Source organism: Quercus lobata, chromosome 3, assembly GCF_001633185.2.
Source record: "Quercus lobata isolate SW786 chromosome 3, ValleyOak3.0 Primary Assembly, whole genome shotgun sequence".
In the NCBI taxonomy this organism is placed as follows: domain Eukaryota; kingdom Viridiplantae; phylum Streptophyta; class Magnoliopsida; order Fagales; family Fagaceae; genus Quercus; species Quercus lobata.
The window spans coordinates 43362382-43506560 of NC_044906.1; the positions used below are offsets into that span (position 1 = coordinate 43362382).

General features: G+C 37.2%; 4 protein-coding genes across 7 annotated transcripts in view; 2 read left to right on the top strand and 2 right to left on the bottom strand.

The window, feature by feature from the left end:
- Nucleotides 1–3816, top strand: part of LOC115982247 (GDSL esterase/lipase At2g04570-like) — a 4454-nt gene extending 638 nt beyond the window's left edge. The window contains exons 2-4 of the mRNA XM_031104789.1: nt 730–1123; nt 1812–2301; nt 3579–3816. Coding sequence (XP_030960649.1) covers nt 752–1123; nt 1812–2301; nt 3579–3772 — 1056 coding nt within the window. The 5' untranslated portion in view covers nt 730–751 and the 3' untranslated portion in view covers nt 3773–3816. The remainder of the gene's footprint in view (nt 1–729; nt 1124–1811; nt 2302–3578) is intronic.
- A 65995-nt stretch (nt 3817–69811) lies between these two features.
- Nucleotides 69812–77333, top strand: LOC115981852 (AP-5 complex subunit beta-1). 2 transcript variants are annotated; one of them, XM_031104254.1, is made up of 3 exons: nt 69812–71268; nt 74940–75379; nt 75600–77333. In XM_031104254.1, exons 1-3 carry the CDS (start codon nt 69850–69852, stop codon nt 77095–77097), a joined length of 3357 nt encoding a protein of 1118 aa, XP_030960114.1. In that variant the 5' UTR covers nt 69812–69849; the 3' UTR covers nt 77098–77333. The 2 variants fall into 2 exon arrangements, with proteins under 2 accessions (XP_030960114.1, XP_030960115.1); XM_031104255.1 differs by having other exon boundaries at nt 75615–77333.
- A 5622-nt stretch (nt 77334–82955) lies between these two features.
- Nucleotides 82956–112154, bottom strand: LOC115981853 (pre-mRNA-processing protein 40C). Of its 2 annotated transcripts, none has more exons than XM_031104257.1 (16): nt 111988–112154; nt 111008–111300; nt 110777–110923; nt 109545–110178; nt 109252–109415; nt 107738–107775; nt 104808–104886; nt 103386–103856; nt 101689–101772; nt 100804–100944; nt 100551–100657; nt 98284–98407; nt 89504–89647; nt 88466–88612; nt 86545–86667; nt 82956–83451 (listed from the first exon to the last, which is right to left on the bottom strand). In XM_031104257.1, exons 2-16 carry the CDS (start codon nt 111290–111292, stop codon nt 83137–83139), a joined length of 3003 nt encoding a protein of 1000 aa, XP_030960117.1. In that variant the 5' UTR covers nt 111293–111300; nt 111988–112154; the 3' UTR covers nt 82956–83136. The 2 variants fall into 2 exon arrangements, with proteins under 2 accessions (XP_030960117.1, XP_030960116.1); XM_031104256.1 differs by having other exon boundaries at nt 109539–110178; nt 111988–112153.
- Nucleotides 112155–137068: 24914 nt separating this feature from the next.
- The window catches only part of LOC115981854 (small nuclear ribonucleoprotein-associated protein B'-like), a 9997-nt gene continuing 2886 nt past the window's right edge, over nt 137069–144179 (bottom strand). The window contains exon 2 of one of the 2 annotated variants that reach the window (XM_031104259.1): nt 137069–137462. The gene's annotated coding sequence lies outside the window, so the exon portion shown is untranslated. Of the gene's footprint in view, nt 137466–144179 lie in introns of both variants that reach the window. The other variant, XM_031104258.1, reaches the window with a different exon arrangement.

Genomic DNA, 144179 nt, shown 5'->3' on the forward strand with positions numbered 1-144179 from the left:
TATTAAATTGTATTATACATTACTATTCTAGATTTTATACACACACAAAAAATTAGTTGTCTAGTTTTATGTATGACCCCCACAAAGATAAATTCCTAGTTCCACCACTGGATTACTTTATAAAGGAAAAGATTAAAATGAGTATGTGACAAGGTGTAGGTGATAAAAAAAAATAAAGTAAAACACTTAGTGTTTACATTTTATGCTTTATCAAGTATTGTATGTCATGCATTTATCCTTTTTTTAAAAAAAGTAAAATAAGGGGTAACACATTTTGAGTGACAAAACATAAAGTAAAATAACAAAGTTTGGCTTTAAATAGGTTTGAAATTATCTTTCCAACTATTATATGGTTATATAACTATTATCTATACATGTGTATTATTTAAACAAGTCACATGACTCATTACAAAGGTTATGTGACTAAAACTACATATATGTATGGTCTTCAATTGTCACATAGTGAGTTAAAAGAAGATAGCTATAAATTGGTATGAAGCAATTTTTTTTTTTAAAATAAAGTATTTAGAGTGGGACTGATGATTCTCGTATAACAATCTATCATGATGTTTATGACGAGAGTTCTCACTTTTGTTTCTTTTTTCCATTTTACTCTGCTGTAATTATTGCCACTTCTACATTAATTATCCCTTTGTTTAAAACTCTAAACATTTACTGCCTGAAATTGTTGGGAAGATTGATTAATTTTTAATATTAAATCATTTGCAGGCTACCAAGACACAAAGCAATTATGGCATACACATACACTACTCCATGGCTCTTGGTAGTGACTGAGCTTCTAATACTAGTCTCTATAACCGAAAGCAAAGTTCCAGCCATCATAGTTTTTGGGGACTCAACCGTGGATGCAGGAAACAACAACGTGGTTCCAACCCTTCTCAAGAGCAATTTCAGGCCTTACGGACGTGATTTTGCTGGTGGTCGCCCCACAGGACGGTTCTCTAATGGTCGCATTCCTCCAGACTTCATTTCTGAGGCTTTTGGGCTCAAACCAACAGTACCCGCTTACTTAGATCCTGCGTATAATATATCAGATTTTGCCACTGGAGTTTGCTTTGCTTCTGCTGGGACAGGCTATGACAATGCAACTTCTGATGTATTAGTAAGTATCAAACCAAACCATATCTATCAACCTATGCATAAAATAAATAAAAAACTATGCAAAGAGCTTTTTAGCTCAACTGGCAACTCTTATAGTCTGTTTGGATTGAGAAGAAGTGAGGGGGAGTAGAGTAAAGTAGAGTCGAATTAGCTCAAAATTAGCCTATTTTCAGCTACTTCTACTCTATTCCTCTCCCTCCCCATCCAAACGGACCCTTAGAGTTTCTAAAGGAATCCCCTCTCCATTGTAACTATCAAGTCATCCACTTTGTGACATTATTTGTTGGTCCCTCCTCTATTTTTAATTAATACTATTTTTTTTTTTAATTCTACAAATTTAGGTTCTAACTGGTTGAGGATTATCTTCTCCAATTCATTAGGTTGCAATTTATATGACAAACCATGTGTATTATTTAAATGAGTCACATAATTCATTTAAAATTTTTGCGACAAAAACTACATATTAATGGTTTCTTCAATCGTTATATAATGTGTTGAAAGAAAATAGCTCAAACTAATTTGGAGCTAAACTTTTTCCTTTAGTTTTTGTTTTTTTACCTTATAAAAGATTAATTGATTCATACTTTTCTTATGAGTAATTAATACATACATTTTGTTATTCTAATTTGTCAATGCGTGTGCATGAGAAAGTTATACCAATTTTTAACTTGTGCTTCCTTAATTTGCAGAAAGTGATACCAATGTGGAAGGAATTGGAGTACTACAAGGAGTACAAAAACAAGTTGAGAGCCTATGTTGGTAAAAACAAGGCAAATGAGATTTTGAGTGAGGCCTTATATTTGATGAGCCTAGGAACAAACGACTTCCTAGAGAACTATTACTTATCCCCTAAACGGCAATCTCAATTCATAGTCCAACAGTATGAAGATTTGCTCATTGGACTTGCTGGAAATTTCATCAGAGAATTGTATAGTCTTGGAGTTCGGAAAATATCACTCACTGGACTTCCTCCAATGGGGTGTTTGCCACTGGAGAGAACCATAAATATTTTGGGTCAAAATGAATGCGTGGAGAAATTTAACAATGTGGCGCTGGAATTTAATGGGAAGTTAGATGGTTTGGTGAAAAGGCTGAATAAGGAGCTTCCAGGGCTCAGATTACTATCTATAGATGTATACAAGATTCTCGATCAAATCATCAAGAAACCTTCTTTATATGGTAAGTTCATACTCCTTGTACTTAATGTAATTTGGTTTTATTTTTATTTTTTTAGCTGAATTAATTTGGTATTACCTATTTATGATTGTGATTAACAATGATATTCCTCCCTTTTTTTTAATAAGTAGGTAATAATTTTCCTTTTAAGTATATTAAATTAAATGACTTTGGATTCTCAAAAAAAATAAATACTTATATTTTTCTCTAAATATAAAATGTAATATTTTTTTAATTAGTTATTTGACTTGTTTAAATAATTCACATAAACAATCTTATAAATAAACACGTATGTAATAAGTTGAAAAAAATATTCTTCTTTAAACCAGTTAGGACTTAAAAGAGACCAAGGAAAACTCATATCCTAGCTCATGACTTACATCATGTTTTGATATATATATATATATATATATATAAAAATTGGAATGAGATTGGTAGATTATATGGACTGGAATACAATTAAATGAAATATGATATTTTTTCTTTAAAAAATTAAAAAAAGTATGATATATATATATATATATTAAGAATTGAAAGAAAATAAATATGTAGGTTAGGGAAATATAAATATATCCATCCAATGAACTCTTCTCCCTCTCACATGAAAGAGGAGCAATAGTTGAGGACTCTATACAGACCTGGTTTGTGTGAAAGTAGAGACTCACCACATGGCGAGTTATGTCACAAAATTATACCAAATCATGTATCTCTAGCATTACTCTCATGAATAATGCAGAATGGATTCGTGGGAGAGTAGAGCGGAGTCCATAACTTCTTTGTATTGACCATTGAGAGAGATTTACAACTTGACACTATAGGGGAGAATGGACCTTTACCATAGGTGATGGACATAAGTCCACATCTCTACCATCATTGTTACTCTTTTCCTCCCCTGAATTAGTTAGTCACTTATTACTAGTCATAAATAAAACCATATGCAACTAGACATAAAAGAAGTTGTTTATTCTTTCTTTATGTATTTCGATGATGAAGGAAGAGCATGAATATTGACTATTGTTTGTAAAGAAAAAAAATAATTAAAAAAATAAAGAATATTTGATATTTTAATGAAATATAGTATAAAATAGATAATTTGATGTGTAATATTTTGCACGAACTAATGCGAATGTTTTGTGCCCCAAAATTAGAGTCGGCTCTACTTACTATACTAATCCAATTTGAAACAAACAATACATGTCAGGTTTTGTTTTTATTTTATTTTTCCTCTACTCGTAAGTTCTTCAGTTATAACAAATATGAAATTCTTTGTGGATTGGCAGGATTTGACGTTGTAGGAAAGGGATGCTGTGCTACAGGCAAATTCGAATTGAGTTACCTTTGCAATAAGCTCAGTCCGTTTACTTGTGCGGATGCGAATAAGTATGTCTTTTGGGATGCCTTCCACCCTACAGAGAAAACAAATCACATAATTGTTAATAGTTTTCTTGATAACCTTCTAGCATATTTTCGTTGATTACTTTCATCCAAAAATAACAATAAATAAATAGAAAATCTCTTATTTTTGTTGTGGTTGATTACCATAATATCTCAATTAAAATATTTATTTATTTACTTATAATGATGGATTTCTTTATCTATTTGTTTGGTTTTAGATTTTGTCCTTATTCTGTAATATAACAACAATGGCTCTATTATAATTCAACGATTGAGGTCCAAATCCAATGGCAATTGGAATCTCGACGTGATTTTATTTATTTATTTATTGATCTAGCTTACCTGAATTTGTTTTTTTTTTTTTTTGTATTTATCCACTAAAATGTTTGAGCCTAAATTAATGAGGAAAGATTGGATTTGATGTCTAATTGCATTAGACTCGTTACAATGGTAACACGGGTGCATTTTTTGTCACATCTCATTATTTTACTGGATTCAATGCATTGGACCTAAGCTAAGTCCATTAGTGAGAGTGAGAGTACATATTAGAGTGGGAAAAAAATCTACAGTTCTAATTCAAACCAAGCTATCAAGAAAAAAAAATGGTTATTAAGCAAAAAGTTGAAGCCAAGGGATTCTGTATTAAAAAAAAAAAAAAAAAAAAAGTTCAAGCCAAGGAGGAAATATTTTTCTGGCAAGAGTGGAATAATATAATTATTTACATATTTTCTCAAAGTTTGTTTTAAATTACACATGTAATTTAAGCAATATATCACTAATCAATTTTACATTTTCTTTATCAAAAAAAAAAAAAAATTACATTTTCTTCTTACAACCTCTACTCAATATTTTTCAAGTGCAAATTATACTTTTCTACCCTAAACTATCACCCTAATTATACTTACCTTTTAAATTATCAAAATGCGCATGATTGAGCCCCCAAAGTTATAATTTTATTTCAATACCCTTCCTACTGTTTGTTTTATATGAATGATAAAGGAATTTATATGAGTGATAAATTAAATGTACATCAAAGGCATCATTCGCCACGTTAGCACTTCCTCAATAATAAAGTGGATTAGTCTATTTATTAGACAAAAAAAAAAAAAGAATATAGTGTAGATACCTGATTTACATCCAACTCAATGCCATGATTTTTTTTTTCTTTTTTTGTGCGTGCGCTCCCCTAATCTAAGTTGAGCAATAAATTTGCAAACCATAGATATTGGCTCGGGGATTCTTTTATGCTTAAGGAAGGTATTAGCAAGCACATATATAATACATAAAAATTTTCAAGTATGATGGGAAGAACTGGCTAGCTGGGTAGCGTCATTCTCTTATCATGTTGTGTGTTGTGGACTTTTGTGGGGATTGGCTCCATGTAAGTCTACCTATATATGTGTGATGCTTTCGCTTGAAAAATAAAGCTTAAGAGCTATACTTGATGTGAATGGTCTATTTTAGAGCTTGCTCTAATTTCTTGAAGAGGGGTAGTTCCTTCCATTCCTAGTTCTCTACCTTTTGGACTACTTTGGGCAGCTTCCTTCTAGGCTAGTCTAGTCCTAGCTAATAGAGCTAGTTTCTCTGAAGCTTACCTAGAACTTCTTACTGTAGAAGACTTTCTGTCTCTCTCTCCTCTATACTTCATCTCTTTCTATGAATTCCTTTAATTTTTTGAGGATTGTCAATGTCCTTAATGAGGTTCAAACTGGCCATTTATATATAGTGAAAATCGTTGTTTCATTCCTCTTAATTAAAATGTTACTCAATTCTCTACAAATTTATGTTTGGTCATTTTTCCGTGTTTGCGATGAATTGTATGTGCAGTGAGATGTGAGAACACTCTGCCCGACAATGTATTAAATTTTGGTGGCTACTAGCTAGAAGGTTAGTGATTCTGCTCCTCGGCCGCGCATATAGTGCATGTGCGGAAGCTATGTTGTTTGGCTTTCATGCCTCTATCAGGAAACTAAACTTCAAATACACACAAAATTAGTATTGAACTTGAAAAACATACAAAACTTATCACGCATGATAATGTATGTGTGTGATTGGGTTTACACCTTTTTAGATTCAAGTTATATATCTTGAATCAATTTTCACGTTTTGTTGGATATAATTCTTTTCTCCACTATAATTTTCAAGAATGGTCTAGTAATTTTTTGATGATGCAAGTGATACCACAATGAGAAAGCTCCATAGGTTTCTATAGAAACTGTATGGAACATGGCATCAAAATTTGTTTAGATATAATTATAATAAGTTCGGTTAATGGGTGCTCTTAAGTCATTTGTTAATTGATAATTTTAAGAAAGTTTTGATACCATATTTATGAGAAATATTAAAAAAAAAATTGTAAAAAGTTATTAACTTTTTTCTTTTTCCATAAAAAATTTCTAAAAATATATAATAAACCAATGTGCTTAAGCATCCATCAACCTTTTCCAATTATATTTGGCAATGGATCATTTCAATATTAGAACACGTGATTACTAAAATGTATGAGTTATAAGATAATTTTTGACAAATTAATTCAAAATGTGTACTACAAATTGCATAGGACATTGACAAGTATCAAGAAAAGCATAGAGAACTATAATGAATTTATTGCAAACCAATGAATTATTATTATTTTAAAACTCTTGTTAACAAGGCCCATATATTATACTATATAATAAATTTGTGTCTTGGAAGCCATAATTTTGTTTTTCCTTACAATTGGTTGTTTTCTCTTTGCTGCACTCTACTTGCAGCAAGTGGTTATAAAATAGATTGGGGTGATTTGAGAGTAGGATGAATTTTTATGTGTGTCTAGTGTCTTTGTAGACCCTTTGTGGCTCTCCTTTAATTTCATGTTTGTAAAAACTCTATCTGTTTGTTTTAGTAATGAATCTCCTTTTATGCCCAAAACAAAATAAAAACAAAAAACTAGGAATTTTATTATTAATATTACGCGAATCAATACTAGATAGTGGATAACTAAAACCACCACACATCTGATGAGCTCAATGCAATGTTGCAAAATTTTGGTGGGGACAAGTTGGGAATGATATGAAGATTCATTGGAAAAGCTGGGTAAATTATCTCAGCCTAAGAAAGAGGGCGGGATGGGTTTTCGGGATTTGAGATATTTCAACATAGCTATGTTAGCAAAGCAAGGTTGGAGAATGTTGCATGACTAGGATTCACTTATTTTCCAGTGTTTCAAAGCTATATATTTTCCACAGTGCCACTTTCTTGATCCTATTGAGTCACCCAATAACTCTTATGTATGAAAAAGTATTATGGCAGCAATGCCTATCTTGAAGAGTGGATGTTGTTGGAGAGTAGGAAATGGGTTATCCATTAGAGTACATGCAGATAAATGGATTCCAAATCACCTAACAAATAAAGTTCTCTATCTGATGCATGAGGAGTGGCGGGTTTTTGACCTCATAGATCCAGATTTAAATTGGTGGTGGCATGATCTCATCATGGCAACCTTTCATAGGAAAGATGCCGAGGCCATTTGTAGAATATATACCACTAAGTCATAGGTTTGTGTTTGACTCAGTTGTATAGCTTAATAATAAGAATGGTATGTATTCTATTCAATCCAGGTACCATGTGGCAAGGAAGGTGCTGAGAGAAGAGAATCGGGTCGAAAGCTCTAAGGATCCAATTGGCCAACAAGTATGGAGAAATCTTTGGAAACTTTGGGTTCCTTATAAAATCAAGGTTTTTGGATGGAGAGCATACCAAGAAATACTATAAAAAGAGCACATCTATTGTTAATTCTTTATCCGCAGATGACATAGAAGGTAGTTTCCAATAGTAGTCTCCTTGTACCCTTTTTATTCAGCTGAAAGAAATTGTGATTTAGTCATTGATTATTTGTTTGTGGTGTAATGGGGATTGAAATTATGTTTTTATGTGTTCAATTTTGGTTAGCAAGGTGTGGAATTTGTTTATGATTAGGGTCATTGTCAATGCCTCCTAGGTGTAACGGATACAACCATAAGACAAACATGTTACAAATGCCTATGTATGTGGATAGCGGAGAGAAACATACACACAATGAATGATATTCTATTGAAAATATGTCCCATCTTAACTCCAAAAATATATTTGATGGAATAGCAACATTACATACATATATAAAAAAATTTCACAACAGTTGAGTTAGGAAAATTTTACTAGTTCTTATCTGATCCAACTATTGACATTTGACACCACTTTTTTTAGCTATTAATAACAATCTACTATATTAGCTATTGTGAAAATTTCTGTCAATTTTTTTTTTCTTTTTGTGTTTACAGACTTTCTCTTTGATGGAAGTGACCAATTAAGCAATTTTGCATAAAGCTAATGATTGCAATTGAATAATTTAGTCCAATAATCCCCCTTTATGCCTCTTTACGTAATTAAACTATTTCTCCTTCTCTATTGCAGTCACCTTTACCTTCTTCTTTTTTTCCTCAAAAAAAAAACCATCACCTTCTTTTTTTCGCTACCTATGAATGCCCAATTCGTTGGGTTGGTGTCTTGGTGGATTGATTTCTTTTTGTGAAAAACGGTGATTCATCATTCATTCCACTAGTTCAACTAACACTTCGAGCTGCAAGTTGGACATAAAATTATCATGTAGGCATCAAGTGTGAGACCTTTTCTAAAACCATACCATATATTAGTCCAGACTTGTAAATCCAAGTTCGGCCTTATTATCATAAACATCAGGCTATAATTTGAGGTTGAAAGTTCAAATAGTGTATAAAACACCCTTGAATGTTTAGACCCCCAATAACAAAAATACCAATTCAAGCTTTATGACAAACAATAAGTGTGCGGAAAATGAACACAAGCTATAAACAAAATTGGTAAACAATGTAACCCAATTAAAATCACATCCATAGCAAAAAATAAAAGGCAAAGATTGAGGGAAGAGAGATGCAAACACAAGGACAACACAACGATGTGTTATCGAAGAGGAAACCGAAGCCCTCGGCGTAAAACCTCTCCGCCGCCCTCCAAGCGGTAAGTAATCCACTAGAAAATGTAGTTGGGATACATGAACAGCAATAGACCCTCCAAGCCTAATCTACCCAGTGTACCTAAACCCTCCAAGCTTCTTGCTCCAACAAGGTTGCGCCGAACCTATTTCTTTTCTAGCTTCCCGAATTCCGCTACTTGACCACAACATCAACCAATGTGATATTGGTTCCTTCCTAACTACTTCCCAGAACACCAAACAGCCCTCTCACAAAAATGGATATGGTAAGAAAAGGTTTTGGTAAAAGACCTCTCAAGGATTTAACAATGGAGAGGAAGAGAGTAGAGGAATTTGAAGAGTCTCTTTTATGAAGATTGTGGATGAATCAATCTTGTTTTACTCTGGGGTTTCTCTCTCAAAATTCTCTCTGGAAGCTCTCTTACTTTCGTGGGTATGAGGGGTATTTATACTTGGGTGAAAATGGAATGTGAAGAGTCAAGTTTTTCAAAATAGGGCTGGCTCACGGCTTGTCCTTGCGGCTTGACTAAGTCGCGAGATCCAGCCGCGAGATAACTGAATGGCCAGTTGTCCTATTTTGTCCTGTAGTGCTCCAGCTAGCATGACGCTTCAACTTCTAGCATGCCTGGCACGTGTGCAGCTTTTGACGGCTTACAGCAGCGAGTCACCCGCGAGATCCAGTCGCGAGTCTCTATTTTTCTTGCACACTCTTGAGCATTTCTTCACACTATCTCACTAACTACCCTTACAAAAATCCCACCTAAATACAGGGTTACTAATTGCTAAAATACAAGCAAATTTGGCACAGAATAAAGCCAACAAGATGGTTGATTAAATTCAACCTTACAGAGGTATTGGGGTTGAAGTTAGCTTTTTCTTCATTCTAGCCCAAACTATCGGGGCCTGAAATTTGAGCCCAACTAAGCCTTAACTGGATGTTGAAAACTATGTCCAACATGAATGGCCTTTTGACAGATTTTAGGTAAAAAGAATATAAATTTATCTTACTTCTTACCAGATTGAGGGTCAAATTAAGTATTATGATAGATAACCAAGAGCATTATAACTCAACTAAAATCTCTTGGTATTTTTAGTTGAGAGATCTAGGGCTTAAATTCTCTCTCCCCAAATATAACAATTGAATTATAAAATTTAGAAAGTTAAGGTTTTTTGTTCTTTGGTCTATCATAACTTATAATGGCTTAGGAAGTAAAGTAAGGCTTTAATATTAGCTCTTTATTGTTTTGAGTGTTTCACATATTAGATTGAATAGTGTTTTAAAATTCTAGATTTATAAAGTATGCATAGAAAATTGTAATTTTTTTCTCCTAAAAACTCGATATTTTAAAATTATTTTTAATTTTAATAACCCTTTAAAACTTCTCTACTCCTTTAGCTAAAAGTGCACAAATATTTGTCAGATTGTGGTGTGAATGGAACAGGTTCCTCCTTTTAACCAAAACCAAACTCACCTTGATGTATGTAGTGAATCTGTGTAATTAAATTATCTAAATTGCTTAATCAAATATTTAATAAAAAAAATAAAAAATAAAAAATAAAACTCCTTTTCTCCCTTACTAGTCATATAAGGCCAAATACTGAGGCATGTGCTAAGGCAGCTGGTGCATTAGGGTGTTCTGTGTAATGCACAACTGTACGCATTGGGGTGTGTACTGGGGTGCGTGGAATGCTGCTGTGTTGTGCGTGGGCTGTTGTTGTGAGGTGTGTGGGCTGCTGATGTGATGGCTTCAGGGGTAGTTAGTCAGTTAGGCAGTTAGAGCAGGGGGTTATGGGTAGTTAATTAGTTGCCTACTTATTGTTAATGCATTGATTAGTGAGATGTAATCCTTGATTAAGGAATTAGTTAGTCACCCTGGATTCTGTTACATAAATAGGTTGGATTGTACTAATTGGATCATAAGAAATAACACATTGATTCATTGCTTCCTTTACTGCTCTATTCTCTCTCTTTCTCACTTTTTCTCTACATTCCTTCATTCTTGGAGCCTGGTTGTCCTTGAATTCTGCTAATCCTTGTTAGATTCTTCAGGATCTTATCAATTGGTATCAGAGCAGGCTTGTCCTATGATTACAAGTTCCACCATGACTAAAACCTGCTCGACCACAATTCTCAATGAAACCATAGCTTCCCTAAAATCCACCACAGATCACCACAACAAAGACATCCAAGAAATTCACAAAATTACCAACATCCATACCCGTACCTTGAATGAAATGAGTCAACAATTGACTACCATTTTACAGAAATTAAGTGCAGTGGATAATGCTGAGCACAGCCCTAAGAATTCACATATTTCAAAAGGCTATACCTGTCACAATCTTGTTTCAAGTTTGTCGAGACCAGTGAAATTGGATTTTCCCAAATTCTGTGGAGAGGAGCCAACTTCTTTGATCTACAAAGCTAATCAGTATTTCAAGTATTACAGAATTCCAGAATCTGAGAAGTTGATGATGGCATCTTTCCATATGGAGGGAGAAGCCTTGGTCTGGTTTCAAGAAGGAGAAGATGCTGGAGTTTTTGGTAATTGGGAGGCCTTGGTTCAACTAATGCTAATTCAGTTTGGGTCTACAGCTTATGATGATCCAATGGAGGCCTTGACTAGGTTGAGGCAGACTTCATCTATGGCTCTATATAATGGTGAATTTGAAGCTTTGGCTAATAGGATTAAGGGCTTGTCTCCATAGCACAAACTGAGCTGTTTCTTAGGGCTTGTTCCCACCCCATCTCCGCTCTACCCCGCATTGATAAGGGTTAAATTGTAAATTTTTTATACCTTAAAACCCTACTATTTAAACAAACATATCATTAGCTTATTTTATTCTACCCAACGTGGCTCTCTGCCTCTTTTTTTCTCTCTACCAAGGTTGAAAATAAGGTAGAAATTTTAACGTTTTCTATTGTCTTTATGAAAAAAAAATTTATAAACTATTGTATCTTTAATTTTGTATTATGTGACTTTTTTGTTGTTGTGATATTGTCTTGTTAAACACTTGTATAATATTATTCAGTTTTTGCTAAAAATTAGTTTTATTTGATGTAAAAATTTTATTTATAATTTCAAGTATATTTTTATTAATGAAAAAGGTTCTGCTAAAAAAATTGTAACAATTATGGGCAAATTAATAAGAAGTAGAGTTTTACGGGGTGGGCGGGGCTTCGTATGCACTAAGGGGCGGGGATGGGCAATTAAATTTTTTCGTAATGCAAGGCAGGGCGAGGATAAGGCAAGACAAAATCATGCGGGGCAGGGGCAAAGACCCCATTCTTCAGCCCCACCCCGCCCCATTGCCATCCCTACCCCACTCATTGTGTTCCAAATTCTTATCCCATAAAAAGGTCCACTAACATGTTATTATAGACTCACACACACCCTAACATGTATCTAGCATTCAATGTGGCATATCATCCCATTGCAACACATGATATAAGGTCCTACCATTCATCTAATCAGTCCATGCATTATATCCTAGGGGAGTAAGCATCTCATAAGGAAGTAGCATCAACAAGGCACTAACATCAATCGAATTCCTAACATGCAAGCATAGAGCATCATGGCATCAACCAAACATACTTATCATCCAAAACAAATGCATGTTCATGTGATTATGCATGACTTACCTCACTTCATCACAGCACCTATTATGGGCACAAGCACTTGCGATGAGTGGCTTCCTCGTGGGAAGTACGCCTTGGCCTAGGGTGGACCAAGCGAAGGGTGAAATTGGAGTTTAGGCATTGGGATGGGAAGATGTTAGGCACTCAACCCCACCCAACTCGTAAGTCGGCATCCACTCATTATGTTCCAAATCCTTGTCCTATCAAAGAGTTTTCTAATAGGCTATCTAAACTCACACACACAGTCACACTAACATGCATCTAAACACACAACATACCATATCATCCCCAAACCCTAGCATTCGTCTATTATGGCATTCAATCGTGTTATCCAAAGGCAGCAAGTATATCAAGGTAGGAACATCCTCACATAACATCAAATGATTTAAAGCATGGCATCATAGCACTAAACAAGCATGTTCATCATATTCATCAATTAACTCATTTCAGACGACCAGATCAAATGCATATATATGTGAATATGCATGACTTACCTCACTTACCTTATTGCATCACAGCAGCTATGCAATCAATGCATGTTCATGTTTATGTGCACCTTCATATTATTCATCAAGCATAAAACCCTAACCATATAATCTAAGCAAAAGATATTAAAACATGTTATATTATTGACCTTAACCTAAACATGTGAAAAATAAACTAAACAGAAGCTAAAACAAGCATTTAAACACACACAAAAAGAACGAACAATTCTAGGTTTCTGGGCTGAGCCTACGTACGCAGGGACATGGAGTTGCGTACGAATGCATGAGCTTGCATATGCAAACCTGCCCATAAATGCAACAAAGGCACACCAATCAAAACCTAATCTAAACAACCTAGCATGCTTTATGAACAAATCAACCAACAAACCTAAACTACAAGGGAAGATTTTAAAGCAACAAAACAGAAATAAATAAAATGAATAAATAAATAAAAATGGATAAAAGCAAGAACAAGTACCTTACACAAGCAGGTTTTTAAAGCTTGATTTTGATCATTCCCCTCAATCAATCTACAAAACAAAATACCCAGAGGGTTAGTAAGTTTAACTAGAAAGCTTTGGACTAAAATAAGTCCTAGCCTAGAAACTTTAGTTTAGGATGCTTTTCAAAGTAAAAAGCTTCTCTAGAATCACTTTTTTGGAGTAACTTCTGTGCGTTTTTGGGAAAATGGCTATAGGGCCTTTTTATAGTGTCCAAAGAGAAGAGGCGGAGGCAATTCTGAGTGATGTGGGATTGCCACTACAAAGATGTTCATAAAACTTTCCTTATAGAGGTTTTTTGAACCCTAGCTGCGTACGCAGGCTCGTGGCTACATATACAAGGGTTATGGCTGCGTACATTGGCTTAAGGCCGTGTACACACCCTTAGGGTTTCTGTAAGGATTTTCTTTCTCCCAAAAGCATCTTTCAACTAAAGTGTTTCCATAGTCAAGCCCTAGATCAACCCTAGACCTCCTAGTATTATCATCATTGGGGAACGGGAGCTCGAGTCATAAGGGATACAAAATGAGGTGTCTACAGTTGTCCCTCTTTTGATTCGTGAGCTTCATTAAGGGAATCAAAATAAAAAGAGACAAAACATTTTGTTTCAACATATGGCTTGGGCCCAACCCACGCACACAGCAAACAACATACATACATGGGGCAGGGTGCAACTCCGAAGAGTTGCGTGGGATTCATATGTTCAAAGTCCCATGGGTGTTACTCAAAAAACAAGCAACGACAGGTCCATTATCCAAGAACCTAGTTTGCCAATTGTCAAGCAAAAGGTGAGTGACTCACTATCCTAAAGTCACTAAAAAGAAAACAAACATGGCCAACAACCTCAACCGTCAACCAAACAAACAAGGTACTCTTACAAGCTTAAAAGGATACATATCTGTGGTGTCCATCAGTGGCTTTTGACTTGAACTTCTTTGGGTGGCTTTTGCCTCTTATAGCGCTTGCCTTTGTCTCAATCTCTTATATTCTTGGTGGCAAATGTTTCTATCTCAGTCTTTTTTGCATTATGGGTGTCCAGGTGTACATGTTCAATTCTAAGGATATGTGCTTGAAATCTAGTGTTTTCTGCTCTGGTATCCAAAGTTCCTGAGGACTTGTGCTTGAATGTTCAATTCTCGAAGGATATGAGCACAAAGTTTGATGTCTTCTCATGGTGATGGTAGTCTTCTGTAACTTTGGTGGAAGAACTCACCCTAGGGGTTCTCTAAGTGTTCTCTAACTCATTAGGGGATTTCCTTTCCAAATCCTCATGGGGGATTAATCTTTGTCATTCCTGAAGTTTTGGGGAATCTTTGTGTGCTTCCAACTTCCTCAACTTATTAGGGAGATTCTCGGAAGTTTATCTACTAACAAGGGGTAATCTTGGTACTTTCAAACTCTCTGATCCCCTTTGTATGGTTTTCAATTTCTCTTGACCCACTGAGGGGTATTTTTGTAATTTCTGATGCTTGAAGGAGCAATTCTAGAATTATGATCCTTTTGGAGCCACTGGGGAGGATTTGGAGTTTTCTTTGATCCTTATTATTTTCTAAAAGTTGATGGGGATTCTTTTTTTTTTTTCTTTTTTTTTTTCTGGTGACTAAAACTACACGTAGTTTAACAATATGGGCTAAACTACCTGTACTTTCGCCGTCGGGTGTCTTTCCCCGCATTTTCACTTCCCAACAGTTACTAACTATTTCTTTTCTATCTTTTACTATTCATCTTCTTCTTCCTTTCATTTCTCTCTTCTTCTTTTTTCTTCTTTTTTTTGGTTTATTTGCGGAAACATCTCCTTTGTACCAGGTCCTGTGGATGCCTTGGAAGGATAGCGATCCCATGATCTTTAATAAGGAGGAGAGAGCCAGTTGGACCTTTACATCCTCGTCTCAGATCTTGGGAAGGGCTAGACTAAGGTCAATGTACCTTGCAGAGCAAGTGGCTCTTCAGCTCAAGCCTATGGATGAGCCTTGAGTTTCGGTGAGTCCTCCTCTCTTTATGTTGGCCTCGAAAAGCATGAAGAGTGGGGATCTTGACTTCAAGGTGGACGAGATCGAATTCTCTGAGTGATTACTAGGTGAGGAGGTGGCTACAACCTCTTCAGTGAAAGCCAGCTTATGCCTCCCTTCAGGGCAATCCCGGTGGAATGCTTCTTAATCTTTTCTTTTTCTCCTTATTTACATGCATTCTCTATTACCACTTGTTTCTCAAATTCTCATCTCTTAGCTTAAGAAGAGTCTGCTATCCTTCTTGTTGATGCTGCACCTATAGGTGGGGGCCTTGTGAGTCCTATATTCCTTTCATACTCGGTTTATACTTATGGTCCAGATGCGGTTGCCAAGGAGCACGCCTTCGCACATAACCCTAATGTGATAAGCTATCCTATTGCCCAGGGAGTTCAAGATGTAAGTGCTTCGACCCTTTCTTTTTTCTGTTCATGCTTTCCCCATTCTCTTATTGTTCTTGGCAGGCTTTCTCTTTTTCAAACACAAATCCTGTCTTGGAATTGCAGCCTACCCGTGTATAATGCGAGGAGCTAATCCTGTTGGCTGGGAATCCTAAGCTAGAAGTGGCCAACTACTCATAGAGGATTTATGGCACAGACGGCTACTTCTGGAGGGCCAGTGGTAGCTGAACAGGCGGAGGCTATGATGATGATGATGCGGGTGAGAGCTCTGAGGCCACACATTTTAAGAGAGACTAAGTACCTACATAACAACAAAAACCTTTTTTCCTGTATTTATTTCATTTTATTTCTCTTCTATGCACATTTCTTTTATTTGAGACATTAGGTTGTACTTAAGACCATCTTCATAGTTCAGCTTTTTTTCAAAATATGTCCATATTTACAACAATAAAACAAGATTTCTATATGGTATTTGCGCTTGTATGTATGCTTGAACATGCCCCGGTCTTCATTTTATCTTTCTTTCGCACTTGTATCTTGAATGAATGCTCTATCATGAGGATTTAAATCCATAACCATCTTAGAAACTAGGGGGAAGCTGCTCGTTTGAGTAGAATTCAAGAAAGGAGTGAAATTTCAACAAAATTCCTAAATCTCGTTAGGGCTGCGTACGCAAGCTCTAAGCTGCGTGTGTGTCATTAATGCATACATACGCAAGCACGAGGCTATGTACGCAAGTTAGGTGGCAGAAACTACAATCGACTCCATCACTTATATATAGAAAAACGTCTTTAGGGTTCCCAATGACAAAATTCTCTCCAATGGAAGTCTCTTTGTGGGTTAGCAAGCTCAATCCCAACTTCTCACATTCTTCAAACCAGAATTGATGAGCTTGCAGATGTTGAGTTCTAGATTCCTTCTCACCATGTTTTTCAATTTAATGGAGTAGAGTTCAGTCCTACCATAGAGGAATTTAGCGCAATCATGGGAGAATGCGACTTGGGTTCCATTACCCTTCATACTCTCGAGAAGGATCTTTCTAAGCTTGCACACCAAGTCTTAGGAGTCCATGGATCTTTCTAAGCTTGCTCACCAAGTCTTAGGAGTCCATCTTTCCATGGCCAAGAGGTGGTGTAAGTTTAGGAAATTGAACATCTCGATGGTCTTCAAATACTTTACCAAAAAGGATGTACCCTTAACTAGAGCGGACACTTCCATCATCTCAATGCTTTTTGTCTTTGCATCCTTGCGAGCTTTTTCTTGGTGCATGAAACTCTTCAGGTGGATCTTGGAATTCATCACATGGTCAAGAATTTGGGGAGTGGAAGCCAAACGCCAATTATCTTAGCTTTGACCCTCAATGGTTTGGATGCGGTCCATAGGAAAGAAGTAACTTTCTTTGCGATGCGAGGAGACCCCTTCTTCTTCAAGTATGATCCCTAATTTTTGCCCAGGTTACCTTAATCTAGCAAGATTCCACTAATTTTTCCATGGTTTTTCTTTCAGTTTTCTACCCATCGAGGCTCCTTATATCATCTTTAAATATCAATATTTTCCCTTTTTATCTCTCATTTTTTCCAATCAACATTCATGCTCTCTTTTTCTCTCCTTCAGGTATGGTTGTATGAGAAACTCAAGTTGATTCATCCTCCTCTCATTCCATTCAATTGGTATCAGCAGAAGCACTATCAAGACCACAAGCTCAAAGAGAAAGAGATGGATGCACTCACTGAACTCTTGAAGCACCTTACTCCTATCGACATCCAATGGGTGGTTGAAAGATGGCACATCAAGGCCATGACTAGCTATGGTTTCAAGGAAAACTGTGTCATCCTAGCTGGGCTTTGCCGTTTCCCTTATTATCCCACATGTCGTATTGCATGGCAACTTGGTGATCGTCAAGGTGTGCCTTGTGACAATGGCTCTTACCATCCACTCGCTGAAGGTTCTTGAGTAAGCTTACCGAAACTTGGCCTCGAAGAGCAAAGGACATTCCTTTCCTCATTTTCTCAGTCCTACCTTGGGATACAAGAATTGGTTATCTAAGAGCAGTCAAAAGGGAAGAAAATGATCACAAGAAATCCAACAAGAGGAAGAGGACCAAATGACTACCTTGATATGCCCCATATTTTACTTTTCTCCACTTTAGGACTCCATGTCTTTTTATTTGAGTTAATAAAGGATTGGCATGTTCCAAATCCCCTATGAAAACAATTTATCATCTTTTAATTTGAGCAATGAGAGACTTAGTCATTTATTATCTTTGCTTATTGTCTTTATTTTCTTTTCTTTTTCTGTGCCATGTAATTTTTGCCAATTGTGGGAATTTTTTCCATACCCATGGTCTTTTCCCCTAATTTTTGGCTAGATTTCCCTTTTAGGTTTTCAATCTAACAAGGTTTTATTGCCTTAACTTTTCCCTAGGCCGCCTTTTCAAGTTTTCAACCTAGCAAGATTTTTTCTTTTCTTTTCAAGGGTTATATTTCGAGCGTCTATCCATGTTGATTGGATGGAACATTTCATCTCCATCCAAATCAATAATCTTTACAGCGCCTCCTAACATGATCTTCTTGATGACAAAGGGTCCAAACCATCTTAGCTTCATCTTTCCCCTAGGATCAGAAATTTCTCCCCTAAGCTTCTTCAGAACTAGGTCTCCTATTTTCAGATTTCTTGACTTGACTTTCTAATTGAATGCCCTTGCAATCATTTTCTGATAACCTTGTACGTGATAAAGGGCTCGCGTCCCCTTTTCATCTATCAAGGATAATTGCTCATATCTTTCTCTCATCCTATCTCCTTCTAAGGATTTGGTCTCAATCAAAACTCACAAAGATTGTATCTCCATCTTAAATAGGAAGCACTACCTGTGGACACCTCATTTTGTACCCCTTACAACTCAAGCCCCTGCTCCCCAATAACAAAAACACTAGGAGGTCTAGGGCTAATCGAGGGCCTAGCTATAGAAATGTTTACTTGAAAGATGCTTTTTTGAAAGAAGAAAAATCCATACAAAACCCTAAGGGTGCATATGCGACCTTGAGCTTGCATAATCATCCTTAACTCTTGTGTACTCAGCCACGAGCCTACGTACGCAGCTAGGGTTTCTAGATTCTATGTAAGGCAAGTATTTTCACAAAATCTTGGTGGAGGCAATCTCACATCATTTGGAATAGCTTCCACCCCTTCTCTTTGGACACTATAAGAGGTCCCCCATAATTCTTTTCCTAGTAGATAGAGAATCCACACCCAAAAAGTGATTCAAAGATAAGCTTTTTACTTAGAAAAGCATCCTAAACTAAAGTTTTTTGGCTAGGACTTACTTTAGTCCAAATCCTTCTAGTTAAACTTACAAACCCTCTAGTTATTTTGTTTTGTAGATTGACTGAGAAGAACGGTCAAAATCAAGCTCTACAAAGCTTCTAGTGTGAGGTACTTGGTCTTGCTTTTATCTATTTTTTATTGGATTTCTTCTTTGTGTTTATTGCTTTATTTTCTCTCTACGTAGCTTAGGTTTGTTGTTTATTCATTTAGAAAGCATGTTAGATTGTTTAAACTAGGTTTTTTTTTTTATGTTTACTTGCTGAGTTTCTGGGCAGGGTTGCGTACGCAAGCTCATGCTAGCATATGCGACCTTGGGTTCTTGCGTAGCAGGTTAGAGCCCAGGATCCCAGATTTGTTTTATTCTTTTTTTTTTTTCTTAAATACATGCTTTTAGGTTCTGTTTAGTTCTTCTTCACATGTTTTAGGTCTAAGGTTTGTAGTATAACATGTTTTAAATTCTTTTTGTTTAGAACATATGATTCGGGTTCTATTGATGAACACCATGAACATGCACTTGAACTTGAACATGCATTGATGTATAGGTGCAGTGAGGTAAGCCATGCATACAATATGGACATGCATTTCAGTTGATTAACATGTTTTGCTTGATGAACATGCTTGGTTGATACTTTGATGCCATGCTTAAGCGTTTGGGTTTTGACTAATGTTTATGCCTTGTTGATGCTGCTGCTTTGTGATGTACTTTTTTCCCCTTGGATATATGTGAATGAATGCCATGATAGATGAATTCTAGAGTTTTGAGATGATATGCCATGTTATATGTTAGATGTATGTTAATGTATGTGTGTGTGTGTGTGCGCGCGCGTGTGCGTGTGTGTGTGTGAGTCTAAGATAGCCTACTAAAAGACACTTTGATGGGACTAGGATTTGGACCATAATGAGTGGAGGCCGACTTACGGATCGAGTGGGGTTGGGTGCCTAACACCTTTCTATCCCCATACCTAAACTCCAGACATATGCTCTGGTAAAGATTAGTTCTTCCGCAAAGGCACTACATATATGGTTCCTAGACCTAATCTAGGTGGCAACTCCATTTACACTCTCTGCCTAATCCACCCTAGGCCAAGGTGTACTTCCCACGGATTTAGGGAAACCCAAAAAGCCCGTCGCGCATGCTTGCGCCCATACTGCCTCACTCCCATATACCAAAGAATAGGGGGTTTCCCCAGTTGATGCTCGGATAGAGGTCCTGAAGCCCCAAAGGGCAAATGGAAGCTTTTCATCCCAATCCTTGTATGTTACAACCATCTTGGCTAGGAAAATCTTGACATTCTTATTGGCTGCTTCTACGACTCCATTGGTTTTAGGTCTATAGGGTGAAGACTTGTGATGCTCAATCTTGTACAGCTCTATGATCTTTCAGGCTTCCCTTTCAAAATGAAAACCATTGTCGGAGATGATCTCTTGTGGTACTCCAAATCAACAAATGTATTATTCTCTATGAATCGAGCCACATGTTTGGCCTTCAAAATAGAATAAGAAGTAACTTCTACAAATTTAGTGAAGTATTCAATTGCAACCAAAATGTACTCATGTCCATTCGAGGCCTTGGGAGCTATCTTTCTAATCACGTCTATGCCCCATATAGAGAAAGGCCATGGAGAGTTTATACTGTATAGCTCACTGGGTGGCACTTGGTTTAGATTGGTATGCATTTGGCAATCATAGTAACATTTCACAAAATCTATGCAATCGGTCTCCATCATAATCCAATAATATCTCATCCTTAAGATCTTCTTTACTAGCATCTTCCCATTCATATGGGGACCATAAATTCCTGGGTGGAATTCTTCCATTATTCTCTTAGCTTTATCATTCTTCAAATAGCGATGGTGTACCCCATCATAGGATCTCTTATAGAGCTAACCTCCACACAAGATATATTACATCACCATCATTCTCACCGAATGATGTTCTTTCTTATTAGCCTTCTCGAGATAAATTCCTAGCTCTAGGAACATCAAGACATCGTAATACCAAGGAATCTCTTCTTCCTCTATAGCCAAGATGACTAGGTCTTCTTCTCCTTATGCACCACATGATACTTTTGTTCAATCTCCAAAGGACGTGTCCATACTCTCCCAAGTATCTCAACCATAGAGGCCAAAGTATCCAAGGTATCTGCAAATTGGTTTTGAGCTCTAGGAATGATGGTGTACTCAATCTTATCAAAGGTTCCTATCAATTCCTCCAAGTACTATTGGTATGGCTTTAGATGTTCCTCTTTCACTTCCCACAGTTTTTGGGCTTAGGCTATGACTAGTGTTGAATCTCCATAAACCTCAACTTCCTTTGCCCTTAGTTCTCGTTGGGCTTCCATTTTGGCGATACAAGCCTTATATTTTTCCATATTATTGGTTGCCACAAAGTTCAACTTAATAGCCATAGGCATGTGTGATCTATCGGGGGTAATCAACAATGCTCCTATCCCATTTCCGTGTTGGTTCACCACTCCATCAAAGTACATCTTCCAAGCTCCAAGCAACAAGCTCTATGTTCAATATGTTTTTATCGGGAAAGCCTTCCCTACTACCCTCACCCACTATGGGGTTCTCGGCTCAAACGTTTGATATGGCACTGATGGTTTTCCAAGCCATATACTTTAGATCAAACTCGACCAAAAGGATTAACCATTTAGACAACCTTCCACTCAACGCGGGTCTCTCAAATAGGTACTTCAGGGGGTCCATTCTTACAACTATCCACACTTGGAATGGTAGGATGACATGTCTTAGTTTCTGTACAGCCCACACAAGTGCAAAAGAAGATTTCTCTTTGGCTGTGTATCTAGTCTCATAGTCATGCAGCCTCTTGCTCAGGTAGTACACCGCACTCTCATTCTTATCATTGTCTTCTTGGGCCAACGTGTTCCTCACGACATCCTTTATGATTGAAAGGTAGAGGAGCAAAGGTTGGTTCTGGAGGTACTAGGACATGTGGGTAAAGAAGGTATTCCTTGATGGTCTCAAAGGCTTTCTAACATTCCTCATTCCATGTATGAGGCTCACCTTTTCTCAAGAGCTTGAAAATTGATTCACATGTGGAAGTGAGTTTAGCAATAAACCGGTTAATGTACTACAGTCAGCCTAGGAATCCTCTTATCTCTTTCTCACTCTTGGTGGAGGCATGTCCAAGATGGCTTTGATATTTGATCAGTCGACCTCTATCCCTCTATCACTTATTAGGAAGCCTAGCAACTTTCCAACGATTACTCCAAAGTTGCACTTTCGTGGATTCAACCTGAGCTTGTATTCTTTGATCCTTTCGATGAACTTCCTAAAGTTGGCTACGTGGGCCTGTCTATTTCTAGATTTCACTATCATGTCATCAACATATACCTCTACCTCGTTGTGCATCATATCATGTAACAAGGTTGTGGCCATCCTTTAATAAGTTGCTCTCGCATTCTTTAATCCAAACGGCATCACTGTATAACAAAAGATTCCCTATTTTGTGGTGAAGGTGGTTTTGGTCATATCCTTAGAAGCCATTTTTATTTGATTATATAAGAAAGAAACCATCCATAAAAGACATTAAAGCACTACCGGCCGTGTTATCCACTAAGGCATCTATGTGGGGTAAAAGAAGATCATCTTTAAGACAAGCCTTGTTTAGGTTTCTAAAGACCACACACATTCTAACCTTCTCATCTTTCTTGGGTATGGGCACGACATTGGCTATCCACCTAGCTTGGTGCACGAGTTTGATGAACCCTACCTTCAATTGCTGTTAACCTCTTCTTTGATCTTAAGGGGCCATTTGGTTCTCATGCACCTCAACTTTTGCTTGACGAGCACTATGTGGGAGTGAGTTTCAATGCGATGCTGTGCTATCTCAGGGTCAATGCCTAACATATCCTCATAGGACCATGCAAATACTTCTTGGAATTCAATGAGGAGTTCTTTGAGATCTTTCTTCTCTTGTACAATTTTAATTATGCGTGGAATCTCATCACTGCCCAACTTAAGAGTTTCAAGCATTAGTTCCATAGGTTCAATTTTCTTTTCCAATTGTTAATTAATTTCATTTTAAAATTCATTGAAATCATTTAAGTACAAAATTTCAATATTATGGGATACATTAAAATAAGCCAAATCAGAATTCATTGTATTAAAAATGTTGAAAAGTACATTAGGACTTATGTTACAGGACATTTTTCCTATGACTTTAGAAAAACTGACCCAAGTCCAAATGCTAAAGTGCCCATCAGAAGGCATGATGAAGATAGACGGATCACTTGGCTTTTCACAAGTGATGGCACGCACGTCCCCCTCAACCTTCAACATTGCTTCCATTGCTTCAGCATCCATGTAGTCCATCTAGTTGACTTCTTCTTGAAACTCTTCAATCACAACCATAGGCTTCTCCTTGAAAGTGAACTTCTCCTCAAAGAAGATCTCCCAACCAGGATACATCTTTCCATCTTTACCCATCCAAGGCTCAGGAAAACCATAGAAAAGGATGTCTCCTCCTTCCCTCACAAAGTTTCCATTGAGAGTACCAAGGTTTTTCTTGATTCCATTGTAGCCTTTAAGGAATCCCAAAGCTTCCCTAGTCAGTTGAGTCTTGAAATCGAGGAATTCAACTATTCCCTTTCCTTCTTTTCCAAGACCCATACCGGTCATATACCTCATTTTCTTCATCATTTCGATTACTTCATGCCTGCAATATGAAAGCAAATCTGTAGCATACTTCTTATCCTTCAATCCATAATCAACCATGTTCATAAACTCAAAGCCACTCATTTGAAGCTCATTGTTCTCACTTTCAATTTCACAAATGGGAGCTAAAATCTCCCCATCCCCATGTATCACAAAAACTCCCCCTTTCATGGGATCTTCATCTTTTGGTGCAAGGTGGAGGAGATAGCTCCAATAGGATGAAGCCATGCCCTTCCTAAGAAAAGGTTGTAACCTAGGGTGATGTCCATCACATGGAACTCCACAATCGAATCCAAGAGGCCAATCTTGCAAGCGGCCTTAAAATTTCCCATCACCTTCCTAGAAGTATTGTCTTAGGCATTAACAGTTAAAGGAGATGGAATGATAGTCTCCGTATCTAAACCAACCTTAAGAGCAGTCCTAAATGAGCATACATACAAAGCAAACCCATTATCAATAAGCACCATTGGAACCTTAGCACCTATGCATTCAATAGTGATTTGTAGGAACCTAGTGTGAGTAGCCACTTCAGAAGGGATTTTTTCATCAGAAAAGATGAGAGAAGGGTAAGACACGACTTCTACTCCCATGATGGATAGAACCTAGGTGTAGTCTCCAAGGAAACCTCTTTCCCAGTTAAGGACTCTAAGACCGCATTTCGGTGTTTATGAGAAGCTATTAGCAAACCCCAAATTGATACATCCAGTTGAGTCCTTTTCATTTGGGCTAAGACCCTATCCTCTTCTTACTCATCATTCCCATTGAGTCCAACGAGTTTCTGTCCTTCTCCCAAGTTCCTAACATGATGATCTTTTTCTAAGAAGGATGGCTTGTAATGTTTCCCACTTCTAGTGACAAGACATGCTTACCAATGGTACAAGACATGCTTACCAATGGTTTGATGGATTTGAAGTTTTGGACGTGCTTCCCAGAGGTCCATGGATTTGAAATTTGGACGTGCTTCCTAAAGGTCTAATGGATTTGAAATTTGGACGTGCTTCCCAGAGGTCCGACAGAATTGGATTTTGGATGTGCTTCCTAGAGTTCCGATGGTTTGATTTTGGACGTGCTTCCCAAAGGTCCGATGAAATTGGATGCTTCCCAAAGGTCCATGGAATTGGATTTTGGACGTGCTTCCTAGAGGTCCAATGGATTTGAAATTTGGACATGCTTCCCAGAGGTCTGACAGAATTGGATTTTGGATGTGCTTCCTAGAGTTCCGATGGTTTGATTTTGGACGTGCTTCCCAAAGGTCCTATGGAATTGGATTTTAGACGTGTTTCCCAAAGGTCCATGGATTTGGATTTTGGACGTGCTTCCCAAAGGTCCATGGAATTGGATTTTGGACATGCTTCCTAGAGGTCCGATGGATTTGAATTTTGGACGTGCTTCCCAGAGGTCTGATGGAATTGAAGTTGGACGTGCTTCCCAAAGGTCCGATGGTTTGATTTTGGACGTGTTTCCCAGAGGTACAATGGATTTTATTTTGGACGTGCTTCCCAGAGGTCCATTGAAATTTGAACGTGCTTCCCAGAGGTCCGATGGATTTGTAGAAGGTGATATTTATGCCAATGTGTATGGGTCCTTTACCCTAGTTCCTGCAAAATAAATATTTTCAATTAGTAACAGAGTTATTCATTGAAGGAATTTGACATACCTTGCCAATGTCCCTAGTTTGGGGCATGTTGCAATGCTTGATGAGTTTCGAGATGAATAATTTAATGTTAGGCTTGCTTTTTTCGGGAGAACTAAGGTCAATCCCTTGGAGGTAGGAGAGCTACTGTCAATCCCACAGTTTATAGGTGAGCTAAGGTTAATCCTATGGGTTTCAAGAGAACTAAGGTTGATCCCTTGGATGTAGGAGAGCTACTGTCGATCCTACAATGTATAAGAGAGCTAAGGTCGAGCCTATGGATTTCGGGAGAACTAAGGTCGATCCCTTGGAGGTAGGAGAGCTACTGTCGATCCTACAGTGTATAGGAGAACTAAGGTCGATCTTATGGGTTTCGGGAGAACTAAGGTCGATACTTTGAAGGTAGGAGAATTACTATTAATCCTACAGTGTATAGGAGAACTAAACTCGATCCTATGAGTTTTGGGAGAACTAAGGTCGATCTTTTGGAGGTAGGAGAGCTACTGTCAATCTTACCGGGTATAGGAGAGCTAAGGTCGATAGTATGGGTTTCGGGAGAACTAAGGTTGATCCCTTCAAGGCAGGAGAACTACTGTCAACCCTATAGAGTATAGGAGAGCTAAGGTCGATCCTATAGGTTTTGAGAGAACTAAGGTTGATCCCTTCAAGGCAGGAGAACTACTGTCAACCCTATAGAGTATAGGAGAGCTAAGGTCGATCCTATAGGTTTCGGGAGAACTAAAGTCGATCCCTTAAAGGTGGGAGAAGTACTGTGGATCCTACAGGGTATAGGAGAGCTAAGATCGATCCTATAAGTTTCGGGAGAACTAAGGTCGATCCCTTGAAGGTAGGAGAACTACGGTCGATCCTACAGGGTATAGGAGAGCTAAGGTCGATCCTATGGGTTTCGGGAGAACTAAGGTCAATCCCTTGAAGGTAGGAGAACTATTGTCGATCCCACAGGGTATAAGAGAGCTAAAGTCGATCCTATGGGTTTCAGGAGAACTAAGGTCGATCCTTGAAGGTAGGAGAACTACTATCGATCCTACAATGTATAGGAGAGCTAAGGTAGATCCTATGGGTTTCGAGAGAACTAAGGTCGATTCCTTGAAGGTAGGAGAACTACTGTCGATCCTACAGTATATAGGAGAGCTAAAGTTGATCCTATGGATTTCGAGAGAACTAAGGTCGATCCCTTGAAGGTAGGAGAAATACTATCGATCCTACAATGTATAGGAGAACTAAAGTCGATCCTATAAGTTTTGGGAGAACTAAGGTCGATCCCTTGAAGGTAGGAGAACTACTGTCAATCCTACAGTGCATAGGAGAGCTAAGGTCAATCCTATGGGTTTCGGGAGAACTAAGGTTGATCCCTTGAAGGTAGGAGAGCTACTATCGATCCTACATGGTATAGGTCATGCTATTATCTGGCTATATGAGGGTGCATATCTGAGATAACTTGTGTTGAATGAGATAAAGGATCCTTCACTTTGATTCTTGCAAAAAAGCAAGTTTCAATTAGCAATGGAGTCATTCATTACACGAAATTGGCAGCACTTAGCCAATGCCCCTAGTTTGGGGCATATTCCATGCTTGGATGGAAGCTTAGTTAATTTGATATTGCTACCTACGTACCTCTCTCGTAGAGGATCAGGTCAAGACATAGTTCAAGAAAACTGGATTTTGGAAAAGAGTGATTTTTTTTTTTTTGAAATGAGATTTCTTTTTCTTTTTTTCTTCTTCTTCTTTTTTTTTTATTTTTTTATTTTTTTTAATTACGAACAAGAGGTGATCCTTTGAACAACCATTTTAGCAAATCAAAGTGTTTACGAGTTAAACAAATCTCTTTGATTAGGAAGGATCAAGATCATTTAACTCATGTAATCAAATTTGCTTCTTCCTTTTGAAAATCGTCAGATTAAGTCTCCAAAGGCAATCAAGAAATGAAATGTGATAATATTTATGAATCACATTGTTGGGTGCAAACAAGGAGAGTGCTCCAAGTTTGGAAGTTCTTTTGAGTCATTTTGAGGATTTGAGAATTTGAAAAAAAATTTCTCGGACATCTGATGGGGCCTGTAGGGTTCCCTGAAGGTTAAACTCAATTGCACCTTTGCATGGACCCAACAAAGTCACTAAACCTAGTTTATATACCCCTGCTGAAATCACAACTTTACTTCCTGCTACTGCGCACGCAGCTTTCCAAGCTTTTGTCAAAGCCTACACACATTGTAAAAAAAAAAAAATCAAGATCAGTAAATAATAATCATTTTGCATTTTAATGTTTTATCATTTGGTCATGACATCGATCCGTTTCTGGTGTAAACGAAGTTCGAACCTACGTTCTCTTGTTAAAGTTAAAAGGCTTTACTAGTGATGTTAACTGGAACACACTCTTCTTGTCAATTACTTATTTATACCTGGGTTATATCAGCATTAGGTTGTGCTCCATATGATTTAACGTCAAAGACCTGCTGGGCTTTGGTGGATGCCAACACCAATAGTAAGGAAATTGTTGCAATGCTTAAATTCTTTCCCATCTTATTGTTCTTTATTTTCTTTCTATTGCCAGTTTGTTGTACAATATTATGGTAACCTCAATTGGTTTGAATCTCTTTATACTTCAGTACCTGAGTTCCACACCATTGAAACTACTCAACTAATATTAACTAATTTAGTGCAAGGTTGCTAAGAACCCTCCTGTATATACTTCAACTTCTATACTATTATTAGTTTTTGTGCTTTCTCCTCCACTAATTAATTATCGTTTGTTATTGTATAAGATAAGATTATTTTACATTTTATATCATCTTAACTTCTTTGCTTTAATTGGCAGCAACCTGAAATATGTTCATTTTATCATGTAAGCAAAGTGAATACTTCCATTAGTAAGGGGGAAAAGTCTAGTAAAATCTACCAAAATTTTCCAAAATTAGCATAGGCAGCATGCTTGTCTACGCTTTACAATAGCAAATAATGAAACCCACCAATATTTTACTCATTTTTTAGTTTTTGATGTATTTTGGTAAATTTGTTATGTTTTTTTTTTGGGGGGGGGGGGGGGGGGGGGGGGGAGGTATTTCTATCATTTTTTTAGGTTTTGAGATGTATTTATGTCATTTTTTTGGTTTAGGGGGATGTTTTGTTCAATTTTTAGGTTTTAGGGTTATTTCAGTCATTTTTTAAGTTTTGAGGGTATTTTGGTAATTTTAAGTGGTGTTTTTTAGCGTATTTGGTCTTTCTTTAGGTTTGGAGGGTATTTTGGAAATTTTAAAGGATTTTAGGAGTACTTTAGTCATTTTCGAGTTTAATGGGCGTTTTGGTAATTATGATTATTAGATAATTGGGTGGGTTGGAGTTTAACCATAATAATTGGGTTAGGTTGGGATTGGGTTAGAAGTTATTAGTTATATGGGTACTAAATGAGTAAATGTGTTTTAACCAAACCAACAGCCCTCCCTAAACCCACCCATTTGATACCCCTAGTATTGGGGATGAACCACCGCTTAACTTGATTTGATCGGGCGAATGGGTTAGGGATCTGTTGCTAATTAAACGGTCAGTCGAATCCAGGTCTCTTACATTGTTGGTTAGGTGGGGTAGAATGTCAGATGACAGGGTTTGGGCTATAATTGATATATGTCTTCCTTTTTAATTTATCTCTTAATGGTTTTGGTATTAGTACATGGGCTTTGCATCCCCAAACTCTTAAGTTTGATAAATCTGGTTTGTGACCAGTCCAATATTCATAAGATGTAAGATCTTTGGATTTTGTATTAACTTTGTTTAATAAATAATTGGCAGTTGTCAAATCTTCCCCCCAAAAAATCTGCGAGAGTTGTGAATGTGCCATCATTGATCTTGACATTTCCATTAGAGTTCTATTGCGTCTTTCAGCAATACCATTTTGTTGAGGTTTATAAGGCATAGTATAAATATGCCTAATTCCTTCCCCTTTGCAGAACTTATCAAAGACTTCATATTCACCACCTCTATCATTATTTATACTTTTAATTGGTCGTCCTAATTGTTTTTCTACTTCAGTTTTATAATTTTTAAATTTTTCGAGTGCTTCAGATTTGTGTTTGAGTAGATATACATATCCATATCGAGAATAATCATCAATAAAGGTGATGAAGTATTCCATTCCTTTGTGTGTTTTGGTTCTCAAAGGTCCACAAATATCTGAGTGGATTAGTTCTAATAACTTTGAAGATTGTCAATGTTTAGTGAAAGGTTTTGCTATCATCTTTCCTTTGATACATGATTCACATACATCAAAATTTTCAATGTTTAAATTAGGTAATATACCAATTTTACTCATTCTTTCTATTTCATTTTTACTTATATGTCCTAATCGAAGATGCCATAAATAAGAAGAATATGGCACAATAGAATAAAGCAAACTGAATCTTTATTAAAAATATTATTGTCAAGTGCGTACATATTATCAATTCTCACTCCTTTGAGTTTTATATTACCTTTACAAATAGTCACACGACCAGACTTCAACCTAATTTCATAACCTTTTTTTATCTAGTATAGAAACAGAAATGAGATTCCTACGAACATTTGGTACATATAATACATTACTTAAAATTACAATAATACTATTAATAGATAATCTACAATTTCCTTCACCTAATACATCACTATAAGTATTATTTCCCATATAGACTTTTTGTTCTCCTAACTTCTTTTCCTTCAGATCAACAAACAATTCTTTACTTCTTGTTATATGTCAAGTTGCGGCTGTGTCGATCCACCAATTGTCTGATAATGGCTTAATTATCATTGCTTCAGAAATGGTCATTATTATTTGCTTTGTTCCATTGTTTTTGTTATTATTATTATTATAATTAGGACAATTTTTCCTAATATGACCAAATCTTTCACAATGATAACAAGCATTTTTTGGTCTTCCTTTGTTTCTTTGCTTATTTGGCCATCGTTTTTGGTATTTTCTTTTCTTATATGGAAATGATGTATTTTTCCATTGTCGCTTAGGGGGTTTAGATTTAGGAATTGTTTGAGTCATCAACAAATTATGATTTTATTTTCAGACTTTCTTCTTTTCATTCTTTCTTCTTCAAGTACTAACAAAATAGGTAATGATATCATAGTGACTTCTTTACCACTATGTGTGAGTGTAGTAACTATATGATCCCAAGATGGTGGAACGCTATTTAAAATGGTTGTTACTAGCATTTTGTCCAACACAAGATTATCTGCATCGGCCAATTCTTTGGCTAAAAGTTCCATGGTATTAATATGATCACCTATATAATCACCTTCATTCATTCGTGTACTATTAAATTTATCCAACAATAATTGTACATGTGTGTCAGATCTTGGTCCATATTTAGCTTCTAATGCTTCCAACAATTCCTTTGCAGTTTCTTTATCTTCAAATGAAGGTATTATATTGTCTTTCATATGGTGTAGCATAGAAGCTTTAGCAAGTGAGTCATCCACTTCCCAATTATCCTTGACTTTAATTTCCTCATTGTAATTTTTATCTATTGGTATGGATTTTGTTGTTGACAATGTATATAAAGTCCTCTCATGCGTCAATAAATATTTTATATGATGTTTCCATGATTGGAAATTAATGCCATTGAGAATTTCAATACGATTAGAATCAAATGAGGTTTACCACCGTGCACCCTTGGTGCGGTGATCGCTCTACAAGTATAAGTGCTTGTAGGATGTGGGGGGCAAGGGCCGGGGTTCAAGTCTCCAAGAGGGAATTTCACACACATATACACTTAGATTATGTTAGAGTAGAATTTTTATCTTGTATCAACAAAAAAAAAAAAAAAGAATCAAATGAGGTTTTTATTGTCATTGTAAAGTAAATATACCACCCAAGAAATATATTGAAAATGTGTTTAACGTAATAACAAAATAAAACTAATAAACACACCAAACTCTTTATTATATAAGCAAATTAAGTACAATAAATATACTTATATTGTCTTTGTTAAATACAAACACACCAAACTGGAAAATAAAACTAAAAGTAAAATAAAACACACTAACATATAAGCACATTATTTAAAAGGAAATAATGAAACTATTACATATAACGACGCTTATGGTCATTCATGTGTCTTTCCCAATATGCTCTTCTTGGGTTTTGCCACGGATATCCTCTAAATGATTCTACGTGCCTTTTCTTGTATTGTGAGGATCTCAAATTGCGTCTTTGTCTTGTAGACCTAGATGACTCTACTCTTTCAAATTTGCTAAATTTTCTTTTCCTTTTGTAATGAGGATTGGGAATGCCTTTGACTTGTTTACCCTTTGAATTTTTGTCAATTTGTTCTTAAAAATGTGAATGAACTTCTTTGTAATAATTATTGTTGCTGTAACTATTTTCAAAGTCAAGAGAATCCAATTTTTTATTCAAGTTTAGAGACTCAGGATAACCACGACTTGGACTCCGAGTGGGCCTTGATTGTGGGCTTGATTCAAGACTTGAATAACTCCAAGTCTTGATAGCTTTGCGAAGTGGGCTTGGTAGAGGAGTTGGAGGCCTTATAGTCTTCTTGGCTATTGCTCTAATACGTGGACATGTTTTGGGTTGAATAAAGGGTTCAATGGGATTAGGATTGAATTGCTTTATCTCTTGAAGTTTGGGATAATCTTGATAGATATTTGAAGAGTCTTGTTTTACTAGCAAGCTTGACAGATATTTGGAGAATCTTTATTGTCGGCAAAGGGACTCTGAGATGTGGATTGAATGAAGACAAAATCCTCTGAAGATTCGTTGAAATCTGAAGCACGATAATATAAAACAGTGTCTCCTTAGGTAGTTACTTTTTGAACCGGTGCTTGCTGAGTTTGATCTTCTTCACTTCTCTGGTCCCCTAACACAGATTCTTTAGCATCAACTTCTCCAAATATTTCAGTTTTCTCAACCAAATTTGAAATTTTAGATGGATCACTTTCAAATGGGGTTACTACAATATTGAAATAAAGTCGATTTGGATTCTCCGGATCAATCCAAAAGTGGGTGTTATCTTCTTTTTCAATTTCCAAATCGTTGATCTCAGTTTCCAGTTGATTCAATGTTTCTTCTTGTATCCTTTCTTGTTCAGTATAAGAATCCCAATATTTTTCTTGAAGAACAAAATCTTAATGTACTTGATAAACCGGTGAACGGTAAACCACCAATTCTCACCCAAAACGGTGGTTCATCAGGATGGGCAATATTTTGATGATAATTATACAAAGACACTGATGTTACTAAGCGTAATACCTATCTATGAATTGTTTGAAAAATTAATTTCAACAATTCAATAGAGTAAATATAGGTTGTGGGTGAGGGTGGTGGTGGTGGTGGAGGAGTGTTTTTTCCCTCTGGACCATTGGCTGTAATACCACTATTAGGTCCTTATTATGTATGGTATTGTTGTTAGACTAAGAATCACCAACACAAACAGAGAGAATAAAATTACGTAACGTAACAATGAATGAGGAATCTCAGTATTTGTAGACTTCTCATGTCTCTTGGGAATAAATATGTCTATTTACAAAGATATGCATTTTATCTAAAAGACATACCACTCCTATAAATAACTTACTCTGAATGCTTAATTAATTATCTATTGTTGGTTGGTGAAGCAACACCATTCACCAAGTAGGTGTTATTATATAGGTGAGGGTGCACTATATTATAGTGTGATCACCTATCATTATTATTTGCTAACAAAATTGGGTTCCGTTTGCTTTGTTTTTTTTTTTTTGAATTTTGGTATGGGTATGTGATGATGATGGTTGTGGTTATGGTGGTGATGATAGATTCTTGGTGGGTGTGGTGACTACTATTTTTTTTTTTTTTTTTTTTTTTTGGCTATAGGGTTTGATATGTGGGTGAAGAGAGAGACATTGCTATGAAGTGAGAGTGATGATAAGAAAGAGAGTGAAATGAATAAAAAATGAATAGTGTTTAGTGTGATGTGAAAAATAATAAATAGGATGTTGGATAAATTGTAAAATAGTGTTTTAAAGTAAATAAAGTAACTTTTTGGTATTAAAATAGGCGTTTTTTTTTTTCATTTTTTCTTCATTGCAAATCTAGCTTTTAGTGCTCTAAGACAAAAGGTGAAAAGCTAAAAACTAAGAGTCTGTTTGGTTTGTCTTAGGTTTGTATTCATTTTCTATTTTCATTTTTTGTACTCATTTCTGCACTCAAATCTTGTACTCATTTTTTTTTTCCCAACTTATATTTTTTTTGGCATTAATTTTCTACTATTGTTTTCCCTATTTTTTTTTTTCTAACAACCCCCAACAAATACAAACACAGAGGAAGCCTTTGGCAGTTATAATACTCGCTAGAAACCATTTACCTCTTACAAACTAGTAATAATCAGAGCAGATATGCCTGAAAATATACAACACACAACCATGGATCTACCATTAGATTTCAGCAAACTCACCCCTTAAACACCTTAGATTCACCATCAGATATGCCTAAAACAAATAACCACCATATCCATTTCAACAAACCAATCCACCAAAAAACCACCGCACCCAAAAGGAGTCCACTACTAGTGAGCATTGCCATGGATCACTCTCATCGATTGACCACCACCACCATTGAGAGAGAGAGAGAGAGAGAGAGAGAGAGAGATTTTGATAGGACAGCTTACTGTTAGTGGGACCCATGAAATTGGTTTTTTTACGAAAATGACACGATATTCACTTTCAAGAAAATGAAAACGTCCAAAACTTGTACGCTGTTTTTTGAATATTGAAAATGAAAACTAAGTTAAAAATAAAAATAAAAAAAAAATAAATAAATAAATAAAAAAAACCCAACTAGTGTTTTTTTTGTGGTGGGTCCCACAAAAAGCTGAAAATAAATATTGAAAACACCACATTTTTTTCTCAAACTAAGCACCCTCTAATATTTTTACCAAATAGACTCTAAATCTTGTGTTTGACTTTTTCAACTTTTAATTTTGGTTACTTTAGTGGCAAAGCCACATTGAGATTGAAGGGGGCCTTGGCCATCTAAAATTTTCGGAAAAAAAAAAAAAAAAAAAAAAAAAAAAAAAAAAAAAAAAAGGAAATATATATATTTTTGGAGAGAGAGAGAGAGAGGGCTTTTGATAGGACAACTCACTGTTAGTGGGATCCACAGAATTGATTTTTTTACGAAAATACCATGATATTCATTTTCAAGAAAATGAAAACGCCTAAAAATTGTATGCAGTTTTTTTAATACTGAAAATGAAAACTAGGTACAAAAAACACAACCAAACCAGTGTTTTTTATGGTTGGTCCCACAAAAATTGAAAATAAATACTGAAAACTCCACTTTTTTTTCTCAAACCAAACACCCTCTAATATTTTTACCAAATAGACTCTAAATCTTGTGTCTGACTTTTTCAACTTTTAATTTTGGTTACTTTAGTGGTGAAGCCACATTTAGACTGAATTTTTGGAAAAAGAAAAAAGGAAATATATATATTTTTGGAATTATCCTAATTAATTTGAAACTTTTTAAAGAACCCTTATTATTTTGGTTACCCATACTCAATAATATGCTTATATAGATTTAAGAAAGTCTAAAAATAAATATAACTTTCATTTAAATAGAATATGATCCAATTAGTGATAAATATATATGTCAAAAAATTGCAATAATTAGACATTTAGCATCTATAAAATGAACATAGAAGTATTTTAACAATTACCTCAACAAATAAAAGGGATTTTTTTTTTTTTTTTGCAAACATAGATTTAAGAAAGTCTAAAAATAAATATAACATTTATTTAAATAGAATATGTGGGGCCCAAATGATTTATGGGCCAAGCCCATCTACCCGGGGAGAATCCGAAGGCCCAAGCCGAGGAGGGCTACGGCCCAAGCTCGACAAAATAGCCTATGGATACCGCCGAGGACAGCTCAGTCCTCGGCAGACCCAAAGTCCTCCCCCTGAAAGAAGGGTAAAAACGGTATAGGACTGAAACTAGGAAGAAAGATCTAAAATATCCAGGGAAAGCTGCCCTTACTGCCATTCAATGCTCTGAACCTGACAGAGCCGCATTCTTTGGCTTTTACAACCACCCCCAACGACTTTGAATATGGGCTGATGGGACAAGTATCAATCCTGGAAAGGTTGACCCTATACGTGGACGAAGGACAATGAACGCAGGCAAATATAAAAGGAAAAATAAGTAACCTAAAAAGGGGGTTGGGAAAAATGGCCAAAAACCAGAGCCTCCCAGCCCACCTCCAGGAGAAAGACTCCAGGGGTGAAGGAAAACTTAAACTTGTACGAACACCGCGAAAAACCCACCGCCTGTCAACCAGGCCTAGCCTTTCAAACCCACGCTCTACAAATGATATTGTTAGGGGCCTTTTTACGTGCGAACCCGACACTGTTACGGTCCGCCACGAATCGCGTCCTTACAATTGGCGCCGTCTGTGGGAAGGCTTGTGTGTTGGTATAGGATGTGGGTCGATAGAGTTTCTTCGTTATTTCTAACCGTTGGTTATAGAGTTCTAGTATAAAGTTCTGCTAGGGGCTACGTTTCTTGACTAGGGGCTTGGCTGAGGAGCTAACTCCCTTAAAGCCAAGGTCTCCCGTAAAGAGCAAACTAGGCACTTGATAGCGTTAATCGTATGGATAAACTCTAGGGGCTTGGTTGAGGAGCTAACTCCCCTAAAGCCAAGATCCCACACGAAGAGAAAACTAGGTTTTGGACAGAACCAGGGCATTGTATGGTCCACGGACTCAAGCCTATGGGGAAACCAACTACCTGGATGAGGAAAACTAGGTTTTGGACAGAACCAGGGCATTGTATGGTCCACGGACTCAAGCCTACGGGGAAACCAACTACCTGGATGAGGAAAACTAGGTTTTGGACAGAACCAGGGCATTGTATGGTCCACGAACTCAAGCCTACGGGGAAACCAACTACCTGGATGAGGAAAACTAGGTTTTGGACAGAACCAGGGCATTGTATGGTCCACGGACTCAAGCCTATGGGGAAACCAACTACCTGGATGATGGAAAACTAGGTTTTGGACAGAACCAGGCATTGTATGGTCCACGGACTCAAGCCTATGGGGAAACCAACTACCTGGATGAGGAAAACTAGGTTTTGGACAGAACCAGGGCATTGCAAAGTCCTCGGACTCAATCCTGTGGGGAAACCAACTACCTGGATGATGGAAAACTAGGTTTTGGACAGAACCAGGGCATTGCAAAGTCCTCGGACTCAAGCCTGTGGGGAAACCAACTACCTGGATGAGAGAAAACTAGGTTTTGGACAGAACCAGGGCATTGTATGGTCCACGGACTCAAGCCTATGGGGAAACCAACTACCTGGATGAGGAAAACTAGGTTTTGGACAGAACCAAGGCATTGTATGGTCCACGGACTCAAGCCTATGGGGAAACCAACTACCTGGATGAGGAAAACTAGGTTTTGGACAGAACCAGGGCATTGTAAAGTCCTCGGACTCAAGCCTATGGGGAAACCAACTACCTGATGAGGAAAACTAGGTTTTGGACAGAACCAGGGCATTGTAAAGTCCTCGGACTCAAGCCTATGGGGAAACCAACTACCTGGATGATGGAAAACTAGGTTTTGGACAGAACCAGGGCATTGCAAAGTCCTCGGACTCAAGCCTGTGGGGAAACCAACTACCTGGATGAGAGAAAACTAGGTTTTGGACAGAACCAGGGCATTGTATGGTCCACGGACTCAAGCCTATGGGGAAACCAACTACCTGGATGAGGAAAACTAGGTTTTGGACAGAACCAAGGCATTGTATGGTCCACGGACTCAAGCCTATGGGGAAACCAACTACCTGGATGAGGAAAACTAGGTTTTGGACAGAACCAAGGCATTGTATGGTCCTCGGACTCAAGCCTATGGGGAAACCAACTACCTGGATGAGGAACCAACTATAAAAAAAAAATGGCACATAAACCTCAAAATCCATCCAAAAAGAACTCCGCGTTGACGGATGGGTTAATACCTTGATTGCGCGGATTCCTCGGTCTACCCTCTGATCCCCAGTATCAAAGGGGTTGATGCGATACGGCGCAACGTATTACCCAAAAGCACAACCAAAGTCCCTCGCTACTCGACTACCCTCTCGGACGAATTACTTAGAGTTTATCACTCTCGGACATCGCTCTAGCATGCATCGCGCAGCGCTCAGCGGTTATCCCGGTTAGTTCCAAGAGTTTGATTTATTGATGATTAACCTTGTTATACTTGATAATACTTGTGAGTTTAAACCAATAGGAATCTGTGTTAAAGCATTTTTCTGCCCGGAGTATCATTAAGGGCAAGCTTATATTTAATATTCATGCATAAAGTAGTTGTTACGGAGAAGAAAGATATGTATAGAGAAATAGACACATATTTTATTAAGACAAAGGAACAGTACAGTGTACAATGAAAAGCTGAAACAAAGCCTACATTGAAGCTAACTACGTATGTAACGAAAAATACAAGAGAGTGAAGATAAAGCCGAGGAGGTAGCACAGAGGAGAAGTTGGCTACTGCCTCGAGACCTTATTCCTCCTCAATGCCTTTGCACGCCCATAACTCAGGCAGCAAAAGAACCCAACTCGGGGACTGCACTGGTGGAGAAAAGGTGCAGGGAACCTGACCTCAGGCTAACACCATCTACAGAAAGGGTGCAGGGAGCCGGAAGTTGGGGAGCCCCCGCAAAAATTTGCCTGCCACAGGGCAGACGGCGCTGATCGCGGAAATTCCTTTTTCTGACCTACCAAAAATCTGGCATGACCAGAACCTGCTTCGGATTTTGACTAAAAGAAAGAGGAATACCATCTTCCTCCTGTCAAGACAAAGGACTGGCTTGAATCTGTGCCATCCTTGTCCGTACCATATTACCTTGAGGATTCGGTGCCTTTAGAGCGTGCGGAGACCTTTCATCCCCATCCGCGCCTCAAACATCTTGCTTTGAGGCAGTGGCACTAGAAAGAGAGATCGCGGATATGGAAGAAATATGGTTCTGAAGGGAACAGGAGAGGTCATGTGCAAGTGAAGTGATCCTCTATCCCATTTATACCCAGAAGTAAACCGGTGGCATTTAATTCACGCAGCGTCCCAGGGAACGCTACAGACAAAACGTCTCTGACTCGATTTCCCACGTCGTCTGCAACCCTGAGGCTAGAGGAGTCTCGAGAAGGCGCACCTCGAACACTGGGACGCCAAAAAGTACCGCGTGATCAAAGACTACGGAAATACCTCTTAATTTGTGGGCCCAGTAAATTCGCGGCCCAAGCCCGTTCAGCATATGGGCCCAGGGACAGAACCAAGGCCTTGCATGGTCCTCGGACTAAAGCCTATGGGGAAACCAAGTACAAAAAAGAAAAAAATCACAAGTTTTGGACAGAACCAAGGCCTTGCATGGTCCTCGGACTCAAGCCTATGGGGAAACCAAGTAAAAAAAAAAAATCACAAGTTTTGGACAGAACCAAGGCCTTGTATGGTCCTCGGACCCAAGCCAATGGGGAAACCAAATACTTTGATAAGAAAATGTTTGAATTTCGTAAGAGGGATTACTTGATAAAAATGTCAGGTCACTTCATCCACGGCTTAAACACCAAAAAAGGTCAGGACCAATAAAGTTGTGAGGAAGGTGGTGAAACGCCCCAGCATTTAGTCGTATCAAAAGGCTGTTCATTTGGTGGGTGATATATCTTCAAATGGTTATTCCTCACACGGCATCAAACCTTCGTTTTACTCCTCGGCTAGCATGGGGTAAGTACTACTTTTCACTGGTCGGCCTTATTGTGCCAAGCATTTCTATTAAAGTTATGGCGACATCTTTTTATTATCAAGTATTTTGGTCTTAGTCGTCATTGATTTAGATGCTATATTATTGTGCCGAGCAGCATTTGTAAATTTAAAAAAAAAAGAGAAAAGGCATAGAGACAAAACATGCGAAATAAAATAACAACGATTTTTATTAATAAGAAAAATTATTACAACGTACAAAGAGGGGCTCAAACGAGCCTATACAAAATGTGAACTGCCTAAGCAACAATTACATCCGTAGTACAGATAAGTAAACTGTCAGGCGTCTTTTAAACTCGTCTTCAAAGTCTCTTCAATCTCTGCCTCAATACTGCTCATATTACGATAAGAACCTTCTTTGGGAAAAAATGACGGAGAAGGAAATAGTAAGGAAGAAATCAATGAAGAAGATGGAGGAGATGAATGAAGAAGATGGAGGACATGAGTAAAGAAGGAGGAGAAGAAGAGAGAAGAGATGAAAAGAAAGAAAAAGGAGCAAAAGAGGGAGAAGTGAAAGCACCAGGATGGATCTGGTGCTGGGAAGACTAAGAAAGGGAGACGGAGGATAGCACCAGTGAAGGAAGAGAGGAAGAAGTAGAGACACTTAGTCCCTGCCTCGATCCTGACTCCCAACACACTGGAGCCATACTAGGTATGCTCATAGGAGAGCGGTTGGTACTGATGATGGGTGTTCTCGACTCAGTCACGCCGAAAGTTTGACGTGACAAGTCCCTGCTTCGAATTTTGACTGAAAGAAGGGTGAGGTTGATTTTGAGTCTTCGCCACCCCTGTCCCGATCGAGCCATAATGAGCTTTATTGGAACATGGCGTTTATGGGAGGGGTCTGGCTCCTACATCACTCGTTGTTAAGGTAAAGTGTATCACGATTTAGTTTGTGAACCAGTGGGAAAAATGAACCCTAGGGGAGGCCAAGTATTTCAAATCTCAGAAGGATGAAAAGGAATTCTTTACAAAAAACAATAATCTCCTCCTTTCCTTCTTATACAGAGGGTGGAGCGGGAGACATTTAATAGGTTCAGATCTCCAAAGGAATCTGCCAACACCAACATGCCGGTTCCGTTTCTCCACCCCATCAAAACAAACCGCCGAATTAAAGTAGTCTCGTAAATAGTGGTCATTAAAAGCGCGTCTTGGATACCCAAACGACAAGAACGCGTCAAGCGCGAAATCAAAAAACTGTCTCATAGACCGGTGCATTTCTTGGACAGATGAAGAGCCGCCAGCATTATTAAAAGGCCAAATTGATTGGGCCATAGGAAGAGGTTCGGCATCACCAAAACCCCCCTTTCCAACCAAGAGGTTGGACAGCTGGGTTTTGAGGGGCTATTGTGGGGCCCAAATGATTTATGGGCCAGGCCCATCTACCCGGGAAGAATCCGAAGGCCCAAGCCGAGGAGGGCTACGGCCCAAGCTCGACAAAATAACCTATGGATACCGCCGAGGACAACTCAGTCCTCGGCAGACCCAAAGTCCCCCCCTGAAAGAAGGGTAAAAACGGTATAGGACTGAAACTAGGAAGAAAGATCTAAAATATCCAGGGAAAGCTGCCCTTACTGCCATTCAATGCTCTGAACCTGACAGAGCCGCATTCTTTGGCTTTTACAACCACCCCCAACGACTTTGAATATGGGCTGATGGGACAAGTATCAATCCTGGAAAGGTTGACCCTATACGTGGACGAAGGACAATGAACGCAGGCAAATATAAAAGGAAAAATAAGTAACCTAAAGAGGGGGTTGGGAAAAATGGCCAAAAACTAGAGCCTCCCAGCCCACCTCCAGGAGAAAGACTCCAGGGGTGAAGGAAAACTTAAACTTGTACGAACACCGCGAAAAACCCACCGCCTGTCAACCAGGGCCTAGCCTTTCAAACCCACGCTCTACAAATGATATTGTTAGGGGTCTTTTTACGTGCGAACCCGACACTGTTACGGTCCGCCACGAATCGCGTCCTTACAGAATACAATCCAATTAATGATAAATATATGTGTCAAAAAATTGGAATAATTAAACATTTAGCATCTATAAAATGAAGGTCAAAGGCTTTGTTGATCTGCTGCACCACAAGTCCACCACACAATTGCAAAACATTTTGATTAGTGCTCACACAGGTGACTCTCTCTCTCTTTGTCTCCATTTGCCTTTCTTCTTCTTTTTTCTCTCCAATTCTTCTCTCCTTTAGGCTACATTGCTGTAGTTCCGTGATTTACAATGTAAAAACTAACAAAGCTTCCATGTGAATGTGTAAATAATAATGACAAACTAGACTAGACAAGACAAACAAAGTTCCCCAAGCTTCCGGGTAGGCCCCTATGTAGTTGTGCCCCTAACCCCCTTTGTTACCCCACTTTCCTAATTACCAAATAATGCACTTTTCTTTTCATTTGTTTTCTTTTAATTTTCCTTATAATATATTATTTGTTATTACAGTTTTATATATATATATATATATATATATATCATATGGCATTATAATTGTACTTGATTAAAATATACTACTATATAACATTTAATTTATTGATGAAATAATATAACATGTATTTAGTTGTTTTTTATTAGAATTTTTTATGGGTCAAAATTTGAATGATTGTTTGTCTTTTATTGTTTGTCTTTCATTAGTAAGTTTAGGACTATTGACACATTCTTGAAATGTATATTGATTATTAAATTGTATTATACATTACTATTCTAGATTTCATACACACACAAAAAATTAGTTGTCTAGTTTTATGTATGACCCCCCCAAAGATAAATTCCTAGTTCCACCACTGGGTTACTTTATAAAGGAAAAGATTAAAATGGATATGTGACAAGGTGTAGGTGATAATAAAAATAAAGTAAAACACTTAGTGTTTCCATTTTATGCTTTATCAAGTATTGTATGTCATGCATTTATCCTTTTTTTTTTAAAAAGTAAAATAAGGGGTAACACATTTTGAGTGACAAAACATAAAGTAAAATAACAAAGTTTGGCTAGGTTTGAAATTATCTTTCCAACTATTATGTGGTTATATGACTATTATCTATACATGTGTATTATTTAAACAAGTCACATGACTCATTACAAAGGTTATGTGACTAAAACTACATATATGTATGGTCTTCAATTGTCACATAGTGAGTTAAAAGAAGATAGCTATAAATTGGTATGAAGCAATTTTTTTTTTTTAAATAAAGTATTTAGAGTGGGACTGGTGATTCTCGTATAACAATCTATCATGATGTTTATGACGAGAGTTCTCACTTTTGTTTCTTTTTTCCATTTTACTCTGCTGTAATTATTGCCACTTCTACATTAATTATCCCTTTGTTTAAAACTCTAAACATTTACTGCCTGAAATTGTTGGGAAGATTGATTAATTTTTAATATTAAATCATTTGCAGGCTACCAAGACACAAAGCAATTATGGCATACACATACACTAGTCCATGGCTCTTGGTAGTGGCTGAGCTTCTAATACTAGTCTCTATAACCGAAAGCAAAGTTCCAACATCATAGTTTTTGGGGACTCAACCGTAGATGCAGGAAACAACAACGTGGTTCCAACCCTTCTCAAGAGCAATTTCAGGCCTTATGGACGTGATTTTGCTGGTGGTCGCCCCACAAGACGGTTCTCTAATGGTCGCATTCCTCCAGACTTCATTTCTGAGGCTTTTGGGCTCAAACCAACAGTACCCGCTTACCTAGATCCTTCGTATAATATATCAGATTTTGCCACTGGAGTTTGCTTTGCTTCTGCTGGGACAGGCTATGACAATGCAACTTCTGATGTATTAGTAAGTATCAAACCAAACCATATCTATCAACCTATGCATAAAATAAATAAATAACTATGCAAAGAGCTTTTTAGCTCAACTGGCAACTCTTATAGTCTGTTTGGATTGAGAAGAAGTAAGGGGAAGTAGAGTAAAGTAGAGTTGAATTAGCCCAAAATTAGCCTATTTTCAGCTACTTCTACTCTATTCCTCTCCCTCCCCATCCAAACGGACCCTTAGAGTTTCTAAAGGAATCCCCTCTCCATTGTAACTATCCAGTTATCCACTTTGTGACATTATTTGTTGGTCCCTCCTCTATTTTTAATTAATACTATTTTTTTTTTTAATTCTACAAATTTAGGTTCTAACCAAGAGCATTATAACTCAACTAAAATCTCTTGATATTTTTAGTTGAGACATCTAGGGCTTAAATTCTCTCTCCCCAAATATAACAATTGAATTATAAAATTTAGAAAGTTAAGGTTTTTTGTTTTTTGGTCTATCATAACTTTTAATGGCTTAGGAAGTAAAGTAAGGCTTTAATATTAGCTCTTTATTGTTTTGAGTGTTTCACATATTAGATTGAATAGTGTTTTAAAATTCTGGATTTATAAAGTATGAATAGAAAATTGTAATTATTTTCTCCTAAAAACTCAATATTTTAAAATTATTTTTAATTTTAATAACCCTTTAAAACTTCTCTACTCCTTTAGCTAAAAGTGCACAAATATTTGTCAGAGAGTGGTGTGAATGGAACAGGTTCCTCCTTTTAACCAAAACCAAACTCACCTTGATGTATGTAGTGAATCTGTGTAATTAAATTATCTAAATTGCTTAATAAAATATTTAATAATAATAAAAAAACTCCTTTTCTCCCTTCTATGTTACTAGTCATATAAGGCCAAATACTGAGGCATGTGCTAAGGCAACTGGTGCATTAGGGTGTTCTGTGTAATGCACAACTGTACGCATTGGGGTGTGTACTGGGGTGCGTGGATTGCTGCTGTGTTGTGCATGGGCTATTGTTGTGAGGTGTGTGGACTGCTGATGTGGTGGCTTCAGGGGTAGTTAGTTAGTTAGGCAGTTAGAGCAGGGGGTTATGGGTAGTTAATTAGTTGCCTACTTATTGTTAATGCATTGATTAGTGAGATGTAATCCTTGATTAAGGAATTAGTTAGTTACCATGGATTCTGTTACATAAATAGGTTGGATTGTACTAACTGGATCATAAGAAATAACACGTTGATTCATTGCTTCTTTACTGCTCTGTTCTCTCTCTTTCTCACTTTTTCTCTACATTCCTTCATTCTTAGAGACTGGTTGTCCTTGAATTCAGCTAATCCTTGTTAGATTCTTTAGGATCTTATCAATTGGTATCAGAGCAGGCTTGTCCTGTGATTACAAGTTCCACCATGACTAAAACCCGCTCGACCACAATTCTCAATGAAACCATAGCTTCCCTAAAATCCACCACAGATCACCACAACAAAGACATCCAAGAAATTCACAAAATTACCAACATCCATACCCGTACCTTGAATGAAATGAGTCAACAATTGACTACCATTTTACAGAAATTAAGTGCAGTGAATAATGCTGAGCACAGCCCTAAAAATTCACATATTTCAAAAGGCCGTACCTGTAACAATCTTGTTTCAAGTTTGTCGAGACCAGTGAAATTGGATTTTCCCAGATTCTGTGGAGAGGAGCCAACTTCTTTGATCTACAAAGCTAATCAGTATTTCAAGTATTACAGAATTCCAGAATCTGAGAAGTTGATGATGGCATCTTTCCATATGGAGGGAGAAGCCTTGGTCTGGTTTCAAGAAGGAGAAGATGCTGGAGTTTTTGGTAATTGGGAGGCCTTGGTTCAACTAATGCTAATTCAGTTTGGGTCTACAGCTTATGATGATCCAATGGAGGCCTTGACTAGGTTGAGGCAAACTTCATCTATGGCTCTATATAAAGGTGAATTTGAAGCTTTGGCTAATAGGATTAAGGGCTTGTCTCCATAGCACAAATTGAGCTGTTTCTTAGGGCTTGTCTTCCACCCCATCTCCGCTCTGCCCCTCATTGATAAGGGTTAAATTGTAAATTTTTTATACCTTATAACCCTACTATTTAAACAAACATATCATTAGCTTATTTTATTATACCCAACATGGCTCTCTACCTCTTTTTTTCTCTCTACCAAGGTTAAAAATAAGGTAGAAATGTAACGTTTTCTTTTGTCTTTATTAAAAACAAATTTATATACTATTGTATCTTTAATTTTGTATTATGTGATTTTTTGTTGTTGTTGTATTGTCTCGTTAAACACTTGTATAATATTATTCAATTTTTGCTAAATATTAGTTTGATTTGATGTAAAAATTTTATTTATAATTTCAAGTATAAATTTTATTTATGAAAAAGGTTTTGCTAAAAAAATTGTAACAATTATGGGCAGATTAATAAGAAGTAGAGTTTTACGGGGTGGGGCGGGGCTTCGCAGGGCCCCAAGGGGCGGGGATGGGCAATTAAATTTTTTCGTAATGCAAGGCAGGGGGGTGGGGGGGATAAGGCAAGACAAAATCATGCGGAGTAAGGGCAAAGACCCCATTCTTCAGCCCCACCCCGCCCCATTGCCATCCATAAAAAGGTCCACTAACATGTTATTATAGACTCACACACACCCTAACATGAATCTAGCATTCAATGTGGCATATCATCCCATTGCAACACATGATATAAGGTCCTACCATTCATCTAATCAGTCCATGCATTATATCCAAAGGGAGTAAGCATCTCATAAGGAAGTAGCATCAACAAGGCACAAACATCAATCGAATTCCTAACATGCAAGCATAGAGCATCATGGCATCAACCAAACATACTTATCGTCCAAAACAAACGCATGTTCATGTGATTATGCATGACTTACCTCACTTCATCACAACACCTATTATGGGCATAAGCACTTGCGATGAGTGGCTTCCTCGTAGGAAGTACGCCTCGGCCTAGGGTGGACCAAGCGGAGGGTGAAATTGGAATCACCACCTAGATTAGGTCTAGGAAACATATATATATATATATATAGCGCCCTTTTGTGAAGCACTACTCTTTACTAGAGCACATGTCCGGAATTTAGGTATGGGGATGGGAAGATGTTAGGCACTCAACCCCACCCAACTTGTAAGTCAGCATCCACTCATTATGTTCCAAATCCTTGTCCTATCAAAGAGTTTTCTAATAGGCTATCTAAACTCACACACACACACACAAAAACACACACTAAAACACACACACACACACACACACACACACAATAACATGCATCTAAACACACAACATACCATATCATCCCCAAACCCTAGCATTCGTCTATTATAGCATTCAATCGTGTTATCCAAGGGCAGCAAGTATATCAAGGTAGGAACATCCTCACATAACATCAAATGATTTAAAGCATGGCATCATAGCACTAAACAAGCATGTTCATCATATTCATCAATTAACTCATTTTAGACAACCAGATCAAATGCATATATATGTGAATACGCATGACTTACCTCACTTACCTTATTGCATCACAGCACCTATGCAATCAATGCATGTTCATGTTTATGTGCACCTTCATATTATTCATCAAGCATAAAACCCTAATCATATAATCTAAGCAAAAGATATTAAAACATGTTATATTATTGACCTTAACCTAAACATGTGAAAAATAAACTAAACAGAAGCTAAAACAAGCATTTAAACACACACACACACAAAAAGAACGAACAATTCTAGGTTTCTGGGCTGAGCCTGCGTACGCAGGGACATGGAGTTGTGTACGAATGCACGAGCTTGCATATGCAAACCTGCCCATAAATGCAACAAAGACACACCAATCAAAACCTAATCTAAACAACCTAGCATGCTTTATGAACAAATCAACCAACAAACCTAAACTACAAGGGAAGATTTTAAAGCAACAAAACATAGAAATAAAAAAATAAATAAATAAAAAAGGATAAAAGCAAGAACAACTACCTTACACAAGCAGGTTTTTAAAGCTTGATTTTGATCGTTCCCCTCAGTCAATCTACAAAACAAAATACCCAGAGGGTTAGTAAGTTTAACTAGAAAGCTTTGGACTAAAATAAGTCCTAGCCAAGAAACTTTAGTTTAGGATGCTTTTCAAAGTAAAAAGCTTCTCTTGAATCACTTTTTTGGAGTAACTTCTGTGCGTTTTTGGGAAAATGGCTATAGGGCCTTTTTATAGTGTCCAAAGAGAAGAGGCGGAGGCAATTCTGAGTGATGTGGGATTGCCTCTACCAAGATTTTCATAAAACTTGCCTTATAGAGGTTTTTTGAACCCTAGCTGCGTACGCAGGCTCGTGGCTACATATACAAGGGTTATGGCTGCGTACATTGGCTTAAGGCCGTGTACACACCCTTAGGGTTTCTGTAAGGATTTTCTTTCTCCCAAAAGCATCTTTCAACTAAAGTGTTTCCATAGTCAGGCCCTAGATCAACCCTAGACCTCCTAGTATTATCATCATTGGGGAACGGGAGCTCGAGTCATAAGGGATACAAAATGAGGTGTCTACAGTTGTCCCTCTTTTGATTCGTGAGCTTCGCTAAGGGAATCAAAATAAAAAGAGACAAAACATTTTGTTTCAACATATGGCTTGGGCCCAACCCACGCACACAGCAAACAACATACATACATGGGGCAGGGTGCAACTCCGAAGAGTTGCGTGGGATTCATATGTTCAAAGTCCCACGGGTGTTACTCGAAAAACAAGCAACGACAGGTCCATTATCCAAGAACCTAGTTTGCCAATTGTCAAGCAAAAGGTGAGTGACTCACTATCCTAGAGTCACTAAAAAGAAAACAAACATGGCCAACAACCTCAATCGTCAACCAAACAAACAAGGTACTCTTACAAGCTTAAAAGGATACATATCTGTGGTGTCCATCAGTGGCTTTTGCCTTGAACTTCTTTGGGTGGCTTTTGCCTCTTATAGCGCTTGCCTCTGTCTCAATCTCTTATATTTATTTGGTGGCAAATGTTTCTATCTCAGTCTTTTTTGCATTATGGGTATCCAGGTGTACATGTTCAATTCTAAGGATATGTACTTGAATTCTTGGTGTTTTCTGCTCTGGTATCCAAAGTTCCTGAGGACTTGTGCTTGAATGTTCAATTCTCGAAGGATATGAGCACAAAGTTTGATGTCTTCTCATGGTGATGGTAGTCTTCTGTAACTTTGGTGGAAGAACTCACCCTAGGGGTTCTCTAAGTGTTCTCTAACTCATTAGGGGATTTCCTTTCCAAATCCTCATGGGGGATTAATCTTTGTCATTCCTGAAGTTTTGGGGAATCTTTGTGTGCTTCCAACTTCCTCAACTTATTAGGGAGATTCTCGGAAGTTTATCTACTTACAAGGGGTAATCTTGGTACTTTCAAACTCTCTGATCCCCTTTGTATGGTTTTCAATTTCTCTTGACCCACTGAGGGGTATTTCTGTAATTTCTGATGCTTGAAGGAGCAATTCTAGAATTCTGATCCTTTTGGAGCCACTGGGGAGGATTTGGAGTTTTCTTTGATCCTTATTATTTTCTAAAAGTCGATGGGGATTCTTTTTTTTTTTTTTTGGTGACTAAAACTACACGTAGTTTAACAATATGGGCTAAACTACATGTACTTTAGCCATCGGGTGTCTTTCCCCGCCTTTTCACTTCCCAAAAGTTACCAACTGTTTCTTTTCTTTCTTTTACTATTCATCTTCTTCTTCCTTTCATTTCTCTCTTCTTCTTCTTTTTTGGTTTATTTACTGAAACATCTCCTTTGTACTAGGTCCTGTGGATGCCTTGGAAGGATAGCGATCCCAAGATCTTTAATAAGGAGGAGAGAGCCAGTTGGGCCTTTACATCCTCATCTCAGATCTTGGGAAGGGCTAGACTAAGGTCATTGTACCATGCAGAGCGAGTGGCTCTTCAACTCAAGCCTATGGATGAGCCTTGAGTTCCGGTGAGTCCTCCTCTCTTTATGTTGGCCTCAGAGAGCAAGACGACTGGGGATCTTGACTTCTAGAAGGATGAGATCAAATTCTCAGAGTGATTACTAGATGAGGAGGTGGACTACGACCTCTTCAGTGAAAGCCAGCTTATGCCTCCCTTCAGGGCAGTCCCGGTGGAATGCTTCTTAAGCTTTTATTTTTCTCCTTATTTACATGCATTCTCTGTTACCACTTGTTTCTCAAATTCTCATCTCTTATCTTAGGAAGAGCCTGCTATCCTTCTTGTTGATGCTTCACCTATAGGTGGGGGCCTTGTGAGTCCTATATTCCTTTCATACTCGGTTTATACTTATGGTCCAGATACGATTGCCAGGGAGCACGCCTTTGCACATAACCCTAATCTGATAAGCTATCCTATTGCCCAGGGAGTTCAAGATGTAAGTGCTTCGACCCTTTCTTTTTTCTGTTCATGCTTTCCCCATTCCCTTATTGTTCTTGGCAGGCTTTCTCTTTTTCAAACACAAATCTTGTCTTGGAATTGCAGCCTACCTGTGTAGAATGCGAGGAGCTCATCCTGTTGGCTGGGAATCTTAAGCTAGAAGTGGCCAACTACTCATAGAGGATTTATGGCACAGACGGCTACTTCTGGAGGGCCAGTGGTAGCTGAACAGGCGGAGGCTATGATGATGATGATGGGGGTGAGAGCTCTGAGGCCACACATTTTAAGAGAGACTAAGTACCTACATAACAACAAAAACCTTTTTTCTTGTATTTTCTTCCTTTTATTTATTTCATTTTATTTCTCTTCTATGCACATTTCTTTTATTTGAGACATTAGGTTGTACTTAAGACCATCTTCATAGTTTAGCTTTTTTTCAAAATATGTCCGTATTTACAACAATGAAACAAGATTTCTATATGGTATGTGCGCTTGTATGTATGCTTGAACATGCCCCGGTCTTCATTTTATCTTTCTTTCGCACTTGTATCTTGAATGAATGCTCTATCATGAGGATTTAAATCCATAACCATCTTAGAAACTAGGGGGAAGCTGTTCGTTTGAGTAGAATTCAAGAGAGGAGTGAAATTTCAACAAAATCCCCAAATCTGGTTAGGGCTACGTACGCAAGCTCTAAGCTGCATGTGCGTCATTGATGCATACATACGCAAGGACAAGGCTATGTATGCAAGCTAGGTGGCAGAAACTACAATTGACTCCTTCACTTATATATAGAAAAACGTCTTTATGGTTCCCAATGACAAAATTCTCTCCAATGGAAGTCTCTTTGTGGGTTAGCAAGCTCAATCCCAACTTCTCACATTCTTCAAACCAGAATTGATGAGCTTGCAGATGTTGAGTTCTAGATTCCTTCTCGCCATGTTTTTCAATTTAATGGAGTAGAGTTCAGTCCTACCATAGAGGAATTTAGCACAATCATGGGGGAATACGACTTGGGTTCCATTATCATTTGTACTCTAGAGAAGGATCTTTCTAAGCTTGCTCACCAAGTCTTAGGAGTCCATGGATCATTCTAAGCTTGCTCACCAAGTCTTAGGAGTCCATCTTTCCATGGCCAAGAGGTGGTGTAAGTTTAGGAAATTGAACATCTCCATGGTCTTCAAATACTTTACCAAAAAGGATTTACCCTTAACTAGAGCGGACGCTTCCATCATCTCAATGCTTTTTGTCTTTGCATCCTTGCAAGCTTTTTCTTGGTGCATGAAACTATTCGGGTGGATCCTGGAATTCTTCACATGGTCAAGAATTTGGGGAGTGGAAGCCAAACGCCTATTATCTTAGCCTTGACTCTCAATGGTTTGGATGCGGTCCATAGGAAAGAAGCAACTTTCTTTGCGATGCGAGGAGACCCCTTCTTCTTCAAGTATGATCCCTAATTTTTGCCCAGGTTACCTTAATCTAGCAAGATTCCACTAATTTTTGCATGGTTTTCCTTTCAGTTTTCTACCCATTGAGGCTCCTTATATCATCTTTAAATATCACTATTTTCCCTTTTTATCTCTCATTTTTTCCAATCAACATTCATGATCTCTTTTTCTCTCCTTCAGGTATGGTTGTATGAGGAACTCAAGTTGATTCATCCTCCTCTCATTCCATTCAATTGGTATCAACAGAAGCACTATCAAGACCACAAGCTCAAAGAGAAAGAGATGGATGCACTCACTGAACTTTTGAAGCACCTTACTCCTATCGACATCCAATGGGTGGTTGAACGATGGCACATCAAGGCCATGACTAGCTATGGTTTCAAGGAAAACTGTGTCATCCTAGCTGGGCTTTGCGGTTGCCCTTATTATCCCACATGTCTTATTGCATGGCAACTTGGTTATCGTCAAGGTGTGCCTTGTGACAATGGCTCTTACCATGCACTCGCTGGAAGGTTCTTGAGTAAGCTTACAGAAACATGGCCTCGAAGAGCAATGAAGGACATTCGCTTTCCTCATTTTCTCAGTCCTACCTTGGGATACAAGAATTGGTTATCTAAGAGCAGTCAAAAGGGAAGAAAATGATCACAAGAAATCCAACAAGAGGAAGAGGACCAAATGACTACCTTGATATGCCCCATATTTTACTTTTCTGCACTTTAAAACTCCATGTCTTTTTATTTGAGTTAATAAAGGATTGGAATGTTCCAAATCCCCTATGAAAACAATTTATCATCTTTTAATTTGAGCAATGAGAGAACTAGTCATTTATTATCTTTGCTTATTGTCTTTATTTTCTTTTCTTTTTCTGTGCCATGTAATTTTTGCCAATTGTGGGAATTTTTTCCATACCCATGGTCTTTTCCCCTAATTTTTGCCTAGATTGACCTTTTAGGTTTTCAATCTAACAAGGTTTTATTGCCTTAACTTTTGCCTAGGCCTCCTTTTCAAGTTTTCAACCTAGCAAGATTTTTTCTTTTCTTTTCAAGGGTTATATTTCGAGAGTCTATCCATTTTGATTGGATGGAACATTTCATCTCCATCCAAATCAATAATCTTTACAGTGCCTCCTAACATGATCTTCTTGATGACAAAGGGTCCAAACCATCTTAGCTTCATCTTACCCCTTGGGTCAGAAATTTCTCCCCCAAGCTTCTTAAGAATTTGGTCTCCTATTTTCAGATTTCTTGACTTGACTTTCTTATTGAATGCCCTTGCAATCCTTTTCTGATAACCTTGTACGTGATAAAGGGCTCGCATCCTCTTTTCATCTATCAAGGATAATTGCTCATATCTCTCTCTCATCCAATCTCCTTCTTAGGATTTGGTCCCAATCAACACTCACAAAGATTGTATCTCCATCTTAAATAGGAAGCACTACTTGTAGACACCTCATTTTGTACCCCTTACAACTCAAGCCCCTGCTCCCCAATAACAAAAACACTAGGAGATCTAGGGCTAATCGAGGGCCTAGCTATAGAAATGTTTACTTGAAAGATGCTTTTTTGAAAGAAGAAAAATCCATACAAAACCCTAAGGGTGCATATGCAACCTTGAGCTTGCATACTCATCCTTAACTCTTGTGTACTCAGCCACGAGCCTACATACGCAGCTAGAGTTTCTAGATTCTATGTAAGGCAAGTATTTTCACAAAATCTTGGTGAAGGCAATCTCACACCACTTGGAATCGCTTCCACCCCTTCTCTTTGGACACTATAAGAGGTCCCCATAACTCTTTTCCCAATAGATAGAGAATCCACACCCAAAAAGTGATTCAAAGATAAGCTTTTTACTTAGAAAAGCATCCTAAACTAAAGTTTTTTGGCTAGGACATTCTTTAGTCCAAATCCTTCTAGTTAAACTTACTAACCCTCTAGTTATTTTGTTTTGTAGATTGACCGAGAAGAACGGTCAAAATCAAGCTCTACAAAGCTTCTAGTGTGAGGTACTTGGTCTTACTTTTATCTATTTTTTTATTGGATTTCTTCTTTGTGTTTATTGCTTTATTGTCTCTCTACGTAGCTTAGGTTTGTTGTTTATTCATTTAGAAAGCATGTTAGATTTTTTAAACTAGGTTTGTTTTTATGTTTACTTGTTGAGTTTCTGGGCAGGGTTGTGTACGCAAGCTCATGCCAGCATATGCGACCTTGGGTTCTTGCGTAGCAAGTTAAAGCCCAGGATCCCAGATTTGTTTTATTCTTTTTTTTTTCTTAAATACATGCTTTTAGGTTCTGTTTAGTTCTTCTTCACATGTTTTAGGTCTAAGGTTTGTAGTATAACATGTTTTAAATGCTTTTTGTTTAGAACATACGATTAGGGTTTTATTGATGAACACCATGAACATGCACCTGAACTTGAACATGCATTGATGTATAGGTGCAGTGAGGTAAGTCATGCATACAATATGGACATGCATTTCAGTTGATTAACATGTTTTACTTGATGAACATGCTTGGTTGATACTTTGATGCCATGCTTAAGCGTTTGGGTTTTGACTAATGTTTATGCCTTGTTGATGCTGCTGCTTTGTGATGTACTTTTTTCCCCTTGGATATATGTGAATGAATGCCATGATAGTTGAATTCTAGAGTTTTGAGATGATATGCCATGTTCTATGTTAGATGTATGTTAATGTCTGTGTGTGTGTGTGTGTGTGTGAGTCTAAGATAGCCTACTAAAAGACACTTTGATGGGACTAGGATTTGGACCATAATGAGTGGAGGCCGACCTACGGATCGAGTGGGGTTGGGTGCCTAACACCTTTCTATCCCCATACCTAAACTCCAAACATATGCTCTGGTAAAGATTAGTTCTTCCACAAGGGCACTACATATATGGTTCCTAGACCTAATCTAGGTGGCAACTCCATTTACACTCTCCGCCTAATCCACCATAGGCCAAGGTGTACTTCCCACGAATTTAGGGAAACCCAAAAAGCCCGTCGCGCATGCTTGCGCCCATACCTCCTCACTCCCATATACCAAAGAATAGGGGGTTTCCCTAGTTGATGCTCGGATAGAGGTCCTGAAGCCCCAAAGGGCGAATGGAAGCTTTTCATCCCAATCCTTGTATGTTACAACCATCTTGGCTAGGATAATCTTGACATTCTTATTGGCTGCTTCTACAATTTGAGGTCTATAGGGTGAAGACTTGTGACGCTAAATCTACTACAGCTCTATGATCTTTCAGGCTTCCCCTTCAAAATGAAAACCATTGTCGAAGATGATCTCTTGTGGTACTCCAAATCAACAAATGTATTATTCTCTATGAATCGAGCCACATGTTTGGCCTTCAAAATAGAATAAGAAGTAACTTCTACACATTTAGTGAAGTAGTCAATTGCAACCAAAATGTACTCATGTCCATTCGAGGCCTTGGGAGCTATCTTTCTAATCACATCTATGCCCCATACAGAGCCATGGAGAGGTTATACTGTATAGCTCACTAGGTGGCACTTGGTTTAGATTGGTATGCGTTTGGCAATCATAGTAACATTTCACAAAATCTATGCAACCGGTCTCCATCATAATCCAATAGTATCTCATCCTTAAGATCTTCTTTACTAGCATCTTCCCATTCATATGGGGACCATAAATTCCTTGGTGGAATTCTTCCATTATTCTCTTAGCTTTATCTTTCTTCAAACAGCGATGGTGTACCCCATCATAGGATCTCTTATAGAGCTAACCTCCACACAAGATATATTGCATCACCATCATTCTCCCCGAATGATGTTCTTTCTTATTAGCCTTCTCGGTATAAATTCCTAGCTCTAGGAACATCAAGACATCGTAATACCAAGGAATCTCTTCTTCCTCTATAGACAAGATGACTAGGTCTTCTTTCTCCTTATGCACCACTTGATACTTTTGTTCAATCTCCAAAGGACGTGTCCATACTCTCTCAAGTATCTCAATCATAGAGGCCAAAGTATCCAAGGTATCTGCAAATTGGTTTTGAGCTCTAGGAATGATGGTGTACTCAATCTTATCAAAGTTTCCTATCAATTCCTCCAAGTACTATTGGTATGGCTTTAGATGTTCCTCTTTCACTTTCCACAGTTTTGGGGCTTAGGCTATGACTAGTGTTGAATCTCCATAAACCTCAACTTCCTTTGCCCTTAGTTCTCGTAGGGCTTCCATTTTGGTGATACAAGCCTTATATTTTGCCATATTATTGGTTGCCTCAAAGTTCAACTTAATAGCCATAGGCAGGTGTGATCTATCGAGGGTAATCAACAATGCTCCTATCCCATTTCCGTGTTGGTTCACCACTCCATCAAAGTACATCTTCCAAGCTCCAAGCAACAAGATCTATGTTCAATATGATTTCACCAAGAAAGCCTTCCCTACTACCCTTACCCTCTATGGGGTTCTCGGCTCAAAAGTTTGATATGGCACTCCCTTTGATGGTTTTCCTAGCCATATACTTCAGATCAAACTCGACCAAAAGGATTAAACATTTAGACAGCGTTCCACTCAACGCGGGTTTCCCAAATAGGTACTTCAGGGGGTCCATTCTTGCAACTATCCACACTTGGAATGGTAAGATGACATGTCTTAGTTTATGTACAGCCCACACAAGTGCAAAAGAAGATTTCTCTTTGGGCGTGTATCTAGTCTCATAGTCATGCAGCCTCTTGCTCAGGTAGTACACGGCACTCTCATTCTTATCATTGTCTTCTTGGGCCAACGTGTTCCTCACGACATCCTTTATGATTGAAAGGTAGAGGAGCAAAGGTTGGTTCTGGAGGTACTAGGACATGTGGGTAAAGAAGGTATTCCTTGATGGTCTCAAAGGCTTTCTAACATTCTTCATTCCATGTATGAGGCTCACTTTTTCTCAAGTGCTTGAAAATTGATTCACATGTGGAAGTGAGTTTAGCAATAAACCGGCTAATGTACTGCAGTCAACCTAGGAATCCTCTTATCTCTTTCTCACTCTTGGGTGGAGGCATGTCCAAGATGGCTTTGATATTTGATTAGTCGACCTCTATCCCTCTATCACTTATTGGGAAGCCAGCAACTTTCCAACGATTACTCCAAAGATGCACTTTTGTGGATTCAACCTAAGCTTGTATTCTTTGATCCTTTCGAAGAACTTCCTAAAGTTGGTTATGTGGCCCTCTCTGTTTCTAGATTTCACTATCATGTCATCAACATATACCTCTACCTCGTTGTGCATCATATCATGTAACAAGGCTGTGGCAATCCTTTAATAAGTTGCTCTCGCATTCTTTAATCCAAACGGCATCACTGCATAACAAAAGATTCCCTATTTTATGGTGAGGTGGTTTTGGTCATATCCTTAGAAGCCATTTTATTTGATTATATCAAAAAGAAACCATCCATGAAAGACATTAAAACACTACCGGCCGTGTTATCCACTAAGACATCTATGTGGGGTAAAAGAAGATCATCTTTAAGACAAGCCTTATTTAGGTTTCTAAAGACCACACGCATTCTAACCTTCTCATCTTTCTTGGGTATGGGCACGACATTGGCTATCCACCTAGCTTGGTGCACGAGTTTGATGAACCCTACCTTCAATTGTTGTTAACCTCTTCTTTGATCATAAGGGGCCATTTGGTTCTCATGCGCCTCAATTTTTGCTTGACAAGCACTATATGGGAGTGAATGTCAATTTGATGCTATGCTATCTCAGGGTCAATGCCTAACATATCTTCATTGGACCATGCAAATACTTCTTGGAATTCAATGAGGAGTTCTTTGAGATCTTTCTTCTCTTGTACAATTTTAATTATGCGTGGAATCTCAACACTGCCCAAATTAAGAGTTTCAAGCATTAGTTCCATAGGTTCAATTTTCTTTTCCAATTGTTAATTAATTTCATTTTCAAATTCATTGAAATCATTTAAGTGCAAAATTTCAATATTATGGGACACATCAAAATAAGCCAAATCAGAATTAATTGTATTAAAAATGTTGAAAAGTACATCAGGACTTGTGTTACAGGACATTTTTCCTATGACTTTAGAAAAACTGACCCAAGTCCAATTGCTAAAGTGCCAATCAGAAGGCATGATGAATATAGACGGATCACTTGGCTTTTCACAAGTGATGGCAAGCACGTCCCCCTCAACCTTCAACATTGCTTCCATTGCTTCAGCATCCATGTAGTCCATCTAGTCGACTTCTTCTTGAAACTCTTCAATCACAACCATAAGTTTCTCCTTGAAAGTGAACCTCTCCTCAAAGAAGATCTCCCAACCTGGATACATCTTTCCATCTTTACCCATCCAAGCTCGGGAAAACCATAGAAAGGGATGTCTCCTCTTTCCCTCACAAAGTTTCCATTGAGAGTACCAAGGTTTTTCTTGATTCCATCGCAGCCTTCAAGGAATCCCAAAGCTTCCCTAGTCAGTTGAGTCTTGAAATCGAGGAATTCAACTATTCCCTTTCCTTCTTTTCCAAGACCCATACCAGCCATATACCCCATTTTCTTCATCATTTCGATTACTTCATGCCTGCAATATGAAAGCAAATCTGTAGCATACTTCTTATCCTTCAATCCATAATCAGCCATCTTCATAAACTCAAAGCCACTCATTTGAAGCTTATTGTTCTCACTTTCAATTTCACAAATGGGAGCCAAAATCTCCCCATCCCCATGTATCACAAAAACTCCCCCTTTCATGGGATCTTCATCTTTTGGTGCAAGGTGGAGGGGATAGCTCCAATAGGATGAAGCCATGCCCTTCCTAAGAAAAGGTTGTAGCCTGGGGTGATGTCCATCACATGGAACTTCACAATCGAATCCAAGAGGCCAATCTTGCAAGCGGCCTTAAAATTTCCCATCACCTTCCTAGAAGTATTGTCTTAGGCATTAACAGTTAAAGGAGAAGGAATGATAGCCTCCATATCTAAACCAACCTTAAGAGCGGTCCTAAATGAGCATACATACAAAGCAGACCCATTATCAATAAGCACCATTAGAACCTTAGCACCTATGTATTCAATAGTGATTTGTAGGAACCTAGTGTGAGTAGCCACTCCAGGAGGGATTTTTTCATCAGAAAAGGTGAGAGAAGGGTAAGACACGGCTTCCACTCCCATGATGGATAGAACCTAGGTGTAGTCTCCAAGGAAACCTCTTTCCTAGTTAAGGACTCTAAGACCGCATTTCTGTGTTTATGAGAAGCTATTAGCAAACCCCAAATAGATACATGCACTTGAGTCCTTTTCATTTGGGCCAAGACCCTATCCTCTTCTTACTCTTCAATCCCATTGAGTCCAACGAGTTTCTGTCCTTCTCCCAAGTTCCTACCATGATGATCTTTTTCTAAGAAGGATGGCTTGTAATGTTTCCCACTTCTAGTGACATTGGCTATGTCATCCATTTAGATCATTATCTTAAATTCAAACATTCCTTTAGGGGCAATCCCCCACATGGCTATGGCACTCTTCAACCTTTCTTCCTCTTCATCCCAAATTCCTTGCACTTCAACCATGTTAAATTCCACAACTTCTATTAACTTAGAACAATTCCAATCAATCCCTTCAACCTTAACACAATTCTAATATGATGGAGGAGCTCGATGGTAATCGGGTAAAGGGTTCTTCCTAATGTTAGGCTTGGTGATGATGTTTGGACTTGGAAGGGCTTCATTGTCTATAATGTCTTGTATTTCATGCTTAAGGCAGAAGCAATTGTCAGTCTTATGACCATATTTCTGATGGAAGTGACAATATTCATTGTCAGCCTCCACTCATTGTGTTCCAAATCTTAGTCCTATCAAAGGGTTTTCTAATAGGCTATCTAAACTCACTCACACACACACACACACACACACACACACACATCTAAACACACAACATGGCATGTCATCCCCAAACCCTAGCATTCGTCTATCATGTCATTCAATCATGTTATCCAAAGGCAACAAGTATATCTAGGCAAGAACATCCTTGTAGACACTCAATTTTGCACCCATAATTTAACCTTGGAAGATGTCCAAAATAATCATTTTAAGTACCCAAAAATCATAATTGTATTTCATGCATTAAATCATTCATCACATAACATAAAAATGATCTTGAGGTTCTAACAATCGCGACGATATGCCCGATTCCCAAATCGGACCGTCAAATTGAAAGATATCCCAAGATCAAGTTTTCACAATTTGCATGTATTCATTTGGGTGGAACTGATCACATGTGATTAATTGAAATTAATTTTGATTGGTTAATAATTAAAATTAATTAAATGAATTTTTGTGATTGGTTAAGTATTTTTCTTAAAGTGGAATTTGTTGCATTGGATTAAAACAATTAAGCTAATAATATTTAAAAACTATAGATAATTAGGCTTTTTGGATAATTATATTCAAAATAATTATTTTAAAAATCCTAATTATCACTTTGGGATGAATTTTATCATGAAAATAACTCTAAAATTCGTCCAAATACAATTTTAAACTTGGAAAACACTTCAAAAACGTGCTAATCAAGTAGCAGATTTTAGATTCACGTTTCAAGGCACTTTTGGCATAGTAAAACTCGAAATTCAGACTAGGCTATATCTAGCAAAGTTGTAGAGAATTGAATTTCCCTTCAACTGTCAAAATTTTAGCATGAGGTCTATTTGGAATTCGCTTATTTTGTTAAAACTAAAAACTTTTTGCAGAAAGTACTGTAGATAAAGGTAAAAGTTAGCTGAATTAGTACAATGGGACCTATGAATAATACCAAAAAGTGCAGTGGGGCCCATGATCAAAATACTGAAATGTGTTCTGATCTAAGAAATGAGCTTACTCTTATCCAAATCTCTTGTTTTTAGGATTTTCCCCATACGTTTTTTTGCTTATTTTTTAAGCTGATTGGACTTAATTTTTAAGCAAACCTAGCTTATTTTCTAAGACTAACACCTTTATAAATAGAGGAGGCCTCCCAACATTCAGCACACCTAATCTCTGACCTCTAACCTCTCTCTCTTCAAGAAATTCTGGAAGCTCTGTTTTAGGAATTTCTTTTCTATTAAGTTATATTACTTTAGATCTCAGAGAGATTCACTCTCTCTGATCTCTAAAGTAATCCCTTCTCAAGTAAATTCATGCAATCCCTTCTCATAAAGTAAACTCATGCAAGTAAATTCACGGTCTGTAAGCCCTTTTCTTTCTATGTTTTCATAATTCACGTGTTTTTTTGGCATATATGTCCATGTCTTTCTTTCATGTTTAATATATTCATATGTTCACATGATTCATGCATAGTAGATCTAAGATGGTTTCTGAAGTTCTTCTTATGAATCTATTACTCTTTTCATCAAATCTATTTCACAACAACAAAAAAACAAATTTGAACTTTCTTCTTAAATCCTCACATGTTTTCTTAATAAATAAAGATAGATTTGAATTTTTCATCAAATCTCACATGTTTTCTCAATAAATAAAAAAACAGATCTGGATTTTTCTATCAATTCTCATGTTTTCTACAACAATAAAACCAGATCTGAATTCTCTTTCTATCAAACTTTATGTTTTTCTTAACAATAAAAAACAGATCTAATATTTTCTATTAAATCACATGTTTTCTCAATAAATAAAAAACAGATCTAGATTTTTCTATCAAATTTCATGTTTTCCACAATAATAAAAAACAGATTTGATATTTTCTATTAAATTACATGTTTTTTTAACAATAAAAAATAAATCTGGATTTTTCTATCAAATCTCATCATTTCTTTCAAAATAAAAACAAATCTGGAATTTTTCTATTAAATCACATGCTTTTCTTTCATAATAAAAACTTATCTGGATTTTACTTTCAAATCTCATGTTTTTCTTTCATAATAAAAATTAATCTGAAAATTTCTATTAAATCTTATGTTTTTCTTTCACCATAAAAAAGATTTGGAATTTTCTCTACAAGTTTCTATGTTCTGATAAAAAAACATATCTAGAATACTTCTTCTAAAAAGTTTCCTCTTGTTCTAAAGAGAATAGATTCATAAAGCTCACTTCATGACTTAATTTTAAATCTATCATTCAAACACATGTTGCATCTCATCATTGTATGATAATGGGTACTTAAATGATCATTAGTGTCTAGAATACCAGATTTTGTCGAAGCAAGATGGGTGCCTAACACCTTCCCATCCTGTAACCTAGCCCCCGAACCATAGATCTTAGGTTCGTAGAGTAGTCTTTAATGTTGGTAGATTGTAACTAGAAAACAAGGCCATGTAATTCTTTTACTTGATTGTAACTAGGAAACAAAGCCATGTATAGTTTCTTTCTATCAATTATAATTTTTTAAATAAATAAGAACTTGATGTTATTCATGTATTTTGTATTTTTTGTATTTGTTTTCTTACTTTTATGTAATATAAAAAAATAAATAAATAAGTGGTGACTCCACATAATCCCGAAAAAGAGAGGTGTCGATGCCTATCTCATTTTTGAGAGCCAATTTGGTCTCTCACAATCCTCACATAGCATTAAATGATTTACAGCATGGCATCATAGCACTAAACAAGCATGTTCATAATATTCATCGATTAACTCATTTTAGACAACCAGATCAAATGCATATACATGTGATCATGCATGACTTACCTCACTTATCTTACTACGTCACAACACATATGCATCAATGCATGTTCATGTTTATGTGCATGTTCATATTATTCATCAAGCACAAAACCCTAATCATATAATCTAAGCAAAAGATATTAAAACATGTTATACTATTGACCTAAACCTAAACATGTGAAAAATAAACTAAATAGAAGCTAAAACATGCATTTAAACAAAATAAAAAACAAGAACAAACAATTCTGGGTTTCTGGGCTGAGCCTACACACGAATGTAGAAACCTGCATACACAGGAACATGAAGCTGCGTACGCATGCACAAGCCTGCGTACGCAACCCTGCCCAGAAATGCAGCAAACACACACCAATCAAAATCTAATCTAAGCAACCTAGCATGCTTTCTAAACAATCAAACAACAAGCCTAAACTACATAGGAAGATTTTAAAGCAACAAAACAAAGATAAAAACAAATTTAAAGAAAAATAAAAATAAAAGATAAAAGCATGAACAAGTACCTCACACAAGAAGCTTTTTAGAGCTTGATTTTGACCGTTCCCCTCGGTCAATCTACAAAACAAAATACCCAAAGGGTTAGTAAGTTTAACTAGAAGGCTTTGGACTAAAATAAGTCCTAGCCAAAAAACTTTAGTTTAGGATGCTTTTCAAAGTAAAAAGCTTCTCTTGAATCACTTTTTTAGAGTAGATTCTGTGTGTTTTTGAGAAAAGGGCCGTGGGGCCTTTTTACAGTGTTCAAAGAGAAGGGGCAGAGGTAAAATGAGGTGTCTATAACCACGTGTGTCCATCATCCAAAGTGCATGACTATATTTTTAACAACATACATAAATATAGCATGCACAATGCAAACACACAAAGTAGAAAGGAAAAGCAAACATATCCATACCTAAAGGGTGTGACCAACGCAAGGTACAAGGAAAGGAAGTCCTAGTCTAAGAAAGTTGCTAGACATGGTTCTAAATGGAAAGGCTAGGTAAGAAAGGACCTCTCGAAGGGGCTAAATCCCCTAATCTACTAATCTTTGCCCTTTTGCATGCATTTAGAAGTTGCACCCATGCTTCGTTCATACATGCAAAAAACAAACAAAATACGAGGCCAACAAACAAGCATAGGAGCAAAAAACAAAGAAAGAAAGCATAAACAAGCACACAAAGCAAACAAGCAAAAGAAAGGAGCATGCAAGTAGGCAAACACACAAAGGGAACAAACAAACATGCTAGCAAACAAAGAGAACATGTGAACAAGCACAAAGAAAAAAAAAAGCATGTTATCAAACAAACAAGCACAAAGAAAAGGTGTCCTTAGGGGATTAATGTGGGTTTGGATTTGGTGTCCTTAGATCTATTAGACTGGAGTACGGACGACACATGTGCCATCAAGAAAAGCTCCTAAAAGGGACTTGGGATTTTGTGTATAAAGACGGGTGTGAACCCGTACAAAATCAAAGGTAGGAATGATGATTGATGACATGGACAAACAAGCAAAGACATATGCATGAACATGTTGACAAAAATGCAAAGATGCAACTAAAGCAAAGAGGTCACACAAGATGGCATAAAGCAAGCATGGAAAAAAGGCATAAAAGGTAAGGTGAAGCATGCTATCACATATACGAGGATAAAGCTAATCAAGTTATAAGGCACATACAAGGCTAACAAGATAAGCTTTAACATGCAAAGCCAAGCAAGAGAGAGAAAGGCAAGCAACAAACATGCCAACATCATCAAAATGTGATCTCACTCACATGGTTGTGCCCAAACAAACCACAAAAGGGAGAGGATGCAACCAAACAAGACAAGAAATGCACAAAAAGGCATACAAACACATGCTAGAAAAGGAGAAAAAGGCATGTGAAGCAAAGCAAGGATGCAAAAACCTAGATCTAAGCATACAAGCATGGATCAAAAGATGGAAGCATGTATCTAAGCAAAAAGCTAGATCTAAACAAAGATCCAAAGGAAAATTTTAGATCTAAGCATGGAACATCCAAACATAGCGTCTCAAGGATAGATCTAAGAAAAGGAACACACCAAAGCATGTAAAAAGGCCAAAAAAGCATAAACATGCAAAAAGGAAACTTATCCAAACCATTTATTGAACTTGGGTGTTTGAATGTAGGCCTAGACCAATAGATCTAGATCTACACCCTACCCAAAAGCAAGACACAAGAAAAAGGCATGAACAAAACATTTAACGTTATAAAGTACTCAAGCATAGCATCCAAACAAGGCATTTAAGCACATAAATATGGAAAAAAGCACAAACAAGAAATTTAGACATATCCTAGCTCAAGAAACAACATCAAAGTAATAAAACATGCTAGGAAAGCAATAAAACATGTTAGGAAAGCAGGAGAAAATGGGCTTTTGCCCATAATTTTTAAACTATGCAGCAATTTATCCCTTTTTGAAACTATATAGCAATGTGTCCCTCTTTTGGAAATCGATTTTTAGAAAATTGAGTTCCCCTTATAATTCGGCTTTACTATTTCCAAGTTATCTTCTACACCTATCTGGTGTTTTGGTTATAATTTTTCTCATAATTCCAATTGATTTAGGATTAGTGTCTTTTGAAAGGAAATTTAATTCTCTACAACTTTTCCAGAAATAGAGAAAACCAAATTTCAATGTTTGCAAGGCCAAAAATGTGATTCAAGTCGTTGTGAAAAATCGTAATGGTTTTTAAGCATTGTCTGAAGGGAAATCGTATTAATACCGATTGGTATTATTTAGGTTTGGTATTAATAAGATTTCAATTAGTACCGATTGGTACTAATAATTTCCAAATTAATACCAATCGGCACTAATAAGAAAACTCAAAATATCGATCGGCAAAAATTGGATCGATAATAAGAAAACATGAGTTATAAGGGGAACTCGATTTTAGAAAATCAAGTTCCAAAACAGGGACATACACCTAAATAGTTTGAAAACAATGATAAATTGCTGCATAGTTTAAAAATTAAGGGCAAAATCCAATTTTCCCCTAAGAAAGCAATAAAACATGCTAGGAATTTAAAAGAGAGCAATAAAGAGGAAAAACGAAAATGGCTATAGATTGTAGCAAAAAAGCTACATCTACACTCTCAAAACCAAGGTAGATGGACCAAGGAGGAGGAGATGGTAGCAAGAATACTACCCCAAGATTTTTGAAGATATAAGAATCAAGGATTTATTTGTGTGTGTTTGGGAGAGGATTTAGGAGAAAAGAGAGAGAAGAAAGCTCTAGAAAATACTTTAAGTTGCCCAAAAATTGTTTTTCCTTTTCAAATCTAGGAGTTGGGGGGGGGGGAGGGGGGAGGGGGGAGGGGAGGGATTTAAATATTTTTTATCTGACTCTTGGGCTACTAGTGTGCACTTAGTGCACGACAATTACTTTTGCTAACGTCGGCACTTTTGTCTTTTCCTCTAGCTTTTCTAGTTTGACTTTGATTGATCATTTGAAGGCCTTTCCCCGTTCTGATTGGTACTACTGGAAAGGTATGGAAGTCTAGTTTCCAAATCACTTGCAATTTTGAAAATCAGACAGTCAGATCAAAAGTTATGGCATCAAGAAGCAAGATGATGCACCCAGCACGGTTTTCAAGATATCTCAACCGTTTTAACTCCAATTTTGACCCATGAGTAGTCATTGGAAAAGGAATTCAATATTGTTTGTAATGGAGTTGGTTTCAATCCATCCTAACGATCGAATCAAAATTAGGTTTACGGTCACTTTCGTGAGTCAACTTTGGGTAAAACTTTGTCAAAGTTGTTAAAAAGCTCCCATAAGCTTGGATTTGATGCAAAATCATGAAAAATGTTGTTTTCTGTGGTTTTGACCAATTTTGACATTCAGTCAACCCTAGGTTGACTAGGGGCATTTTGGTCATTTTAACCTGAAAAGTCACTTAAAGTGCTCTTATGCCTAAACAGGTTGAAGCATGATAATCTAGATATTCCCATGGTCCCCCAATAAAAAAATGATACTTTTGGTATTTTTGAGGCCTAGCTCGCAATTGAGGGCGAACAAAATACAATATCCACATCATGTACTTTAGAAAATAATTTCGAAGAATAAGTTTTCAAGCAATTTTGGAAAAAGAATTTCATGGGATTTTTTGTAGGATAAATCTTTAATGGTGAAAACTCTCATGATTTTCCTAGAAAATTTTAAGGACTTCAAAGTTTTAAAGTTCTTCAAAAATATCCTTGGAAAGCTATTTAAGAAAGTACATGGATTTGAAAATATTTTTGAAATCAATTTCATGGACTTATTTTAGAAAACAACTTGGAGATTCTCTTTGGAAAAACATTTATACTTTTTTTTTTTTTTTTTTGCTAAACATTTAGGGACTTGTTTATACAACAATTTTGAAAAAATACTTTTGGAAAAAAAATAGAAAATCATTTTGAAAATCAACTTTGGTTTAGAGAGTATCAAGCCATATTGTAATCTTTAGTGAAGGGTATTTTAGAGTGTAAATATCTTTACCCACAAGAAAAATATCACAATACAAATCAACCCAAATATGTGTTTTCACTTCTCATACCCATAAATTTCCTAACATTTATTTGTATATATCTAGGCATATTCAATGAGATTTCACATACATAATTTATGAATAGAGAAATTAATCATGTGCTTAGATTAGGGATGGAACCAAGATCACACTCACCCTCAACCCAAAAAAGGGAAGAAAAAAACACCACAATTATAGATTCACATACATTAGAAATGTATAGAGTGGTGAGAGGAAAAAATCATATCAATGTTAGGTTTTGAAGTTGAGGGAGAGAAAAAAAAATACTTAAAAATTGAATTAGGCAGATCGAAATTCATTATGGAAGTTGGAGGTTGTAAAGGCCAGCAACAAGTGGAGGCGTGCATGATTGAGTGGTGCGTGGGTCAGTGAGACTGGGCTGATCAACCAATTCTCATGTGGAGTGGGTCAGTGGCATCGAGGTGAGTCTCACATGGATGATGGGTCAGTGACTCTGGTGAACTGGCTGTGGTAGCGATGGGCTGGACGGCATGGATGAGTGAGTCACTGAGTTTTAGGGGCTGTTTGGATTTTGGTGTTTCCATCACCCATCACTCTGTTTTCATCACTCATCACTCAAAAATGGTGGGACCCACGCAAAGAAAGGCTATTTGGATTTGTTTTCAAGTTTTGTTTCCCTCACTCAATTTTCTGATTTTTGAGTAATGAGTTAGCAAAACGGAAAACAAGTTTTGGATGTTTTTGAGTTATGGAAACTAAGTTATGATGGCATTTTTGTAAATACACACACATTGAAGGATCCACAATCAGAGCACTTCTCAGGTCCAGCCGCAACTTTTGACAAACCAAACTGGTTTTTTTATGTTTTGGGATGGGTCTAGCCACAACTTTTGACGTTTAAGTTTTTTAAGTTTTAAAAATAGGTCCCACATTTTTAAGTTTTTAAATTTGAAAAACATATCTGAGTTAGGTGGCAAACCCGGTTTTGGAGATATTTGGGGATTATTGAGTGATAGGAAATGAGTTATAGAGTGATGAGTGATGATATTTGAGTGATGAGTGACCATTTTTTTCACCCAAACAGCCCCTTACTCTCTCTCTCTCTCTCTTTGAATTTGGTTTGTTAACTCTAGGTCAAAGCTAATAGGTTTTTAATTTTTTAAAGTTTTGTTTCTGTTAATTTTTTGGGTTGGGCAATTAGACTAGGCTAGTGGGCTGATAATCTTAGAGAGGAAAGGGCTAAGGTTTTGGAAGAGAAAGGTCTAGCTATAAAAAAAAAATTAAATAAAAATTATACTTGGAGGTAGAGCTGTAATGAGCTAAGTTTTGCCGAGCAGTGTATGTTCAAGCTTGGCTCGTTGGTAAAATTAAAAAGCTCAAGCTTGGCTTGAACTTGAGACAAGCCTAAAATATTGTTTGAGCTTGAGCTTGTGGGAAAGCCAAAAAGCTTAAGCTTGGCTTGGATTGACTTGATTCATTAGTCAAGCCAAGCTCGAGCTTAATATCAAGCTCAAACTTGAGCTCAAATCAAGCTTTTAAGCTTGAGATCCAACAAAATTATCTTATCAAATGCTTAAATCTCCCAAGATCAAGTAAACAAAAATAAGAAAATAGCATACTCATTTTATCATGCTTCTAGTCGGACCTATGATTAGCCATTGTTCATATTGCAACTTTACAAAATTAAATTCATCCATTCATTTTTTATTGTCTATAGCTTCATCAATTGTTTAAAATATAATTTTTACATCCACATTAGATGATAAAGAACTAGAAAAAGACTTGTTAGTAACTATTGTAAATGAGAAAGAATTAACATGTTTTATAACTTTACATTAGATAATGGATAAGGAAGGATCATATGTGGCCCACTTATAAATTTTTTTAAAAAGGTAACTAAAGTCTAAAGTGGTGCTTCACAGTTTAGAGGAAAGTGAAAAATTAAGGTAAAGGGTAGTTGTCCATTATGAGACATTTTATTATTAAGAAATGTGTAATGAGTTTATTTAGAAAGCACATATCAAGCCTATAAATGAGTCTATACTTGACTTGTTTTTGTATCAAGCCTTATAGCTCACAAGCTTGTTCATGAACAAATAGTTTTGCTTGGGCTTAGCTTGTTTACTAAACAAGCCTAAAACTAAGGCTCAAGCTTGGCTTATTTATAAACAAACAAACATGAACAAGCTTTTTATCGAGCCGAGCTTGAGTTATTTATGAACAACTTGGTTTATTTACAGCCCTACTCGGAGGGGAGAGGGCCTAAGTTTTTCATTAATATCATTCAGGTCATAAACTCGACAATGGATGATTGTTCTGCAATCGATAACCTGATACATGAAGCACGGTCAAACCTTTTTTTAAAAGGTAAACTCAAATCAATGTATTAACTATACCCCAAAGGGGAAAAACAATACATAAAAAAACTACTTAAGAGACACGTAACTCAATAGGGTCAGTTTCCTTGTTAAAAAGAAAATCAGCTAAACACATGGGAATAATTTTTTCCAATGTTGAAACTACTGCTTTGCATTTCTAATATTTGTTGTTGGTTAAGTTTTTGCTTGAGAGCATATGCCCATCTAATGTTGAAATTTGAAATTGATCATTTTGAACATTTTTTATTTATTTAATCTTACTAACTTGGGATCATTGATCATTTGTTCAATTGTAATGTGCTCAGTTTATCTTTCAATGTAATTTTTGGGTGGATTCATTACAAAATGTTTTTTCATTTCCATTTTAGAACATGCACATTGCATTTGACAAAATATCTCACTCACTCTTGCATTTGTTAAATTAAGTTAAAGAGTTGTGCCTCTTCGTTTTAGTTGCCCTTGATCATCACTTTTTTTCTCATGTGCATTTAAGCATACTAAGCCATCAACATCTTTGGCAACGTAGCACATTAGAACTTTGCACAATACCTTTCCCAAAACAAAATAAATAAGTAAGTTGCAACAATTTAGTAGTCTTCCTAAATAAAAATGTGTTATAATTATGTTTTATGTATTAATATATGTACATAACTAATTAGTTGCTTTTAACCACACCCAAAAAAAAAATTAATTAATTAAAAATAAACTAATTAGTTTGCAAGTTTAAAATTGCATATCATTGAGATATTCAGTTTTGTATAAGCATATTTTATAACTTTTTGTGGTAAAGTATGCCACTTTATATTTTTATTTGATTTTTTTTTTTTAATTTGTTTATCACAAGAGAAGAAACAATTATGTTAAGCCAATTTTGAAGACTTGACATAGTAAGATATTTATAATTAGGTTATTACAACAAATTACATTCTTTAACATGACATAGTCCATTAAGGCCTTTCATTAGCTATAGTTAGATAATTGTCTTCTTCTTCTTCTTTTTTGCTTTTACATAATGTATTCTCAAAACTTTCAACCAGAGTCTAATCACTATTTGCGATGGGTGGGCCTATAGTAAGGTAAATCGTTGGCCTAGGGAATTTTTTTCAAAGTGTAGGTAGTCGAACTCAATGTAAGGAGCACACCCCATCGAACTCAGTACAAGCACCTTGAGACCGAGTGCCCAACCAACTCGGCCAACCGCCTAGGTTATAGTTAGATAATTGTCATGTCACCATTTTAAAACCTTACTCACTTCTTCTTCTTCTTCAAAGTATAAGTACAATTTAAATCATTTTCAAAAACAAACAAAAACAATAAGCAACAAACAAAATACGTTTATGCCCAAAGGAATTAGTGACCCATTTTTTAATTTATTTTTCCTCAGTTCAAATCAGATCAAATTTTTCCTTAGTTCTTTTGACCTAAAAAGTATGAAAAATTAATAAAAAAATATTTTTCCAAAAAAAAAGTGATCATTTAGGTGTTAGTATGACGTTACATGTTTAGTAGATTGAAGAAGATTGATCCCATTTTGAAAACCCAACACTAGACGCCATGTCCCAGAAGCCTCTCTACCCACAGGACTGGGAGTCCCTCATCGAAGATTTCCAACACGGCGGTTCACGCCGCCGCAAATGGAGCTCGACCCCCTCACTCCTCGACCTCGCTCTCTACTCAATCCTCAAAAGGGATTTCCCTCTCAAAATCCAACTCATTATCTTCCTCGAAGAATTCTCAGACAATTTCCCAGATTTCGATCAACACTTCTTAGAACGACTCATCGACACCCTCAAAATCATAGTCCAATCCCCAACTGATAATCTTCACATTACTCTGTCTCTCAAAGACCAAATGTTAGTTTCCACCACTTCCATTTTCATCTCCACCATCCACCAATTTAACATCGTCATCATCGAGAGCTTGGTCGAGTTCCTGTTGATTCTCATCAACCGTCCCAACCATGGACCCGACCGCCAGACACGTGGCGTGGCTTGTGAGTGCTTGAGAGAACTCGAGCGATCTCACCCTTGTTTACTCTCCGAAATCGCTGGTCATCTCTGGAGTTTGTGTCAAAACGAGCGAACCCATGTAACTCAAAGCTACATGCTTTTGTTCACTTGGGTCATTCATAATATTGTTGTTCACAATGTGAATGTTTCCATTCTTAACACCTCTGTTCCTTTGGTTCCTTTCAATGTTCCGCAATCGTTGTTGTTGTCATCCGATGGTTGTTCTTCGAATTCGAATTCGAATGGGACTAGTAACTATAATTACAAGGAGCTGAGGCGGGCCATGGCGTTCTTGCTTGAATCGCCGCAGGTTTTGACGGCTTGCGGAATGGTGGAGTTCATGGCTATGATAATTCCCATTGCGGTCGCGTTAGAGTTACAGGCGTCGATGCTGAAGGTACAGTTCTTTGGGATGGTTTATTCCTATGATCCAATGTTGTGTCATGTTGTTTTGAAGTTGTATTTGAGTTTCTTTGATGCGTTTGATGGGCAAGAAGGCGAGATTGCTCGTCGTCTTATGTTGATATCTAAAGAAGCACAGAGTTTTTTGGTGTTTCGGTTGCTTGCTCTTCATTGGTTTTTGGGTCTTAACCAATTGGTTTTGAGTAGCAAAGGTGATAAGAAAAAGAAGCCAATAATGGCTTTTGATTTGATGGGTTTGAGCTTTTATCCCAATGTGTTTGATCCGCTTGCTCTCAAGGCCTTGAAGCTTGACCTGCTCGCGCTATGTATGGAGAGCTTGAAATCCAAGAGTGATTCAGAGATGGGCGACTCTGTGGAGAAGATTTTTGCAGATGGTATTGTGTCTGTATCGGCTTACAAGTGGTTACCTCCACGGAGCACTGAAACCAAAGTGGCCTTCCGTGCCTTCCATAAGTTCTTGATAGGTGGTTCGTCTCATTTTGACACTGATCCTTCTACCACTACAGCTATCATGGAGTCCACCATCTTCCATTCTTTACAGGTATTTTTGTGGATTTCCTTTCTCTTTCTTTATTCTCCTCTTGTTCACATGCTTGAAATAAACTTACTCTGTTTGTTTCAAGGCAAATTGACGAAATATTTACTTGTAGAGCTTATTACTAAAGATAGAGCTAACAAAGACTTTCCACCAAAGTAAATAGATATATATGGTATTTACATTTCCAGATATATCATATATGTACTAAAAAAAAATACCCAATTTGATTGTTTTCCCCCCTTATCATGTTTCAATGAGGGGGATGTTGTGCTAACTCTGTCAAGGTAGAGTGGCAATAACTGGAGCAGTGCAATGTTATTTGCAGTGTCATAGAGTGCTCCATTTATACGAAGTTTGAACTTATAAGCACTGCTACCATCAAACGAAGTAGGATGTTACTATAATTATTTTTGCTGCGCTTCATGAAATTAATTCCATCATAACTTGTCAAAGACAGAAAATGTAGTCTGACAAGAAGGGTTGATGGAACAAATAGATCTGCTTAATGATAAAGCCAGAACTTCTTATTTAAATTTTTACACAACCTTTCTCTTGCTTCAGTTTTTCATCAAAACATTTACTAATTTGCACTCTTTGGTCTTAAAGATATGTGGCTCTTTTCAAACCAATACTTGCTGCATTTTGATGTACATTCCAAAACCCTTCAAGTATCATGATGTGATCGATACCTTGTTAATAAACAATCAAGAAATCATTGTGAAGGATGTTGCAAACCAAATTTATTTGAACTTGTTGGAGATTTTTGACATTTTGTACAATCTTTTTCTCCTCCTTTTGAAGAGTGTTGTAAGCAATACTTATTTGAGCTCATTTGAAGATTTTTGACATTCTATAAAATATTTTTTCCCTTCTTGTATGTAAGTAGCTTTAGTGTCTTAGGGTGAATTGGGATGTTATGTTTGATACGAAAATAATAAGATCAACCTTGAATGGTAGGGTTGGGAATGAACAAGTGGTGTATATGTTGTAGTTTGTGGGTTTTCAGAAAAGTGGAGAAAATGGATCATGTGTTGTACTTCTACTGTTACATTTTCCATTTTGATTAATGGGAATCCTTCAGATTTCTTTGGAAGCTCTAGGGGGATTAGGCAAGAGGATCCTTATCTCTGTTGCTTCTAGATGTTGTTATGGAGGCTTTGAGCCATATGTTGGATGTGGCTGCAGCTGCTGGACAGTTCGGGCTTCTCTGTGGGTTCTACAACTAGTACTTCGATGATGGTGTCTCATCTTTTATTTGCAGATGATACCCTTATTTTTTGTGATGCTGACCCTAATCAGTTGGTTACTTTAAGGGAGATTCTAACTAGATTTGAGGAGGTTTCAAGGTTAAGAATTAATTTGGGGAAATCAGAGTTGGTACTAGTTTGTGAGGTACATAATTTGGATGTGTTGGTGGGGCTGTTGGGTTGTAGGCATTCCTTCCTTCCTTTGAAATACTTGGGACTTCCTTTGGGGGCTAAATTCAAGGAGTTGTCAATCTAGAATCCTATATTAGAGAAGATGGAACAAAAACTGACAGGGTGGAAGAGGCTTTATTTATCTAAGGGGGGTAAGGTAACTCTTCTTAAAAATATACTTTCCTCCTTACCTACTTATTTTCTTTCCATTCTTCCTATACTTGGGAAGATTGCTAATCGCATGGAGAAATTACAAAGAGATTTTCTTTGGAGTAGTATGAGTGGTGATTCTAAGTTACACCTGGTGAATTGGGCTAAGATTTGTAATCCAATGTAGGTTTAGACGATCAAGATGCTTTAACTCTACTTTGTTGGGCAAGTGGCTGTGTAGGTATGGTTTAGAGTCAAATACACTATGGAGGATGGTTATAGAGGCAAAATATGGGAATGCTTAGGGGAGTTGGTGCACATAAAAGGTGATAAGTGGATATGGTGTTAGCCTTTGGAGGTTTATTAGAAGTGGTTGGCTGAACTTCTCTAAACTCCTACGGTATGATGTAGGTGATGGTACTAAAGTGAAATTTGGGAGCATGTGTGGTGTGGGGATTGTACCCTCAAAGAGGCTTTTTTAGATCTTTATTGCCTTAGTAGGGCTAGTGACTCTTAAATAGCGGAGGTTATCTGTTGGTCTAATGGGAGGATTCATTGGAATTTTCATTTTCATCGTTCACCGTAGGATTGGGAGGAAGATTCTTTTGATTGGTTTATGGACATTGTTTACTCTTCGAAAGTGCGGGGTGTTGGCCTTGATAAGGTTTGTTCGAAGCTAGCAAGGCGTGGAGGTTTTGAGGTTAGAAGTTTCTATCTTTCTTTCTACCCTCCTACTCTTTCTTTCCCCTGGAGGTTGGTGTGGCAATCGAAGGTCCCTCCAAGGGTGGCTTTCTTTTCATGGATAGCTTCGTTAGGTAAGATTCTTACAACTGATATCCTTCGCAAAAGGCGCATTATTGTTCTTGATTAATGCTACATGTGTAGGAGGTGTGGAAGTCGGTGGATCATCTTCTGTTTCATTGCCCATAGCTTTTGAGCTGTGGTCTTTGGTGTTTTGTTTGTTTGGTCTTCATTGGGTTATGCCACATAAGGTATTTGAGTTGTTTGAGTCTTGGCAAGGTAAATTCAGCCGACATCGGAATATAGATTTTTGGAGACTTGTGCTGCATTGCTTGATGTGGTGTATTTGGAGTGAAAGAAATGCTAGATGCTTTGAGGGATGGGAGCGGTCCTTGCTAGAGAAGTCTTTTTTCCTACATACTCTCTTTGCTTGGAGTGTGGCTCTGTCGCATTTTTCTTGTTTTTCCATCCCTGTTTTACTTGATTATTGTAATTTTGGTTCTTGATTTTTTTTCCCCCACAATACATCCCCAATGTACTCAGGTTGGCTATTTTTTTCTTAATAAAATTTTCTCGTTACCTATCAAAAAAAGTGGTGGCATGGATTAGGAACAACCAACATATATAAATCCAACAATATGTATGCAAAAATATAGGATTCCTGTTTTTTTTCCCATAGTAAAACTTTGTAAAACTCCATAAATTACACGATATTGAAGGACCAGATTCCTAAGTAGGATTCATATTATCAACTCCCAAAATTTGAGGTTAGATTATGTTGATTGAACTGCACAAGTGATTTTTCTTGCCACTTAATTTCTCGTTATCATTATTACTGTCATTAGTATTTTATTGGTGTAGTTACAATGATGTATCTATGATCGGATATTTCAACTATCTTTCTTGTAGGACAAATCAGTTTTCAATTGGATAGCTGCATTTTGTAAACCTTGATGTAACAGTGTCATTTTGTTTGCTTTGAATACTACCAGAATCAGATTATCAAAAAAATAATAATACTACTACCAGAATCCAGTAGTTTGTATTATTTTAATTGGTGGCATCATTTATGAACAACATTACCACACATGATTCAGTTTTGTCTGCTTTATAGCTTTCAGTATGGAATTTTATTTTGGTTTTTCTGTTTCTCTTTGTTTATGTTTCAGTTGAATTGTAAAATATAAGATATTAGAAAAGGAGACAAGAAGAATGGAGAGAGAGGTAGTGAGATTTGAGAAAAGGTGTAAGGCTACATTACTGAGTCCCTCACTTTAGGGTTTATTGCATGATTACAAGAATAACCTTATGCTAATATAAAATAACAAAAAGTAACCATTACTGTTTCCAACTTCTAATTTTCAGGGGATGCTATTGGACATGATGTTAGAGTGTCAAAAGTTGGTTCCGGTGATTGTTGCTTTTGTTGACCGCTTGTTGGGCTGTCGAAAGCACTGTTGGTTGGGAGAGCGCCTGCTTCAGACATTTGATGAGAATTTGCTTCCAAAAGTTGTAATGGATTATAAATTGGCATCTTTCTTTCCTTTATTTGATAGAATCGCTGAAAATGATACAATACCTCCAAGCAGATTGTTAGAGCTGCTGATCAAATTCATGGTTTTCCTTGTTGAGAAACATGGCCCAGATACAGGACTAAAATCATGGTCTAAGGGAAGTAAGGTTCTTGGTGTCTGTCGAACCATGCTGATGCACCACCATAGCTCTAGATTGTTCCTTAGACTATCTCGCCTCCTCGCATTTACTTGCCTTTATTTTCCTGATTTGGAGGTACGTGACAATGCAAGGTATGATTACTAAAATCTCTCTCCTCCCCGAAAACCAGTGGGGGAAAATATGATGTCATTTACTCTTATACAGTTTATTAAGCTTTTTTTCTAAATAAAGTAAAGATCAATAATGAAAGCATAAGGGATCTCGGCTCTTAAATGACATGTTAGCTGTTGCTGATTACTTCTTATATTCTCATTTCTTATCAAAAAAAAAACTTCTTATATTCTCATCAAGCATGAGATTTTGCAGGATCTATCTGCGGATGCTGATCTGTGTACCAGGAAAGAAGCTTAGAGACATGCTAAACCTTGGGGATCAGCTCCTTGGCATTTCACCATCTCCACTTTCCAACTCAATTTTTAACATCCAGTCTCCTCGAACCTCTCACAATATCAAGAAATCTAGGAACATCTCATCCTATGTTCACCTTGATCGAGTGGTACCCTTGCTTGTCAAACAATCTTGGTCATTGTCTTTATCAACTTTGGGTGTTGACAGTAACAAACCTGGTTACCTAGAGGGCATCAGAGACAGTGAATCCCCAGTTGAGGAAAGAGAGATTGATGGAAGTGCTGAAATCCACATCCCAGAGACTGAAAGAATTAATAAGCCACAGGAGCCATTGCGAGTGATGGATTCGAAGATTTCAGAGATCTTAGGAACATTAAGAAGGTATTTCTCAAGCATACCTGATTATAGACATATGCCAGGGATTAAGGTTAGAATATCCTGTACTTTGAGATTCGAATCTGAGCCTTTTAATCGTGAATGGGGAGTAGACTCCCCTGCTAGTGGATTGGATAGAGTAGATGCCCTTCCTGCTATATATGCAACTGTGCTTAATTTTTCATCCTCTGCACCATATGGATCTCTTCCATCATATCACATACCTTTTCTCCTTGGTGAACCTCCCAGAAATGACTATGATTCTCATCAACAAGTGCCTTTAGATATTGTTTTAGTAGAAAATGGTAATGGTGAAGAGGAAAGTTTTAGAGCTCCTGTAATGATTGAATTAGAACCACGGGAACCAACACCCGGTCTGATTGATGTTTCTATTGTAACAAATGCGGAAAATGGTCACATTATTCGTGCTCGGCTTCATAGTATTCCAATAGGCATAGAAGACATGTTTCTCATGGCTACTGTCCCATCTGACATCCCGAAAGAGGTTATACCTGGTTATTACTCAGACTTGTTCAGTACTCTTTGGGAGGCATGTGGTAGTTCATCCAACACTGGGCGGGAGACCTTTCCACTGAAAGGAGGCAAAGGAGTTGCAGCTATTAGTGGGACCCAATCAGTCAAGCTACTTGAAGTCCCTGCAACCTCTTTGATTCGGGCTACAGAGCGCTACTTGGCTCCCTTTGTTGTAAGCGTGATTGGTGAACCACTTGTCAACCTTGTGAAGGATGGGGGAATCATTAGAGATATCATCTGGAAGGATGTGGCTTCAGATTCTTCCCTTGTTGATACCACCTCAGTAGCTAGTTTTGATAGAGGCCCACTTCATCTTACATACTTTGATGATGAAGATGAGAGGGACAGTGTTGTCAGTACCAGCAAAAGAAAGATGGGTTGCTTTCTTATTTTGATATTTCTTCCACCAAGGTTCCATCTTCTTTTCCAAATGGAAGTATGTGATGTTTCAACTTTAGTTCGAATTCGAACTGATCATTGGCCCTGCTTAGCTTATATTGATGATTATTTGGAAGCTTTATTTTTGGCGTAGGGGCAACTTTTTTCCATAATGAATTGAGTACTGCTTCAGTCATCTGTTCATGTCTATGATGCTGTAAGATCATCAGCGATTTGTTCTAAATTATATTTGTTTCATTCATAGGAGGGGTTTGTTTTTGGCACCCAGGTAACTTATGTAAATACCCATATAAGCTAGTTCCTTCGTATTGAATTCTTTATCTTCTTTATAAAGTAAAATAAAATAAAATCAGAAAATCTAATTATGCATTCTTTTTGCCAATTTCCCCCTTTTTCTTCAACCCTCCCCTCCCAAAATGAGGTAGATGATCCATATTTTGCTGTCTTTATATATCTGTAAATTGCTTTAGACAGAATTTGTTAGATGCATCGACTCAATTCTTTGAGATCATCTGGTGTAATAAACTACAGAGAATTCTTAAGATCTTCAAGAGTTGCTGGAGATTGTTGATTTATTTTCCCCTAAAAAAGAAGCATTTGCGCAAGTCATTTTCCCCCAAAAGCTGGATTGCTTCTTTTCTTATGTTATTGCACGATTCCGATGTGGAACCATCAAGGAAAAGAATTAGGATTTGAATTGGGGGATAAATAAATGAGTAAATTTACACCGATCTTTCTTGAAGTTTTATAATAAAAAATAAAAAAAATTGTTTCCTTAACATTACCTTAAAAAATAAAAATAAAAATAGTTATCATCCCATAATTTTTGGGGCCTTAGGTCTAAGCCTAAAGCCTGCCCTAGTGTGAGTTGTCTTTACTGGCAAATTACATTGAAGTCCTTGAGGACAACCAAAGTCCTAATTTTTTTGGCCTCTACTAGACAACGATGAAAAATGTCCCAACATTATCAACCAGGTGGATGGATCAAATAAGCATTCAAAAAATTTGATGAACCTTTACAAAAAGCTAAGTGTTAACAAAGTCACTTTCTGAGCTACTTTGTAAGAGTTAGATTGCTATAAAAAAGATGGCCAACCAGTAACTACTTTTTGGTTTTCTACTTTGTCCAATTTCTACTCTTTCAATATGTGTATGTGTGGATGACCACTAGGAGGAAAAGATCAGATAAACCCCATTCTCATATTTCTCTGTCTTGCCCTACTATTTTCTTTATTTCACAAGTAACCCTTTGATAGACAACAACGAATTCGATATAGTTTCTTTTTCTTTATAATAAAGTGTCTCTTTCTTTATGTAACTGGTAACAAAGTAATCTCATTAACCTAAAGAACAAATAGATCCAATAAAAATCCCTGTAATGGAATGATTAACTATGAGAGTGAGATACATGATTCCACAATTAAGCATTAATTCTATTTCATTGACGATCACTTAAAATTACTAGTGCAGTAGAGTTTCCTATAAGATTTTATTTATTTATTTATTATAATTTGATAGTTGGGAGAGGGATGATTTGAACATTAAAATTACTAGTGCAGTAGAGTTTCCTATAAGATTTTATTTATTTATTTATTATAATTTGATAGTTGGGAGAGGGATGATTTAAACATTAGACGTCTTAGTTGAAAATACCATGAAGTGCTAGTTGAGATATAAAGCTCTTGGAAATTGTTGTCACCTAATTTGTTACACAAGTTCAGGCCCATGAGTGAAACCCGAAGCCCAAAGAATTTGGACCTCAAAAGAACAAAATACCAAGAATAGTATATGGTCTGAGGCCTGGCCAAAACCATTTTAGAATAGAAGATCGAATGAGTATAGATGGTTGGGATGGCAACCTTTTGCATAGCATCTCTTCATTAAATGACAAGAGGGCCCGAAGTCGGCCCAACCCTCCTTGAAAAAGGAATAAGAGAAGGCCAAGAATGGTCCTAGCTTGGAATAGCCTTTAAATAAGGTAAGAAAAGGCCCAAACAAGACCCAAATCTTTTTTTTCTTTTTTAGGAAATGATAGAAATGTTGAGAATAGCCTATTGCAAGATGGCCTGCAAATAGGCCTAAAATGGCCGAGAGCCTTTGCATGAGAAAAGAACTCAGTAGTATTTAAAACTATTATGTCTTTTTCTCTATCTATCTCTAAAGGTGTATTTAAAATTTTCATTTTTTTAGTTAATTCTGTCAAGCTATCCATTTGTATTATATCTCTTTCAATTGATTTTAGCCTTTCATCAATTTTTTCCTTTAAACTATTACACTTCTTGTCTTCTTTATTGACTACTTCCACTTTTTCCACTTTTACTTTTACTACACTACACTATCACTATTTGCTTTTTCTTTTAAATTATCATTATTATTGTTTTTCCTACCTTTGTTGACTTTTCCTATCTCATCCTTTGTTTCAAGTTTCCTACATAGAGATTCTTTAAGACTACTATTTGCTTTTGGTTTTTCCATGTCTTTTATAACTTTTCCTACTACATCTTTTGTATCTAACTGTCTACATAATTTTTCACTATTCTGCCTTTCAATCTTTTCTTTTACTTTGTCTTGTACTATTGTACTAGTCTTTTCTTGTTCTATTTTATCTTTTAACTTCCTACGTGGAGATTCTTCAAGAATACTATTTTCTTTCTTACTTGTCTCTATTAGGCTCTTTTGTCTTTCAAATTTTTCTAGTGTATCTTTTACTATACCTAATGGTGCCTCACAAGAATGGAACCAATGTGTTGAACAATAAAAGGGTAGAAAAATATTTATAAAACATAAGTCTAGAACTGTTTCTCACATACAACAAGAAGAGTAGTTTAAAAGAGGTGGTGAGGGAAAGAGAGAAGACTCCTTGTTATTATTTTCACCCTAAGACCTCAAAATAGTAATGCTAGCTCGTTACTAAATAGACTTTTGTTCTTAAGTTAGGGTTAAAGGGGAGAAAATTAGTTGTGTTGATCTTATTGAGAGTTTTTAAACCAAGATTGGAACATCCTTAAGGGCTAATATATGTATAATAAGTGAAGCTATTGACCCTATGTTATTGAACAAGAAGGAAGTTTCAGAATGCCTTTGTTTAGGTAAAGGAATAGGTTGTTTTTTGTCATAATTAAGGAAACGCTTGACCAAACGTGATTGGCTGCATATTCATAAATGATTCAACTCGCAAGAGAGCTGCTGTCTATGGCATAACACATCAAAAGTTGGCCACGGAGTCAGCTTATTCCAGGGGCCTAAAAATGGTTTATTTGAAACTTTAACCACACACAGCAGGACCTATAGGTCTCCATTTGGGTGAATTTCGAGTATCTACCCACTTTTCATGAGCATTAGGTGCTACAAATGTCCCCAGCCTATCCATAACACACATGACTTGGGCTCATAAAAGTAGTCTAAAAGAGTTTACCCATGCTCTTCAAACCACACTCACTCAAATTTGTGTAATGGCGCTTGAACTTAGATCATGCTTAAAAAAATAAAATTCATACATGATTTGGGCCCGAGGAGGTTTGGCTCGATTGGAATTAGGATTTTTAAAAATAAGACATGAAAACAACCATCAACTAATATATACATATAGATATATGAAATCCCTTAGGAAATTTTAAAGTATACAGATTAATCGTATATTAACCTAACTCCTACAAAGCTGTATACCTCTACTTTTTCTCTTTGAGGCTTTTAATTAATTGTGGGTAAAATACTATTTTGGTTCCTAAATTTTGCCAAAAGTTTGTTTTTCATCCCTAAACTTTAAGAAATTCATTTTTTCATCCATAAACTATTGAAAAGTTCATATTTCGTCTCTAAACAATTCAAAATGTTTTATTTATGTTCTTAAACTTTACTAAAAGTTTGTTTTTCATCCTTAAACTATTGAAAAAGTTTTTTTTTCATTCTTATTTTTGTCTCTATACTATTCAAAAAACTCTTTACAAAGTTTAGGGATAAAAAAAATAACTTTTTAAAATTTAGGGACGAAAAACAAACTTTTAGTTAAGTTTAGGGACCAAAATGGTATTTTACCCATTAATTGTTAATGTGAAAATCCGGTTTGCGTGGGAGAAATGGCTCCTCTCACAGAATCAGACCTATTTTGCAAAAAGGATCAGGCCAACTAATCTGAAACTCTTAGCCTTAAGCCTAGACCAAGTGAAGCATCGGGTAGCAACCAAACACGTGTCAAAGGATAAAAATATAAATAAAGGCCCCTTCAAAGATCCAACAAGTTTTTGAAAACACTAAATAGTGTAAAATTGATAAGGGTCAAAATCTAGAGGAATAGGGTCCAAGACTCGCACAATCATAGCAGTTTCAATCGTGATTTTGGAAAACAAAGCTTGATTTTGGAAAACAAAGCTTCAAATAGGCATTGCACGATCAACATAATGATGCACCTAAATCTAATGTTGAGGAGGTTGCTTCCACACTGATATTGTTTGATATATACAGTTTAATAAATTGCTTATAGAAGAGAAAATTTTCATTTTTGATAATTTAATAGTTACAATTATAAAAGGTTTTTCAAATAAATTATAGTATGCTATGCCATTGCAATAAATTATACTCACAAAGCTCTTAACAAAAGAGAAAATTTTTGGCTTAAGAGACTTTCTTGTCAATTTCTATTGCAATATTTTCCCTACAAGCCATATTCTTATGACATATTAGATTTTTTTTTTTTTCTCCTAGATATTGAAATTATAACTAAAACAAGAAAATGAGCTTTGGATTACAGTGGCAACCTACGAGGTATAGGACTGTAAATGAACTAAGCTGTTTATAAATAGCTCAAGTTCAACTCAATAAATTGGTTGTACATGTTCGTTTATTTAGCAAACAAGTCAAGCCCAAGCACAAGTTTAGAATCGACTATTAAACAAGCCGAATTTGAAAATAATAATGTGCTCGTAAGCAAGCTTATGAACATGCAGGGTGGATATAACTATATGTAGTATTATATTTTTATATGTATATTTGTTCAAAAATATATTTATATAGACTTGAAAATAAATTGTATAAATTTGTGACTAAGTTCATATAATATCAAATTCATATTTGTAGTTTATTTTAATAATATAAATAGTTCATTTGTAGTAAAATTCATAGGTTTGTGAAGGAGTAAGAATTTTATTCAATTTAACTATATATTGGGAGGAAAAAAAGTTAAGTTAATCAATTAGCACATAAACAAGCTCAAAACTTTTTTTTTACTAAAAAATGAACCATGCTTGAACATGTATGTAAACTTGTTTGATAATAAACTCGAGCTCGGCTCGTTTGAAATAAAATTAAATTAACAAATTTGAAATTTTAATACTTGGCTCGATTTGACTCTTTACAACCCCTAAGTCAAGGCAGCAAATTCAATCTTTCAATGTGATCTTTTCAAGCAATTCATCTCCAACACAAACAAAAATGCTAAGAAAGGATATGCACAAGCTTTTGCCATGAATTGCTTTGGTAGATGACACTAGATGAAAATTGAAAAAAAGCACATAATAGTCTTTTTTTTTTTTTTTTTTTGGTTAAAACATAATAGTCATTTAACAGGGCTTCTTAACCATTAATCATACTTTAATAACTCAGTCAAAAGAAAAATTACTTTTAATGATATTGCACTTTAGGAACCATTCACATGAATAATGTAGATAAAATAAGTGGAACTGAATCCTACTACAGTATATAAATTGATTAGGATGCATCTCAGCCCATATGGAAACTTAGGGGAATAAAAATCATAGTTTTTGGTACAAAATGTGCATTCGAGAAGTTTAGAGTGCAAAATGTAATTAGGGATATAGTTTAGGATGATAAAGTATAACTTCCCCAAAATTTGACTGCAATCTACAAAGAAAAGAAATAAAACCCAATTTGTGTCCGAAAGAAAACTTAGATAGATTCAAATATGATGAACCGAGATTATTTGCCACCCTGACAAAAATGAAAAATGTATATGCCTGGGGCATTTAAACATGGAAATAAAAAATTAAAAATATGCTAACTCAATTAAGAAATATGGATTAAAAATCAGTTTGTTTTAGTTCATATAATACAGCTTTCACAAAGTATATTAGACTGACCTCCTCAGAAAGAACAAAAATATGAAACTAAGAGGAGTTGTGGGGGAAAAAAATCAAAACCTACTTTCTAACCCAAACGACTATCTTCGCTCATAGGTTCTTGATCCAGACAGAAACCTCCCAGAATCAACAGAGCTCCTACTTTTTAACTCTACATGCTTCTCTTCCTTCTGATCAAGTGCCAATTTTTGCTTCCGCAGCATCTCATCAGCATACCGCCGCCACAAGACTTCCTTCTCTTTCCTTGGAATCTTGTTGTATCGAGGATCAGGCTTTAGAAGGCGTTTAGCTGTTGACCATGAATTGAGGACTGTTTTCCCATTTTCTGTATCTTGGGCAGATGCTTCAGCAGTCAAGACTTCAGCTAACAAAGATCTGAACTCTTGTGCACATCGCTAAAAAGACAACCAGTGAGATCAGTCTCTTGAAGGTCGATTTATATATCCACTGTCACAGTATGTGAGCTACAACAACTGTGTGAATTGCTTAAAGAACAAATTAATCAAATGCGTTTAAGTGGGTCACACTGGCCACATAGCCAAATTGCCAAAGTACATTTCAAGCTTTGCCTTCAGCATTGCAAAATGCAATACTTCACTCACCATATGATCAATTGCACAAATAAGGTAAGAGAATGTCATTGACATAACACACACACCCCCCCCCCCCTCCTTATCTTTAGTTTTTGCTTTTTATCTTTCTTTTTTTTTCAAAACTGCTTCCTTCATAGTAAGCAATAAGAAATATCTTATAATTTATGGCCATATGGAACATATGTATTCAATGCATTGCAACCAGATTACAACCAAATCTATTCAAATAATTTATGCCAAAGTATTAAGAAAAATAATGCATTCAGCTTCCCATCTCTGAACCTACCAAAACTTAGTAAAGTTGATCTTCTGGAACCAGTGCCTCAAAATAATTATTTCTCATATAACGTAAATTTATTTAAATCAAAACAACATATGCTCTTGTTCAATTGGAGCCAAGAGCAAATACATCAATCAAAATGCAGATCTATTTATAGTTATGGAAGAATGAGCAATCTCAGGATGATACAGGTTCCAGGTCGGATTTGCAAAATAGATATTGAAATGGAAATATGACTATGATCATGTTATCTGGAAAACTTTCACTTTTTTTTTTAGGGAGAATGGGGTTTGGGCCAAGATGGAGGGATTGAATTCACTCGTACATTACGATAGCCTGCTTCACAGTATTCATTAATGGCTCACCAATGGGTTTTCTTCAATAGCTTGAGGGGCCTAAGACAAGGCAACCCTCTTTCGCCTCTACTCTCTCTTAATGATGGAGGTTTAGAAGGCAGATGTTGCATAGGACAGGGGTATAGGTCATATATCTGGCTTCAATGTTGGGGTGGGAATCAATAGAGGACTCCAGACATCACATTTGTTGTTTGCTGATGACACAATATTGTTCTATGATACAAAAAGGGAGCAACTCCTCTATGTTTGAATGGAATTGACTTGTTTTGAGGCTGTCACATGGTTGAAAGTCAATTTGAACAAGAGTGAAGTAGTCACAGTAGGAGATTTGGGGGCTTGGAGGAGTTGGCTGATACTCTTTACTGCAAAATCAAGAGTTTGTCAACGAATTACCCGGGCATGCCTTTGGGCGCGTCCTTTAAGGCTTCGACAGTGCAGAATCCCATTATAGAGGAAATGGAGAGATGGTTAGCGAGGTGGAAAAGAGTGTCAAAAGGGGGCAGGCTAACCTTACAAAAGAGTACACTTTGCAGTCTCCCCAACTACCTACCTCTCATTATTTACTATCCCAACTTGTGTCAGACCATTCAAAGAGATTGCAAAGAATTTTATATGGAGATGATTGGGGGAGGAGTTTAAATTTCACCTGGTGGATTGGGATAGTGTGCTCCCCAATTGTTTATGGTGGTTTGCGGGTGCACAAATTGGGTACATTTAATCAAGCCCTCCTAGGGAAGTGACTATGGCATTTTGCAGCCAGTGAATAGAACTCACCAGTATAATTTATCGAAAAGTATAGAGCTGATGGGGATATATTTGCTCTCCGTATGTATTTTGAAGTGGGAGATGGGGTACGGATGAGGTGTTGACGTGATAGGTGGTGTGAGGACCAACCTTTGAAGGAGTTCTACCCAAACCTGAATTCACCTCCAATTGACTCTGATGAATCTGTATCTTCCTGTTTGACAAGTGAGAGTCACTGGGACGACTATTTAATTCAACAGTTTAATGATTGGGAATTGGACTCTGTTGCTTCCGTGCTTAGCTTATTGTACTATAGTATGCCACATAGGCATATAAATTGCAATGGTGTTTGAGAGGTAATGGGCTGTTTTGAATGTCAAAGCATCGAAGATGCAGCTGAAGACTTCTTTCTTAGATTACTTTGTGATGGTCCACAGTCATGGGTCTTAATGATAGTGATATCCTAACAGAATTACCAATTCATTTTTTTTTTTAGTAATTTTTTTATAGCAATTCATTATGCTACCTTGCGCAACATATCTTTCTTGAGGTGGCTTTTACTTACCAAAAAAAAAAAGTTTATGTTAGCTCTATATGCTCTAATTGGCAACCAGATAGAGAATGGCTAATCAAGTTTTTTTTTATAAAAAAAAAAATATATATATATATATATATTAGGATAAAAATATAGATAAAGTCAAAATTTAAAGGCTGCCTTTTTTGTTATATTATCCGTTATATGTATAATGTATCTGTAATTCTGTATCACAAAATCCACCAACCCTCTATTTTTTTAATCACAAAATCCAACTACCATCTGCTTGTTTTTAACCCTCTACTTATTACTGCATTTCTATTTTACAAAAATAATTCATCAGAACCTAAATCACTGACAATTCCAGCTGCACAAATTCTGAATTCTACAAGTCAAAAACTGCATACAAATTTTAAACATACCAACAGCATCGTCTGACACAAAATGTGTGGAGTACTAGTCAGTTAAAATTAATTTAATGTAAAGTTTTTTTTTTTATATATGTTAATTTAATATAAAGTATTTAGATTGAGAGATATCAGGTCATTGAACAAATACCTGGGACTGGACACGAAAGGAGTTGGCGTATGATCCAAGTTGGGTGAACACTTCAGATCTCAAGCCAAATGTCACCCAGACAAAACATTTTGTAGTCCAACTGGTTGGCACCTCTTGGTGTTTCCAACGGATGTTAGAAACATCCAAAGTTTGAATCCCCCCCTCCCCCAACTATCGATTTATATATATACACTAAAAAATTTATTCTCTTTAATTGTTAGGATTTCAACCTCAAAACTACCCTGTTCCCATCCATTTACTAAAGAAACCAAGATTTTAGGGTATAGTTTAATATAGTTAGAAGTGCACAGTAATGCTTCATTATAATCAACAATTCTAGGAGATCTGGCTGCAAGAAGCCAATTGCAAATATATTATAATTAATCAGCCCAACAAAAAACATGGCAGAGTCAAAGAATTACCTCATTCAGCATCTTTATGTGTTCCCGGAAGAGCTTTTCTGTGTCAGATACATCCAAGTCAGGGTTGGTTGCACGTGCTTGTGGATCCTTCTCCAATTTGGGCTTAGATTCTGTCCAAGATGCCTGATCACAAGTAGAAGAAAAAGGTGAACACATTAATTAGTGTGGGTAAGACCAAACCCAATCAACTGTAAAACTATAGTTAGCAAGAACCAAGTGACCAATTGGACCTGAATGCTTAGACCTAGAGCATATAATGTGTTTGTAGGTGTACGCCTCTGTGTTTAGAGAGAGAGAGAGAGTGCAGATTTTTTAGGAGTTACTTCCCTAAACAGTACAATGGGCATGATGGGAAATCTCAGCAATAACAACAATAATGCATAAGAATTCTACAAGGCGATGAAGCCAAAACTAATTTTTCCTTAAATATTTGATTGATAGATGCAGTAACAGGATTATGTGACCAGGGGTTGATGGTAACGTAAATTTTTATAACAGATTTTTTTTTCTTCCTTTTGCTAATGGGGAGTAGGGCAGCAGGAGGATTTCACTTCTACCAGGTAGATATAATGAAATTTAAGGAACTATACTAAGTGACAGACTTCTCCTTTTACTGTCTTTTATTTTCTTTGATCCTTTTTTATAAGAAAAATGAAAGATAGCAAAGGTTCCACCAGGAATTGAACCTCTATCATTTTCTTTACTTTTTTTTTTTTCTCAAATAAATTAAAATTTAACATTATAACTTTCAAGGCAGGAATGCAAGATCCAGAACAAAATAATAATAAATAAATAAAAAGACAAACGAGAAAATGATAATGGCAGCATTTATAGCTAGGCACCATTTTGAAAGCTCTTCACCTGCTGTAACTTCTTTCCCCCACCCCCCAACACCCTTTCAATGAAAAACATAAAGGATGCAACAAGTAGTACAGGAGAGTGTACCAAAGGAATGGCAAACAGAAAAACAAAACCAAGATCAAAGACTAAAATTAATATATACTTCAACTTAATCATAAAAAGCTAAGGGTTTGGACGTCATCAGATTAGTGTTATTCGAAGGCTGTTCCAAATTGCTGTTGTGGTGTCTTTGGAGGGAGAGAAAAAACCAGTTCTTTGAGCATTCTGAGCTGTCTTTGCTGGATCTAAAATTATTTTTCTTTCATATTGGATGTCAATTGTGGGTAATTTTTCTCTATGCTCGGTTAGTGATTTGATAGATCATTGCAATTGCATGCTTGATTGTACTGTCCCCAGTTGTATACATCCTGTATTCTTGGGTGACTTGTATTTTATTCTGGTCTTAATAAATCTCAATACTTATTAAATAAAAAAGAAAAAAATCATCCAACAAAAACCCCATTAATCCTATAAAACTCAGTACCTCAAAGGCCCAGCATGTCTTTCTTACTAAATGTAACACAAAAGGGAAAAGTGCTCCATATCTCTACTCTAATATCTACCAAAATGCCCTTTCCAATGAACCAACAGTTCCAGAACCTTTTGAGGCTAACCCACCAAATATCAAATGGAAGGAATGCACGTGATGCAATTTTCCAAGCATCCGAGTTGCTGCAATTTGTAGAGTAAATTTACAAAATGAACATGACATCTTTTATAACATACTCAGTCCCTTTATTTTAAACAAATTCACTCAAATTCCTGCACATATGCAAAAATATCCCAAGTCATTCATGAAAATCAGTAATCACACTTGTATAGCCATACGGTCAATGGCCCTAGCAAAATCTTAATATTGCAACAGATCTTAAAAACACAAAGTACTACAGATGGCCTTTTTTCTTTTTTCTTTTTCTTTTTGTTATGGAGTACTAAGGATGGCTTAACATGCAACATAACCACTACCATTCCTAGTCCAGCACCACCAAGAATGGAATCATTAGTGATAAAAATATGTTACCAGTGGATCTTTAATTGTCTCTACAAGTAAAGCCTGGAAGGATGAAACTGCCTCCTTCCTACGAACTTTCAGCCGCACCCTCTCCATTTCCTGTTCTTCTCTTTCCTTTCTTTTCCGAAATTCTCGCTCCCTTTCCTTCAATTTTTCCTGAAATCAGTATAAGGAGGTCAAAATTTTAAAACATTTTCCATAAAAATTAAAATTCAATATATAAAGGTCATATAGTTCCATTTTTAACCATTTAAAGTGCTACAAACATCTCCAAAATGGGAGAATTGATTTTAATATATATATATATATATAAACAATCCAAACCATTATGCTCCCTTGAAGTAATAATCAATCAGAGATACATATATTTGTGCAGAAGTATACAAGTGCATAAGTAATAAACAAATTTGAGGGACTTCCCTCATCAATAGGTCCTTTCTTTTCTTTTTTACCTCCCAATTTTCCCCTTTTTTACACTTGACACGTCACACATTATGTTTTTATAACTAATCAATTCAGATCTCACAAGTTCTTATTCTAACTTATACACACATGAGAACAAAGGCACACTCCATTTTTTACCTATTATTGTTCTCAACCTGTAAAATTAACAGTGCAAGTTGCAGACCCACTCTTTTAATTTTAATTCTCACATGTCCATATAAATCAGCAATGTAACATCTATATAATGTGATATCTGTTAATTTGGTATAACCATAACATGGCAAATTGAGCACCATACAAGAAGATTAAATGAAAAACATTAACAAAATAAATCAATATTTAACCTGAAAGAAATAATCAAGGGCTATTAAAAATTCAAATATAAACTCAACTATGCTTTCCCACAGAATATTTTTAGCAAAGGCATCTAGATTGGTTAAATATTCAAAAATAACCAAAACGAAAATTGCAGATGGGTAAACTTTCATTTTTGTTCCAGCATCTACGTTCAAGCATAAAGCACACTGAGAGAGAGAGAGAGAGAGAGAGAGAGAGAAAGAGAGAGAGGAGTTTCTAACAGAAAAGTAAGGAAAAATTCCAGACCTGCTCCTCCCTTTTGGATTTTGCTTCTCGTTCTGATTCCTCTTCTGCAGCCCTTAGTTCAGATATATACTCATTAAATAAAAACTCCCTATCCTCATGCTTAACAGATTTGTATCTTGGGTCATTCCTTAGACTATCTTTCACCTACAGCAACCAAAATACACAATTGATCCTCCAATGAAAAACTAATACATTTTTTCATACATATTTTAAAATTAATAAATAAATAAATAATATCTAATAGACCAATTATCTCATGCTTGTTATTTGCAAGTGCACAGCCAGTTTCAAAAAGTTCTTTATCTGTTATTTGAACTATTACCCTTATCCTGCATTTAGATTGAAAAATATGTCACCCCTTGTAATCACTTCCAAATGTTCTGCAGGTCATTCTAAGATCTTCAAGATATAAAACAGCAAGTAATTCTAAGATCTTCAAATTGGCATGCTGAATGTCCACTGGTGTGGAGTTCCTTAGCACACAATTTGCATACATGCCCATCAACCAAAACTATCATATTGAGGAAAGATGAACTAACATTATATAGTAAACATCCATACGTAAATAAAGCCTTTGACAAAATACAGCAAATTAGGGAGGTGTCTCTTCTTCCCCACTTCTAAAGGCCTTCAATACCCTTGAGCTTATTATTTGTGTTAATAACTCTAAGAGGGTTTTTTTTCAATACACATCTAAAGCACTTTTTATTAGTTGGCACACATGCCTTGGTGAGTCCTAAACCCACAACCTCATCCTTCACCTTGCTCTACAAGGGGAGGAGGTGCCATTTGTCAATGAGCTATAACTCAATGGCACCTCCTTCCTTTGTAAGATTAGGGTGGAGGTTGACATTGTGTTCAAAACATGTATAACTTACCTATCAAATGGGAGGTGTATTTGAGCTAGAGTTCGCTGGTGATTACACATCCCAATCATTCCCTCCCCATATGCAACCATGGAAGACTAATTTGTTGCAACTTAGTAATTTCATCAATTCAAGCTCTGTAATCAAGGGCAGATTTGTAATTTCAACAACTCCTACAAATTGAGGGTAGTTTGGTGATTGAGTTCGGTCTAGAATTTTCCAATTCTAACAGCATCAGGTTACTTTACTCCTTTAAGTCTAAGTCACTCTTTATTACCTTATTGGTTTTCAACTTACTAGTCAAATTCAAAGTCCTAATTGAGTGGTTGAGTATTTAAGCACATATTAATTGCAATTGCAGTTTTGTAAAATATAAATCTTAAATAGACTTTGGCTAGGAAAACAGAAGCTAAGGAAAAATAAAGAAACTCGGAATTTTCAATAATGGTGGGATAAAATGGTGGTAAGTGGTGTTTCTGTCCATTGAAATGGAACGGACACAATACTGATGCAAGATGAAACCAAAACAATGCAACAAGAAAATTACAGAACAGAAAAATAAAGGATAGGTAACCTAGGAGTGAGCACCAAGCAAGAGAGAACCTCTACAAGTCAGCACCTTGGGTTGGTTAGAGTTAGCACCAGGCCATCGGTAGAGTTCCAGAAGAAATTTTATTTATAAAAAATTTTGTGCTTTAAAGACATACTAGGACTAAACCCTAATTCTAACTAACTAGGAAATCCTTATTGAATTCCAAAAATACCCTTAACTTTAAGAAATTAAAAAAAAATACTAATAAACCCAATTAACTGCTAATACCTAAAATTCTTACTTATAAAAAAAAAAAAAAAACTGCTAATACCTAAAATAAAATTCTAATTGCCCAATATAGATTAAATTGACTTCCAAATTTAAATAAAACTAAATTACAATAAGTACTTCTTTGCGCTTCCCACATCAGATATGGTTGCCACCATTGTTTGTGTCCATTGATATAAAAAGAAGGCAGTTATTCCGGAGAGTATATGATAGCAATGGCTGAGGTGCAGAGTCCCACTTTTGGTGGTTGTGGCACTTTTGAAGTAGTAGACTGTCAATAAGATAACTGATTCTGAAGTTGGTGACGGTTGTTCAAGGGCTAGTTCACACGATTTTTCTTTGTCAGGTCAAATTTTGGTATCATTAATAAAAGTAAACTCCCAAATACTAAACCAAAATTTAAAATTATTTATAAAAATAAAAAGAATAAATTCCATCTGGAGTGGGATTGAGGAACATTAACAAAAAGCTACAGCAAGATTTTTTATGGAGTGGGATTGGTGAGGAACATAAATTACATCTGGTTAAATGGGCACAGATTTGTGAACCGCTTTGTAATGGAGGATTAGGTATAAAGAACCTCAGAAGATTTAATCAAGCTTCGTTTGGAAAGAGGTTGTGGAGATACAGGAAAGAGAGGGAGTTTCATCTTTGAAGAGGGGGGGTGGGGGAGATGGATCACTAACAGTGTGTTGGGTGGGTTCCTATAGTGAGTCTATGGAAATCTATAAGATGGGAATTGTCTACTTTTTCCCAATTTCTTCAATTTGATGTGGGTGATGGTACTATAGTGAAATTTTGGGAGGATGTATGGAATAGTGATTGCCCACTCAAGGAGGCTTTCCCGGATTGTTAAAGACTCATCAATAGCTGAGTTCTTTCATCTCTCTAATGGGGTGCCCCATTTGGAATGTTCAATTCTCTAGACCGGTTCAAGAATGGGAGTTGGAGCCACTAGTTTCATTAATGGATCTTATATATTCCAAGGCCATTAGGGGTGAAGGGAAGACTTTGCTGGAAACCTGCCAAGAGTCGGGGGACTTTGAGGTGTGTGGGTATTATCATTCCCTATCCCAAAGCCTGATGGCATGTCATATCCTTTGAAGTCGGTGTGGCATTAGAAGGTTCCCTCTAGGGTTGCCTTCTGTTCTTGGACTGCTGCTCTAGGGAAGATCTTATCTACTGAAAATCTCCAGAAGAGACATGTTGTTAGGGATTGGTGTTGCATGTGCAAAAAATGTGGGGAGTCTGTGGATCATCTTCTTCTTCATTGCCCTATAGCTTTTGAGCTGTGGAAAATGACATTTTGTTTATTTGGTCTCCAATGGGTTATGCCAAAAAGAGCTATTGAGATATCCGCAGCCTGGAAGGACTCTTTCAGCAAGCATAGAAACATAGCTTTCTAGAAGGCTGTGCCACATTGCATTATGAGGTGTCTTTGGCAAGAAGAGAATTCTAGAAGTTTCGAGGGATGTAAACAGAATATCCTTGATCTAAAAGCCTTTTTTCCTTCGTACTTTGTTCGATCGAGCGTTAGCTTTTTTTTCTCCTCCTTGTTTTACCCTTCTAGATTTGTTTGAGCATTGTAATTTGAATTGATTGTACTTCTCTCTAAGTACACTCCCGGTGTACTTGGTTTGTTTTCTTGTTAATAAATTTTTGATTAATTATGAAAAATTAAATTTAAAAAATAATAATAATAATAACTCAAATTACAAAACAAACTCCATATCGTCTTCTTGATCTAATTTAATGTGAAGTATGTTATCAATACTATATATGTAATTGAAAAAATAAGAAAAACAAAATGTATGCTCATGCATTCTCTGTATTATGGACTATTCATGCACCAACTCACAATTGTATGCCATATGCTAAGCAACCATTTCTACTAACTTTAGCATTGTCAAAAAATGGGTCCTCTTGCCAATACAAATCTTCTTCCAAGGATAAAAAGAATTAAAAGACCACTAATTTATTAAAGGATACCTTCACCCAAAACAATCCCTCCAAAAAGCATGTCAAATTGTGGGGAAAAGAATGCTCCAGCCATTAAAAAGTCTAATTTCTTAGTAAATTGCCACTTGTCCCCAAACCTTAAGCTAAAAGAAAATGAGCTAATAGAAAATGATAAATTTAACTAATTTCCTTACACTATTTTCATTCCATCCTCTTCTTCTTCACTGACCACCCCACCTTCCTCTGTCCTGCTGCTACAACCACCTTTTTTGCCTCGACCAACCACTACCATTTTACCTTCTCCTCTTCCCAACATTGTGCCTCTTCCTAACTATGCTTCCAAACCTTCTCTTCCGGTCAGAGGGGGTAGTAAAGGTTCTTTCCGCATAGATTCCAAAACCTTTTCTTTTTCTTTTGACGGCAGGTGGGTTGATTCTTATGCCATTCTCAAAAGTCATCGGAATTTTAATAGTTCCGTTTGGTTGAGTCGTAAGGGAATGTTATGGATTCTCTCATGTTTTGCCGATATTCATGATTGGGTACCAGGAAAGGAGTTGTTGTACAAAAGATATAGAGAAAACAATAAGTTTTACGAATTTCGGGGAAGGTCGAATAAGGCTGGTATTTTTGCGGATATAGCTGTGTTTTTTGGTGGAGCTCGACGTGGTTGTGTTATGGTACCTGCGAGTTCAAACCGGGCTGGGTGGTGCTTGTTCTCTAAAGAATTAGATAGTGTCCTATCTGGTTCTAACAGTGTTGGGGGGGAAGGGAGGACATCCAGTGGAGTTGCTGGTGGTGGTCAGATGGATGGCAGTGGACATGATGGGAAGAATTTTTTCAAAAATGGCAACCAGCGGAAGTTTAGGAAATTTGAAAATTCTAGAGCTATTTTGGGACATAACGTGTTCGTGGGAGAATCTGCTGTTGTTACAGTTTCTAAAAAAAATGGCAGACCCATGCGTGATTTCATTTTTAAGATGACTCCTGACACCTTGGCGCTGAGGGTGTCTTTTTCTGAAGGGGGTAAAAGGATGGTTTTGTGGATGAATCCACTGGATTCTCACAAGTCCAGCAAAAGTGGGAAACCAGATGGAGGCAAACGAGTTGTCTCTTGGGCGGACCATGTGAAGGCTCTAAGGCCTGTTAAAGATGGGCCTGTGGTTTCTCAGACCCAAGCCCGAGACCCCTTAGCTTTCCCGTTAAAAAATATAACCCATTCAGTGGCTGTACCTACCTTCGATCCCATTGGGGTGAACGAGTTCATGGTCTGCGTTCAAGGCACGAATGGGTCAGGCGAGTCCTCGACGGAGCCCGGGGCAGCGGCAGCGATGATGGGTTTTGAGGCTCCGATGAGGGTGTTACTCCCTTCTAGCCTAGTTCTGGAGGTTCGTACTCCTTTCTCGACGACTTCCCAGTCAGATCGGGAGCAAGGGGTAGCGGCGGAGGCGCCGACGGTGGGTTCTGAAGCTCCGATGGGGGTGAAACTCCGTTCTAGCCCAGTTCCGGTGGTTCGCACTCCTACCTCGGTGGCTACCCAGTCAGATCGGGAGGTTGAGAGGCAGATTGGGGCTGATCCGACGAACACGGTGGTCTTTTATAGTCTTGGGCAGCTTGACGGAATGGAGAAAGATTCACACCCGGCGGTGCCGTCGCCGGTCAATGCATCGGTGTGTGGTAGTCCTCTCCATAGTCATCAGTGGCAAGTGTCAAATCAGTTTTCTCCTTTGAACAATGTGGGTAGGGAGGCAGATCCTTGGTCTGAGGAGGTGGAGGACGTTTTTCCGGAGTTATTAAGCATAAGTGACAATGAGGGGTGTGACGCCCATACCGGTAGGACTGCTGTGTATGCTGATGGTATTGGGGAGAACAACTGTAGTCCACTAGAGTGTGTTCCGTTGTCTTGTTGGGTCCCTTGGGTAGCTGAAGATTTGGTGTTAAGTATGGTGGCTGAGGAAGGCAAGGTTGATGCATCAAAGGTGGAACATTCGAAATGGGTGTCTACAATGATGAAGAGCTTCTGCAAGATGGTGGGCTTTCCTATTGTTAAACATGAAGCTCAGTGTGTGGCTTTATTTCGTTTATTAGAACAGGAGTGTATGGAGGTAATCAATGATGGGTGTATTCAGCCACCTGTTAAAGCTGGTCAGAAAGGTCTAAGAGAATTGCGGGGTCTGTTTTCTTCAGTTAATTATGATGGGACTCTCTCGGAACAGAGGTTCGTCGTCTGGTCTTGGGGCTATTGGTAGTAATTAATATCTTTAAGACTTCTTTCTTGGAATGTTAGGGGGTTAAATAACCCTCAAAAGATGGAGGTTTGTAAGAATCTGTTGAAGGAATGGAGATGTGATGTTGTATGTTTGCAGGAAACTAAACTTGCTTCTATAAATTCTACTCTTGTGCGGAGCTTATGGGGTAGTCCCTTCGTTAATTGGGCTGTACTGGATGCGGTTCAAACATCTAGGGGGGTTTTGCTGATTTGGGATAAACGGGTGGTCGAGAAAATTGATGTATCTGTTGGTCGGTTCTCTGTTAGTGTTCTTCTTAAGGGAGTTTTGGACGGTTTTGAATGGGTCTGCACTGGTCTTTACGGCCCCAATGTTGATCATCATAGGGCTGCTTTGTGGGAGGAGCTGTCTAGGGTGCGTGTCAGGTGGAACACAGCATGGTTTTTATTTGGTGATTTTAATATTATTAGATTCCCTTGTGAGAGGCTTGGTTGTGAATCCTTTAGCCCAGCCATGTTTGCCTTCTCCGACTTTATTGAGAATAATTATCTAGTGGATTTACCATTGGAAGGGGCTGCTTTCACCTGGTTTAGGGATGCTGAGCCGCAAGCTATGTCCCATATAGACAGGACCCTAGTCTCTATGGATTGGGTGGATCATTTCGGGATTATGTCTCAAAGGGTGCTCCCTCGAGTTATTTCTGATCATTGTCCGCTCTTGGTCGAAGTTGGAGGAGTGGATAGGGGTCGCTGTGCTTTTAAGCTTGAGAATATGTGGCTCGGAGTTGAGGGTTTTGTCGAGAGAGTTAAACAATGGTGGGAGGGGTATAGCTTTTTGGGCTCCCCAAGTTTCGTTCTAGCTCAAAAATTAAAGGCTCTGAACGAAGATCTTAAGAAGTGGAATAAGGAGGAATTTGTAGATTTGGCATTTAGGAAGAAGTGTTTGCTGTCTGAATTAATGGGTCTAGATGCTAAGGAAGAATTGTTGGGCCTCTCTTATGAGGAAGAATCCCGCCAAACTCAAGTTAAAGGAGATATTGCAGCTTTAGCCGCTTTAGAAGAGACTTTTTGGAGACAAAAGTCTCGTGCTTTGTATGTGAAGGAGGGAGATAACAACACTAGGTTCTTTCATAGTCTAGCGAACTCTCATAGAAGAGCTAATCACATTAGAAGCATTGAGGTAGATGGTGTCTTATATGAGGATGGTCCTACTATACAATCTCAGAGTACTCTCTCAAGCCTTCCTACGTAGTATCTATCATTATTTGTCATTCCTGTAGCTATGGCTGATAGATTAGAGCGCATTCAGAGAAATTTTTTTATGGGGCTCTTCAGAGGAGTGTTTCAAATATCCGTTGGTGGCTTGGGAGAAGGTGTGTTTACAGATAGATTTGGGTGGTTTGGGGATCAGGAAGTTAATGCATTTTAATAAAGCCTTGTTAGGGAAATAGTTATGGAGGTTTGGGCGAGAAGGCACTCATCTTTGGAGGAGGGCTATTGTATCTAAATATGGAGAGGGTCAAGGGGGGTGGACTACTAAAATATGTAGAAGGGCCCATGGTTGTGGTCTGTGGCGGGGTATTCATGATGGTTGGGAGGGGTTCTCCAACCATGTGGCCTTAGTGGTGGGTGATGGCACTCGTATTCTTTTTTGGCATGATAAGTGGGTTGGAGATAACTCTCTTAAAAGGCTCTATCCTCAGTTGTATGTGTGTTCTAATGACAAGGAAGCTTGCATTTCTGATGTATTATGCTACCAAGAAGGTGGTAATGATAAAATCTGGAATTTGAGATTTCATAGGGATTTTCATGAAAGGGAATTAGGGGCTGCCTGCTCTTTCATTGAGTTAATTCAATCTTGGATCCCTAGGAGTGGTGGGAGTGACACTTCTCACTGGTGTCTCTCAAAGGGAATGGCAAGTTTGAAACCCGGTTCTATAACAATATCATTAGGGGTGCAGCTGCCTCCAATTTCCCGTGGAAAGGTGTTTGGAAAGCTAAGATCCCTAGGAGGGTGGCCTTTTTTGTGTGGACAGCTGTTCATGGGCAGATCCTTACATTGGATAATCTTATGCTTAGGGGGCGCATTTTGGTGAATAGGTGTTGTATGTGCCATCGGAATGAGAAAACTGTGGATCATCTTCTCCTCCACTGTCCAGTAGCTCACTCTCTATGGGTTTATATGCTTCAGATCTTTGGGACATAATGGGTCATGCCAAGCTCTGTGGAAAGCTTGGTGTATTGTTGGAGTTTTGGGTTCGTAAAATTTAATTCAGACATTTGGAATATGGTTCCTGGCTGTTTGTTGTGGACTGCTTGGACGGAAAGAAATCGGCGCTCTTTTGAGGATACTGAGAAATCCTTGGTTCAATTACAAGCTCTATGCCAGAAGACATTATTTGATTGGTCTAGGTGTTGGGGCTTTTCGGATTGCTCCACTATTTTCGAGTTTATTTCTTCTCTTAGTTTTGCTCTTTAAGTTTGTTCTTGTTCTTTGTTGCTGTTTGTGTGTTTGTTGCTTTTTCTTGTGTTCACCATCATGAACACCTTGTATTGGCATGCATTTGTTTGCAGTTTGTTTTAATAATATTCTTATTACCTATCAAAAAAAAAAAAAAAACTAGTCTAAGAACCCCTTTATCATATGGACCCAAGACCCTCTCACTCAATGATAACGCGTGAACTTTGGACTGAATAGGGAAGGAGCACATGCTTGATAAAGTATCACACAAGCTTATGCTGATGGGAAAGGATAAATTTAAAAATTAATAGTATTATGTTCTAAAACCCTCAAACTATACATACACCTGAACATAGTTCAATACCATTCTATTGAGCAAATAAAATAAATAAATAAACTTATATCCAGCAAATAAACTGAGACCAAAATATGAAGTAGAACTGCACCTACCTTGGACCAACGGGAATGAAGAGTTATATCTCCTTTTTCTCTAAGCATGGACTTGAAACTGGAGGTAGAAGCTGCACGCAGTGCTTGAGCTTTTGCTTCAGCAGCCCTCTTTAAAGGAAGGACCCTGCAGGTGAAGCAGACATCTTATCTAACCAATAATAGTAACATCTTATCAGATAAAAGGCAATTACCATGTTAATCCAAAAAGGTTATAGGGCTAAAGGACACTACCAAGGCGAATCTGAGAATCTGGTCACTAGCCTACTACTTGCTGACTCATGTTGCTTTCAAGGGTAATAAGAACTTTCTGTCTAGGAAAATTTCAATATAAATTCGAATAAGGATCCGAGGAAAAAAAAAAGTACTCAAATGTAACAGCATGGCTGAGTCTATTGCACCATATGCTAAACAGAGACACTGGCATGGTACACAGAACTGAATGACATGCTCATGTGTGGCACTTCTCATATACCAGAAAACATCATTGATTGCAACAGCTATTTTTTTGAAAAAAAGTCCCCTGAGATCATCATCCCACTGAATGACATGCTCATTGGTTGTTGATACTTAAAAGTTAAAACTCAAGTTTTAAATTAAAAAAGAAGGTCATATTAGAGGGAAATTCAAGAAAAGTTAAAGTTAAAAAATAAAATACTGAAAGCATCTCACCTTTCAGTCAATTAGTATTTGATGATGGACAAGGATAATTGCTAAATTTTTTAGAGTTGCTTACTAATGAACAAGTGACCATAGGACCCAATATCAGAATCTTACCCCAGAACAATCCATGTTTGCCAAGACTTTTATATCACAAATGAAGTTTCACATTAAGAACACAACCAGAGTGTTGAAAACAAATCCAAGGACTGGAAAAAATGTTGGTTCCCTTTGCTCAAAACAGTCTACGATGACTAGAACTCCATGATGGTGTCCACACTACATCAACACACCAGATAGGGCAAAAGTTTTTTTTTTTTTTTTTTTTTTTTGGGAGGGGTAGTTGAATGGGAAGAAAAGGTTTTAGGACATAGTCATATTTATAAATAAAAAAGGAAACCCAGCCCGACTTTGGTTATTGTGATCAATAGGCCATAAGCAACATCCAGATTTTTCCTTATGTGTTATATTTTAGGTTCCCCAATTAAATTCACACACACGGTTGAGTCGATCAATGCAACACAAACATTGTTGTCTTTTCCAATGACAGTTAAATTCAATGCTGTTGTGTGTTTGACTTTAACTAAGGAAACCTAAGGTAAACACCTAAGGAACTATACCTAAATTTTTCCCTAAAAAATAAACATCATGAAATAAAAAGAGGAATCAAACCAAAGAAGATGGAACAAAGTATTTAACTAAAATATCTGCAACCGCTAAGGGCAAAGGGAAGAAAAAATGTACTAGAAGAGAAAGGGAAAAGAGAGGGTGGGGGGCGTAAAGCTTTTCTTGTAGTACATCATAATTTTTGGTGCATCCATTCCACATGAATAGAAATAACACACATAAATTAGGAGTCGTGTCTAATCATGCACATCATGACCTTACCTAGTTAGACCATAATTATGACCAACACAGCAAATTAACTGAAATGGCTGGGAGACAATGGCTGAAATGTTCCATGTAAGAGTTTGAATGAAAGAAAGTTAGCATAATGAGATCAAACCCGCCTTCTCTCCTATGGCATTAATTTTTCATTTTTTATTTTTTTTTTTTTGAGAAATGAAGGAATCCAAACCTCTCCAAGTATCAAACTATTCCCTCGGGTGTGTGCAATACCCCCATCCCACACACACCAAGTAATTATAGGAAGGAATCCCTTGGAGGTGGCCCCAAGATGGTAGCTAAAGGTTTTAAACCCAGGATCTCATGAGGCCTTAGGAACCACGAAGCCAAGCCCTTGGGGTTTTCTTCTATGGCATTAAATATTTCAAGTTGGTTAAAAAAGATTAGAGTTCAGCAAGTTTAGAAAATTAATGGTCCAAAATAAAATGCTTATGGACCCCAACAACAAAACATATGTGGGTGACGACCACCTGAGGACATATTTCTTTCTCGCTCAGGCATCCCATAAGGGAACCAGCAATTACCATCTACCAATGTCATAAAATAGGTTGTTTATGTTATAACAAAATAAGGCAGCACCTTAATGGCACTGATTAACACCAACTAAATGACCAGTGTGGGACCCATTGATGTGAATGCTGATTATCGCAGAAATGCATGCATGTACACTAGGAAAACTTGAGTATTCAACTGCCAAGTGATACCTCTCATTCAAAAGATGCTCTCGATCCTTGCGGTCCAAGGCCTCAAACCGTGGATCATTGCCCCATTTCTTTCTGAAAGTTTGATAATCAGTACTGTGATCAATATCCTGGAAAATGAAAAGGTGGACAGTAAGAAATCAGCACTCTCCAAAGCACAGAATCTAGCAGATTTTGCTAAAGGAACATTTATTTTGGTGTTTTTTTTTGGTTGTGGGGGGGGGGGGGGGGGGGGGTTTAAGGTGGTCGATGAGACCTCTGATACTTCATCCAGTAATTGTTTAAACCCTTCTATTGCAGCCTTCTGAGCTGCTCGTTTTTCCTTGCGTTCCTCCTCAGCACGTGTTTTCACATAGTGTTCAAACAATGACCTCCTGGCAGAATAACTTGGAATTGCCTGCAACAAGATAGACATTTCACAATAAAGAAAAGTAAAAAAGAACTCCTAAATTAATGCTTGGTTATTACAATCAGTTCTGATATGCCAGTTATATGACTTCCATTGTTGTTTCCATGGCCCTCCATCACCACTGTGCTAGCCCAAGCTTGGGGCAGACAGTTTCAGTTTCAGCTTATTCCTTGCTCTAAGGAGGAGGTGGAAGAGTCTTGACAAAGCCAAGCCATGTCCATGTGAGATTTTGAAACACAAACATACTCTTTCTAGATTTTATTTTCCACATTCTGTTAAACCATGCCCAATTACTAAAAGGGTAAGCTTAAATTAAATGTTTAAGGTCTAAAGTTCAAATCTCAAAGTGCCATATCTTAAGTTGAAATATATATAAGGAAAAAATCCTATTAACAATAAACTGGACTGGGCTATGCCAGGCAGAGCTGAGCCAGGCAAGCCATTAATTGTATAAAAGCCCAGCCTGAAATATGGATGTGCCAGAAGAGAGAGGCCAACCAGCCCTTATGGTCCAAGTCCAAAGACTCAAGACACGTATAGCAAGTCAGCACCTCATAATATTTGCAGAATTACCATTTCCTACAGCTATAGTATGTAAGAAGTGAAATCTTTACTGAAGTCCACAAAACAGTCTTGAGACAAAGTTCATGTAAAACTTTGCTTTATATAACAGATTATTCAATAATCATAAAACCTTCAAAATATAATTTGTAATCGATGGACTCAACAAACCTTGAAACGTGGATCAAACACAATTTTTGGCAGTTCCTTCTCCCATTTCGAGAATGGTGCCACTCCTCGTTCCTTCAGCATCTCCTGTGAAATTCATGGGGAAAAAAAAACCAAAAAGAAACACCAGACATTAGCATTTCTCAACGGGCACATTTAAAGTTGCTTCAAGTACATATCAACAACAACAACAACAACAAACAAGGCCATTCATAAAACTGGGTGTGCAAGTTGAAAAATCAAAGAACGCCAAAACGCATTAGATATGCAAAAGATCATTTAAACCAGAGTCAAAAATGGATTAACAAACAAAAAAATGAATTTGATCTTATTTTTGGTTTCTTTTGCCTTTTTTTGGGGGGGTGGGGGGTGGTGTTCAAAGGTGTTATATTAAAGCTAATATGAAACATATAAAAATTCAAAGCTGTTAATAAGTTCAGAAATGTTCTGTTTGAGAATTCCTTAACTCTGATCAAATTTCTATAACTTACCCAAAAAAAAAGTTGAGAAATTTTTAACAAAAATAGCATAATTTTATAAGTAATGAGTATTCGACCACTTTAAGGAGTATATCATAATTAATTGAAATGCTGATGTAATCCAAGGATAAAGAAGGGTGTAAGGGGCTACTTTATAGATGATTCTTATCAGATCTATTTAAATCATTGGATTTACATTAAACATAACAGAAAATAAGATTTGATTATAATTAAACTTTTGAAATATTTCCCTAGCAAAAAATTTTCAACAAGAAATATTTTTATGGAAAACAATTTGTTCTCTATTGTTTGGTTGAGATCCTGAAAACATTTTCCAGTGTTTGGTTGCACAAAAATTTCTATGCTATTCTAAATATAATTACTACACTTCAGCTGCGCCAGAAATGTGTGTTAAAACCAACAAAAACTCACAAAAGGTTGAGACAATAGTGTTTGTGCCAGCAGCAATGGTTGCAGGAATAGGTTTCCCCGGGGGGGGGGGCGGTGGGGGTTGGTTGGTGGTGGGGGAGTGGTTGTGGTGTTGCAGATGAGGAGAGGAGGGTGATAGTAGTAATATGGAGCAGGGGGCCAGAGGGAAGAGGAAGGGAGATGTACGAGGTAGTGGGGTGCAGAGGGGAGAACGAGTGATAGAGGCACAAGGGAGAGGGCACAAAAACCCACTCCATTTGCTGTAATTTTCAACAGCACCAAATATGAAATACATGAATAATTCAAAAAAAAAACCTATTGAAGAGAAACGAGACAGTGCTCCCACATTTACACAGGAACTGGAAGTGTACTTAGGTTGCTACAAGCATCATCTAAATTTACATATATTATCCAGAAAATGTATCTCATGGAAAACATGTGAAAATTTTTCTGGATAATATCTTACATTGATACAAAAGGAGCCTAAAAGTATTGGATTACTTGACACAGGTACCCTTGTCAAGATATATTGTTTGTTAGGTAGATAGGCTTTTAAAGGAAAATGGATATTCCATTAAAATAAAAATAACACCTTTATATATATATATATATATATATATACATATTTTGTTAGATCAACATATTCTCACCCCCCCCCCCAAAAAAAACCCAAAAATAAATGTAAAAAGAAATTATACCAAGTCACAAAATCCAAAAATGGAAGGCAAACAAAAAACATGGGATTAATATTCCTACTTTAAGAATTTTCAACAAAAAAGAAGAAAGAAAGACCTTGAACTGGATAACACACTCCTCCTTTGTTGGTCCACTATCTGCATCCTCTGAATCTGAGGACGATTCTGTCATATTACCATCCCCATTAGCGTCTTTTACCTTTTCTCTGCTGTTTTCACTTTGCAAACCTTTAGCCATGGTATCAACTGCTCTTGAGCCATTTAACTCTGATGCTGCAGTTCCTGATGGTGTGGGACCAGGAGAGGAGGTGACAGGAGTTCCAGAGTCCTGCAACTTTTTTTTAATCAAATCCAGTGCAGATGATGATCCTGGCACAACTGAGGCTTTAAGAGCCAAAGCATCACGACCACCTGTGTTAATGGCAGGAGCATTCAAACTAATTGGAGCAGATTCTTTTTCAGTTGATAAATTAGTTTGTGTTGACAATATTGAATGTTCTTTTAATGTGTCTCTGTCCTGCTTCTTTTTCAATTCTGTAACTTCATTTGGGATCTGCCAGCTGCTTATCTGATAAAGAAAGAAATAACAATAAATACATGGAATAAGTTTAAGTAACATCTAATAAGATTTAAATATTTGATTTCATTACTTTTACTTCTAAAATTTGAAATGAGACCAACTTAAATATGGGCTTGTAGTTTATTTGTAAACATGACTAGCAACTTGATACAACAAAAGAATTTGAGAAACTTCATGAAACATCATTAACATAAATATACAGATTTCCAATACAATTCCAGAAGTTATGCTAGAAACATGAGTACACATTTGAGACTCAATTAAAAAGGAGGCCATGCAAATGAAACATGTAATTAATGCAACACTAGGCTGCATCAAGAAAAACCATGAAAGCATGTGATGAGAGGCTTCTAACATTCTTAAGTAAGGTAATAAGGACTAACTTTTTTTTTTTTTTTTGGAGAAGATAATAAGGACTAACTAGAATGCATATGAAATGGAATACAGGTCTACCAACGGATTTATTCTGGTCAAGGAAAATGGGATCACCCATCCCATTCAAAAGAATCATGATGCACCCACTTTAGCATCATATTATTGTATTGGCATCTAAATCATATAAAGAGACTACTTTCATCTCTATGAAATTAGTTGACCAAAGAATAAAACCTTTTGTGCTACATGCACAAGTGCAGAAAGGATCAATCAGGAAAAGGAATCTCTCCATTTCAAGGGTTGTATCCATTTCATGGTTCAGATTTTATTTTACAAATCTAAAGGTGAATAGACTACTACATCATTTAAAATTTTGAATGACGTGGTAGTCTATACATTGTTAGATGCAGAAAATAAAATCTGAACCATGAAATGGACAGGATTTGAAATGGAGAGGATCTTGTTCCGATTAATCAGATAAAAAACACAAGAACAAGCACCCAAACTTTTAGACTATGGTATTCCACAATATCAATAAATTTAAATTCAACAAACAATCTGTACCTTAGTTTTGTTGTTGTGGTAATATTTTTTTCCATCACTTGTTGTGACCATTACCCAATCAGTACCAAATATATTAACCCTGAAGACCAAAAAACACCACACAACTTTAGAAGGGAAAAAAAAAAAAAAAAAAAATTCCTTTAGAAAGGAAAATTTTTTATGTACTTTTGGACAGCAAAGATCAACTGCAGCAACTCTAATAGTTAAAGAAAATAGATCCGGTAAAAAAAAATAACTAAAAAGAGCTTCACAATAATATGGCACTAAATATATCACAGCACTTCCCAGAATTTACAGAAAGCCAGAGGACCAAATTTACAGAGATCAATCTATAATTCAAATCAGGTATTTAGGCTCTTATATGGCAAAGAAGATTGTCAAAAATAATAATACTAAATGGGTCCATACAGTCAAAGAACATAGAAGGAATGACTTGCCTATAGTATCCTTGAGATAGAGTATCAATATGCCCAAATCCAAATTTAAATACTTTCTTCTAAAATTTTGGACAAACAAATATCAAGCATAAAAGAGAAGCATTTATTTACTAAGTGCTTCTTGCCTAGTAGGTCTCTGCAGGTGGAATCTAAAAATCAATAAAGCAGCCATAAAAGGCAGACCTTCAATGGTCAAGCCGTAAAGGGCTAACCTTAATTACTTTAGCACCCACAACAGCTTCAATTACTTTTAACACTCAAACTTCTTTCAACTGACGCTTTACTTGATTAGACATTTGTATCTTATACCAGAACATCACTTAAGCTCATATTTCTTTTCTTGTCAATGCCCCTGACACCTTCAATTTTTATTAGAAGGGGAGAGAAGGAAATTTAAGAAAACCTCAACAAAAGAATGAAGGTAAAATCAGACATTGTTAAAAGAAATTTAACTTTTTGCAGAATTAACCAATAATAACAAAACATCATCCTCATGACCAACTCAGAGGACAGGAGTGAAGGCTATATTCAAAACCACACAAGAAAGAGATTCTCACAACAAATCTAACGGGGTTCTGTACATGTTCAGTACCATACAACCAAAATCCAAATAAAAAGAAAATTTCAAGGTTGGCTGGAGTAACATACAGCAGGTACAATGTAAAGAGAGAGAAAGAACAAGAACCTACCAGAGGGTGATTAGGCATCAGTTCTAAGATTCTTTGGATCACTCCCAAGAAAAGATGCATCAGACATCAAGCAATAGTAATTTTCAGATAATTTACCCTATACCTTCAAATATACGTCAATCCTGTATAAATAACAGAGACCAAGTAAACTTGGAAGCAAGCAAACTTGCTAGGATATCCAACAAGAAATTTAAACCAGTCAAGGCCTACTGTAAGTGACTAGGCAATATTTTGACCCGCCAAACAATTTTTTATTTTTTTTGGATAAGTAATGTAATTTTTATTGCCATCAAAAAATAGTCTCACCCAAGTATTCAGGGAGTATACAACTGGGGACCATACGATTAATCAAACAAATTACATGAATTTATCAAAACACTAACAGACCATAACAACTGACTATGCAAAACTGAGATCCTACTTATCAAAAAAAATTGCAAAACTGACATCCATTCCAACAAAATCTTAACTCAACTAAACACAACTCATGAAGCAAATCTATATAAGACTTCCCTTAAACAACAAAATTACAATAATTTCCATATGGCTATGAACCTAAAGAAAGTCAAAACTATCTTTTTTTTTAAATAAAAAAATGGGACTGTTCATGAATATAAATTCCATATATGTCAGGCCTTTTACCTGACATGTTTTATACTACTTACTCTTTAGAATTGCTCAAATGATGACCTTTATTTCTGCAAAAGAAAAAAAGAATCCCAACTGGCTGGTCTAGTCCTTCCTCACTTATTACCAACATAGACATGGCATACTGATTAACTGATTCAATTCAGTCATTTGATGAAGCCAACAAAGTTTGTTTTAGAAATACAGAAGGCCCAAACACATTATTAATCGTTGGCAACCTGAACATGGAACAATATGGACAAAATCTAGACAAGGTATTTTTGGTCAAGCCTTTAAGTTAGAATCAAGCCAGGCAGTTAATCAACATTAGCCATCAACCAGGCCAATGAGCTCTAATTCAAATGGCACTCGCTTCTCCCATACGACTAGATTGAAGGCGAAGTTGTGGGTCTAAAACCCCATTGGGTGCATGTCAAGCTTATCAACCTAAAAAAATTGATCATTAAATAGAGAAGTTCTCTGGCTTTAACATCAGTTTGTACTTTTATTTTTACTTTTAGCATGTCATATAATCATCCAGCCAATTGGATGGTAAAACCATTACACCTGTGACCAGACGTTGTCAAGGATCAATGGCCCAGAGGTATAAAATATCACAAAGTAATCCTTTAATAGTTCAATTTTGTTTTCACTGGGGAGTTTAGTGAAGTGGGAAGTTGTGAGGAACAACCAAAAACTGGAGTGCCAGTCATGAAGAACGCCAGAGAAATTGTGGGGTTCACACAGCAATTAAGGCCACTAAACAAAAGTATTCAGGGCATACCACAGAGCCATTCTTAATGACCATGCATATCCTACCTATAGCAATGTTTCTCTAATCTCTTCTTCCTCTTTTTTTATTGATTTTTTTGTTGGGGAAGGAAATGGGGGGTGCAAAAGTTTTCCTAAATCATTCTGCTATGCCCATCTCTAATTCACTACTCTTGGCAACTACCGGGTAGAGACAAATCGACAGCAATAAATAATCCACAATAGTATCTTCTATAGCATATTAACAAACATATGGATACTAAAACCAGCAAATTGAAATACAAAATGCACATAGACAAAAGAACCAGATAACAGGAATAGTGACTGACAACTCAGGAATCTTCTGTTTTCTACACACACAAGATCAATCAAAACATATAAACATCTTGCGAAAGAATGAACTTACGTTGAAGCTGGAGTTGGTTGCACATGAACTTTACCAAGCTGCACCAATAAACCACACACCAACCCAAATCCCCCCCCAAAAAATAAAAATCAGATGCATTGAGGCTAATATAAAATTCACATAATTGCCAAATAAAATTATTGCCAGTTCTAACGATCCTCATTACAGATATTAGGAAGCCATGCAGTAAAAGAAAAGCAGAAACCTAAAGAAATTAACTATATGGTGGAAATAGTATTCATCAAATAAAACCTATTGAGAATAACCCTCCAGGCAAGTGTCTAGTTGGTTTAGCCTTTTTTTTGGATTTTTTTTGCTTATGTACAGATTTTCAAAGCCTTACTTTTTCTAGGTTCAGTTGCACTTTTTCCCAGATTATATTTTAAGCAAAATAAACAGGTTTTTAAAAAATTATTAAATTCACCATTTCACAACAGCTTAAGCTTTTGCGACAAGTGGTAATTTATTATGGTATCAAGAGCAAGTAGTCCTAAGTTCGAACCATGTCTCTCCTGTACATCCTATTTAAAAAATTAAAATTAAAAATTAAAAATATATATATCAAGTTAAAAACCTCATGAGTTGGGACCCACTTATTAAGGGGAAGCCAAGCTTCATACACAAGAGAGAGTATTAGAATAATGGTTAAATGATTCAATTTACCATTTCTAATAATTTAAACTTTTAGGACAAATGGTAATTTATCAAAACTAGTCTTCTTCTTTCTTTTCTTTTTTACAAGTTTTATTAGAAAATTATGAATATCAAGTAAACATGATGTATACTAAATGCATATTGCCTCTAAGCTTTAAAAGTACAATGATCATCAAAACCAATGAAATCTATACAAACCAAACCATTAGAGAATTCCTAATGACAATTCCAAGAGAAACCATGTCATTAAATGCTTAGAGATATATATAAGCACACTATAAACAAATGCCACTTTCCAGGGCTTCTTCCTTCTAAGCTACATATGCATACCAAACTTCCTTGAAGATATAAAATTAAATTGGAAAAAATAATCCAGCACCTCATATATACTTTTGGACACCAATTTTAGTATTACTAATGTTTTTTTTTTATAAGTGAATAATGCATCATTGAAGAAAAAGAAAATTACACAAGGAACCAAATTTTACGGTACTTGTTTACTTGGATGCATGCTCTAGATGGCATCCCCTTGATGTCTTTTGTTGATTTTATAGACTCTCTTTCTTTGTGAGTTGTACTCTTTGAAAAGGGCTTGCACACAATCTTATTATAAGTCATTCGATTTTCCTTTCCTAACCATATTCTTAATTATAAATTATAAATAAATAAATAAGGTAGAAAGCAAATCTATATTCCAAAAAAATGGTCTATAAATCAAATGCATCACCAATAAAATCCACCTGCCTATATTCCAAAAGCTAAAGCTGTTTACAATGTAATAATTAATTAGAAAATCAAAAGGCAGTTAATAAGATCACACAATTGCAGTACTTGAAGGAAGAAAATCTTAATGTAAATACCTCCCCCATAAAGCCCAGAGGTTTATCATAAGTAGACTGTCCCGTCAGAGCATTATAATAGTAGACAGCCCCTGTCTCAGTCTTGTGGGCAGTCCAGGCGTCTAATTGTTCATCGACAGCAGCTCCATCCGGAATTTGAACTTCCTCTACATGTTTCCTAATATCTACAAAACACCAAGTAATATTTTGATGAAATGAAAAACGTAACTCCATAAAACATCAATGAAGAAGAATAAACAATTCATACATTGTTTCATCAGTAATTTAGTACGAAACCATGGGCATACCAATACCCGGAGGAGGTAATTCTGTCTGCATTCCCAAAGTTCCTGACATCAAATGACCAGGGGCAGAAGATGCAGATGTTGCTGTAGCAGTTCCCACAGGAGTAACACCAGGAGGTTGAGAATCAGGTAACGGAACAGAAGGGAGAGGCATACCATGTGCCGGCAGAGGAAAAGGTCCAGGAAAAGCAGCAGGGTATGGCAGGAACGGTAGTCTAGGTATCCCACCCATTTGAGGGGGCTGCAACCAGAGTCCCTGAGGAGGGGCCATAGCAGGAAAAGGTGCATAAGGAGTGCAAATTTGAGGCTGAACAGCTGAATTTGATACAACAGGGGCTGTTGGCATAAGGGGTCTTGGGACTGCTGAAGAGGAAGAATCCATAGCAGAAGCTTGAAGAGTACTAGAGGATATTGGAGCAGACATTGCTATTCCAGGGGGTCCAGGTGTCCCGGGAGTTCCAGGCATTCCGGGAGGGATGGAAAAAGATGGTGCAGAGGGCATCCATGAAGTTGCTTGGCTCAAGGTTGAAGATACAGTAATTGTTGAACTTGAAGAACTATCAGCGGGTAATGAAAAAGACTGAGAAATAGCAGGTGCAGATGTCAAATTACCAGCTTCTTGCGAGACAGCACTTGATGTATTCTGTAAACAAGCAAAGAAATTAGAATAATTAGCTCTTGGAATAAAATCAAAGAGCTTACTGATACTGATTTATAAGCTAAAACAGTCATAATCTTTCAATTTTCATGGCTTACAAGCAAAAACTAGAGACAATAAACAAGAAACACTGCAACAATTTCTTGATGAACCAAAACTCATAAATTGGAAAAATAAAATTAATAGCTTAAACAGTCAGACCCTTAAGATTCACAACTGTCACCAAGAAAATTCAACAGCTAGATAGGAGCCATAGCATAAGATTGTTTCAGCGTGCAATCTATCTAGTTCGTTTGAACAACATTTCAGGATTAAACTCTTTGTCAAATCTACATGCAGTTATGATAACAAGGGCCTAAGCATGTGAATTTTCTTCATCTGTGAGTGGTAATAAATGATAAATGTCTAAGCATCTGGATCATGTTCTTATACATATCTGCCAAACAGGTTTGTATTTCCTCATCTGTTTACTCATCATGATGGAAAAACACTTACGGTGCCACACACTAGTAATAGGGCAGTAATCAGAGTTCACCTAAGAGAACCTCACGTTTACTCGAGAATATGATCGTCACCAACTTACCATGCTAGTTTGGAACTGCTGGATACTAGGGTAAGCAATACTACTTTGTGAAATGTTGTATGAAAAAGAGGGACTAGCAGATGAAGACGGTCCAGGAACCAGGGGTTGAACCACCAATGGAGACGCAGGTGAATTAGAATTAACAACCTGCATTGGAAGTAACAGTATCAGAGATAAGTACTACAAAAACCCATCTAGAAGTCTGACAGACAAAAATAAATCGATACTGACAGAACTAGATGCTGACTGTTGCAAGCTTCCAGAAGGGGTGGGAGCATTTGGAAGCACGCCGTATGAGAATGAAGGTGCGGGAATTACAAAGCCAGGCGCTGCATTAGCATATCTTGCTTGGGCAGGTCCTTGCATTAAACCAGGTGTACCTGCACCCGGAGCAGAAGCAGCAGCAATCGGAGTTGAAGGGCCGCTGCTAGATGGCACTCCAATAGGCAAACCAGATACAGGTGCTTGAGAAGTTGGTGGCTGCATTTCCTGCGTTAACCAAGCTGGCGATGCCATATTTTTATCTGCATAGCAAGCTAAGAATCTTAAGCATACAACAATTGAACGATTGACTCGAAAGCAGAACTGAAAATAAATAAATAAATAACAAATGGCAGAACTTCACCAGCACTGGGATATTTTGTTTTTGTTTTTTTAATTGTTTTGGCGGTTCACAAGGCCTCATGAGATCCATGGGGTCATGCCTTCAAAATCAAAACTCTCTTTTTAAGAGTATATATACATGCATACTTGGCGTGTGGGACAGACAGAGGACTACAATAAATACTTATATAAAGCAAAAACCTGATTAAGTTATTAGTTACAAGTTTTAAACGTGTGTGTGTGTGTGTGTGTGTGTGTGTGTCTCTCCCTCTCTCCCATATGGAGTAAAGTTTATGAGGTGATTTCAAATGAGGGCACAAATCGAACTTTTATGCGATCTTTGACAACCTCTCTCAATACTTTTTTTTAATTTTCTAGCAAAATCGACACAGGCAAATTTTAAAAACCCTAAAAAATGGGATCCATTCTATTCTACTTTGAAATAAAACTTAAGGAAAGGACAGAAATTAAATATTAAAAAAAAAAAACCAAGTACAGCGGCCAAAGTTTCACTAAGAATTCCTGACCCAAAAAAAAAAAAAAAAAAAAAACTTTTCAAATTTTATAGAGGCGGTGGAAAGGAAAAAGATAGGGCAAGAGACACTAACCAGAGAAATAGAGGAGATGAAAAGGTTCTAGAAACTCAGTAGGCCAAGGCGACACTACTCGTTGCTTGTCTCCCTGCCTGCCTGCCTGCTTCGCTCGCGCGCTCTCTCTCGCTCTCTCTCGCTCTCTCTCTAAACTCTACTCCACTCTAGACAATAGACAATATTTGAGACGAAAAAATGCCTAAATGCATGATAACATTACACTTTATACCAACACCCACTGCTTTCTCCAAAAATAATAATAATAATAATAATAATAATAATAGGACAAAACTTAGATATATCGTCTTAAGTGCTATTGTTTATATTTCCACCACTTAAGATTTATTCACGTAGTTATTTAACTAAAAATTATATTTACATTCCATGAGAAAAAATTTACATGATAAAATTTTTTAAAAAAATAAAACTTAAGAAACATTTATTAAATACTATACCTAAGTCTTGCTCTTAATAATATACCCACTATGCCACCTAAATAACGGTACACTCTGTTTCCTTCGTGGAAAACAGAATTTTATGGAAAATTGAAAATCCCCAAAACTACTACCCTAAAATTTGAATTTTATACATGTGGGGGCCAGTCAATCAACAGACCCATTAAGGTCAAGATCGTTGGGCCTGTGGCCCATCCGAGAATGCAAATCCGTCCGAGGAGACCCAAATCAGGTCATAAGGGTAACCACCGAGGGGGGTAGTCAATATCACGAAAGTAGAGTTCCGTATTCGTCCGAGGACACCATACTCCTCGGCAGTATGCGTCCAAGGACGATCAGGACGCGGTCTTATTACAATCGGACCTCGGAACTATATCACCACTGAAGATGTGATAACAAACCAAAGGTAAGAAAAAAAAGGCAAACAAATATCTATAACTACAGCTGCCTCCGCATTAATTGTCTCTCGACCAATTTTCTAGCCGCATTAATGTGGAGGTGATACCTGAACAGTAATGAAGCAGTCTTACAGCTACCCATAGGGAGTTCCAGAAGGCGCTAGATAGGACAGAAAGAAATCCCCCGAACCCAACCTACACGTGTGTGGTGAGGATGGAACACAGAGGGTGGTATATAAACTGAAAGAAGAACATGCAGGAAGGGGGATCGGAAGAAAAAAAAAAAAAAAAAAAAAAAAAAAAAAAAAAAAAAAAAAAAAAGAGAAAAAAGAAAAGCAAAGACTGAAGAAGAAAAACGTGAAAAACAAAAGAACTGTATCTATTTCAACGAAAAACCGATTGTTGTGTCAGCTCTGAGCCTTCAATATACGTGAGGGTGAATCTTCTCATTCTACGAAAGTTAATATAGTTCTTAATACCCACGCTCTACAAATTATATTATTTGGGCCTTTTTACGTGCGAACCCCATATTATTTTGGGTCGTTATAAATCGAGTCCTTACAATTGGCGCCGTCTGTGGGAAGAGTTTGTATTAACTTAAAAGACTTCCGGTGCGACGTTTCTGATGGAGGAAGTGGGTCCACATCACTATGCGGCGGGACCGCATCAGGGGGATGCCAACCCGTACCAGGCAGAGTTAAGGGGCTCCCAGTATGGTGATCCCTGTAGGAGTCCCAAACGGAGAGAGGGCCATGAGGGGAATGTACGTACAACCCATACCACCAGAGGCCACTCTCGTGGGAAGAGTCACGTCTCCCACGCAAAGCATGACGGGAATCTGCATCTTGAGATTGCCGATTTGAAGAGAGAGTTGCGCCATGCCCGGCGGGAACGCTCCCCACCTTATTCCGAACCACATCTGGGGAGTCGGATGGAGTTAATTATAGGCGAAGATCAAGAACTCCGCCAAGCAAGACTTTCTCCTATGAGGAGAAGCACCGCCATCGACATAAGCGTAGAAGTCCACGTAGTAGGGGCTTGGGTAACGATGCCATGAACAAAGCCTTGAGTCAAATTTCCAAGTCGCCCTTTACGAGAAACATAGACAATGCGGTTCTTCCTCGGCGATTCCATCAGCCTACGTTCTCTCTGTATGATGGTCGGTCGGACCCGGTAGAACATGTAAGCTATTTCAGCCAGAAAATGGCTATCTTCTCCAGGGACGAGACTTTGATGTGCAAAGTTTTTCCATCGAATTTGGGTCCAACGGCGATGAGGTGGTTCAACGGCTTAAGGGCCAATTCTGTTGGATCTTTCAAGACACTGACCCGGGCTTTTGGTGCTCGCTTTATTACATGCAGCAGGACTCCTCAACCTTTGGGATCTTTGTTGGCTATGTCTATGCGAGAGGGCGAGACTCTCAAGAATTACTCGGATAGGTACTGGGAAATGTTTAATGAAATAGAGGGAAAGAACGATGGTGTGGCCATAACCACTTTCAAAGTCGGCCTCCCAGCCGATCACGATTTAAGAAAATCCCTGACGGGTAAACCTGTTACCAGTGTGCACCAACTGATGAACAGGATAGATAAGTACAGAAGGGTAGAGGAGGATCAACTCCAGGGAAAAGGGAAGGGCAAAGTGATCTCTCAGGAGATGAGGGATTTTAGGTTGGACCATTATAATAGCAGCCGACCCCGGAGGGATTTTGTTGGGCAGTCGGGTTCGGTGGACGCCCAGGTGGTTAATGCAATATTTCGAGAGTCAGTGCAGCAAGTTTTGGAGAAGATAAAGAACGAGCCATTCTTCAAATGGCCGAACAAAATGGCGGGAGAGCCTAGGAAACGCAACTCGAACTTATACTGCCGCTATCATCAGGATCATGGGCACACGACGGATAATTGCAGGAATTTATGGGACCACTTGGAACAATTGGTCTGTGAAGGGAAATTAAAATAACTCTTGCATCACTCCAGTGGAAGGGTGAGCCAAGCAGGTTCAGAGGTGCGTGGGGACGCTTCATCAAGACTCCCTCTGGGTACGATTAACGTTATCTTTGCGGCCCTGGGAATGACTGGATCTTACCCTTCCAGGATATTGTCAGTGTTCCAATCCCCGGCCGAGAATCATTCCCAAGCATTAAAGAGAGCCAGGGTGCATGTCCCCCTGATTCTAGGCTTTTCGGATGACGACATGGCTGGGACCATACAGCCCCATGAGGATGCTTTGGTGGTAACGCTGAGAATTGGCGGGTACGATGTCAAAAGAGTGATGGTTGATCAGGGTAGCGCTGTGGATATAATGTATCCAGACTTGTACAGGGGGCTAGGTTTGAAGTCAGAGGACTTAACAACCTACAACTCTCTTCTAGTAAGTTTTGAGGGAAGGATGGTCGTTCCCAAATGAGTGATCAGGCGGCCTGTGCAAGCAGGTACGGATGTGGTGGAGGTGGACTTTATTGTCGTAGATGTTTTTTCTCCGTACACGGCTATTATGGGCAGACCTTGGCTTCACACCCTTAAAGCAGTCTCGTTTACTCTGCATCAGAAGGTGAAGTACCCATCCGGAGGCCAAGTGTTGGAAATAGTAAGGAGTCAGGCGACTGCTCGGCAATGCCTAGTAGCGGCTATACAACATCGGCCAGAAGCAGAAACCTCAGCTACGGCTGACAACGAATTATAGCAATTAAAGTCCCCAGCATCAGGCTTGGACGTACCAGCCAATAGGGTAGAGTGTGAAGATTTGGAGAAGATAATTGTTGCTGGTGATCCGGAGAAATTCTTCCAGGTTGGGGCTAAATTGCCTTTGCAAGAGAAGGCGAGGTTGTTGGAATTCCTCTGAGCCAATATGGACGTTTTCGCATGGAACCCGTATGAAGCCCCAGGGGTGGACCCGAATTTCATTTGTCATCGACTTAACGTGAATCCCGCCGTTATGCCCAGGAGGCAACCTCCTCGGTGACCATCGAAGGAGTACGCCGAGGCAGTTAGAAGTGAAGTTGCCAAGCTCAAACAGACTGGGGCTATTAAGGAAGTTTTTTATCCTCAATGGTTGGCCAATACGGTGGTAGTAAAAAAGAAGACTGGAAAATGGCGGGTGTGCATGGACTTCACGGATCTCAATAAGGCTTGCCCCAAGGATCCATTTCCCATGCCGAAGATAGACCAGTTGGTGGATGCAACTGTGGGTAACCCTAGGATGAGTTTCTTGGATGCCTTCCAAGGGTATCACCAAATACCGCTGGCCGTCGATGATCAGGAAAAGATTACTTTTGTAACCCCGATTGGGAACTACCATTACAAGGTGATGCCCTTCGGCTTGAAAAAAGCCGGATCTACCTACCAACGCATGATGACGAAAATGTTCGAACCGCAACTGGGTAGAAGTATTGAAGTTTATATCGATGACATGGTTGTAAAGAGTAAAGTGACGTCCGAACATGTGGAAGATCTCACGAGTATCTTCGGGATACTGAGAAAACATAAGTTACGCTTGAATGCTTCAAAGTGCTCATTTGGTGTAGGTTTCGGGAAGTTCTTGGGGTACATGGTGACCCATAGAGAAATTGAGGTGAACCCAGACCAGATTAAGGCCATTAACGATTTGCAAGCACCTCGGAATCCAAAAGAAGTGCAGAAACTGACTGGGATGACTGCTGCGTTGAACCGGTTCATCTCCAGGTCAACCGAGAGGTGTCGTCCTTTTTTCCGTTTATTGCATAAGTGGCAAGGATTTGAATGGACCGAGGAGTGTGTTGTAGCGTTCCAGCAGTTGAAAGAATACCTGTCCAGGCCACCTATCATGTCTAGCCCTGAGGTGGATGAGGTGTTGTTTGCTTATCTGGCGGTTGCCCCTCTTGCAATTAGTTTCGTCTTGATACGAGAAGACAATGGCGTCCAAAGACCAGTTTATTATGTAAGTAAATCCCTCCATGAGGCCGAAGTGAGATATTTGTCATTAGAAAAGGCCATATTGGCGGTGGTCCATACAACATGCAAACTTCCGCATTACTTTCAGGCCCATACCGTGGTTATCTTGACCCAACTGCCTCTTAAGTCCATACTCAGAAGTGCTGACTACACCGGAAGAATTGCTAAGTGGGGCACGATTCTGGGTGCTTTCAATATCAAGTACATGCCTATCACCTCTGTGAAATGTCAAGTCCTTGCCGATCTGGTGGCTGAGTTCGCCGAATGTCCAGAAGAAGTTAATGTGAGTCAATGTCACATGGATGAAAAATCGGTTGGCCTAATATCCACACAAGGAGGGTCCTCTTGGAGGGTGTACGTGGATGGGGCCGCAAACCAACGGGGAGCAGGATTGGGATTGGTGTTAATATCCCCCAAGGAGGTCATCATCGAGAAGTCATTAAGATTAGGGTTCTCGGCTACTAACAACGAATCAGAATACGAAACTTTGATAATGGGAATGAGTATGGTCCGAAAAATGGGTAGAAAGGTAGTGAAATTATTCTCAGACTCGAGATTGGTAGTCGGCCAGGTGAGAGGAGAGCTGGAGGCCCGAGACCTAAGGATGCAAGGGTATCTGGACCGAGTTAGGCGTATGCAAACAAAGTTTGAGTCTTTCGACTTATTGCATATTCCTCGAGGTGAAAATACACACGCTGATTCCTTGGCAACCCTTGCCACCTCCTCAGTACGAAATTTTCCTCGGGTGATCATCGTTTAAGACCTATGTACCCCCACCTCACCAGAAAAGGATGTTTTCCAAATCAATCAAACTAGTCTGTCGCCAAACTGGATGAATCCCATATTAAAATTTCTTGAAAGTGACATATTGCCCGAAGATAAGCTGGAAGCTGAGAAAATACGAAGGAAAGCTCCTCGGTATTGTCTATCTGAAGATAAAAAGTTATACAAACGGTCCTTCTCTGGGCCATACTTGCTCTGTGTGCCTCTTGAGACTGCAGAATCAATCTTGGAAGAATTGTATAAGGGCATTTGTGGAAGCCATACAGGAAGAAGGTCTCTATCATGTCAAGCCATCACACAAGGATATTGGTGGCCAAATATGCAGAAGGAAGAGCAGGAATACGTTAGGAAATGCGAACAGTGCCAAAGATATGCTCCAAATATCCATCAACTGGAAGGAGTTCTTAACCCTCTCTCCAGCCATTGGCCTTTTACTCAATGGGGGCTGGACATTGTCGGCCCTTTTCCTAAAACCCTAGGAAACAAGAAGTATCTGCTGGTCGGCACAGACTACTTCACTAAATGGGTTGAAGTTGAGCCCTTGGCGAACATCAGAGATATAGATGTGAAGAAGTTTATTTGGAGGAACATTGTTACGCGATTTGGAACTCCCCGCACTCTTGTCTCAGATAACAGACTCCAATTTGATAGCAATGCCTTTAGAGAATATTGTTTAGAACTGGGTATAAGAAACAGGTATTCCACTCTGGCTTATCCTTAAGGCAATGGGCAGGCTGAAACTGTTAACAAAGTAATAGTCAATGGGTATAAAAAGAGACTGGATGACGCGAAAGGAAAGTGGGTGGAAGAATTACCACATGTTTTATGGACATATCGGACAACACCCCGACGTTCAACGGGGGAAACTCCCTTTTACATGACCTATGGGGCCGAGGCCGTCATCCCCCTAGAAACTAGATTCCTAATGTTAAGGACCAATACATTCTCTTTGGATAGTAATGATGTGATGTTGGAGAAAAATTTGGACCTGATTGAAGAGCGAAGGGAGAGCGCGATGGTTCAACTAGCTCACTACCAACATAAACTCAAGCAGGGCTATGATAGTAATGTGAAGATAAGGTCGTTAGCTGTAGGAGATCTGGTGCTGAGGAAAGTTCTGGGGGCCACCAAGAATCCAAATTGGGGAAAACTGGGACCTAATTGGGAAAGGCCATATCGGATCACTTCTGTAGCGGGAATAGGAGCCTATTATCTGGAAGACCTAGATGAAAAAGTTGTACTTCATCCTTGGAATGTAAATAATCTCAAGATGTATTATTATTAGTAAAAGTATTTCGATTCAAATATTTCTTTTAATTTACGTCAGCCATACATCCTGTGCTCCTGCGTCATATGATGTATATTGAAATGTTAAATAGAAACTAAGTTATGTCAGGTCCTTGGATCGCAAACTTGGTGGACATTAACGTCCTACGATGTATATTGAAATGTTAAACAAAAACTAAGTTATGTCAGGTCCTCGGATTGCAAACTTGGTGGAAATTAACGTCCTACGATGTATATTGAAATGTTAAATAGAAACTAAGTTATGTCAGGTCCTCGGATCGCAAACTTGGTGGAAATTAACGTCCTACGATGTATATTGAAGTATTGAACAATAACTGAATTGTGATAGATCTTCTGATCACAAACTTAATGGGAATTAACGCCCTGTAACACCTATTGGAGAATTAGAGAGAAATCTATGGACGTCAGTTGGCGTACAACCAAGGTACTGAAGGCATAATTTTATTTAGTTTATGAACTTTCGTAAAGAATTGCAATTGATTGGAAAGAATACGTGCATATCTAAAACGTCACCCTAAGACCCCGTTGTACTAATGCTTATTGCCTATTGCTAATTATCAATTGACGATGTGTGTAAGTAAAATTGCCCCATACAAGCGAAAGATAGTTGAAATGAACCTATCCAAATTACAATAACACAGTGAACGAGTACAGAAATAACATAAAGCAGTAAGAGCGGTAAGAAAATGAGCAAGGGAGGCCCTCTGCCGTTTGATTTACATCTCACCATCGAACGTGGGAGACAAGGGCATTGCCAAAATTTAATGCTACCAAAATCGGGATGCTGAAACGTCAGGGGCATGCCCCAAAACACGCATAGGTACGGGCTTATGACGTCAAAATCCACCTTCTCTCCCGAGGAGTCGAAAAGCAGGATTTTGAGGGGCTATTGTGGGGGCCAGTCAATCAACAGACCCATTAAGGTCAAGATCGTTGGGCCTATGGCCCATCCAAGGATGCAAATCCGTCCGAGGAGACCCAAGTCAGGTCGTAAGGGTAACCACCTGGAGGGATAGTTAATATCACAAAAGTAGAGTTCCGTATTCGTCCGAGGACACCATACTCCTCGACAATATGCGCCCGAGGACGATCAGGACGCGGTCTTGTTACAATCGAACCTCAGAACTATGTCACCACTGAAGATGGGATAACAGACCAAGGGTAAGAAAGAAAAGACAAACAAATATCTATAACTACAGCTGCCTCCGCATTAATTGCTTCTCAACCAACTCTTTAGCCGCATTAATGTGGAGGTGATACGTGAATAGTAATGAAACAACCTTACAGCTGCCCATAGGAAGTTCCAGGAGGCGCTAGATGGGATAGAAAGAAATCCTCCGAACCCAACCTACACGTGTGTGGTGAGGATGGAACACAGAGGGTGGTATATAAACTGAAAGAAGAACACGCAAGAGGGGGGATCGGAAGATAAAAAAAAAAGAAAAAAAGAAAAGCAAAGACTGAAGAAGAAAAACGTGAAAAACAAAAGAACTGTATCTATTTCAACGAAAAACCGATTGTTGTGCCAGTTCTGAGCCTTCAATATACGTGAGGGTGAATCTTCTCATTCTACGAAAGTTAATCTAGTTCTTAATACCCACGCTCTGCAAATTATATTGTTTGGGCCTTTTTACGTGCGAACCCCATATCATTTTGGGTTGTTACAAATCGAGTCCTTACAATACATAATTTCAATTTTACCCCTTTTTTTTTTTATGAACTTCAATTTTACCCCTTTTAAGAATACAATAAAATGTCATTTTCATTATGTCACGTCAATAAATTATTTAAAGTTTTTTTAGGTTACAAAGATAATGTGGCATAATGAAAATGATGTGGACCGTATGGTGTTATTTTATTAGGTGTGGCAAGTGATATTTACACTCTAATCGTTTTGAAATAAATATATTTTCTGAAAAATGTTATCCCATTTTTAGGTGCTTGTTTGTATGTAAATAGACGGGGGATTACTAATGCAAATGTAATATAAATTCAGGTGATAAAATCCAAATTATTAAATTTTAGGATATAAAATCTAAATGCCCCAAGCTTTTGGTGTGTAGTTTGCACTTTAACCTTTAATTTTTTTTAATTGTCGCGTGCAATTTTGGTTGTGGTGTGTTAGTGTAATAAAAAAAACCTTGATTTTTTTTTTCTTTGTAGTGGAAATGTGGGAGGATACAAAAGGGTATGTGTGGAGGGGGGATTTAAAATGTCTCCCTTGAAAATATCAGAATGTGACAACCGGTAGAATTGCAAAACTCCAAGCTATTTTGCCCAATCCCTTTCTATTCTTTTATGATACAGGAATATCGAATAAAAGAGCCAACAAACCCAGCTCATGCCGTCTTACAAACCTAAATAGTGGAATCCTACGACTTGGACTTGGAGGCCCAATTCTAGCCCAATTATCCTTAAACTGGTCCTATTAGTCAAAGTGCATTAAGGATGGTCATATAACATTTATTTAGTCAATGTTGACGTATCCTGATTGTGAAAAATATCTAATCATTTATTTTCATTCGTATTTTAGATGTCTTGGAAATCATGGAGTCATTTAATTCTATTTAATTCTCTCATGTTCAAATGGGTTGTTTGGAACTCTATACATAGATGTTCATGTAATTGAAATGAAGCAATTAGACCGTGAATTTTTGGCCAAAATGTTGAGTGGCACTTATTTCCTAGACAGCACTGCCAATTGACACTTTTGACTAGGGCTGTCCACGGGTCGGGCCAGGTCGGTTTTGGACCCAATCCGGACTTGACCCACCGGAAAAATCGGTCGAGTCGGTTTCGGGTAAGGGTGAACATCGGTCGGGTCGAGCGGGTCGCCAAAATAAAGAAAGCATCAAAATTTGAAAAAAAAAAGTTGCCGGAATCTGGAAAAAGTCACCAGAATCTGGAAATATTCGCCGGATTTTGCATTTTTTGGCTAAAAATTGCTGGGATTGGCCAGATCTACTCGAATCTAAGCTTGATATTGCCGGATCTACTCGAATCTAAGCTTGATATTGCCGGATCTCCTCGAATCTAAGCTCGATCTTACCAAATACGGTCGAGGTCTCGCTAGATCTCCTCGAATCTAAGCTTGATCTTGCCGGAGTTGGCTGGATTTGTATATAACATCGGTCAGGTCGGGTGGCTCAGGTTTTGGAGAAGAAAACCGCCACTCGACCCTCCGACGTCGGGTCTTGGGTGCGGAAACCCGTAAACCGACTGACAGGAGCGTCGGTTCGGGCTGAAATCGGGTGGAGATATGGTGGTTTGGTCGGTCCGGCGGGTGTGGGTCGGGTCTGGACACCCCTACTTTTGACTCAATGTAAAAGTGTCATTTTTGGTTGAATTTTTAGATCCACATATGTTTAAATATTTTGACCATAACTTTTGACTCATACATCTAAAGGTGAAATGCGTGGTTTTAAAAAGATAATTCAAAATGCAACAATTTTTGTTGAAATATTTTTTTTTTTCCTAATTTCACACATTTAGAGCACCAATATCAGTGAATGCAAAAAAGTTTAAAAATTCATTTTTGCACATTTAACCCCAAAAATCACTCGTATCAATTTAGCCAAACTTGTGTAAAATAGCATCAAGCTACAACAACCGTGCAAATATACAATGTTACTATTGATGTGTAAATTGATAAAGAAATTTTAAAAAGAGAGAGAGAGAGAGAGAGAGAGAGAGAGAGAGAGAGAGAGAGAGAGAGAGAGAGAGAGAGAGAGAGAGAATAAATAATGTAGAATAAATTAGATAATCTTTTTTTTAGAATAAGTAAAATAGATAAACACTATGAACTATGGATGTGTTGGAAAAATACATGTTTGTATCATACACAAAACATACGCAGCGGAAAATTAACAGATCTACTTCATTCACAATTGATAACATGTACTATGTAAACTTCATAATTTAAGAACAAGAAATCGTACTTTGGTGTGATGAAATTAAAAAACAAAATATTAGAAGTACTTGGAAACACTTGTAATCTTCGCTCCAATTTCACTTGATGAACAAGAAGTGTGGTCACTCAATCAGTTTCCAATGGGAAAATAAGAGTATCTTACACTCACATACACACCATTTCATTCCTTATATGATCTTAATGAAGACCCCCTTATGAAATTCTGTATGTTTGTCTCCTTATATATAACTAATTATCTAATTGGGCTATCTTTTTAGGCTATTCCAATTGGGTTTTAGTACGTGGCTTGGAGTGGGACCAAAAAGGAACAAATAAGACTCTAGCTCCAATGGGCCTTGGGCTTTCTATCAACTCTTAACAAGTCCAAAATTACCATTAATTATATTCTATAACACTATATTAATATAATTGCACTCTAGGCCTTATTAATAAATTATATCCCAAGACTTTATTATACATGCAACCCCATCATTAAAATATTTGTAGTAATACAAAATCATGAATGTTGACTGCCACTTTGAAGATTACTACATCTTAATTCTTGAGTACCTGGTTTAATCCTTTAAGTTATTTATCATACTTTAATAACTCCTTACAAAAGTGGTTGAGCCCAACACTCTAAATAACTAAACCCATTAAACTTATCTCAAGGGAATATTTTATATCTCCGTTAAGGGATTATGAATTTCATCTTGAGAATATATGTTCCATCAACATTAAATGCGGTTGCCCAACATACTAAGATTTTGTTCGTGTCTTTAGATCTCACTCATGATATATCAAAGCAACCTACGCCTTATAATCAGGTTCATTATTCTTTCAGGATTTAGAGTTGATGTAAATATAAATCATGAGATTTATTATTCATTTAACAATTATTAGGAAAATAATAAATCTCAAAGCGATCCAATTCAATATGTCTTAACTCTTAAAACATATCAACTAGAAGTCTCCACTTCCATAATCAAGACAAATCATCTTAGTTGATATGTTATAATTTTCGCAAATGAAATGCCCAATTTCATTACTGACTACGAACTAAAATTCTAAATTTACAAAGAACTTGTGATTTATATTTTCTGTGACTAAATCAATTCTATGCATTTCATGGACTAAGATAATGTCCCATTGGTTCATTTATAAATAGTGTCATATAATTAAACAATTTAATTATTTATAACATGCCAATAAATTAGATTTTGGGGCATAAACCCTAACAGGATGGACAACAAGGGAACCTTCTTTGCTGATCAACAATAGTTTGGCCCTAGTTTGAAAGCAGTGAACATATTCAGCAATGGGTAAGAATGTTATTTTTGTCCCGAGTTATTATGAAAAGGCTCAACCATGATCACCGATGAAGCAAAGTCCAAAGGTGGTGCCTAGTGACACAGTAGGGGAAGGGCAAAGTGCTTCTCAGGTAAAGGAGCCTCAACCAAATATGGAAACCGAAATTTCTGGGGAAGCCATTAATTGTGATACATTTCAAAAATCAAAAATCTCAACGGATAGAGAGTTTATTACACCTATCTCAGGAGCTTCCTCAAATAAATCTGAGTCAATTCCAATTATTTCTTCAACGAATATTTTTGGAAAGGCTAATAATGATTTATTTCACTCCAAACTCTCAGAGATTGAGATCATGTCCCAAGCGTGAATGAGGGGCTTCTAAAATCTCCCTTTAATTCTGAGAGCACATTTTTGACATCACATGGGAATGAGCCTCCTACAATATTAAAAGACTTCACAAAAAATATCAATGAGCTAGAGAGAGAATCGTGGGAGCAATAAATTGGTTTCCAAGACTGATACTGATCCGATTTTGGTGGAGCAATTTCAATTATCTCCCATAAAAAAAATCTCACATGCTAAGGATGCCACACAGGGTTTAGAGATAACTCAACCTTATGAGCCAATTACTAACATCGACCATGATCAGGTTCCAGGCCGAGGTTCAAGGACTGGGACATGGACAAAATTTTGTAGAAGTGCTTCTTAGCAGGACTATGCTTTGGAGGTTGTTATGGGATCTAAGAGGAGTGGTTCAATGGTGGAAGGTCAAATTGTATTACCTAACAAACGTAGAATGGTTTCTCAGATTGGCAACGCAGATTAGATTATATTGGCAGAGGCTGATGGTCAGTCCTGCCAAGAGCAATGAGTATTTTATCCTAGAATTGTCAAGAACTTGGGAACCATCAAACAGTTCAAAAGCTCGTGGACTTAATGCGGGCACAAGATCCTACAATTGTGTTTTTAGCCAAGACATAGCTGGATGAAGCTAGGCTAAAGGATTTGTTAAGAAATTTAGACTTCAGGCATAAACATGTTATGTCAAAAGTTAGTCAAGGGGGAGGTTTAGCTCTTCTGTGGAAAGCTGATTTTGATCTTCTGGTTGACACATCGTCTTTGAATCATATTGATGCTTAGATAAATGAAGGAAAGGACAATACTTGGAGGTTCATTGGTTTCTATGGTGCGCCTGAAACTCATAATAATCAGCATATATCCCGGTCACTCCTAAAAAATTTAAAGCAAACTACATCACTTCCATGATTGTGTGCGAAGGACTTTAATGAGATTCTAAAATCCCATGAAAAGCTAGGGGGAAGAATGAGGCTGGTAAAACAAATGCAAGACTTTCGTGATGTTTTGGATGATTGTGTTTTTACGTATTTGGGGTTTGTAGGTAATAAGTTCACATGGGGGAAGAAGCTTGCAAGTGGAATCATGGTTTGGGAGCGCCTTGAAAAAGCAATAGCTAACAACGAGTGGATTTCACTCTTTCCTGCAACGAAAGTTGTTCACTTGGAATGTGGTATGTCTGACCATAACCTATCATCACTCACCCATTTGGTATCCCTATTCACAGACAGAAGCCATGGAGGTTTGAGCAGGTTTAGTTTTGAGACACTGGATGCCATAATCCTATTGCTACAGTGTGGGGAAGTGTTGGTAATGCTCCTTGCCCGATGACAGCAGTGGAAAGGAATTTAGAAGAATGCCAGGAAAAGCTTCAAAATGGAGTAATTTCTCTTTTGGGAACATCACCCGAGAATTGTAGAGAAGAAAAAGAAATTGAAAGAAGCAGAAGGTAGGGCTGCCAAGGGTGGTTCAGCTGACATGGTGTACATCCTAAAACAGGAACTCAAAGAGCTGCTATCTAAGGAAGAGAAATTATGGCAGTAACGTGCTATGGCTGCTTGGCTGAAAGACAGAGATCAGAATTCTAGTTACTTCCACAGTTGGACCTCCCATAGGTTTAGGCGCAATTTAATTAATGGGCTGTGGAAGGAAGATGGCTCTTGGTGTGAAGGGGATGATCAGGTGGCTTCCTTGTTTGTTGATTTCTACCAAGGATTATTTCAATCATCAAACCTGAGCCAAATTGATGAAGTGTTGGAGGATACACCATGGTCAATGCTGCCAGCTATGAATTCCCTTTTAATAGGGGAATTTACCAAGGCAAAAGTGGACTATGCCCTGAAACAAATGTTGCCTTTAAAAGCCCCAGGACCTGATGGCATGGCACCGGTTTTTTACCAACACTTTTGGAATGATATTAGCGACAATGTGTTTGAGGCTGTCCTATCAGTGATGAACTCAGGAATTTTTCCACCTAGCATTAATCATAAATATATCACCTTGATTCCAAAGGTAAAAAGCCCAGAGTGAGTAACTGATTTTAGACCTATTGCTTTGTGTAATATTTTATATAAGCTTGTGTCTAAGGTTCTTGCAAATAAACTTAAAAAGTTGCTACCTGATGTTATTTTGAAATCTCAGAGTGCTTTCCAAGCAGATAAGGCTATTTCTAATAATATTATTGTAGCTTTTGAGACTTTACATCATATGAAGTTAAGGACGGGTGGAAATAAGGGGTCTATGGCTATGAAACTCAATATGAGTAAAACTTAAGATAGAGTTGAGTGGGTCTTTCTAGAAAAGCTCGTGGGCAAGATGGGTTTTGATAGTAAATGGATTGGGTTGGTTATGGCTTGTATTAGCTTTGTTTCTTATTCCATATTGGTTAATGGGTGTTGAGGACAAATTTTTCACACCACATGGCTTCATTTCATTGGCAACCCGCACCACATCAATATTATCATAGATTTTGGGAGAATCTATTTTAAAGCCCAAAAGAGTCTTTTTTCACAAAAATGATGCCGAAGCCCATGGTCCAAAAGTCATGGCGATATAATCTCATCAAGGCCCATAGTTTGAGCTCATGGCACAACATCTCATTTTTGTCTCATGATCCAAGCTCATGAGTCTTATCAGGGGAATTTTGGGAGTCGTGGTTTGAAGGGCCAAGAAGTATGTTCAATAAAACTCTAGTGGTTCAAAGTTGATAAAGGAAAGCATGTTGCTTGGCATGTCTTCCCCAATTTCCTGAACTCTGACGGGTCAATGTGCAAAAGGTAACATTTGGGTAAGCCTCTCATATCACAAAAGCACTTAAAATGATAAAACTCTCCATGCTCTTTACATAAAAGATTAATGTCCATCATATAATATAAGTTTTAAAATATAATCATATCATTCCATATTAATTATTTTATTATTTTCATATAAATCAATTCCAAGCACATGACTAAATATATATTAACATCTCATATCTAGCATTAAATACTCTCTTTACTCTCCAAGATTTGGTTAAAATCAAAAAGATCATATTTATATCTTTAAAACTTCATCAAATATCAACCAACTAGTCCATTACTTACCAAAATTATATATAGACTAAACATATAATTTTTCCAAGAGAAGAAATTTAGCCAAAAACACCAAAAACGGCTTCAGTGAAAGCTGCAACATCTTTTGTACAAGCTGTAACAGCTCCAGCGGAAGCTGCAACAGCTTCTGCAGAAGCTGAAACAACTCCAACAAATCTGTAGCAGCTTCAACAGGTTGACACATGTCCTAAAATGATGTCATTCACCCATAAATGCCTAATCCTAGCAGTTGTGGTACCAGAAACAAGAGGATCCCTTAAAGATCATCTCACCATCTTTAGTTAAATCATGAATTTAATGGCAAGTATTTTTTCTCCAAGCAAAGGATGTCATCCACATGACATCATCCAGCTGTGTCAGCAACATTTAAGTCTCAAAATTTCTTCTTTTGGTTAAAAAACAAAAGACCACTTACTTTGTCAAAGATTTTCCCTTATTTGCTAATTTTCCTTCAACTAAATTCTGATCTAGTTACATAACTTGACTCTATATAAAGAGGACCAAGCTACATACTAAAGACATCATCCACCCCCCCCCCCCTCTGTATGAACCCTCTCTCTAATCTTCAATAATTTTGAAACTCCATTCATCTTGCTGCCATATCTCTAAAAGATCTCCATGTCTTTCTTCATCCCTCTCTCATCTTCCATTTTCTGAAACTCTATTCATTTTGCTGCCATATCTCTAAAGATCTCTAAACTCTTCTATACTTCTCCATCTCCCTTACAAAAATATATCTTCCTGGGCAGCACCATTACACAGTATCCATCTCTCCCACACTTCAATACTCTGAAATTTCACTCATTTTTATTGCCCAAAACACATCTCCATCTCATTCTTTATTTCCCATACAAAATCTCTCTTCTTAGAAACCAACATAACCCATAACACGAATAATCTCATGTATTTACTATATTCAAGCTTCATATTATCTATTTCACACTCCCATATATTTTATAAATACCTTCCTCACAAAATACCTATACATACTCATCATATATCTTTAAACTCCATGCCTCACATAGCATACAAGATCCATGTCTAACAAAGTATCTACATACAATTCCTATACATATTACAAACATCATATCTCACAATATATATATTTCTTACCATCTCTACACATCTTAAAACATATCAAAATATTCTTCCAAGAACACATCACAAAAGCCTTTCTTATGGAAGGCAAGAACTTATAAAAATTAAAAGCCCTTCTTATGGAAGGCAATATCACTCATGCTTGACTAAAAAACTAAAAGAGCATTACATGAGGAAAATCATTTAAGTGCATGATTAAGGGGGACAAACTTAACCAATCGATGCACACGGCTAGATATGCTCTCTCTCTCTCTCCAGTTTCACCCATTTTTCCCTTTTCAAATATGAAGTCACCATGAAATAATTCACTTCACCATGCTGCTGAAATGTTAAGCCCACTGGTGTTGTACGACTGGACCTGCAAAGTCTGAAAGTTGCTGAAATGACTAAGTCCACTGATGTTACGGCTAGAGCCCCAAATTATGAAGATAAGTCATTATATTTTACCTTCAAACTTATATTATTAAGTATATTTTATTCACTATCATTATACCACTCAACTAATGTTATTATACTATTGGAATGTCATTAGTCCATTATTGTTACATGGCTAGGGCCACAAATCACATAAAGAACAAAGTGATGCTATACGGCTGGAGTCAGAAACACACAAGATAAGTCAATCTTTCTCTATTTTCAAGATTACATTATTAAGTACATGTTAATTCATTATTATTTTACCGCTGGATGCAAGTTATTTTAATATCATCTCACCAATACTTCATTAATGAACATACATATTAATAAATCGATCTACTATCATCTCACATATATTATTTGGACATGAACCATCCTTGGACACATATCTTTTTTGGACATGAACTACCATTGGACATTTATTATTTGGACATGGACCATTGCCAGACATACTTTATCATGTTGAACATGAACCATGAACCGCAACTAGACATGGACTATCGGACTCATCCCATTATTGTACATTGGACACCTAATTAAACACTTTCTAATATTGGACATCACTTAACAGACATAATAATAACGTATCAACTCACCATTTAATCAAAGCTATCATGCTAAGTATATTATTTATTTATTTCAACCATTATCATGATTCTAAGACTTTGTAGGCTTAAAAAATACACCGGTAGCCATTGGTCTATACAGCCCAATGTCGAGTTCCGGGTTGACCTCCCTAAAACAAATTCGGGCCTAGTAAAGTCACACCTCCAAAAGACACGTGGCTACGTGCAAAAAACCGCCCTCGATAATGGGCAATCTTAAGGTAATATCAAACATTCAAGAGGAATTAGACAAGGTGATCCACTGTCACTCTATCTTTTTCTTTTGTGTTCCAAAGGTTTAAATGGGCTGATTAAAAAATTTGTGGTAGAAGGTAGAATAAAAGGCTTTTCTCTTAGTAAAAATGATCCCCAAATATCTTACCTATTTTTTGCAGATGACAGCTTGATTTTTTGCCTAGCTGACTTGGAGGATGTGAAAACCATCCAAGACATCCTAAGGTAGTATGAATTAGCCTCAGGTTAACAGGTGAATTAGGAGAAGACCAATTTATTTTTTGGTAAAGCAGTGATAGAATCTACAAAAAACTCCATAAAAAATTTATTCGGTGTTCCTGAAATTAAAGATTATAAGAAGTATCTTGGGCTGCCAGTTGTTGTGGGGAAAAATAGAAAAGCAAGCCTAAACAATATAAATGAGAGGATGTGGGGGAAACTTCAGGGTTAGAAGGAGAAGCTATTGTCTTGAGTTAGGAGAGAAGTGTTATTGAAAGCAATTGTTCAAGTCATACCTATCTTTGCCATAAGCTGCTTTAAACTACTTGTTGGCCTTTGTCACGATATTGAAGCATTGATCCGAAAATTTTGGTAGGTGCAACATAGAGATAGAAGGAAAATCCATTGGAAGAATTGGAAATCCTTATGTCAACCAAAATCAAAATGAGGTATGGGTTTCTAAGAATTGACGAATTTTAATAAGGCAATGCTAGCAAAGCAAGTGTGCTAACTAATCCATGACACGAATTCTCTCTTTTATAGAGTGTTTAAGGCTAAATACTTCCCGGATGGCTCTATCTTTGAAGCAAAGGAGAAGTCGAGGTCATATGCATGGAAGAGCATCCTTTGAGCTAGAAAAGTAATTTCCATGGGGGCAAAATGGCGAGTTAGGGATGGTTTGTCTATTCGAATTTTTAAAGACAGCTAGTTACCTAGGGAAGGCAATGGCCGAACTGTCTCACCACCAAAATTCCTCCACAATGATGCTATGGTATCTCAACTTATCGATCCTAACACAAAGTGGTGGAATTCTATCCTCATTTATCAGAATTTCTATCCTTTTAAGGCTCAAAAAAATCAAATCTCACCCATTCTACTCCTTTTCACAGGTAGACTTATTGTTCTGGCCTTATACTAGTTCTGAATTGTATGCTGTGAAATCGGGGTATCAACTTCTATGCAAGGAGTGCAACAGTGATTTGACTTTAGCTTCTAATAATGCAGTTGTAGACAACGCATTTTGTACCCCTTACAACTCGAACCCCTGTTCTCCAATGATGCTGAAATTCGAAGACCCAAAGTTGGTTTAGAGTCCCATCAGATTACAAATTGACTTGAGATATGTTAAAATGGAAATATAACTTTTTAATGAGTCAAAAATATATTTTTGGGAAATAAAGGCCAAAAGAAACCCTAAGCCTATGTACGCAGGCATGAACCTGCGTACGTAGGTAGGATTTCAGAAGCACCAAAAATGCAAGTTTTCAGCATTAAAGACTGAGGTTTGGAACGAATCTCACATCATCTGGAAGCTGTTCCAAACCCCTATTTTCACAATATAAATAGTCATACATGGTACCTTTTAAAAACACACAAAAATTCCACGGAAAAACACTAAGATTCATTAGAATTGGTGAATCAAAGAGAGAGTTTTTCACAAAACATCTTCAAGTCAATTATATTTGATTAGGGCATTTTCTGGCCTTGTTCCTTGAATTTTAAGATTACTAATCACATTCTTATTGGTTTGTGATAGATTTGATTGAAGGAAACAGTCAAAAATCAGGCCTAGGAGCTTTTGCTTTGAGGTATTCTTTTTGAACTTCTCTTTTATTTTTAGCTTTTAGTTCTATCTTTGCTTTGTTTCTTTGTTTGTTTTATGCCTTATAATATGTTTGTTCAAACTAAGTTTACGTTTTCCTTATGTTTTAAGCATGTTAGGTTGTTAGAAATTGTGTTTGGAACTTTGCTCTGTTTGCTATGTTTTTAGGGTTTCTAGGTAGAAACCCACATGCGCATGATCAAGGTTATGTGCACGCACGCACGCATGAACCAGCCCAAAAACCCTAATTTTGTTTTCTTCTGTTTTTACTTCTGCTTTCACATGTTACTTCTGTTTAGACTTTTTTTCCATGTTTTGTGCTTTTAAAGCTTTTGTTTCACATGATTAATTAAATGATTGCCTTTCACATGTTAGAATTAAGGTTTGTTTTGTGTTGTCTTTATTTCAATGCCATGATCATGCATTCCTATGCTCATGCATATGAATGTGTAAGTCATGCATTCACATGAACATGCATCTTTAAGTAGGGTTTTGTTTAATGATTGATGTGAATATGCTTGCTTGGATGAGTTGTGCTTAATCACATGTTTTTTTGGACCTCTTTATGCCTATGCCTCTACCCTGAAGGGATATGATGCTATGCTATGCTATATGCATGTTAGGATTTATAATGTGAGATAGAAGCATGAATAGGATTTGTGGTGTGATGTGATGACATGATGATAGTGGCATGCTAGGGTTATGTTATGCTATGCTAGATGAATGTTAGGATATGCCATGATTAGATGCATGCTAGGGTTTGTGATGTGATGATATGCCATAATTGGATGTATGTTAGGTCTTGTTTGATTGTCATGATAGATATATGGTTAGGGATGATTGATGCCATGTTGAATGATTGGATGTAGGCTAGTGTGTGTGTGTGTGTGTGTGTGTGAGTTAGATACAATATTGAATATGCCTTTAATAGGGTTAAGACATAAAACACAATGACGAGAAGCCAACCTTAGGGTTAGGTGGTTTTAGGTGCCTAACACCTTCCCAAAACCATACCTTAACTCTGAATCCATATCTCTGGTAGTAAGATCAAAAGGTTCTTCCTCGAGAGGACGCTATATATATGGTTCCTAGACCATTGCAAAAACTAGTAGCGACTCCTTGTTGTGTCCACAGCAATGTCAAAATCTTTCTAGTCTGGTCTATGGAAGATGACAGTCCCAAACAAGGTGAAAACCCTAATGTGGAGAGCATGCAGTAATTCCTTACCAACATTGAAGAAGCTGGTACAAAAGACCATCATTAGCTCGTCGTTGTTGTAGATACCACATTTTGTACCCCTTACGACTCACGCTCCCGTTTCCCAATGATGCTGAATTCTAAGACCCAAGGTTATTTTAGGGCCCAATTACATGTTAAATTGACTTGAGAAGTGTTAAAATAAAAAATATAACTTTTAATGAGCAAATAAATCTATTTTTAAAAAGTAAGGCCAAGAAAACCCTCGCTATGCGCACATAAGAATCGGCTTGCGCACCCAGCTTTCTGCATACGCATGCATAATGAATTCCAGAAACTAAATAAGGCAAGTTTTCTACATTAATTTTGAGGTTTGGAACGAATCCCACATCGTCTGAGAGTCGTTCCAAACCCCTATTTTCACACTATAAGTAGTCTTACATGATATATTTTCAAAACACATAAAAATCCCATGGGAAAACACTAAGATTCACTAGAAATAGTGAATCAAAGAGAGAGTTTTTCACAAAAAATCCTCAAGTCAATTTTCTTTTGATTAAGGCATTTTCTAGCTTTGATATTTGAGTTTAAGATTACTAATCACTCTTTTATTAAATTGTGAATATATTTGACTGAGAGGAATGGTAAAAAATCAAGCTTAAAGGGCTTTTGTTTGAGGTATCTAGTCTAAATTTTTCTTTTTCTTTTATTTTCCTTTTTGCACTTTAATATTTCTGTTTGCTTTATTTTCTTGTTGTATTCTATTGTAATATGTTTATGTAGTCTAGATTTACGTTTTTGTATGTCTAAAAAGCATGTTAGGATGTTAGATTTAGCGTTTCAAAGTTTTGCTTTGTTTCTAGGGTTTCTAGGCAGAAACCCACGTGCGCATAATCTTGCTTGTGAGGGTTGTTCATGTGTGTGCATGAACTAGCCCCAAAATCCTAATTTTTGTTTTATATGTTTTTCCTTTTGCTTTCACATGTATGCTTCTATTTAGCCTATTTTTCTTATTTTTATGCATTTAAAGCTTCAGTTTCATATGTTTAATTATTGGTTTGTCTCTCACACGTTAGAATTACGGTTTATCTTATGTTGTTTAATTTTGATGCCATGAACATGCATTCACATGCTCACGCATAATGCCAGAAGTGCTGAGTTGCTACAAGGCAAGTGAGATAAGTCATGCATTAGTATGAACATGCATCTTTGTATTGTTTGATGCTTGATTTCATACTTAAAAGATTGGAATATATGTTATGACCTATGTTGGATTGCCATGCCCTTTTGCTACCTTGTCTTTGTTGCTGCCTTGTGTTGATGATGATATGTTATGCCATGATTAGATGAATGCTAGGATGATGTAAGATGCCATGCTAGGATTTGTGATGTGATGTTATGCATGATAAGATGAATGTTAGGCTTTGGTTGATTGCTATGATAGATGTATGGTTAGGGATGATTGATGTCATGTTGATTGTTAGATGAATGTTAGTATGTGTGTGAGTTAAAATAACAATATTGAGTATGCTTTTAATAGGGTTAAGACATAAGACACAATGAAGGGAAGCCAACCTTAAGACTGGGCGGTTTTTGGTGTCTAACACCTTCCTAAGACTATACCTTAACTCCGTACCCATATTTCTAGTAGTAAGATCAAAAAGTCATTCCTCGAGAGGACACTATATATATGGTTTCTAGACCATTGCAAAAACTAGGTGGCGACTCCCATTTCCGTTGTGTCCACAGCTATGTATATCGTGTCTCCAAGCTCCTAAGGACACCCTTCACGCATTGTAGGGATGTCCAAATTTGAAGCAGATCTGGTCTGTGGATTTCAAGAACCTGGTTGCTGAAATTATCAGCTTCATTCCTTTGCTGATTTGTTTGGGTTGGTGCTTAAAACTCCAAGCAATATGGCTCGGTTTGCCGTGACATGTTGGCTGATTTGGAATAGGAGAAATAAGGTCTGTGTTCACCATCTTGTGATTCCCCTGGACAGAATTGCTCTCTCTTCTCGTGATCACCTGGCTGAGTTCCATAAATTCCACAAAAAGGCACCTAAGAAAACTCGGCCAGCAAAGAAGATTTGGAAGCCTCTTGATGCAGGTAAAGCAAAAGCAAACTTTGACAAGGCCATGTTTGATGAACCAAATGAAGTAGGTATTGCAGTTGCTATCTAAAATTCCCAAGGGGAGATAATGGTAGCCCTATCTGAAAAAATACCAAAGCCATCTTTGGTAATCATGCTTGAATCGCTTGCTGCTAGATGAGTTGCCCTTTTTATTCAAGAATTCAACTTCCATGACTCTATCCTTGAGGGAGATTCAGAAATCTGCATCAACACGCTTCTTAGTGGAACGTCACCATCAACCTCCTTTGTTCACTTGATTAAAGACACTTAGTTTTATGCTAGCTCTCTACGGAGCGTTTCCTTCTCTCACACTTGTAGGCAAGGTAATGCTTTAGCACATGGCCTAGCTTAGAGAGCAAAACTTTCATTTCCGTTTATGGTTTGGATGGAGGATATTCCTCCATATCTTTACCATTGTTATGTTCATGATTTTTTAGCTATCAAATAAATTGCCTAGTTGGGATGTTCCAAAAAAAAAAAAAAAAAAAGAAGCTCTTAGGCCTATAAAGAGGCTAAATGAAATATGTTTATTAAACACTTCCCCATCTAAGGTTGACTTACAAATACAAACACAAATTTGTTAAGAGAATGATGTTACAAGACAACTTATGTCATCATTTATTTTAGCATACTTTATTTGGTATCGAATCAATAAAAAACTCCTATGAATTATTAAGATTAAAGCATAATTAAAATATGTTAATCATCATTATACAAATGTTGTGGAGTGCCAAACACACCTTCACCACACATAAACTAACTACTGAAACTATTTTAATAGTTCAAAAATATTTTATTACTTTGTTTTTGGCATAAAGAATTCAAACAAAGTTTTGAACTGATCTGCTAGGAATAAAATATTCTCAAAATTCTCCATTTGATATGATATGCTACTCTTTCCATTCATTAGGACATGAGACCTTATATGCTCTTAACTTGGGGTTGGTAATAAAAAAAAAATTAGACATTAAGTGACCAATCACACCTAGAAAATCCTATGATTAATGGTGACTCTACTCATCCTTCCAAACGGCTCACTATGGGGTCGGTTCATAATCTAGCATCGATTGCTTATTGACTCCACTAAAAACATAGAGGGTTCAAGCCAAATAGTTTTATTATTCCAACAAGTCATACTTTATTCATTCAACATTTTTATTGAAAAAAAAAATCACCAAAAAATTAAAAACAACATAAAATGAAAGTTGTAGGAAAAAAAAAGAAAAGAAAAGAAAATTTTGAAATGCATAAAGAGAATGACAACTTGTGCAGAAGAGTAGGCATAAACCATTTAGGTTAAGTCATTCATTTAACTGATTTAAGGACTGGTATGGATGTCCTGGATAATTCAACTTGTGCAGAAGAGAAGGTGGCTTTGCTTCTTGTGTCAAATAACTGGATTACCACTGTGTCATTTTTTGAAGCGATTAAGGGTTTGGATAGAACTTATTTTACTGAAACTAAAAATTAAAAATATTGTAACAAAATAATTTTTAAATGTATGAATAGTATCATGGGACCCATTTTTAATAGAAAAAATTGTTAAAAAATGAGATTTGTGAGCCCCTAACTGAAAAGTTGTGTAAAAGGTACTGAAAAATTAATTAAAATAATTTTTAAACGCTGAAAAGTTTATTAAAGTGCTGACAAGTTGCTGAGGTGTGCAATAAGTTTGGTACCAAAGTGAACAATGAATAATCCATATCCAAACCAACACTAAATATTAATTTACCATTTATCCATGAGAGGTTAATCACGACCCAAACACAAGAATTTCATCAGGATGAGAGATGAGTGTTGCTAGCAAGAGTATGGGAAACATAGTATAGTACCCACAAGATCACCTTAATCAGCTTGAACCACGTAAATAATGGCATTAGCCAAGAACATTCTAAAATTATTTTTGAATCAGCTTGAAAAGGTATGACTGCGCTCAAAAAGGAACCTCGCCAAGAGTATGGGAGATCAGTAGCAGTATAGATGATTCACCAGCACCTTCTGGGTTGGATCCCTTCCCATATATTGCAAACATGTCTATTCGAACCATAGATATAAAACACAACCAAAGATGACATTACCGCTGAGCTATCAATTTAACCTGTATATTTGTCATCATTATAAGATGCAACTAATCACTTCACACGCACAAGAGAGGGGGAAAGAGAGAATTGGGGGGGGGGGGGGGGGGGGGGGTAATAAGATCTAATATATACCCAGTCACAAAATTGTTCAATTGACAACCTGCACTAACACAATACATAATATCCATCTTAACCGTCAATATAGAGGCCAGACTACACTAAAATCATAACATGACATCAACACTATCCAAAGATATCAGCAATAGATTCGCCCTAGTCCAAAGGATTAACAAATTTGAAACTGGATTTAAAGGCAGCAAGAGACGAATATCCAAACGAAAACCTTCACAGCACTTGTAATATCCCTGCTGGAAAAAAAACAATGATAGAAGTGAGTTTTCCAACAAAGAAAGCTTTACTATGGAAACTTGGGTGAAAGAAAATAATAAGAGATAACTATTTTCTAACCACATAAATCAGGTAAACAAAATATATGCAAAACATTCACTCATAGCATTTTTTTTTTTTTTTTTGGTGGTAGGTTTACTGCAATATTTGCAAGAGATAAGTGAAAGGATCATGCTGACTTAACAATCCTTGTAGAGTAACTCTTCCACAATTTTTACAAAGAATCTAAAAAAAATGTAAGACCTGTAAATGTGTCAAGTCTGGGTCTATTTATAACTCAAACACAATGGATGTATCAAACCACGCTAGTAACACTGGTTTCCTAGTTTTTTATAATTTTTCTTGCTGAATGATTATATAATTTTCACAATTATGAATTACATTACTTGCAAATGATCTCTAGCTCAAATGTTGTAAGAACATGGTGGAGGGTGAGGTCATGAGTTCAAGACCACAAGGTGAGTATAATTACCAATAAAATATCATTAAAAAATGGAATTACATTTACATGTTTTTACAAAGAAGCATGTATTTGATTCAAAGTTTGCAACAGATGTTCAGGCTTTGACAATGACATGAAATTACACACCTGGCACATATCCAAAAAACAAACAAACAAACCATGAGAACAAAACCTACTCAGGAGAGCAATGGAATCCCAAGGCCATTCAAGATGAAAGAACTGAGCCCCAACAGAAAACATTATGCAAGAGCATCAAAGGGCCAACAATTGATAAATCAAGACACCAGAACAAAGAGCTATCAGCCACAATAAACAGTTCTAAATTTCCATTTTCTATTCTCAATAAGAAATAAATAAATAAAATATCTATTTCACCCAAATTTTGGGACTCAGGTTTGGTGGTGGTGGGGGGTTTTATTTCACCCAAATTTGAGATTTGTTTGTCATCTACCACAGAGGATCTCTAAATAATAGCAATTGCATCTTCATTGTTCAGGAGTACAACACGAAAGCCAGATCCATAACCACATGTAGGACTTTGCATACGTGACTACAATTGATTGCAGTACAGGAGTGTTGGTAAAGAAAGAGAAAAATCATATGATTTCAGACCTAAACAATAATATTATTAAGAGGCATTGCCCAATATATTTAGTTGTGTTTCTTGGAACATTCAATAGCATGTACCCTTGCCACATTTTTGGGACAGCAGAGCTTACACAAAGTGCTGGCTCCATGATAAGATAGTAGTACCATTTGTCAAAACACAAGTGACACGATGGTATAGAGCAACCTTCCACTTCACAACCTAGAACAGCTAGAAAACCCAAGGCTTCACCACTTAAGGCGCCTGGTCACCACTAAGCTTAAAGAAAATCTCACAAGAAAATCATATTAAAAAATACTATGTTTGAAATACCTCCTGGAGCCTTTTTATAGAGCTTCCCGGAATGCTCAAAATACACCCCACAGCATACTCAACAGAAATAAGCCAAAATGAAAAATGAAAATTCTGAAGTAATCCCTAGATAAAAGTCACTAAAAAATTTATAATAATAATAATAAATACTAATAAACAAATCTCAATTAGTCTCATGGTGTCGGCACCACATGATAACCTGTCACTCACAGATATCTGACACTACTTCTAACAAATAAATAACATTTTTTTAAGCAAGTACAAAAGCAAAGTTATAATATGTCTCCAAAAAATACCTTATGGAAACAAATCTACACGAAAAACACAATGTATTGTTAGAAAAAGACTACAAAACCAATTAAAACCCCCAACTTAAAGGGTTAAAACCATAAATCCGATCTGGCTCTAGTACCAATCAACCACCATATTGAGTGTTGTATAGGATAACGTTACCCACTGACTCTCTAGTATTGCTACCAGGCCACAAGTGTTTTGGTGAAAGATCACCACTGATGCAAAAGCAAAATTATTTTAGAATTTATATTTTCAGATTTTTTGTATTTGAATATAGACGTGATTATTTATTTATTTATTTTGATAAGTAATCAGAGAAATGATATAAATGAGGAAAAAGAAAAGTACAAGTGGTTCATGATGATGAACAACAAGAAACAGAAAAACCAAACAACAAAACCAAAGATAAGGAAATCAGAAAGATAAACTAAGGGAAAACATAAACTCTGAAAGAGACGAAGAATCAGTAAAGCCCCAACAACGAGCCCACTCAAAAAGACTACGCTAGCATAAAATCTTTAACTCATCCAACGTCTTCTCCATGTTCTGAAAGGAGTGACGGTTTCGTTCCAACCAAACAATCCACATTAAGCACCCTAGAATCAAATTTCAAATATTCGAGTTGTGCTTCCCAAGCCATTGATGCCAGCAAGATAACAAACCCGCCGTCATTCTTGGCATAACCCAATGCACACCAAAAGCCTGAAGCATGAAGGACCATAAAGAATGTGTAACAGGACAATGAAGCAGAAGATGGTCTACCGACTCCCCATCACCACAACACATACAACACCGATTTACCAAAATGCGATCCCTAAGCATGAGATTATCCAAAGTGAGAATCCGATTGTGCGCAGCTATCCACAAGAAGAAGGCCACTCGCTTAGGAATCTTTGGTTTCCACACACCCTTCCAAGGAAACAAAAGGTTTGGATTACCCTGAATAGCTTGGTAATAAGATCGGGTATCAAACTTACCATCCCCTTCAGATTGGATATTTTCCAATAGTTGGGTGTTGATTCCTAATGCCTTAGAGCATTCTCATTAAGAGTGTCAAATGCCAAATATTTGACATTTGACACTCAAAACTCTAAAAAACAACCTTTATCAAGAGTTTCAAATGTTAAAATTTTTGCAATTGATGAACAGTGCAGTCTCAAATTTGAGACCGCACTGTTCACCTATTGTAAAACTTAAATTATTTTTTTAATTCAGGTGGGGCTCCTTTCTTTTCTTCTTATTATTTTTCTCTCTTTCCTATCACTTCTCTCCTTCCTCTTCTCTCTTCTCTGTACCATGGTTCGGCGTGGTCCGATGGTTAAGGTCGTGGTCTGATGGGTTTGAGTCCGATTGGATGGTTCGATGGTCGTGGGTGGTGGCGTGATGATTCGTGGTCGGCAATTGTGGTCTGATGGGCATGGGTCGTGGGTCCGATGGTCCAATGGTCATGGTGGAGGTTGGGTGATGGAGGTTTCTTCTTCTTCTTCTTCTTTTTTTTTTTTTTTTTTTTCTGCTATGGTTTGTGGTCGTGGTTTTGGTTCGGCGTGGGTCGTGGGTCACCGATCCTGGGTTTATGTGTGTGTGATGGGTTTTGGTTCCTGTGGGTTTTGGTTTGGCGTGATGGGTCTGCTAGTGGGTTTGCTGGTTGTTTTTGTGGTGGTTGGGTGGTGGTTGGTTGTGATTTTGGTGGATGGTTGTGGTTATGCTTTGGTTTTTTTCTTTTTCTGTTCTTCCTACAGGGGGTTGCGGCGATGGTGGGTGGATATGGTGGTTGTGAAATGGGTGGGTGGATATGGCAGACGGCGGTGCTGGGTTGTGAAAGAGAGACACAGAGGACAGAGAGTCAGCGAAAGAGACTGGAAAAATAAAAAAGAATAAAAAAATGATAAAAGAAAGAATATTTAAATGAAGTGTTAAAAAAAATAGAAGTTTTGATGGAAAGGATGATGTAAAGTGGTGTGTTATATGTTATAAAAATGGGTTTTGAGATGGTAAATGTTAAATTTTTTGCAGTCCTTAATAAGAATGCTCTTAGGTGCTGATGCCTAAGTTTAGCTTGGTGCTGATTCCAAGTGATCCCCAGTGCTGTTTCTTAGGATTATCCTTTAATTTTCTAGTTACTATTAATTTTCCTGCATCAACCACCCCATCATGACCTTCTCTGCTGTCAATCTACAGTAAAAACCAAGTGGTTACTGTAGATTGGGAGGTTACTAGAACATTGCTGTGATAGGTATTGGGCCATCCATTTAATCTGACAAAGAATGAGCAGTTCCTAGAACTCTCACCATTCCATAATCCATAGTCTGTCTCAAAGAGTGGTGTGTATACCATAAGGTAAGGTTGGCTAATTGTGGGCTGAATTCAAAACTTTTGAGTATTCAGTTCCACCATGACAAAAGGGTTAGCAAAGCACCAGGCTACTATATTAGAGGGAATGATGAGAAGGCTTAGAGAAGAAGCACAACACTGTGTGTTGGGCACAGTCATGGTTTCAGGGGGAGACCACTGGTCTAGGAGGTCATTAGGAGACTAGAGCAGCAGCACATAGACCACATGGTGTTCCACAACCAAAAGTGAGATCACAATAAGACTGACTTGTTGGTTTAATGGTTGGGACACAGAAAAGGAATGGGGGAGAATACAGAGGTGATATGTTTGTGATCATTGTGGTTACTGATTGACAGTAGGGCCAAACACATTTTAAATTTCAGATGAGCCACATGAGTTATGACAATTTAGGGTTGATTTCATAGTTGATAAGAGGCTAAATTGTTATTTTTTTAAAGAGTCTATAGCATATGCTGGAAATCAGGGGCATGAATATCTTCACATCAAGAAGTTGATTGACAGATCTAAAAAGTTTCCCCATGAACAAATGCTGCAACATTTTAAGAACACAATGTCAACCATACCTAGAGGTGTAATTGACTGCAACAAGAAAATTGGCAGAACACATAATCTATAATCCCAGGTCATCAACTTATACAACTTTGATGCAGGGAGCCAAGATTTTATGTTTTAATTTGCAATTAATATTGTTTTTGAATTTGGTTATTAGTGTTGAGGGTTTTTAGGAATTTAAATTAGATGTTTTCCATATTGGTGTAATCCCCTAAACCCTATTTAACTAGTACTTCTGTAATGGTGAAAGACAGATGAATTTGAATAAGATTAATTGTTATGAGTTGAGAATGTCTCCTCCCTTGTTTCTCTTTTATTCCTCTTTTATCATTTATTTTCCTACTGTTCTGCATCAAACTCTGATGAAACTTCTAACATATATTTCATATATATGGAGCATTTGCCAAACACCATAATTATTGGAAAAGGACTCTCTCCATTTGTTTTTGTAACTGAGAGGATCCATTTCAGGGTAAAAATTTAGTATTTCGAGAATCTAAATGTAAATATGGTGTCATGTCATTTAAAATCAGTTATCATTCTTTATTTGATAGAATGAGATTTTAAACAACCCATGTATGCCTTTAAAATAAATAAATAAACTACACTAAACTAAATCTTCACTATTAAATGGATTAGTTCCTGTCCATTTGCTTTGAAATGAGAGGATCTTGATCCATAATCATTGAGGTCAAAGCACTAAACATGTGGCAGGTGTGAGATCTCTAGCATTGCAACTCTACAATGTGAGTGCTTATGGGAGGTACCATGTAGAATGAGAAATGACTACATCTCATATACTAAATGATGTAGGTAAAACCCACAAAAAAGAGAGATGACTACATCTTGTATGCTAAATGATGTAGGTAAAACCCACAAAAAGTACCTAATTGCTACTAGACATATTTAGAGATTAAAACATCAAAAAGAGCTATAGATATCAAAATCATTGCCAAAGGGCTGTTTTTCAGGGCTAGACAGCCAGGGAAAAGAAAGCACACAACTTTCTTTCTTCTTTTTTTAATTTATTTTTTATTTTTTTAGATATGATAGGATTTCATCAACTCCGTGATATTTTTTTCTTTATTCTTTTTGGTGTAGGTGGGATTCAAACTCAAGTTCTTTATTCAACAACAAGAAACTTTACCAGTTGGACTAATTAGAACCTACAAGAAAGAAAACAACCTTCTTTGCTGAAAATTTATTAAATCTGAATAATAATCTAATTATCATAGAAACCCTAATTAAAATCACATCCTAGCCTTTGAAAATAATATAACCAGCCACCAAAAACAACCAAAATAAAAGGACTACAAAAAACAACCACCACCAAGCTTTAGACTATGAATCCTCAGCAGGCTAGTCAAGGTTGCCATATGCATTCTTCTTAACATTCTATTTATCCAAAGTCAAACTCGCTTTTACTTCCTTATTGATGTCTTTTTTCAGCATTTTTATTAATGTTATTTTCTATCTTTTTTTTTCCCCCTGAACTTGAATTTAACTCACTCTTTATACTAGTGCTTTAAACGCCTCAAAATTAAGCATTTGACCGCTAACTAAATTAGCTTTGTTGCCAAAAGCCTTGTAGCTCATCTGGCACCTCTTGGTGTTTCCAATGGAGAGGTCCAAGATTCAAATCCCCCCTCCCCCGTTCTAATTATCAAAAGACAAAATTAGGTTTGTCATTCTCTAGATAAACAAACATAATCAATTTGCTCCAGTTCACCCCAACCTCATTGCCTTTTGGCCTTCCATTCCCATGACTTCCTTTAATCATAATCAACCTCACTAACTTTTGTCCTTCCATTCCCATAACTTCTTCCAATAATAACCTCAAATTCCCTAGCCCTGTCTCCTTTTTCTACCTATTCAGCCCTACTGTCAATCGCAATTACTCCAAACTACCACAACCACCCTCCATTTTTTTCACTTCTTGATCTTGATCATCCTCATAATTGTCCTCTCCCCTAGAGGATGATTCCGGCAATGTGACAAACCCACTCAAATCAGCCAAAGCAACATCCTCTCCACCATCTTCACTCCTTTTCAATTCAACCCATCCAAACATCAGAAACAACATTGTCACCACCA

What these genes read in the sequence shown, in the direction of transcription:
- LOC115981852 (XM_031104254.1), top strand. Translation starts at nt 69,850, where the DNA reads ATGTCCCAGAAGCCTCTCTACCCACAGGACTGGGAGTCCCTCATCGAA. An exon ending in CCATCTTCCATTCTTTACAG is followed by an intron (nt 71,269 to 74,939) that starts GTATTTTTGTGG and finishes TCTAATTTTCAG; the next exon opens with GGGATGCTATTGGACATGAT. An exon ending in GAGGTACGTGACAATGCAAG is followed by an intron (nt 75,380 to 75,599) that starts GTATGATTACTA and finishes ATTCTCATCAAG; the next exon opens with CATGAGATTTTGCAGGATCT.
- LOC115981853 (XM_031104256.1), bottom strand. Translation starts at nt 111,292, where the DNA reads ATGGCATCGCCAGCTTGGTTAACGCAGGAAATGCAGCCACCAACTTCT. An exon ending in CTCTGGGCTTTATGGGGGAG is followed by an intron (nt 107,776 to 109,251) that starts GTATTTACATTA and finishes TTATTGGTGCAG; the next exon opens with CTTGGTAAAGTTCATGTGCA. An exon ending in TACTGGATGAAGTATCAGAG is followed by an intron (nt 100,658 to 100,803) that starts GTCTCATCGACC and finishes TTCATTTTCCAG; the next exon opens with GATATTGATCACAGTACTGA.